The sequence below is a fragment of the Astyanax mexicanus genome, chromosome 12 (assembly GCF_023375975.1).
Source record: "Astyanax mexicanus isolate ESR-SI-001 chromosome 12, AstMex3_surface, whole genome shotgun sequence".
NCBI classification, from domain to species: Eukaryota; Metazoa; Chordata; class Actinopteri; order Characiformes; family Acestrorhamphidae; genus Astyanax; species Astyanax mexicanus.
In genome coordinates this window covers 33,573,159-33,695,054 of record NC_064419.1, presented here as the reverse complement: position 1 = coordinate 33,695,054, position 121,896 = coordinate 33,573,159, and the positions used below count along the sequence as shown (strand labels likewise).

At 37.5% G+C, this 121,896-nt stretch overlaps 6 protein-coding genes across 9 annotated transcripts; 4 read left to right on the top strand and 2 right to left on the bottom strand.

Moving 5' to 3' along the window:
* Positions 1-257: 257 nt before the first annotated feature.
* selenop (selenoprotein P) lies at positions 258-7,543 on the bottom strand. Its single transcript, XM_049485578.1, is given in 5 exon segments — positions 258-2,734; positions 2,983-3,100; positions 3,801-4,013; positions 5,441-5,663; positions 7,406-7,543. Coding segments are annotated over 4 exon segments (942 nt in total). The 5' UTR covers positions 5,644-5,663; positions 7,406-7,543; the 3' UTR covers positions 258-2,326.
* A 4,992-nt stretch (positions 7,544-12,535) lies between these two features.
* Positions 12,536-22,980, top strand: znf131 (zinc finger protein 131). 4 transcript variants are annotated; one of them, XM_022670448.2, is made up of 9 exons: positions 12,536-12,677; positions 14,543-14,687; positions 14,807-14,908; positions 17,143-17,287; positions 19,011-19,229; positions 19,700-20,181; positions 20,691-20,821; positions 21,154-21,306; positions 21,536-22,980. In XM_022670448.2, the coding sequence occupies exons 2-9, from the start codon at positions 14,561-14,563 to the stop codon at positions 21,863-21,865; spliced, it is 1,689 nt and encodes a 562-aa protein (XP_022526169.2). In that variant the 5' UTR covers positions 12,536-12,677; positions 14,543-14,560; the 3' UTR covers positions 21,866-22,980. The 4 variants fall into 4 exon arrangements, with proteins under 4 accessions (XP_022526169.2, XP_049341532.1, XP_049341533.1 ...); XM_049485575.1 differs by having other exon boundaries at positions 12,558-12,677; positions 14,546-14,687; XM_049485576.1 differs by lacking the exon at positions 12,536-12,677 and adding an exon at positions 12,770-12,870.
* Positions 22,981-24,646: 1,666 nt separating this feature from the next.
* Positions 24,647-41,557, top strand: nim1ka (NIM1 serine/threonine protein kinase a). The gene is made up of 5 exons (XM_007247162.3): positions 24,647-24,746; positions 34,376-34,882; positions 35,513-35,862; positions 37,208-37,476; positions 37,982-41,557. Exons 3-5 carry the CDS (start codon positions 35,574-35,576, stop codon positions 38,735-38,737), a joined length of 1,314 nt encoding a protein of 437 aa, XP_007247224.2. The 5' UTR covers positions 24,647-24,746; positions 34,376-34,882; positions 35,513-35,573; the 3' UTR covers positions 38,738-41,557.
* Positions 41,558-43,671: 2,114 nt separating this feature from the next.
* On the top strand, positions 43,672-51,255 carry creb3l3l (cAMP responsive element binding protein 3-like 3 like). Its single transcript, XM_022670449.2, has 10 exons — positions 43,672-43,791; positions 46,303-46,443; positions 47,005-47,341; positions 48,086-48,180; positions 48,279-48,371; positions 48,804-48,910; positions 49,583-49,651; positions 49,741-49,825; positions 49,947-50,037; positions 50,747-51,255. Exons 2-10 carry the CDS (start codon positions 46,303-46,305, stop codon positions 51,136-51,138), a joined length of 1,410 nt encoding a protein of 469 aa, XP_022526170.1. The 5' UTR covers positions 43,672-43,791; the 3' UTR covers positions 51,139-51,255.
* Positions 51,256-59,573: 8,318 nt separating this feature from the next.
* Positions 59,574-73,854, bottom strand: LOC107197220 (uncharacterized). Its single transcript, XM_049485847.1, has 2 exons — positions 73,665-73,854; positions 59,574-61,168 (listed from the first exon to the last, which is right to left on the bottom strand). The coding sequence occupies exon 2, from the start codon at positions 61,158-61,160 to the stop codon at positions 60,228-60,230; it is 933 nt and encodes a 310-aa protein (XP_049341804.1). The 5' UTR covers positions 61,161-61,168; positions 73,665-73,854; the 3' UTR covers positions 59,574-60,227.
* A 1,166-nt stretch (positions 73,855-75,020) lies between these two features.
* On the top strand, positions 75,021-77,400 carry gadd45ga (growth arrest and DNA-damage-inducible, gamma a). The gene is made up of 4 exons (XM_007247161.4): positions 75,021-75,164; positions 75,645-75,746; positions 75,862-76,072; positions 76,599-77,400. Exons 1-4 carry the CDS (start codon positions 75,118-75,120, stop codon positions 76,710-76,712), a joined length of 474 nt encoding a protein of 157 aa, XP_007247223.2. The 5' UTR covers positions 75,021-75,117; the 3' UTR covers positions 76,713-77,400.
* Positions 77,401-121,896: the final 44,496 nt, after the last annotated feature.

The following is a 121,896-nucleotide window of genomic DNA, read 5'->3' as shown; positions in this document are numbered from 1 at the left end:
TTGGTATTGTATGGATGCACAAAATATGCTTTAAAATGTGCAAAAGGCAAGTACTAATTCTTTTTCTTTTTCAGTGGCACACCTGTGTTTTCGGCTGCCAAGAACTTTACCTGAGCACACCTCCCATTCAGACCACCGTGCCCATCCCTGTGGATTTCTTTGTAAGCTTCATTGTTATTTTTAGAGTAAAATAGTGCACTTTATGTAATTTGTTAGATATGATGCCAACTTTGGTGTGAAAAAAATGACACATAAGCTTCTTTATACTAATACACTTTTATTGCAGCTTAACATGGAGAATAAATGGATTTTACACACATTTTAAACTCGCTCATCAGTCCAACAGCATGAACATGAACATTCATATATACAGTTTATCAGGTTTTCTAGCTTCAGTTAAGTTTACCAGAAAACCTTCATTAAGTATTTAAAATGTTTTAGCTCCCGCTTCTCTTTTTCTTTTCATCCCTCCGAGTTTGTGTGTGTGTGTTTGATTCCAGTGTAGAACAGTAACTGTGCCTAATGCCCGATCTGTGCCAGTGCTTAACATTATAGACATTAATAGCTGTGACCTACTGACTGCGCTGCAGTTTAAAGTGATTTTTCTAACTCTACAGAACTGCACTGAATTTACTTTCAGAGTACATCATTTAACCATGAATAAAATGTGTTACACAAACTCCGTGTTCATGCAATATATTCCGCTGATGCCTAAATAATGTGCATTTTTAATCAAGTCAATTCAGCGCAGCTCTTTGCATATGTTTGTTAGCATGCTATGCTATGCTATGCTACATTTACTAGCATATGGTGAAGAATGTTAATCTCTTTAAAGCTCATGTGTAGGTGTGTATAAAGAGAGTGCAGTGTGTTCATGGTCTTCCCTCCTCTCTTTGATTGGCTGGAAATCCAACAGGCGCCACTAGAACGTAGTTTATGCACCGGCCTTCATGAAAGCCAATCAAAGTTGACGAGGTGGAAACAACATCAACATCACTGCACTAAACACCCTCAGATTGCAGCAGGGGACCAAAACTGAGCACTGAGTTAGCACACATTTTACATTAGATAAATAGTAATCGTATCCATGTTTAACACTTAGTTTGTAATGATTTGGCATAAAGTTTGCACTGGCTAAAGATTTAGACAAACGTGCATGTCCCATTGACTGTGCATTGACCAAGTTAGCATGCATTTAAAATTAGCTAACAATTCATAATAGCATAATATGTATTTATACTTACTTTAAAGTATTAGAGTTATCAGGAATGTAGCATTATTCAGCTGTTTATAATATCAAGCATGTAACACTGACTGTGTGCTTTACAACTCAGAACAAAGTCAGTACTACATGTGTGCTAATATAAATATATCATCCAATGTTACAGTTACTAACTCAGTTTGCATTTAATATAGAATGCTTGCTATTTTTGAACTTTGATTTGTTAGCCAGTGTTAATTTGATGCTAACTCAGTTCATAGTCAATGTAAAATGCATGCTAATCGAAATCATTAGCCAATCGATAAAACTGTTAAAAAAAAGTTAACTTACTGTGCCGTCAGTGTTGAATCTATGCTCATTTGGCTTCATAGTTGATGTTAAATTCTTGCTTATTTGTAGTCACTATAAAATGCTTGTAATTTTTGACTTGTTGCCAAAAGATCAAATCATGTTAGCTTGCTGTACATTTGTAAGTGTTCATTGTGTACTCTTTTGACTCAGTAGTTTATTAAATTGTAGTCAATATAAATTGCATGATATATTCAATTGGTAGCCAATGATTAATGAATGCTAGCTTAGTCTGTACTCAATGTTTAACGTCAGCTTGTTTGACTCAAAAACAAATGTTACATGAATGCTATCTCAGTCTGTGGTCAAATTAGGGTTTTAGTGCGTCAACAAAAATATACATTTATATCATCTAATCAGTTTGTTGTTGATTATTAAGGTCCACTGCTGCAATGCACTGAGGAGGCAAATATTAACACTGCAGGCTTTACTGATGTTTTAACAGCACATGAGAAAGTGAGTAGGAGTTTAAAACAGGGAGAGTGTCCCTGTTTAAACCACCTGTCATTCTCATACGCTGGACCCTGCAGGTCAGTTTCAGGACGGCTGAGGCAGCTGTCAGTCAGCCGTCGAGGCGGAGCGTCACTGTCAGGTTTCTCTGACGTTGTTGTCACCCGCCGCAAGCCCCTGTCAGTGTCAGGAAGCCGCGAGGGGCTCCTCACAGTGTCAGAGAGCTGCCGGCTCCTCCGACTGACTGCCGATCAGCCGCCGTCAGTGTCAGCATCAGCTGGTGGTCTGGGAAAGACCCCCCTGCTGTCAGGTGTACTGGATCTTACACCTGGAGCGCTTGGCTCAGGGCTGATTCATCACCTGGGGGTTACCTGCTTCTTGAGCTACTTGACCCAGGTCTATGTGCCTCAGGCCTAACTGCCCCATGTCTGTGTGTCTGTGAACCACCTGACCCCGCTGGACCTGGCTAAACACAACCTGACCCTGGTGGCCATGCTGGTGATGTGAGCCACCTTCATGGTCGTGGTGACCTCTCTGTTGACCTCCATGGTGACCATGATGACCACTGTGGTGACCTCCATGGTGACCACCATGGTGACCCCCATGGTGACCACTGTGGTGACCTCCTCCATGGTGTCCACGTCCCACCTCCTCCTCTTCTACTACAGGCTTTTCCTCGACCGTCCCGTTGCACTCCTGGGGTTGAATGGAACTCTAAAGCAGGCAACATTAATAAAAATTCAGACTGGTTTATGCACATTTTATACTAATAAGAAAACATTGTAATGCATTTATTTATATCAATAGAAAATGCCCAAAGTTAAATGTCAAACTAAGTAACTTTTTAAGTTAATAAAGTAAATCAATGCAAACATTTACATTCTGCTCACATAATATAAGGGAAATATCTTCTATAAAACAATCTAAACAGACAACTGCAGACTAAAAGAACCACAGTTTACCTCCATAGAGCATTCCCCACAGGTTCTATCACAGTAGGTGTTTCTGATGGCCTCCTCCACATGCGGTCCACTCAGGATGGTGTAGGGAAGGGACAAGTGGTGAGTTAGTCGACCACATCTGGGAAAAATATTAATTGTAAACACATTATTATTTATAGCATAGATCTGCTGAATATGTAATACTAAAAACTGAATATTCATAGAGGACCCTGAATAATAATTGTAGATACTGTGTAATTCATAGTAAATGGTGAATAATTCATACTGGATTCTTCATATACCTATTTCATATCACATCCCTTAATTGCCCCAAAGGTATTTATTTTAGATTAAATTATTCATCATGGATAATTAATTACATTATAAAGACTGAATGTGAATACTGAATAATTAATATTGGAGTTTAAACAATTCATAGCAAATACTTAATAGTGGATACTAAATCTTTGATGCAATTTCCAAATAATTCATAGTGGATACTGAATACTTCCTTGTAAATACAGAATAATTAATATCAGATTATGATTCATTATGATAAAACATTATTATTAAAAAATTAATCAAGGATAATGAATAATTTATAGGAAGTTATTTGAAAAATTCATAGCGGATATTCAATAATTCAAAGCATTTACACAAAATAATAATTCACAGTGTTTATTAAATATTTAATTGTAAATGTAGAATAATTAATGTCAGATACATATTAGGTACATAATATATCACCAAGGACCCTTAATAATCTAAAAGATATGAAGAAGTCACAGAATACACTAAATAAATTGTGCCATACACAAATTATTCACAATTATTTATACCTGTCATAGATCTGGAAGTCATCCTTCATGACGTTGGCGATCTGCCATATGTCCTGTGCGTCAGGTTCTTGGCCGTACAGGGTGATGTTTGCTGAAAGCCTCTGTTCCAGGAGGGAATGAAGCCGCCGGGAATTTTCATCCTGGCTGTTCACCACAAGATACGTGATGTTGGCGTATCCTGCCTTCTCCAGCTTCAGGCGCAGGCTGTCCAATCTGTCCAGGGTTAAAGGGTGTGAAAAACAGTTTAGTGAAAAATAATCTGATTAACTTTTGCTGGTTGATTAAGACCTGCAGTTAGTAGCATCATGCTAATCAGAAGAGAAAAATATTTTTTTGAGTTTAATGCTTTTAATTGATTTTTCTGTCAATTATTCTTTTAAGTAAATATGTGAGATGGACACAATCAAGCTGTTTCACAATCTGATATGGTTCCAGGTGTGTGTAAAGTGTGTTCAGCAGTATGCATGTTGGAACACTTGTGGTAAAGGTCAGACGTCATTGGCAGCTTCAAAAAACTTGAAACTATCACACTTTATTTACACTCTGTTGAGCTAACTACATTTTAGCTGCAGTCTGATTGGCAATTCACATTTTAACAACGCTCTAATAGGCTAACCACACTTTAGCTACAGTCTGACTACAGTTTGACTATCCCTTTATTAATTACTATCTAACTAGCTAATTAAAATTTAGTTTCACCCTGACTGGCTATCACACTTCAGTTACACTCTGACCTCAAACTTAGCCAATTATTGTTCTTCGGTTTACTACAGGAGATACTAGGCTAATTTTGCCAGCTAACAAACACTGAACACTGGTTAGCAATCTTATCTTTGTAATAAGTAGCAGTAATGCTATAGCATCTTAATCGTCCAAAACCCTTTTTTTTTTTTTTGTAAAAAAAAATAAATGGAAATATACAGGTAAGTTTTCTTTACCTTTTTAGCAAAACACATCATTATTCTTTCCAAAATAAAAAATATCCTGATAAGTTAGTTAGGCCCTTTTTATTATTGTTGTTATCTACACTTTTATTGGCTTTTATACTTTATTTACACACTGATTGGATAGCACACATTAGCTATACTCTGATCGGCTATCAATCTTTAGTTACACTTTGATTGGCTAGTCACACTTTAGCTACACTGGGATTGGCTAGTCACTTTTTAGCTACAGTCTAATAAGCCAACCACTCAATCAATCTAACTGGCAAGCTATGTTTTATCTAGACTTTTATTTGCTAACACACTTCATTTACACACTGATTAGAAATAACACATAAGCTATACTTTGGTTGGCTATCACACTTTAGTTACACTCTAATTGGCTAGTCACTCTTTAGCTACACTTTGATAAGCTAGTCACTCGTTCAGTCTGACTGGTTAGCTACATGTTATCTACACTTTTACTGGCTAGAACACTTTATTTACACTCTGTGTAGCTATCTACATTTTTGCTGCCGTCTAATTGGCTTTCCTCACTTTAACAACAACCTAATTGGCTTCACACTTTAGCTACAGTCCAGCCAATTAAACATTAGCGACACTGCAACTGGCCATCTAAACTTTAGCTACACTCTGATTGGCTATCCCTACCTTAACTCTATGACTGGCAGGTTTGCATGGTGTATGGATACTCACTTGGCTGCCTGCACCAGACAGAATAATCAGCTGGCCTGGAGAAAGGCCACCACGGTCACTTGGCCGAGGCTGTCTTTCAGCGGCTCTACATCTCCGATCTTCCACACCGCCGGCGGTTTACAGCGAGCTCCATCACCATCACTCTCTGCGCTGCAGCCCGCGAGCACGCAGAGAGCCAGGGCCACACTGAGCCCTGCCCACATCTCTACACCCACCACAGACCCTACACACACACACACACACACACACACACACACACACACACACACACACACACACAGAGAGAGAGAGAGAGAGAGGTTGACTTCAGAGTTAGGCTTTATAGTTTAAGATAGCACATTGATTAGCTTAACTTTAAAAAAATGACCTTTGACCCTTTTTTGTAGCAAAGACAAAACTATGATACTTTTTAAAAGGAGTGGACCAATAGAAATTTTCCATTCTCCAAAACTTTAATTTAGAAAAGTTATTCCTTTTTTCTCCTGTAAAGTTATTTTTGCATGACATAATGCAACGTTAGGTTAAATTACATTTAAGACAGATATGCTTCATATAGATAAAACATTTGATAAGATAAAAACATTTAAAGTACAGTTCTTGAGTTTTGGGGATTTCTCTAGTGCACCCAGCATGTAAAAAGTATTTTAAAAGTGTATTAGGGTGCATTCTCCTTTCAGATCAGATAAATCTGGTGATTTTAGCGATAAATGTCTCACTCTTTTAGTTTTCTGTGTTTTTTTTTTTTGTTTTGGTTTACAGAGGTCTGAATAAGCAATCGAGCCAGTCTGGTATCTCCATGTTGGTATTAGCAGAGCCACAGTTTTGATGTTTTAATGGATTTGATGTTTAAATTTTACACATTTCTTTCCCTGTCTATGTCACATTTATGGTGTAGCTTGATTTCAAATGCAATTCTTAATTAAATATTTTTTTTTTTACACAGTTCATTATTTAGGTCATATATGTTTATTTATATGAATTATTTGCTTTATGTATATGAACGTTAAACAAATAGTACTTTTTATTTAAGCATAGAAATTATGATATTTAAATCTATATGGAAAGAAAACTGCTTGCAATGTGAAGAGGAATCAGTGTTTTCTGCAGAACACTGCTGCTGAGTGTTGTTTTTTTCTTTTCAGGAACAGCTTGTTCTCCTTAACCTCAACCTCAACCTCACAGTTCAGATCTTGAATTCCAAAATGCCTCTCAGCACTGTGTGCTTCAGTCTGTACTGGTTCAGTGTTTACCCTCTGATTTTAATGCTATTATTAAACAGAACACTGACACACAGTGTTCCCACCATCTCCTGTGTAATATGAGTGCCTTCAGGTTGCGTAGTAATAATAATAGTACCAAAAAAGATTTAAATTTTTTGTACATGTAGGGTGAATCATAGGTGATTGGGACATAAGGTCCATCTTCAGTAACATCTGCGGTATTACAGAAATTGATAATATTTTGATATTTCCTTTACATAATTGCAAGAAAAGACAATCCCAATCACCCTTAATTCACCATATCTGGATGTTTTTTATATGAAATAAACAAAGATAAATAACTTACAATTAACAAATTATTAATGATTATAATATTACATTTAAGAGACTTGCTTAATAATTTTAATGAACTGTGGGAAGTGTATGTTGATCTAAGATCACAAGTTGAATCACAAACAGGCAAACCCTTAGTAATGTACACTGTTTTAAAGTTTTAAACAGCAGTAAACGTTTTTAAAGCTACTGTTAACCAGTGCAGCTGTTTCAGAACTGTTCACATTCCTGTCTCTGTAAGAACTGTTGTTCCTGCTGGTTGCGTTCTTCAGCCTTATCTACACACAGCTGTCCTGAACAACACTGAACACCACCAGCCAGCTGCAGCATAGGCTTTTAATCCACAGAAATAAACACGCTAACATTTATTTACTTGTCTAACCTGCAGTCTTAACAGCGTATATGGTCTTACTTGTCCGGTCTGCTGCTCTCAGGATCCTTTAGTTTGGGTCTTCTCTTCCTCAGATGTCTCAGATACCCCCCACCCCCTCTGCTGGGGTATTTATACTGCGCCTGTTTTTCTGAACTCTGGGACAAAGTTCCCTACAGGCTCCACCCATTTTCAGCCCCAATAACTCCCCCTTTAACCCCCAGCACATAAACAACACTGGTGTGGGCAGGTCTGAGACAAGAGAGTGGGGTTAGACCAAACTGTTCCAGTCTGTTTATCTGCGTTCTGTGTTTGTGTGGTGTCTAAAAACAGTGTTCTGTTTCTCTTTCTCTCTCTCTCTTTAACCTCAATCCTTTTTAAAGAATTCTACAAATATCTATTTAAAATAGGTTTAGTTTCTTTCTGTAAAGAACTGTTAGGTATCAAAAGGTTGTTTTTGTGCATTCCTATAGTTCTATAAATCTCACTAAACAACCATAAAGAAACCCGCTTTTTCAACGTTGTTTTAAGTAAAATAAAATAACTAGACCCTAAACTAGATCCTAAATCAATAAAAAGTTGACGCAAATTGAAAAAGCAAATAAAAAAACTGTGTTTCTGCAGGCAGGCCAGTCCACAACCTGTTCCATCTTATTCCACAGATGCAGCATGTGGTTTTGCATTGTCTTGTTTAAAAAAATGCACGGATTTCCCTGTAAAAATGTCTTAAAGTAGCATATGTTGCTCTAAAATTCCACATGTACTAAAGTGGAAATCTTCTATTTTAAAAGTTTCTACACTAAGCACAAATTCAAAACTTTTGTCAATCTGGGAGCTCTGAAGGTTGGACTGGTATCTTAATCTGCAAAGGAGATCAGAGCTGTTTGGGCTAAACTGCTGATAAAGTCAGTGAAGGTCCGTGACTGGGTTGTTTTCGCTGCTCTGTGCAAAGTCAGCACTTTCCTTATTGTGCTGAAAGTCTAAGAGTTTCCTGCTGCAGCTGAAACAATAACAGCTTCAGTTCAACAGCCTCAATCATTAACACACACATCTATGCAACACATTCACAGCAAGAACATACTGTTAATAATCACTGTATAATTCTAACTGCAATAAGAAATCAGATGAATCAATAAGATTGAACTGAACTGCACTCTAAAAAAGGGTTCTTCAACATTTTCTTAATGAAAGTAACCAAGACACCCGAAAACGGTCTGGGGGAAATATTTTGTAGATGGTTCTGTGTAGCACCACAGAGGGTTCCAATGCTGATGAGATTCAAAAAATAATTTTTAGTACAATAATGATTCCTTTTAGCTCAGTATGTGTCGTTTATTTATGTATAATTTAAGTATTATGGCATAATTATGACACATTGTGTGGAATTAGAACACAGCAAATTTGCCAACTAAAACTATTGAAACCATAGAAAGTAATTTTGTAGAAACTATTTTGAAAGCAGTGCAAGCCACTCCCCAAAATATGATCTTTAAATAGCAAAATCAGCTCTATCAGGGCCTCTGAGTAGTCCAGCAGGTTGAGCGTTGCCCTTATGATCAGGTGATCGCCGGTTCAAATCCAGTTCATACAGCTAACTAGAAGCAGTTTGAAAAGTTGTGGTGGCTGACTTCACATGTATCCTGGTGTTTGGGCATCACTAGTAATAGGGGGAGTCCTAATGAGTGGGTTGGGTAATTGGCCGTGTAAATTGGGGAGAAACCGAGGGGAAAAAAAGCTCTATGTCACTAGTGTAAACATACAGACATCCCACCTCTCCTGTAGCTACGGTGATTCTCATGCATACTGATAGAGCCTCTGTGATCCTTGCAAATCATATACAGTGTCCCAGAAATCAGGATATCAGGCTTGCTCATGCACATTTTGGGACAAGCCAGAGAGAGTTTGACACAGAGAGCATCCTGATTGGTGGCACTGTAGGTGGGATTTACAATCTCTTTCATTGTGCATCAGTTTAGTACAGTTCAGGTCAGTTAAATGACACATTTGTTAATTTGTTTACAGACATTTGTTAATTTAAACAGAAAATAATCTGGTATCTACAAATGGAGAAAACTCTGGATTTGCGATTTTACACAAGATTAGAGCATTTCATTTACTGATTGATTGGAAAAAGGATATAGAAATATAACAGATTGTATATCAGACAAACCACCTTCTTTCCCTTTAAATTAACAGAATGTGTGTTCAATTTTAAAACTCACAATTTTAATGTAACACTAGCAATGGTGAATTAACACCAGCTAATTTGCTATGCCCTATCTGAACTGTATTTCAGCACAGGTTTACATTAGAGTGTGTAATTATGCCTGTGCATGCGTGTGTGTGAGCTGATAGTTGGCACTTGGTGTGTTGATCTTCATGCTTTGACTTGCCTTCACTTGTTAACCTTTGGAGCAGCTATCATGATTCTCTCTTTCGATGTTGGGTGAAAAAATGTACTTCTGCAGAAACACATGACTGAAAAGAAAATATTAAAACAATTATTTTTAACAAATCTGAACCCAATGTTTAAGATTTTTTGATTAATCCTAATTCTAACCCTAAACTAATGTAAATACTTTGGCAGCAGTTTGATTGAGTGTATGTTGTGGAATCCCTTTATGCTCAAGTTTAAGGCCTATAAAGATGAGGCTAATTACGACAATAATTGTGAGAGTGAATGTTACAAGTTAAAAGCTCACAGAGTTGCAGAAAAGAAATGAAATTACAGCACTGATCCAGTAAAAGCCTGTTCTCATCTGTATCTAATCACCACAGATGAGTTGTCTCTAACCGTCACGTCAGCTTGGCTCAAGTGATCCATTCTGACTAATATTTAACAAGCATTCTGCAAATCTTCTACTCGTTATTCAACACAGGCTACGGTCTAAAACAAGTGCAGTCATATAAGCATCTGCAATATACACAAAAAAACTTGGATATCAGTATTTATATTGATAATGAAGTGTTACCACAGGGTAAGGCTTGGGATACTCACACCTGTATAAGTTGGGAGTTGTTATCAAGAGAGTGAAGTCATTCATGAACTGGGAATAAATCATAGAAGGCAGTATTACCCACAGTGGACAGCACAGTTAGTGCTAATGATTGTGTTTAATCAGTGCAGAGTTCTTTCAGGACACATTCTTTACCCTCCCCAGGACTTGGCAAACTATGGCATGCCAGAGTATTTTAAAATGACATGTGCTACCCTGGAAGAATACAAATGTGGTCAGTTTAGGTTTGTATAGTTTGATTTAGAAAACAGCACTAATTTATGTTTTTGGAGTAAGTATGACTAATCTGCCTCTCTAAACTAGCTAATAGGTATTAGAACTGGTCTATTTTTGTATTAGCATAACTTGGACCAATTATGAATCCCTGAAAGAGTGTATAATCTCCATCTGTCTGTTTTTAATCTTACACTAACTTGGACTAACCTGAGAGACCAAAATCATGTTTATTCAACTAAGAGAAACCTTAAGTGAATTTGGTTAAAAAAAATATTTAATGATATTTAGTCTCTGTTTAATCTATCACCCTGAAAATAAACCTTTATAAATCCAGGGTCAGGATAACCTGAACTTCAGCCAAAACGCTTATATAACTCTGCAAGATTTTGACCTAGAAACATATTTATCACACTACTTTTTGTAAATATATTTTTAGATTAGAGAAGCTGTTAGAGAAGCATGAGTGACAAGATGCGCATTTCAGTCTAACTACGAAAAAACAAACAAAAAAAAAATTAAGTTTCTCTGTGGTGAAATGACTCAAGCTAAATCTCAGTAGCATGATTTTATGGGACTAGACTCACTGACCTACCAATCAGATTTGCAAGATAAATTTACATTTACATTTACGGTATTTAGCAGACGCCCTTATCCAGAGCGACTTACAACAGTGCTTCAAAGTGCTTCAAATAAATGTATATAGATAAGTAACATTAGATAAGAGATAAGGTATATGTGATGTTTCTTTTATTGATGCCCTTCACATTAAAATCATTAACATTATAAGTAGAGACACGTAAGTACAAATCAGAACTCTGCGCTGAACTAAACAGACACAGTTGAACTGAACTGAACCCATTGTTGATGACTAATCGAGAGACATAGATAATGATAAATAATGCTCTCTGGAACACTGCACACATTGCCTAGTACCCGGTTACACAATACATTCCTAGATAACCCCACACAAAATATCAAATTAATGTTTAAAATCTACATTACAGCCCTACTAAAAACATAAAAATACAAATAAACATACCTTATGCTGGTAGACTAGCTTGTTATCTAGCTATGTTTTTCCTGAAGAGCCAGCTGGTCTTAACCAGGTACTCCTGCCATGCACCATTAATAACTTCTCTGATGAGCTCAGTGATCCTTAGTAGGCCTGAGACCCACCTCAACATTGGCCAGGAAGGTTCATCTTGATTTAATTAAACCTACGTAACCTTTTGTCTACTTTCAGATTGATTGCCAAAATATGTATCCAAAGAAATGTATACTGTAGTTAATAGTTGCAGAAAGTAATTAATAAAGATTCAAATATATATACCGGACAAAAGTGCTGTATGGCCCAGAAATGCTCCTTTTTTATTTTCTCATCTTATCACTTTTTACTGCTCTACTTCACCTGTCAGAAGTGTTCTCTTCACTGCTAAAATTGATATTTAGTCCAATATTAAGCTGAGCTAAAGGCGTTGCCTTGTGGGTCAGCCAGGCCTCTTCCTGAACCATGTCCAAAGCTCAGTTTATTTACATTGCTACAGTTGTAAATTGTTAATCAATTAATTGTTTGCTAAAAATTACCCATAAATGTTTTATATATATATATATATATATATATATATATATATATTATATATATATATATATATATATATATATATATATATATATATATATATATATATATATATATATATATAATTATTATTATTATTATTATTATTATTATTATTATTATTATTATTATTGTTTTTTTTTTATAAAAAGATAAAATAATATCTGTGCTTAAATATTTTTTTCTGAAAGTAGGCTGATTAAATTACAGTAAATTAAATTATTCTTTAATTGTGGTTTTAATGTTATAATGTTATTGATAACTTGCTTGTTAGCAACACTGTAGCTAACAGTTGCCGAGCAACTGCGGACCGTCAGCCCCGCAGGCTGTCGGCGCAGGGGATTGTGGGAGCTGTAGTCCGGAGCGGCCGCCCTTTTCGGGGAGCGACGAGGCAGAGCGCGGCGAGAGTGCACCGATCAGGAGAGCAGAAAATATCTGCGCACAGGTTCAGATCCTACACCAGGTAAATACAGACCTACTACAACCCCGGCCATCGATCACCGGCCCGATTCTCATCGATTAAAGGACCGATTTGTGCGTTTAAATGCGCGATTTGATGACGTAATCGCCGTGGTCACAGCACTAATGGCGAGGGTTTCCCGGAGAGGAGTTTTATTTTGTGCTCCAGTGGGATTTAAACCGGGATTTAGGAGCCGGTACGCGGTTATAAGGCAGTAGTGGTGTAGTATATCGCTGTAGGGTGATCTCGTTCTGGTATAAAGGCTGTAATGAAGAGGTGGAGTGGAGGTTTCCTGCTGTGTGTGTTCGTGAGCTAGCTGGCTAATCTGCCCTGATTTAGATTAAAAACTAACTTTTAAACACTAAAACCAGCTCCAGTGTTCACACTCTTCTCTCTCTCTGAGGTGTTTAAATGTCCCTCCGGAGCACGGGGCAGTTTTCCAGTTTGGCTGGGGCTGTATTAACTGTATTAGTTAGCCTCTTCTTCTTGGCCATGTTTGGAATTGACCCCCCACACCACACCATCCTCTACACCAGTGTACCCCTGCATACTGAATGGGAACCGGTTACAAACAACACAGGCTTTCCCCTATTCACTATTCACACTTTTCTTTAACCCTCCACGGCATAGTGGTGCCTTCAGGCAACAAACATAATTGGTTATGACACCATGCCTCACCATACCTTATTTTTTATGTAATTATTAGTTTATTAATTTTTAGTATAACGTTACAAGTCATATCTGCTTACAATACAATTAGACGTACAAGTGGGTTACTCATAAAAATATGTATATGTGCAAGAATACCTAATGAAGTATTTGGCTGTTAATATTCTTGTTGTAAACTTACCAAAACAGTGTTTTTTTTTCTCGTGTTGCCTTTGGGCCACGTTATGAAAGTTTTTGGGTGCTTCCTTGCTATGAAACATCGTATTCAAACGTTATGCAAAAGGAGGATCTTCTAAATATCGATGTAATTGATCTGTTGGGTTGCCAAAAATTTATACAACTACCTAATTTTGTTTCAATAATTCTTGCTCACTTTCTGTAAGTCCTTTAAACTTGATTTCACTTCTCAAATACCACTGTGTTTGCCTGCTGATATGTGATTAATTTAACTTAAATTGCTGATTTGAACAACCAATGATTTATACAAAAAATTACCACTGTATATATTTATTAAATTTAAAACATTTTTGGAAATAAGTAAACAGTATTTATTTAATATGCCACTTGGGTATAATATGAGGTTGGATGTAAAAAACAAATGTAGAAGTGTACATGACAGTTAGACCTAATACTACCAATCTACTCATTTGTGTCCAATAATTTAGCCATGCCTCATTTGAAGCTAAATAATGCTGTACTGAGTTGTGGGATATTCATGCATTGAATATGGATGTGATTTTTGCCAGAGCCTCTTGACTGGTCTTCCCTTATGTGTGGTATTCCTCACTCACAAGATAAAACCTCATGTGAGTTACACAGATGTGTTTTCATGTCATTCTTAAGTAACATTTCATAATCTGTTTACATACAGCTATTCCATGAAGTTTGACAAAAAAACAGTATGTAAACATCCACCCCTTTTGCCCACAGTCAGTCAGAATTAGTATGGATGTATTTATATGTGAATTCTGAACTGATGCGTGATATAAATTAATGAATACACAGCACTGTTCCCATTTAGGTTTAAGTTAAAATACAGAAGAAATCTCAGAAAGAGCATTTGAATAGTATTGAAAGGAAACCCCTACAGATTATTATGTTCAGGCAGGTTTAGGTGCTGGTGTGTAAGTTTAAAAACATGCCTCAGTGTGTCTCTTACTTTGCCTTCTGTCCCTCTCTTTTCCTCTCTCTCTCTTTAGCAGGAAAAGGACTGAACCATGTCTGAAGTTGGTGACATTAGAGACCATGGGCACGAGTTTCCAGCCCACTATAAAGTCATGCTGGATAAGCTGAATGAGCAGAGACAGCTGGACCAGTTCACTGACATCACGCTAATCGTGGATGGTGAGCTGGATGCTCTATTGCTTCATAAACTATTTAAATCCCATCACTACACCAGTGTTGTAGTCGTTAATTATTGCTGTTGGTGTTGATCTTAAAAACCTCTGTTCTCCATCTTACAGGTCATCAGTTCAGAGCCCATAAAGCGGTGCTGGCTGCCTGTAGCCAATTTTTCCACAAATTCTTCCAGGACTTCACTCAGGAACCCCTTGTGGAGATCGAGGGTAAGTTCTAATGTTTTAATTAAATAAGATTTTTTTACATTACATTACATTACATTACATTTGGCAGACGCTTTTGTCCAAAGCGACTTACAATAGTCAAGTACAATGTAAAATAAGTTTAAAGGTAAAACATCTTTGGATAGGGATAAAAGGAGGTCAAAGGGGAATAATAGGATAGAGGAGTGAAGGAGGGGAAGAAGGAAATGAGGTTAGAAGTAGTTAGTGTGTTAGAGGTGTTAAGAGAGTAAGTGCTCTTTGAAGAGCTCTGTCTTCAGGAGTTTCTTAAAGATAGCGAGAGATTCTCCTGATCTGGTAGTGGAGGGTAGTTTGTTCCACCATTGGGGAACTCTGTATGAGAACAGGCTGGATTGCTTTGTGTGAATGTTTGGCAAAGCGAGGCGACGTTCATTGGAGGAGCGCAGCGGCCGGGAGGTAGCGTAAGCCTTCAGGAGCGAGTGCAGGTAGGAAGGAGCCTGTTCTGTCATCACCTTGTAGGCGATTGTAAGAGCTTTGAATTTGATGCGAGCATCAACTGGTAGCCAATGGAGCTCAATGAGCAGCGGGGTGACATGTGCCCGTTTTGGCTGGTTGAAGACCAGACGTGCTGCTGCGTTCTGGATCATCTGGAGTGGTTTTACTACACAGGCCGGGAGGCCAGTTAGCAGGGCATTGCAGTAGTCGAGGCGTGAGATGACGACCGCTTGCACCAGGAGTTGGGTGGCCTGTTGCGTCAAGAACGGTCTAATTTTTCGGATGTTATAGAGCGCAAAGCGGCAGGACCGAGCAACTGAGGCCACATGGTGCGTGAAGGAGAGTTGGTCATCAACCAGAACACCCAGGTTCCTAGCAACCTTTGTCGGTGAGAGATTTATTTTATCCAAACAAATTTACAGCAGTTTATTTAGTTGAATTATGGGCTCTTAGTATGTTTGCAAACTAGCTTAAATTATTATGCACTAAAAATAAAATAAATTTAGACACAAACTGTTTATGGTTACACAGAATAGTGTGTAAAGTCAAGCACAGTGTATATTTTTATCTTTTAGGGTGTGAAAACATTAGAAGGAACTGATCCTTCTGCTACAAAAAAAAACATGTCTGCAGTGTTTGTGTTAGTCTCCAAGCTAGTTTATTTTAACAGTAAATCTTGAACATTATTATATATTAGACCTGAAGAGGTGTGAGATTTTAAATAACTAGAAAAGTGGTTTCATGAAGTAAACACAAAATTACCATGCAGATAAATGGGAGGAATGAGGGAATAAAAAATTACAGACAGATGAGGAATAGAGGACTATGGATCAGTATGAATGCAAACTAGTGTTCAGTTATGTCCCTTTAGGAAGTGTGTTAACTTTTGTGGATGTCGGGTACAGAACCTATATGGTTTGGGTGTGTGTAAAAATGGGAATAAATGAGAGGAACGAGGAATAAAAAAAAAATACATAAGTGCGGGTCAAAATATATACAGCTCTTGACTCTTCACTTTCTGAATCAGTTTCTGAGATTTTGCTATTTATAGGTATATGTTTGAGTAAAATTAACATTGTGGTGTTATTCTATAAACTACAGAGAACATTTCTCCCGACTTCCAAATAAAAATATTTTCATTTAGAGCATTTATTTGCAGAAAATGAGAAACGGCTGAAATAACAAAAAAGATTCATAGCTTTCAGACCTCAAATAATGCAAAGAAAACAAGTTCATATTTATAAAGTTTTAAGAGTTCAGAAATCAATATTTGGTGAAATACCCCTGGTTTTTAATCACAGTTTTAATGCATCTTGGCATGTTCTCCTCCATGAGTCTTGCACACTGCTTTTGGATAAATTTATGCCACTCTTGGTGCAAAAATTAAATTCAGCTTGATTGGGTGGCTTGTGATCATCCATCTTCCTATTCTATTGATTATATTCCAGATGTTTTCAATTTGATAAAATCAAAGAAATTCATCATTTTTAAGTGGTCTCTTATTTTTTTCAGAGCTGTATGTACACAAATGTTAGCACTGCACTGTGTTTATCTATAAGTGATAAAGAGAGGTTGGTGTAAAAATAAATTAGGAGTGTTTTTGTTTTAATCTCTCACTGATGCTGTATTATACATTTCTCTCTTGTGTTTTATTACCTTGACCTACATTACCAACTACTGTTAAAAATTATAAACAAAAATACTTTAAAACTAAGTCTGGACGGGTTTCTCTTCATGTCTGTTTTGCCGGTGTGTTTGAGCAGGAGTGGGCAATACTGCTTTCCGCCACCTGATGGAGTTCACCTACACAGCCACGCTGGCAGTAAATGGGGAGGAGGAGGTGAACGATGTGTGGAGAGCAGCCGAGTATCTGCAGATGCAGGAGGCCATTAAAGCCTTAAATAACAGGTCAGCATTTCACTTTTGTTCATCGATTTATTCAGAGAGAGCAGTTCTGCTGTGTCACTGGAACAAAAAGGGTGGTGAAATAGATCACACATTTAAGGGTGTGTAGAGATTATTCTGAGATGATTCTGTTTTTACTCTATTACATTAATATATATATAACATAATTTATATAACTTATAATTTTTATGGTTGACGACCAGCTCTCCTTCACGCACCATGTGGCCTCAGTTGCTCGATCCTGCCGCTTTGCGCTTTATAACATCAGAAAAATTAGAGCGTTTCTGACGCAACAGGCCACCCAACTCCTGGTACAAGCAGTTGTCATCTCACGCCTTGACTACTGCAATGCCCTGCTAACTGGCCTCCCGGCCTGTGTAGTAAAACCACTCCAGATGATCCAGAATGCAGCAGCACGTCTGGTCTTCAACCAGCCAAAACGGGCACATGTCACCCCGCTGCTCATTGAGCTCTATTGGCTACCAGTTGATGGTCGCATCAAATTCAAAGCTCTTACAATCGCCTACAAGGTGATGACAGAACAGGCTCCTTCCTACCTGCACTCACTCCTAAAGGCTTACGCTACCTCCCGGCCGCTGCGCTCCTCCAATGAACGTTGCCTCGCTTTGCCAAACATTCACACAAAGCAATCCAGACTGTTCTCATACAGAGTTCCCCAATGGTGGAACAAACTACCTTCCACTACCAGATCAGGAGAATCTCTCACTATCTTTAAGAAACTCCGAAAGAGCACTTACTCTCTTAACACCTCTAACTAACTAACTATTTCTAACCTCATTTCCTTCTTCTCCTCCTTCACTCCTCAATCCTATTATTTCCATTTGACCTCCTTTAAGCCCTGTCTAAAGATGTTTTACCTTTAACTTCTATTACTTTTGTACTTCACTATTGTAAGTCGCTTTGGACAAAAGCGTCTGCCAAATGTAATGTAATGTAATGTAATATTTAATAAATTATTTTACAAGAGTTATTATAATCAGCTATAGCAGTATTCCATAATGTGTTACATATTACGCTATAGTGTGATTAATCACATTTTTATAATGGAGACTCCAGATACCACGATGCAGTGTATAATTTATTAATGAATGTAAATGATAACTGTACTTCTATAGCATATCCAGTATAATACATACATAGATTAGATTATCTGGTGCACACCCTTTATTGCCTTTACTGCCAATTAGAGTGCTGTACATTGTGAAATTGTGAAATAGTGATTTTCTGAGTTTAATATAGCATCAGGAGGTTTACAAGTAGATATTTCTGTTTTATTGATTAAAAAGTAACTTTTTACAGTGAAAGTGAATTCTAAACCGGGGTTGCCTATTTTATAAGCCTTTATATATATGTGTGTGTGTGTGTGTAATAAAACTCAGTGTTAATACGTTATTAATGCATTTTAATCTATATATTGGCACCTTTTTCTTTTTAGTGAAAACAAAGCCTCTTTCAGTGGGGATATTTTAGTTTGTTTATATAGACTAAAATATTGTACATTGAATTATATTATGTATATAGTATAGTATAATACCATATATTTATATAATTGTATTTTGTGTAGTTTAATATTTTATATAGGATATATAGTTTTATTTCTTATATTTTATATAAGATTATATATAGAATCATATTGTTTATATATTATAATATTATATGTAGAATAGTCTTGTATTTAATTGTAATTCTTTTTTGTCTGGTGTAGAATGAATGGCATCACCGTACTGGGCAGTTCTTCAGTCCTGGTCGAGCGGAGTAAACCGAAGAAAAGGAAAATTGCAGAAACGTCCAACGTCATCACAGAGACGCTTCCCTTGGCGGAGACGGAGACAGTGGAGATCGAGGTGGAGGTTGGAGATGAGGCTATTGAGGTTCAGGAGGCAGGGCTGGAGGAGGTGGTGGATGCCGGACGAGTAAATACAGAGTAAGGATGTGCAAATTTAACATTATTTACGACCATTAGTGTAATATTGACCTTCACTAAGTGAGAGTAATTAAAGCGCCCCCAGCTGTCTATAAAATCAAGCTCTAGAACTCTTAATATATAGTTTAGGGATTCAGTGACTGCAGTACTTAAATCCCAAATTTAAATGTGTCTTGGAGGACTTTTGCACAGATAACCAAAACACACATGCATTATATTAGTGTCATACAACGGTCTTAAAATTACAGAAATATTGTTTATCATAATTATTTCTGGGACAATATAAAATCCAATAAAGAATAGTTATTGTTACAGACCTATACTCATTTAGATACAGGCCCATGTAGAGGCTATTAGGTTAAATGTTACATGTATCCAGTTAGATTAGATTAGATTAGATGAGGACATCATAAATACTCATGTTAAATTCACACTATGTATTCACAATATTTTATTTGTATCTCACACAGCCCAACCGTTGAGTCCTCGGATGACTCTGCCCTGGCTCTGCTGGCAGATATTACCAGCAAGTACCAGCAGGGGGAGCAGACGGTGCACGTGGTGAAAAAGGGCGATGAGGAGACAGTGGTTCTGCAGGAAGAGGCGGTGATGGCCACCAAAACCCTGGAGGGCATGGAGGTGGTGGAGGTCCAGATCTCCCAGCTAGACAACATGTTCCGCTGTGACAAGTGTGACCGCTGCTTTAAGCTGTTCTACCACCTGAAGCAGCACATGAAGACGCACACCGCGGGCGTGGAGAAACCCTTCATCTGTAAACACTGCGGCCGGCCGTACGCTCGGGAAGGAGCACTCAAACAGCATCTGAACACCTATCACTTCGACGCTGAGGAGCAGTCCCACCGGCAGAAGAAAAAAGTGCACGTGTGTGCATACTGTAACAAACAGTTTGACCACTTCGGACACTTTAAAGAGCATTTAAGGAAACACACAGGTATGATACAAAAGTTTGCAAAAGTGTGTGTTTAAAGTATGGTCTACTGAGATAAACATGGGTATTAGTATGTGTGTGTTTTTAGTTTTAAACAGATATTATAAAGAATAAAAAGTGATCATTATAAAATTATAATCACTGTAATGCTCTATTCAGTTCAATTCAATTCAATTCATACTGATACAGGGTTGTACAGTAAAACGAAACACTATTAGGCTAGATCTCCTGTGCAGATAAAAACTGTGTTAGACAGAGTATATAGTGCACAGATGATAAGACGATAAGTACAATAATCTCAAGGGGATTACTATTATTTTCGCTTAAATCGAACATCGAAGGCTTTACAGCATTATATTTATATGTGTGTCTGTTATAATGCGGTTAAATTCCTTGGCACTATGACACCATCATTTAATTAGTATTAAGGCCCTGTTCTAAAACTAGAGTCTTTCTTCTAAACTATAAATATTGATTCTGTCCTTCCATCTGCTCTGTTTTTGTTTATGCAGGTGAAAAACCATTTGAATGTCCAGACTGTCATGAGCGCTTTGCCCGGAACAGCACACTAAAGTGCCACATGTCCGCCTGCCAGAATGGCTCAGGGGCCAAGAAAGGCAGAAAAAAGCTTTACGAGTGTCAGGTAGGGTTTGATTCTTACATGTTTTATGCATATTAGTTGAATGATAATTACATATACATACAACAGACAAAATATAGCAGTTATATATTAGTTTTAAACCCTGAATGATACTTTAAATTGAGCTTCAAATGGTCTAGCAGGCTAAGGTGCCAGCATAATGATTCAGGGATTGCTGGTTTGAATCTGAGATCACGCTGCTTCCCATCAGCAGCCGGAGTCCGAGAGAGCACAGTTGGTTTGCTTTCTCTGGATGGGTAGATGATGGTCTCGTGTCATTTTGTGTCTTTTTTTTTTAACTCCCTTTCTTCCTTCTCCTATGTGCTTTTTTTCAGGTGTGTAGTGAAGTGTTTAACAGCTGGGAGCAGTTTAAGGACCACCTAGTGATTCACACTGGTGAGAAGCCCAATCACTGCACCTTCTGTGATCAGTGGTTCATGGCTCCACGGGATCTGGGGGCTCACCTGAGGGACCACCATGGCTTCCAGGTATGGATGAGTCCAGTTATTTAAGTATTCACATAAAATTTCCCCAATGGAACACAGTGTGTGAAACTAAATATAGTGGGGAACTAAATGACTAAATTCTTGCTATTATTATAAAGAGAGAACTCTTAGTAAAAGTCCCTCCTTTATCTTTGATTTTACCCTTGTTTTGATGCTCTGTAGTAATTCTGTTGATTGCAAAATATGACCTGATTATAATTCCTGTTTTTAGGAGGAAGTGGTGATCGCTGACCCAGCCGCTGTTCTGACAGTGACCAGTATGGAGGAGAGTGAGGAGCACGTGGTGCTGCAGGGCGGGATGAGAGTGGAGCATGTGACTGTGGAGCCGGTGGACGTGGTGGCCGTGGAGGAGGCTGTGGTCGTGGAGGAACACCCTGCGCTCCAGACCTCAGTGGCAGAGGCAGAGGAGACGGTGCTGATAGAGGTGGAGGAGGATGGACTGAAGGAACAGACAGTGGAGGTTCATCTAGAGCAGGTGACGGAATTAGCGCAGCAAGAGGTCCGAACAGAAGAGGAGAAGATCCAGACGGGAGTTGTATGAGAAACACAGTGACGTTGAACTAGTGTGGAAAAGGACTGGCGGACAGATTATCCCTTATATTTATTTCTGACACAGGACGAACTGTTTTCCCTCTCTCGTCTGACTGTGATGCTGCAACATTGTTACAATGGCTACTGGTCATTTTTGTTTTTGCTTTGTTTTTCCTCCAAATAATAGCAATGACAACCATTTAGTTTACTTTTTTTTTTTTTTAAGCTTTTTTAGTCTTTCAATTCTCAGAAAGTGTAAGAGAGGACAACTGATTTCTGATCTGTTGAAATCTACAAATGGTCTGGTTTAGAGTAGCTCTTAGTAGAAAAAGGTCTTATTTTTGTAAAATGAGTTTTGTAAATATGTGCATCGATTATTTTAGTGTATGACTGTCTGTAAATGTTTAAAGAAACAGTTCTGCGAAAAATCACATTTACCAAGTTTCCCCTTACCCACAATGTAATCAATCAGCCAAGACATGTTTGGTCTCCAAATTTTACTGTTTTGATTTAACACAGGCAGGCTAATGTAGCTTATAGGGCTGTAATCGGTACGTATCTTGAAACAGGGGTTGCAATATATATTAAGATCACTTAAGCTGCCTTCAGGTGTTCATTAAGGTGGTCCAGATTTATAAATATCAGGTTCGCAATTAAAAACAGCAAAAATGCCACTAGCTCGCTGAATGCTGGGGGATTGTTTCTGTTTTATAGTATATATAGTGTCCTAAAGCCATATGCACATTAGCCTAGTAGCTCCAGTTTAGAACTATATAACTGTCAACAGATGGGTTAAGACGAAAACTTTCTATTTCTTTTTTACTGAACTGTTTCTTTAAGTTAAGATATATCTGTGGAAAAATTGAGTGTGAGTGTGTAAGTGTGAGTGTGTGTGTGTGTGAGAGTGTGTAAGAAAGAGAATGGATTGTCTTTTGCTCCAGTGCCTAATCTCCTGCAGCTGGACTTGGCCCGTCTCTCTCTGTCTCTCAGTGGACATTCAGACAGCTCAGGAACCTGAATGTCCACGTCCTCATCAATTTTTCATGGTTTCAGATTGTTATTCATTTGTACAGAGCAATAAAATGCTGAATTAAATCTTTAAGAGCATGGCATGCCCTTTATAAACAGCCTGGTGGAACTTTTTCATTTGTCTTACATTATTACATTATATATTACATTAGCAGTTGCTTTTCCACTAAATAAAGCCACCAAAATCCATCTGTATTGGTGTAAAAATAAAGTAGTTTTTGTTTCATAAACTCACTTAGACTGTGTAGTGTAGTTTAGGGAACATTATATAAGGACAATGATGAAAAATATCAATATAACCCATTTATATTTTGTGTCTGGCACATGCAAACACTGTAAAAAAAAAAAAAAAACATTTTTCAAGATTTTCTCTGAACAACCACATTAATACAAATACAGAGGAATGTACAATCTATATAGTTTTCTTTGATGTGAATGTGTTTTTTGGCATTCTCACAGTTATGCCTGATTAAGTTGAATAACAATTTAGTTTTTTTAAAGTCTTTGTTTTCTTAACACTCATAGTCTGCATCCATTGCAATAAGCATCATGTGTTTTCTTCTTTCTGTTTATTCTTGCACTTAACACAGATTGGGACCTATTGTCCATCAGAATAGACATTTATTAGCCAATCGAATAGCATCTTAGCCCTACACACTGCATTAGAAAAATCAAATCTGCACACTGAAGTAAAGCATGGTAGCGCCCTAGCTAAAAAGACGGTGTAAAGACGTTTTTCTCATCATGTTGTTTTTCCCCCCTTATGAATGATTTGTAAAATAAACGTAATATAAAAGATTAAAACAATAAAAAGAAACAATGTTAACCAAATGATTCCACTAGAATAAACATAAAATACACTGTATTTAAATTTTATTTAGTAATTATTTAATTCTTTATTTACTCAATTTTGTTTTATTTGAGTGCAAGGAAATATCTGGAAGCCCTGTTATCCTTGGAGGTCAGGGACTATATTTCTGTTTAGTCCGAAGTCTTATAAATATTATGAATAGTCAAAAGAGTTTATTTTGAAGGCAAAATACACAATTGGTATTAGGGACACATACAGCTCTAGAAAAAAAATAAGAGACCACCTAAAAATGACGAGTTTCTTTGATTTTACCAAATTTAAAAACCTCTGGAATATAATCAAGAGGAAGATGGATAATCACAAGCCTTCAAACCAAGCTGAACTGCTTGAATTTTTGCACCAGGATTGGCATAAAGTTATCCAAAAGCAGTGTGTAAGACTGGTGAAGGAGAAGATGCCAAGATGCATGAAAACTGTAATTAAAAACCAGGGTTATTCCACCAAATATTGATTTCTAAACTCTTAAAACTTTATAAATATCAACTTGTTTTCTTTGCATTATTTGAGGTCTGAAAGCTCTGATTTTTTTATTTCAGCCATTTCTCATTTTCTGTAAGAAAAAAAACCTGTAAATGACAATATTTTTTATTTGGATTTGGGAGAAATATTGTCCGTAGTTTATAGAATAAAACAACAATGTTTATTTTAATCAAACATACATCTATAAATAGCAAATTCAGAGAAACAGTTTTTTCCAGAACTGTATATTATATTATATTATATTATATTATATTATATTATATTATATTATATTATATCTTAAAAACGTCACGTTTTATGTCATTATTTATGCTATGCTCAGATGTCCCTCATTGGCGCAGGTTGAGCACAAGCCCCGCCTCTCTCGCGCTGCGATTGGCCGAAGCGCTGTCAGTCACGCCCCTCCCTGTTGTTTTGCTATTGGCTGTGGAGAGCGACGCGCACAGCGGCAGGAGACGCGACCAGAGCAGCGCGCGATGACTGAGGAATATCCAACGATCAGGGATATCAGGTAAGATCGAGTGATTGAGGGTTGATTTATTAACATTGAATGATGATCAGAACTGTGTGGTTGTGTGTGTTTGAGTATGTGTGTGTGTTTATAATAGGTTTTACTGACCTTCCCCATCCTTGTCTTTGATGCTTGAATACCCTTTCAGCATCTCCTCCGTGACTGACTATATATATATATATATATATATATATATATATATACTATATTGGTATAGTTTATAGAATTGTGTTGTGGAAAATAGTATTACCAAAAAATACCTGCTCTTGATCTGGGCACCAGGTTTGAGCACTCACAGGTGTTATTGTGTATTTGGTCTGAATGGTATGACCTGAGGCTCAAATTTGAGTCCTTATCCCTGAAAAAAACATCAAAACATCTCTTACAGTAAATTCAGGGAATTAATATTTACTATTATATATCAATATAATACTACAGCACTGTATGAATGTTTATAATGAAGTATACTATTTTATGTGGTACTATTAGAGCTGGGAGGTTAATCAGATTATTTGGTTAAACGAATACCTGTTTTAATGCAATCCCTCTATAGTGATTGGTGTAGCGCAGTGGATAACGCCACTACCTGCTAGTGATCTATCACATCATGTGGGAGGCTGGGGTTCAATTCCCTGTCTCGGTGACTATGCTGCACTACACCAATAAGAGTCCTTGGGCAAGACTCCTAATACTACATTGGTCCACCTTTGTAATAGGATTAACCTTGTCACTCTGGGTAAAAGGGTCAGCTAAATGTTGTAAATGTTAATGATTTTAAATATGTGATAATCGAGATTGTACATCTTTATGTGTAGAAGCTGCCAGAATGAATCTCAGTAAAAAACCTGTAAAGAAATCTATTACGTGGCAGTGATTTTTATATTTTACACTATTCCTTAGCTGAAATACAAGGTTATGTTTGCACCGTTTTTTTAAAATAAAAGTTATAAAAGCAATAGCTTGCAAATCACTGTAAATTGGGCTTTTTGTTTCTCAATTAAAAATGAACTTTTTAAGTACAAATTGTAAGAGAAGTAATTGTAATCAAGAATTTGAAAATTTTCTGATTTTTTTTTTTTTTTTTTTTTTACAATATCATCCAGCCATAATACTACTCATACTACTACTAATGTCAATAGTCCTGACTATTCATCCTAAAACAGTTAAAGCCCACCCATTCAGCCAACAGCAGTTTAGCTCCACCCATTCAAACCCTGTTTTCTGAATAAGATACAATAGCTATATGGCTGCCAATCAGAAGAGAGCGTATTTGTATATGAGATGTTAATGTAACTGTGGACATACCCGTTTCTCTTCAGTGGTCTGCCAAAGATTCATAGCTACTTTTGTTCAGGACCCTTTGATGACTTCTCCGTTTGTACTGTTAGTGCTGAGATTAAAGCTGCTTTGAAGGCCGGGGAATAAATTAGGCACGCACAAAGAAGTGGAAATAGCTTTTCATTGCGGGACCAGCACGGCTCTCCGCATTGACCCTGTTTCCTTAAGGGTCCACATCAGCGGGTGTCTTTGATAGAGTGAAGCTTTATTCACTGATCTGCTAATGTGGACACTTTCATGTCCAGCTCTGATATTATTGTGCTTCTAGCTGTGATGGACGTGAGTGGACGTGTGGATTGGTTAAGGTGATATCAGTAAAATGAAAAATATATATATATTTACTCTGTTCCCCTTTTACCTTAAATGAAGTCCATTAGCAAAGATGTGTTGGATGCTGGAGTTTTAAGACTAGTTTAGCATGTTAGGATCATGCTAACTTCAAGCCTAAAACATTTCCATCTCAGTGCATTAGTAAGATGTAAAAAACTACAACATAAAAAAAGAAAGCAAAACTGTTGAAAAAATAGACAAAATTCTATTTTCAGTGCTAACCCTACAATTCTAATAGAGATGACTGAACAACTTCACATGGTTTGAGGACAAAGAAAGATGCCTTTTTGTGTTGATTTTTTGCCGTTAGCACCATGCTAATTTGTAGGCTAATGGAAACTGCATGCAGCTGTTGTTTAATTAAAACAATTAGCTAACTAGCTAACTAGAGAAAATACTTACTGCAATCAAAATGATACGTATAATGTAATGTAAATTTTAATCTTTTTAGTATTTTCAGTAAAAAACTGCAAAATAAAAAACAAATAAAACAACCAATATAGACCAATAGACCAAATTCTTGTTTCAGTGATGACCCCACAAGTCTATTAGAGGTTACTGAACACCTTTACATTAAAACAATTAGTTAGCTAAATAGAGAAAATACTTACTGCAATCGAAATTATATATAGTGTAATGTAAATTAAATACAAACCTTTTTAGCATTTTTAGTAAAAAAAAACTGCAAAAAAACAAACAAACAAATAAAACAAAACAATAGACAAAAAATATTGTCAGTGCTAACTCCACAAGTCTATTAAAGATTACTAAACACCTTCACATGGTTTGAGGAGAGAGAAAGATGATTCATATAATTGTTTGTGATTTTTGCAGTTTGCACCATGCTAATTTGTAGGCTAATAGAAACTGCGTGCAGCTGTTGTTTAATTAAAACAATTAGCTAACTAGAGAAATACTTACTGCAATCAAAATTATATATATTGTGTAATGTTCAAATACAAACCTTTTTAGTATTTTTTAGTAAAAAACGGCAAAATACAAAAAAAGCAAAACTGTTGAAAAAGTTATTATTAATAGAGATTACTGAACACCTTCACATGGTTTGAGGAGAGAGAAAAATGATTTTAGATCCTTTTTGTGTGATTTTTGCAGTTAGCACCATGCTAAATTGTAGGCTAATAGAAATTGTGTACAGCTGTTGTTTAATTAAAACAATTAGTTAACTAGCTAACTAGAGAAAGTACTTACAATTAAATTCATATGAATAGTGTAATGTTAATTTAAATACAAACCTTTTTAATATTTTTTATATTTTCATTATTTATTTAAAGCCAGCATTAACTTGGTGATGCATCAGGAATCCTAGGTACTGTAGCTACGACACAACCGAGTTGCTGGCATTCCAGTTAGTTTTATTCAGATGAATTCATACTATTTCAAAACACGGAGTTAACTAGATATATTGGAGGTTACCACAATATAGCAAATTTAGCCTAATGTGTCTCTCAAAATATGTCCCAGGTTAGCATTGTTAGCAATACCAGTTTAAATGCATTATACAGAATTAGGCACACATTGATGTTAGTGTATTTTATTGTTGTAAATGTCCTATTTAGCTAATCTGGATTCTAAACTCGCGGTTGGTAAGGCTCTACCGACTTTCCGAGTAGTAAATCCCATTATTGGGATGTTCCAGTTTAAATTTCTTACTTTGGACTTGGAAATTCTGACATCTGAGTTCAAATGGAACACATAATTTTTGCAAAGTCATCAACATTACTACATTGTGATTTGTACTCCTTTGTTTTGGCCTTGGCAAAGGTTTATTCGATATCTTACACAATATCAGTCTCCAGTTCACATCTTCAGTTTCAGAAATGGGTATAATTTCACTCCCCCTGCCAAACTCTTGGTAATGTAGAAGAGCCATAATGAGGTCAAATAATTCAAAGATTTCAGCATTAATTCAATATAAATTCTACACTAACACTGAAAGAACAACCCAAAATAAATAATTTTCTGTTTAGTTTCACAAATTTAACCATTTAGTTTCCAGTAGATAAACATTAAAGTAGAATAAACATTCTTTTAACAGAGATGTGAAAACCACACAACCTTCCCTTAACACCTGGTGTGATGTCTGACTGTGTTTAGGTGAAGTGTCTGTTTATGTTTATGGTGAAGGTGTGGAGGAAATTTGCTGTTCACTTAACATCTAATCCTCCATCTCTCTCTCTCTCTTTCTCTCTCCCTCTGTCTCTCTCTTTTACACACACACAGCTCAATTAATCAGCCAGCTGCTGAACCGTGCAGTGTGTTGTGGAGAAAATAATCACACCCCACTTTTCACTTCATTAAACCTGTCTTCATGTCAGCGCTTCACCCTGACAGCCCTCAGCTATCACTGTCCTCCCAATCCACAATGCACTTACATTATATCACTATAAACACAACACACATACAGCTCTGGGGAAAATAAGAGACCATTTAAAATTTCTTTGATTTTTGAGTTTCTTTGATTTTACCAAATTAAAAAAACTCTGGAATAAAATCAGGAGGAAGATGAATGATCACAAGCCATCAAACCAAGCTGAACTGCTTGAATTTTTGCACCAGGAGTTATCCAAAAGCAGTGTGTAAGACTAGTGGAGGAAAACATGCCAAGATGCATAAAAACTGTGATTAACAACCAGGTTTATTACACCAAATATTAATTTCTGAACTATTAAAATGTCATTAAAATGATTGTGTTTTCTTAGCATTATTTGAGGTCTGAAAGCTCTGCATCTTTTTTGTTATTTTAGCCATTTCTCATTTTCTGCAAAAAACATTTCTCTCAAATTCCAAATTAAAATATTGTCATTTGGAGCATTTCCAAATGACAATATTTTAATTTGGAATTTGAGAGAAATGTTGTCAGTAGTTTATACAATAAAACAACAATGCTCATTTTACTCATAGCAAAATCAGAGAAACTGATTCAGAAACTGAAGTGGTCTCTTAATTTTTTTTCAGATCCTGTATACAGTTAATAAACACATTTATTAAAGTGTTGCATACAATATTGTAATATAGAATATTTTTCTTGTTTTAGATATTTCAATATAATTAAGAAAAAGTAATATTTTAAATATTGCTATATAATTGTATCTTTTTTCAAATTCTGGATGTTAATGTTCTTATAACTTCATCCTGATGCTACTATTATATTTATGTTATTAGAGCTTTATACTGCATAATAATGTTCCTATTATGTCATTAGAAATTCTTTGTATATTCACTATTTGCATTTGTGTTTTCAGGAGCTTTCCATTTACTTAAAAAAACGGGCAGATACAAACACACACTCTCAGACACACACAGGTGTTTGAAGCCTGATGCCTCTGAATATGCATGAGGTCCATCACTTTGATTTGTATGATTTTTTAATAAATGACATAAAAATATCAAAGGATTTTCAACGGAAATGAAGCTTCTGATCACCTGCTCACATTAGGCAGTCAGTCTGGCTGAAGCGCTGACACACACCTTTACCGAGCACGTCTTTCACTAAACACCAGTCTGCACCATTAATCACCAGTATCAAATTAGAGCAGATTGTAGCAGATTAGAGATTAGTTTATAGCAGTAATTCGTCTGATTTTGTTATAATTACATACAGAAAATGTGTCCCCAAACTCTTGACCTTGTGTTTGTGATGTTGAGACGTCATGGTGTCCCTGTGTGTGTTGTGTAACAGCTCTTACACTCTGATTGTTCCGTGCTTGCGACAAAGGAATTAGGCACTTGTGTTGATTAAGTGAATGAGGCCGGATTAGAGCCCCCCCCAGTTTGGCTAGCGGGACCAGTTTATTATTCATCAGCACAGGACTGGGTGGGATTATATTAAAGTATGTTCATTAAAGGAGCAGTTCAGTGATAAATCAAAGTGACATGATTGATCACTTGGCTGATTTAACCTGAGCCCAGATTAAATCAGCCAAGACTTGTTTATTATCTAATGTATATTTCTTAAGTTTTCAACAGGAAATGCTACTGTTGTTGACACTGAACAATTTACTCACCTCTGTAAACATGCGTCTAAATCATTTCTTTCTCAATTTGTCTCATCAAACCAGGTCCAGATTATAATGTGCGTGAACAGATGTGGTTTAGAACATTTTACACTTATTTTGCACTTTTCCTTGTCTGAAATACAAGAATGTTATATTTGCATATATTTGCAGTTTAATAAGAAAGCTGCTTGTAAGTTTAAATTAAATGTAAAGGAAACAATAGCTTGTGCATCACTTGAAATTGGGCTGTTTGTTTACAAATAAAAAAAGTTGTTTTGAAAAACTTAAAATCTATATCGTAATCAAGAATCGCTCGTATATTTAAAGAATATCAAGATCGAGAGTTTTTTTTTATCTAAATAGTGCACAGCCCTACTACACATTAATATTAATAAATATTAATATAAATGTTTTATATACGTTAGTTTTTCTACCTTTATAAATTATAAGAATAATCTTTTATATTTTCCACGTTACTTGTCTTATATGTGTTATATGTGTTGCTAATACTTCCAAAAAAACAATTAATTTAAATTAAATTAAAGTTATGCTATGATGTCCAGCTTTACTACATTGAAAAACCAGACAGTTCTGGGTAATAATCGTAATTATTAGAGTATACTGTTGTAGAAAAGAAATGAAAGATGGGTCCACACCCACCCCTCATCCGGGGTACAACTCCCCTACGTGTTCGTTTGATAGAGAGTCGCAGACAGGTGGAGTGAAGTTGAAAGCTAACCAAGTATTTATTACAAAGTACTGAATATTCAGGAGAACCCACACATGAAAGACCGTCTAACAGCCGTCCCAGTATAAGTTCTGACCCCCCTCTGATCTGACTCCATGTTTATACCCCAAATGACGTGAAACCTGCTGATGAGGCGTTGCTAAAATCATCTCATGTTAGCATGCATAATCTCACGTGTTAGTACTCAAGTTTCACAGGTCTGACCGGACCACTAGTGTTTAGCCTTGACTGTGTCCAGCCGGACAGTGTGGTATTGTTTCAAGAATTGACTGGGTCCAGTCAGACAGTGTGATATTGTTTCAGTAATTAGACAGTGCCGCCCTCCCTATGTGCGCGCGTCCTCCTCCCGCTTTGGTAGGTGAAGAACTTTGCACGCACAGAGAGAGAAAGGCCGCACTGTTCGTCCCGAAGTCTCCTTTGTATCAATTCAATTCGTACAGAGTGCACTAGCCGATGATTGATGGCCGTTAGTCAGAGACATGCAGTGAACGAAATGTTTCAAGCATGAGCTACGCAAGTCACACAATAGATTTCATATGTTATATGTTAATGTGTTAGTAACGCGTGGTTAGTCCGCCATATATTAGATCCTATGTGTTAGTAAACGCCTTATGTATCATGTGGGTTAATTTGTCATAATAAAGTCTGTGTTAGTCACATGCCTGATCAAACAATGTTTTACTATATATGTAAAGAATATATATTGTGATTATTGGTTAATCTTCTATATAAATGCGTGTAAAATACACTGTGAGTAATAAAAATGATCAGATACAATGTGAGTATTGGTTAATGCATATAAAATACAAGGTTTCACACAATGATTATGTAATTATAGATACTAAGTTAAGTAATCATAATTGAAAGATGTTTGTCAATACACCCAAGGTATAATAAACAGTTACTCTTCAATACTCAAATTAATTAATTATTTAACATTCTTAAAAAGTAGTAGCATTAGTAACCAGTATGATCCCCACGTTTTCCAGGCAGCATAGCTGTTGCACTTGCATTGTTGCATTGTTATTGCAATTTTTATTGTATGTCAGCTGTGTCTGAAATGCAAGAAATGCTAACTTATGCCATGCTGTCCACTGTCGCTTACTCAGAATGCACTGTAGTAAATTCATTAGTTTCTGAATTAGAATTGAAATTAGAAAAAGAAAATATACGTATTGACTCTGCCAAGTTATTAAAGACTGTAAAATGTGAGGGTTTAGCTGTTAGCTGTTAGCTATTAGCATTTTTTCGCTCACTAAAATAGAAGGATAGATTATTAAACTTCGATTTAAACACAGCCGGACATTTTCTAGACATATTTATACTCAAAAACTAGTTTGTTTTAGTTGTTTTTAATTAGTATATAAATAGAGTGACCCCCTTACTTTGGTTACTAATCAGTAACTTCTCCATAGAGCTAAATGTGGGAGTAACTGGACTACTTTCACTCCAGTTTGAAAGTGGAATAGCACTTCAAAGCAGAACATTATGATGATAACAAAGGAGATACAGTTTTATATTAACTGTATAAATAAGGTTTATTGTTAATGGTTAAATAATAATCTTAATAATGTAGATTTGTGGTATGATTTAAAGCAAATAAAGAATATTTGGATGTGTATTTACAGAGAGATAAGATTAGGAACAGTCCAAATTCAGTATTTGTTTGTTAGCTAGCAGTTTTAGCCTAGCATCTTCTGTTGTAAACCAAGGAAGCAAACATTGTAAAGCTACATGTCTTGGTTGATGAACTGCTTCTGGTGTCATGAACAGCATGTAAAAAAAAAACTAAAATGGTTCATTATGAATGTAAATATTGTTGTATTTAGAGCCTATAAAAGCTCTCGTGTGCCAGTTCTCCTCTCCCCTAAGACCCACAGACGACACCAGGCACATGTGGGACTCAGACCTCAGTCCCAGGCGTGGAATTCATGAAAAGAGAGCAAATGAACGTTTCACTCCAAATTAATGTGCTTGTGTTTAAAATGTACAGGAGTGAGTGTTAGGCCTCTGTCTGTATTTGATTAGTGTGTGATTTATCATGTGCTGAAGAGTTCTCTGGAGTCTGTTTGTTCTACTGCTGCTCCCAGGGGACACTGTCAGGAGCCCTGTACTTAAAAACACACACTAATGACCTGGCATAGGGCACACACACACACACACACACACAAAGGCAGTGATGACGGATCATTCAATTCTGTTGGTAAGCAGTTATGTTATTATTTCAGATGATATGGGATATCTCAGGTTATTGCAGTTAATTTGTTAGATAGTACTTACAGTATGCTGTTGCCGTGGTATCACAGGTGGTTGTTGTTCCTTACTGTACTATTTCTGTGATTAAAGCACTTTATATGGTGTACCAGGTGGTTGCTATGCAGTGGCTAGGCTGGTACTTTCCAGATATGCTATGGTGTACCCGCTGGTTAAGACAAGACAACCATAGCGACCATATATGTGGTAGGAGCACGATTGAAAATAGCCTCCATCGTTCACCCATCCGTGCAATGTACACACACATACACACCACTGAACACACACCCACACGCACTCAGTGAAACACAGTGAGACAGTGAGCACACATGCCCAGGGTGGTGGGCAGTAGGGGTGTGCTATTTCATATTGTACGCAATAATATTGCACATAAAACTTGACAAAATTAAAAAAAACTACATATCGTGATATTCATCAAAGCAGTCTTTTTTTTTTTACTATATTTACTTTTAAATAATTGTTTGCTGATATATGCATTCACTAAATATGCTGCACTTTTGGCAGTGGCAGATTTCTGAGGCACGGTATCAAACTCACAACCGTGTTATTGATGAACTGGTGCTGGAACCGCTGATCAACCACTTCTCCACAAATGTACACAATTGGTTGCTATGTTGATCCATGTGGTTTGTGTGGTGTCATTATTAATCAACTGACATGCTGGTCAAGGAGGTTGTTACTCCGTTAGTAGTTTTGTGCACTAATAATATTAGTGGTAATATTAATCATAAAGATAATCATCTTTTTTCTATTTATTTATTTATTTATTTAAATGTATGACCTGTCCTGCTTTACATCTTAGGAGCTCTGTTGCACTCACCTTCCAGGAAGAGTGAGATAAGCATGATGCCTTTTAATCTCTCTTTCTTTCTCCTTCTCTCTTTCTCTCTCTCCCACCCTCTCTCTCTCTCTCTCTCTTTCAGGATAAAAGTGGATCTGTTCGTGTTCAAGAGCCGAATGTGTAGAATTAAATCTCTGGCGCTAAAAAAAGTCCAGATTAAGGGTTAATCCACACACACACACACACACACACACACTGACTGAAGACAGAAGCAGTGCTAGAACAGATGGAGGAATGAGTGTGTGTGTGTACGGAGGGATAGTGAAGAAGTGTGAGCTTGAGGGCTGAGGAGGACACTGAAGGAGGAAGAGGAAGAGGAAGAGGAGGTGATGAAGAACTCAACCCTAACTAAACAGCAGATGCTCCGTCCTCATCCTTGCCGTGGCTCTGTGGGGTATTTTTATCACTGAGGTTGGAGAACAAAGAACAAATTAATTCGGGGGCTTTTAGTGCACCTGCCTGATCTGCACACACACACACATACACACACACACTGGGTTCTCCTCCTGCATGTCTGGGATGTTCCTGACCCTGTGCTGAAATGGTGGACGGACAGTGTGCTGCAGCTCATATGATGTCCAGCATGTAGGTGAGTCTAATCTACTATCTGATGTCCACTCTTTAACTTCCATTCTATGGAAGATCACAAACTCAAGCAGGGTAAACAGGGTAGTTTCTGTAGTTAAATCAGTTTGAGTAAAATGTGTTTTAGGCCACCTTCTTATTTTCTCAAACACTGTCTACCAATTCTCCCACCAATAAGATAATTATGTAGATTCCTCCCAAAATACTTTATCTTGTTTCTGTATGTCAGTCCTAGAATTCACTCGTATATTACTTGAATCTTCCACTTGGTGGTATAATAGAATACAGTATTGTGGCAGATCAACAGCTCACAGTGAGAACTAGCCAGACTAAAGTATAGCTTTTAAACATGGTGGAGGTAGTTACACGCACTATTACTGTAACTAAGAAGACTGTCACGCAAAAACCTTGTGTCTCCAAAATGTCAACTTTAAAGAAGAAGGAAAAAATTTACTTAAGTTCCAATGTATGTTATTATTGCACATTATTATGTGTACATAATACATAATCTGACAGCAAAAACATATTTGTACTTTATGTTCATAGAAATGAATTGTGGGAATTCGATTATTGCCTTCACTGTCTCAAACTTGTGGCCTTGAGTTCAACTTGATTTTTTTATTTGCTCCTCCAGGTAGCCTTCTAGTTCCCACTCTGCTGCCATGCCGTAAGCCCCCACGTGGCCGTTAGGCAGCATGACGGCCGTTTACCCAGCCAATGTGGGGGCCAGCGGGGGCCCAGGTGGCCCTCAGCGGAGCGGCCGCTGGACTCGGCAGGACAGCTCGGACATCTGCACAGACGACGAGGGTCCGCCGCCCCGCAGGCTAACACCCCTCGAGAAACTCAACCTGGACATGTGCCAAGATGACAAGGTGGTCCGGGAAATGGCGGTGGGGAGACGGATCGGATTCTACAAAATCCGTGGAGAGATCGGGTGCGGGAATTTCTCACACGTCAAACTGGGCATCCATGCTCTGACCAAAGGTACAAGAGTCAGCCACCACGAGTACATACCTGAAACTGTCCTTTCCAGACTCCACCCACAAATATCTTCTTCCAAAACTATTGCTTATTTCTACAAACTTCCAATCAACTTGAATAAGAGACTGTAGCTCCGCCTCAGTGTATATCACAATACCTTATTAATATTATTTATATTCACACACTGTAACTTTAACTCAGTGTCATTTATTCTTAGCAAATAAATTATACATTTAAAAAGTAATAACATATTAATCTAACTAGAGTGGCTTATAAAGAACCATTTTTAAAATCCAACTTCACCACTGCAGCAATGACCTGTTACCCTGAGGCCGAGACGGCTGTCTGACCTGGAAACTGATGGACCGATTAAAGGTGTCATATTTCTTTTAAGTCTGAAGAAATCGCAGCTGAGATCACCAAAGGTCACCCCCCCAAACACATGCACACACACACACACACACACTATGACACTCCCCTGGCTTTACCTCAGTGCAGGTTTACTGTGTCACTCTGTATTACATGTCAGTGCACGATCTGATACCCCGGCACTGTCCCACTCAGATATATGAGGGTACTGTGTTACTCTGACCATTGACTCCTCTATTAAAACAACTGACACTCAGACAACACCAGCTCAAACAAAGACCATCAGATACACAGAGCACACACTAATATACCTTCTGTTATTCTTAGAACATAGAGTGAATACTTTTTTTATCTTTCTTTTTACTGTATATTTCCGTATGAGCTCCACAGTGTTAATAAGAATGTAGAAACCAATACAGTATACATAATTAATTTCTTCATCCATCTCTCTTTATCCCTTACAGTTCAATACACTGCACCATTGACACATTAGTGTTGAATGTACAGTGGGTTTAATGGTATATGTAAATGACTGATCTGACTTTTGCTTCTAAATTCTAAATTCAATTCAAACAGAAACACTTCTTATAACTTATAATTTATGAGTTAAACTTCTATAAACTGAAAGAGTGCGACTAAACTGCTGTAGGCTGAACAGGTGGAGCTAAACTGCTGTAGTCTGTATGTATGAAACTAAACTGCTGTAAAGTGATTGGGTGGAGTTACAATGCTGTAGGTTGAATGGGTGGAGCTACACTGTGAATGTACAGCCTAAAAATGCTTTACACAGTTCCTTCATTTTCCTTCCAAAAACTTTTTTCATTTGATGTTTCTTCCCTCCAGTGCCGTGCACACACAGACATCAGGTGCTAAAGCACCACCAACTCTGCCCTTTATTAACCAAAGTGCCCTTTTAAAACTGAAAGTGCCCTCAACAACCCCAACCGTTAATTAATACCACATGTTGCTGATTCCACAGATAAGGTGGCCATCAAGATTCTGGACAAGACCAAGCTCGACCAGAAGACCCAAAAGCTGCTATCCCGGGAGATCTCCAGCATGGAGAAGCTGCACCATCCCAACATCATTCGGCTGTATGAGGTGGTGGAGACGCTGACTCGTCTGCATCTGGTAATGGAGTATGCAGGTGGAGGGGAGCTCTACACCAAAATCACCATGGAGGGGAAACTGTCTGACATTGACTGCAAGATAGTCTTCTCTCAGGTCCTCTCAGCCGTCAAGCACATGGTGAGTGAACGAATGTACATCCTAACAGGACTGCAATGCTGCATAATATTTTAATCTGAAGCATGATTTTCTGCATTGTTTCAAAAAAAGCAAGCAGAAAGCAGACAATGAGCAGACAAACAGAAGAGTAGACATTTCTGAGAGATGTAAAGTGTATATGCCCATTTACAGAAGGTGAAAAATCTATGGACTTTTTTTTCAAGTCCAGTGTTTGTTAGCAACATTTAGCGTAGCATTTCCTGTTGTAAACTAACAAAGCAAGCATCCGATACCAAATATATGCAATATATTGCTAGTAGACTAATTGTTGGATTTAGAGATCAATCATGATGGTTTAACTTTTTGCTGAACTCTTCCTTCATGGTCTGTCAAGTTATGTAGTTTGATACAGTCTAGATACTAAACAGTATATCAGAAGATTATTTTAAACTTTATAAACTGATGTAAAAAAGTATATTAAGTAAATTTAACCAATAGGTCTGGGTCCTCTTTCTTGTTCCTGCAGCACGACAATAACATAATCCATCGTGACCTGAAAGCAGAGAACGTCTTCTACACCTGCAGCACCTGTGTGAAGGTGGGCGACTTCGGGTTCAGCACGGTGAGCCGGCGAGATGAAACGCTAAACACATTCTGTGGTTCTCCACCGTACGCAGCGCCCGAACTGTTCAGGGACCAGCACTACACGGGTGTCCATGTGGACGTGTGGGCTCTGGGGGTCATGCTGTTCTTCATAGTGACAGGAACCATGCCATTCAGAGCTGAGACAGTGGCCAAGCTAAAGCGCTGCATCCTGGAGGGGGCGTATGTGTTGCCGACGTGGGTGCCTGAGCCGTGCCAAAAGCTGATCCGCGCCATCCTGCAAACGCAGCCATCGGAACGCTGCAGCGTGGAGCAGATGATGGCCTGCGAGTGGCTACAGCCAGTGGATTTCCCCAAAGCTGTGGAGCCATTCAAGCTGGACCCACTGTATTTAGCTGAGTCAGGGCTTGCTGAGCTGGAGGAGGATGAGATTGAGGTGAGGAACGCTTTAGAGACGCTCGGCATTACAGCGGAACACATACGCAACAACCAGGGCAAGGACTGCAGGAGCTCCATCACAGGGGTCTACCGCATCCTGCTGCACCGGGCGCACAAGCGGCGGGCCATGGAGAGCATGCCTGTGGTCACACATGTAGTGAATGGGACAGAAGTGAAAAAAGAAAGACTAAAAGCCTACAGAAGCCTCAGACACACGTCCAAACTCTGCATCATTCTGTGACTATGACCACAGGTGGAGTTTTGGGTTTTGGGAGTGAAATATGGCATGATGTAGCTTTTAATCCACAGTTTCATTTTTATTCCTTACAGTTAAACAGACTGCTTCTGTTACTGTGCCTTTAAAACTAAGCTCTGTTCTAATCAGCTGTCCTGTATTGTGCCTTGTTCAAAAAGCAGTCTAGGCTGAACACTCTCCTTATAACTTTAATATGAATGGGTGGGGCTAAACTGCTGTAGGCTGAATGGGTGGGGTTAAACTAGAGAACGTATAGAGAGGAGAGTTACCACTTTAGATTCTGTTCCAGATTTTTAAACACTAGAGGGCACGTTATGAAGCATTGGAGCAAATCAGTTTGATAATGATTGATGTTTACGCTGAAAATGTAAAACTTATTTCCTCAACACAGGACAACATGACACATTTCAGCACTAAAGACTCATTTTTAAAGTTTTTAAATCTATTTTTTTATTGTTAATTTTGGAAAAATAGAGACCATTTTAAGCCCCAATCATAGGGGACACTCTCACAGTCATTATGTAATATAATGGGGGGAAATATGATGTAAACACTCTCGCTATTAATCAAATCTGGTTAAACTCCTGCAGGCTGAATGGACATGGCTGGATTGCAGAAAATCTAATTATAGAATGTCAAGCTCTAACTGTGCTATAAATACAAGGAATTGTATTTTAGCATGTACAATTTTGGATAAAATATGTATTTTTAATCTGCAAAATTCATGGCTCTTCCCCATTTTTTATTTTCAAACTACACATTTAATTACACATTTGTAGACGGTCATTATATAATAATAATAATTATTATTATTATTATAAAATATAGCATATATTCCACTGACAATTTAACGACCATATGTTAAAATTTAATCTGTAATAAACCAAATACTTTCTTCTGTCAAATGAATTTGGAACAGCCATGAATTCTTACTGAAATTGCACATGCTACAAAATACTGCCTAGAAGGGAGTGTTAAGATATTTTAGTATTTATGTGTTAGAATGTGTTTTTTAAGTGCGCTTCTGAAAATCTTATTTCTGAAACTGAGAAACTGTGGATTAAAAGCTGAAGGGCTAGCCGTAGTAGCGCAATGAATGTTCCTTTTGAACACGCACAGACACTTCTACTGAGCCTGCTGGTGGAGTGCCATTTATTTAGCTTACGCACAGTAAGTTCCATATATTCTCTTGTTATGACTGATGTCAAAAATGAAGCTTATCACTGTAGTTTTTTTTTTTCACTTTCTGGTAAAACTGTTTGTTTTATCTTCTCAGGTGTTCACAGAGGTCAGTTCTCCAGTGGCTGAATTAAGGCTAACCTGCTAAAACTGCATGCTAGTCACTTCACAAAATCTAATCACTAAAGTTCACTTAAAACACTGCTTTTAAGGATAACTTAAACTGGGCAGTTATTTTGAACCAGTTATTCAGAAAATCTTGATAACTATGATGCCAAATAAAAACAGCTGTTTTGTCTGCTAGCTGAACAGAAACTAAATGAAATGGAGCACGCTAGAGTGTCTTAAAAGCAATAATATAACCCAACCAGCCTGCGTGTCTGAGAAAATAATCACGCTACACTTCATTTTCACACAATTACACCAGCAGAAATATAAAAAATGAGGTGTTTAGTTAGGTCTTTGCAGTCATGCTTTATCTGTTTTAGCATGTGCTACTCTGGATCTGGCCACTAGTGTGTGTAGTTCTTCCCCTCTGTCTGTAAGCTTTGCCTGTGGCTGAAACTCTAAAAAAAAACTCCACTATTTTCATATCAGGAAAGGAGCATATGTGAGATTGTGTTTTTAGGTTTGGTATACCTCTTCTGTTATTTGAGATATTCCACCAGTACAACTTCTTTTTTGTCCCACTGTGTGAACTGAATATCAGAAATAATGGTTTTCTTTTAAAACCCAGTATCTGCCCCTAAAGCTAACAGTGTTAAGATTCAGATATGACATTTTGTGTTTGTAACAATATTTGATTAGTATTATTGCTAGTAGATTTTATTTATTTTACATACTACATATCTGACTCATGTTTTGCCTAAAAGAAAATCACATTATAAACAAAAACTGGCATCATAAAGACCATTTCTAAAAGCATAAGCATGGCTATATAAATTGTAGTCAGTGCTTCTTATTAATGTTTAAAATCAGCATATTTTGCAGACAAAATCATGTTTACACCATTTAAGGTCACATACACCAATCACTCATGATAATAATATTGTGTTCCTTTGGTCATCAAAACAGCTTTGACCTGTCAGGATGACATCTGATTAGTATCTGGTCCCAAGACATTAGCTGCAAGGACTTTAATTCCTATAGGTGATATGTCCACCCCTTGACTGGTGGAAATAGTTAATCAATGTTCTGTACTTCACCTGGTTTTAATGTTATGGCTGATCTTTATTTATGGTTATGGTGGGAAATAAATGCACTGTACTGGTGGAATATTTCAGTGTGAAAGCAGCACAGAAGGCCTTCAGTAGATTGTGGATGCCTTTCTCTGCAGAATCACTGTTGTATGTTGGTTTGTATGTGTGTCGTCATGTTCAGTCCTAAAGATAGAGAAGCTGCTCAGCAGAAACACAATCATGTTAGAGATTAGCAGGGTCAGCAGAGATAAGACACATTTTAAAAAGTGCACTTTAGCAACACGACAATGACTTTCATTATTACAGTAGCATGTTGTTCAAATTATTTATTTATTTATTTGTTTATTTATTTATTTGTGAGGCTTGTTGATTTTTTAAATGTTTGATACATGAATGCAATAAATTCTCTGATTAGGATAATGTGTATGTGTGTGTGTTTATAACTACACCTAATATTATTAGAAAATTCTATTTAATTAAAAAAGTATTGTGACCAATTCACATGTAATGCTTTCTTTCACAAATACTTTGTTTGTGCTGCACAATGAAACGGGGCACCATCCTCTTGAAATCAGCCGGTTTCACTGAGGTTCTGGGAAGTGAATTGCCTTAGCATTTTTATCAAAAAGAACATTCTTGGTCTTGCAGATCTTAAATTCCTGATCTCAGCATTTTAAAAACTTTGGATCCTTCCACTTGTAGTTATTACTTAATTTTAGAGAAAATTGTTCTAATTTTCTCTATTCTATTTGATTCAGATGGTAGTTACTGATTCCATTTGGTGGTATGGTCAAGCCTGATGAAACCCTATCAAAAATTCATTTTATGAAACTATGTAATGGTATGAAAATATTTTTACTGTTTACTTTTACTTTAATAATGAGTATTTAAATACAAATAAAAAAATCAGTGTCAGATTGGCAAATAATATGGTTAATATTAGTGGTGTCAGGAGGGGGGAAAAGATAATAGTATAGTATAGTAAAGCCTTTTTTTTCTTTTTTATAATATCTCTTGGTAATTTTTATGTTTTTTTTAATTAGTGTAACAGACTGAAAAAGTATGTTTTTGGTAAGTAAGTAGACTGTTGAGAGTCTTGAATGTATTTTGTTCCCTCTGGTCTTTCCAAACTTTTAACCCTCTAAGGCATGAATTACATGTGTTGGAAGGAAAAAAATATTTTTGAGAACCTTGGGAGTCCCGGTGGATATAGCAAGCTTAAATGTATACTTTAGATTTAGAGTTTTGATAACAAGCCCATAATTTGAATCAGGTGTTTTTGAGCAAGGAAGCACCCAAATCATGCAGGCTAGGACGAGGTCTCCAGGACCAGAAATAAGAACCACTGCTTTATCATGATTATCATGATTAACCGGTCTAACTGCACAAGGCAACGAATAAAAAGACTGTACAACAAGAATGTAAGACAATAGTAAGAATATAAACAGCAAGACATACTTTTTTTTTTTTTTTTTTTTTTTTTACATATTTTTGCATATTTATTAATGAAACATGTATTTATATATGTATGGTACATAAGAAAGTAGGTAAATACATAAGTAAATAATGCATGTTAATGTTTTGATGTGTGTACTAAACAGAAATTAGGTAATAGAGGGTTAACATTAGTAATTTGAATTTGTATCATTTAAATATACATTTTGTGTTAAATGTTGTTCAAATCTGTCCATCTGTGCCCCTAATGTTTTTGTAAACAATAAGCCTCTCTGGTGAAAGTGATATAACTATATCCTCACCTCATCCATAACCATCTGGTCACAAGATCAAGCCAAACTCAAGCACATCAGGTCAGCGGAGAGTAAAACTGGTGTAAACCTGCCAACGCTTCAGGAGACATACACCAGCAGGGTGAGGAAATCAAATCACAACTGACCCTTCATATCCTGGACATCACCTCTTCCAGACTCTGGCAGAAGGTTTTAAAACCAGTACAACACGACACGCTAACAGCTTCTTTCCCAGAGCTGTAGCACTCCTTAACCACAGTGGACACCTCATAGAACTGGACTGACTGGATTTTACAATTTGCTCACTTGCACTTTGCTTAACATCATCTGCAACTTTCTATAAACATTATTTATATTTATATTTGGACACAATTATATTCATATGTGTACAGTATAGATTTTATTTATATTTTATCTCCTAACGCTCTTCAGTGCTCTTCATTCCTTTAGTACTTTTAACTATATTTTTTATTCTGTTTATTGTTTATAGTACCTTTTTTGTAGTGTAATATTTATTTGTCAATTGTCTCACCAGGCCAAATTCCTTGTATGTGTAACATTCTTGGTGAAATAAAGTAATTCTGATTCTGAATGTATAGCAAATATGAACATACACTTTACTGTATTGCGCTTTAATACAATACAATGATTTACATATACTAAACAAACTGCTTTAATTATCTACACAGCTGTGTCTCTGCAACTGAGAAAACCTGAGCTAGGCTAATTTGTGAGAAGACTGCATTACCCAGACTCCCTTGCGTCCGCTGATACGCCGTTACGGGATGACGCAATTTCTGCCCCGTTGGAGGGTGATTTCAGCAGGAAGACGAAAAAAAAAACAGAGAAAAACGCCCGACAGAGCTGAGATCATCTGTCAACAGAGAAACACGAGACACAGACAATAAATAAGGTAAGAGCTGCTTCAGGATTTAACCGTGATTAAAACATAATTAGGTAAGCGAACTAACGCATATTTTATATTACACGTGTTAGTTAGGTTAACTGTAATGGATGTGGGCTAAGCTGAATTGTAGGTTACATTCCTGCTTAGGTGTTCTGTTGTTTATTATTCTGTTGAGGTCGTGATAAATAATATTACAATGGTGTAAGTGATGTTATACAAGCCTGAAGACGTGAATATAGCCGAACTGTGGCTGTTTTTTTAACTAAACTAGCGTAGTTAACCTAGGTTATCTAGTTGGCTGTGTTAAGGCTACAGTGAAGGATCAGTCAGTTATCTATTATGAGCTGATGGTGATTAAGAATGTGAAATGCTGTTAATGGAGTTAATCTGAATTAAGTCATTCCAACCGAATCATAAAACAAATCTTTTTTCTGCTAATTTCCCAGCGTTTTGTTCTAATTATCCGTTCCACCTTAAACGGAGCAGCAATTACACTCTGCTGCGCTGAGGCGCTAGACTGTGTCTGCTGCACATTTTAAGGTGGAACGGACAATTAGAACAAAACGCTACACTAAAGCAGATGTGGGTTGGTTTTATTTGTCTGTGAGATGCAGACTGAGAATTAATGGTTTAATATTAATATTTGAATATTATAACAACACCATTTTAACACCATTTGTAATATATGTGTAATCTGTTAAATCGATAGCATGTGATCCGCGGGCGGAGCTGCTTGTGGAAGTTCCCGTATTGCGCAGTGTAGCTGATTTTAAACAAGGAGCTCAGTCTGAAACCACTGCATGCTCCCCATGTAGTGCGGTAAATGTGGCTTATTAAGGCCCTCAGAACGCAGAATGAGCATCCAATCTCTTTATTGATCAAATCAATGTAAAAAAAAAAAAAAAAAATATATATATATATATATATATATACAATATACAGATATAAGTGCAACCATACACATACAGCTCTGGAAAAAAAATAAGATCACTTCAGTTTCTGAATCAGTTTTGCTATTTATAGGTATATGTTTGAGTAAAACTAACATTGTTTTTTTATTCTATAAACTACATACAACATTTCACCCAAATTCTAAATAAAAATGTAATTTAGAGCATTTATTTGCAGAAAATGAGAAATGGCTGAAAAGGCTGAGAAGGGCTGTGTGTCTATGCCTTTAACCCAGATTTGTGCAATTGGGCTCTGTTTTGACTGGCTGGTTTGAAATGCACCTAGGTTTTAGACAGTATTGGCAGAAATATGCTCTAAAATATTAATAAGGTGAGCATGCATGTGGGTTAACCTACTGCACTGAGTAGTAGGGCTGTAAATTGTCAAAAACATGGTGATAAAATACAAATCACGATACAGGGTAGGACTGCACAATATATCGCTTTAACATTGATAACTGTCACATCGCAAAACAGGCGATGTTTTGTGCAATGTCAATATAAATTTTTCAAAACATTTTTGCTGCTTAACACAAATTGAATTCACACTGTCACAAGACAAAACCTGCAAGATAATTAATAATATCTACCTAATACTATTTGTTTTACTCCAACCCTTGATACACAGATTGCACTATTAATAACATGACATGCTGGATCATTGACTTCCAGTGAAATTTGCAAAAATTCCTATATTTTAATAACACAATATATATATATATATATATATATATATATATATATATATATATATATATATATATATATATATATATATATATCGCAGAACAGCAAAATATCGCAATGCAAATGCTTCCTAATATAGTGCATCCCTAATACAGGGCTTACAATGTAATATGTTGAGTGAACAATATATAACCATAACACACTACGTTGAACACTACAAACAAACAAAAAAAGAATATGTTATTCAATTTTCCATGTAAATTGGACTGGATTATGGGCCCTTTAATGCTGAACCATACTGCACTAGCTATTAAATTAAATATGGATTATGGGGAAGCTAGGTGTGCAGTTTTGCCTGTATATGAGTCACAGGGTTGTTCAGAGGAAGTCAGAAGGTCAATGTCCACTACGTCATGGAGTATCAAACATTGCTATACTAACCACAAAGTGGTGATCCGTGAACTGTTAATCTAGACTCTTAAGCAAAAACAGTTTTGTACTAACCAGTAACGATAGCAGAAACCTGTTAGCTGATTGACTTGCAGTTTGTTTGTGTTCTGTCTGGCAGATTTAAAGTTTACATGTGGTTTGAAGGCTACTTTTAGGACATGCTGGTCCTAGTTCTAGATTTCAGTCAGAAATACTGACAAAATTTTCAGTGTTTGTTAATTTCCACAACAACAGCTGATGGTGTTTTGTAGCACTGTTTATGTTTACTGATCAACATTGTCAGCGGAAAAAAAAAATTAAGGTCCGTGTAAGAAAGGGTATAGGCAGATAGGGCACCAAATCAGTTGAAATTAGGCCACTGGGACTTTCTTTGCACTCTACATTTCTGTTCTGTGTGATTTTAATCTGTTTGTTTGTGATTTGTTCTCAGATGTCTGTAAGTGACGAGCTGCCGGATATGGACAGCGCAGAGCTGATGGGACTTCTGTTCCAGGATGATGACCCAGGGCCTTCAGACCTGCTCTTCACAGATGGAAATAACTTTATTGATGACCTGCTTTCTGAGCAGGATGTAAGTATCGATTGCTTTTACAGTACAAGTTACATTCTCGCAGTTTCACTCGAGGTTTTTATTCTTCTTTTTTTTTTTTTTGAGTTTTTTTATTCTAACTTTTAGAAGTTGTTTGCAAATTTTTGGTGCAGTAGTTTCTTTAGCACTTTCCGTGCAACAGTTACAGTACCTGTAAATTTCCCATTTTGCCTCAAATTGTGCAGCAGTTACATGTGAATTTACCTTTCCATCTTAAATGGAGCTGAAATTACATGGAAATGTTCTGTTCCACATTAAAAAGTACAGCAGTAAAGATTAAATTTCCTGTTTTACATTTAAATTTGAATGTTAATTTTCACTTCAACCTTAAATTGTGCAACCTTCAGGAAGTATTTAAATTCAAGACAACAGAACATACATTTTTTCACTGTTGAAGGAGGACTGTTTTTTAAGAATAAGGAAACTGGTGTACATTAGCTACATTAACTTAAACAAGGTTGTCTGGTTGATTGACACCGTTTTTAGGGTAAGAGGATCTAAAATTATCATTCTTAAGTCTAACCGCAGCGTTCCATGTTGCAGATGCTGAGTGCGATGGACACAGAGGACTTCCTCAGCAGTCTGCTGTGTGAGGATGATGACGGTCTGGCTGCTCCATGTGTGTCTCACTCTCCACTGGGCAGCGACAGCGGGATTTCAGATGATACGACACCCCCACACTGTCCAAGCCCCCACAGTGAGACTGACACTGTCCCCAGCCCAATCTCCACTGAGCCGTCCCCACTGCCCGAGTGTGTGACAGAGAGCTTTGAGGCACAGGTGGTTCAGAATGACCACTGCTACTCACTACAACAGGATGTGTTCACCCTGCAGACTGTCCGCACCGAGAACCCCGACACTGACGTCTTCATTAATCTCGGTGAGGCCTATGAGAGCAAACTAACTAAACTAACACTAAGCTGACTAGCTAACTCTTCTGACTGAACAAGTGTAAATAGTTCATGCTTAACCTATGATATCTAAATCCTTGAATACACTACACAACTGGGTACTTACAACTTACATTTCTCAAGCTTTTGCCTTCAAAAACATTTTATAACAGTATTATATCCCACCTTTGTAGTAAAGAACCTTTAGTTGGAAAATTAACAGATCAAACAAAATCACTTGCCTAAAGCTGCAAAAAATGTCTTCTAGATTTGAGTTTTGCACATGTAACACCTATGTGGCTGTTTAAAATTAAGAGACACAAGGAATCTGTACAGTGAAAGTGAAACTAAACACCAACTTTTGATCCTTTTACACAGAATTTGCACAGGTTTGCACAGAATTAGTTTAACCTAAGGTCTTTTTTATAACTTATTTTACTGGAAAGAAAAATCTCCAGAATCTTTTCTGTTGTATAAGTTCGCAGTATTGTTAAAAAAATAACATGGCACCATAATAATGTATTAATAAACATGGCATCGACAGTAACAATTACTTTACCACACATCAAGTTAATTTAATCCCTTCTTAAGCCTGGGAAAAGCTTTTATTTTTATTTTTGTGTCATTTTGTGTAAAGAAAAATAGCAAAACCTTAGTTGCTTTAACTAACCTTTAGGCCTCTTGAGATTAGCTTTAGACTAAAAGGCTGTGCTATTTTGTTTTCTTGCTAACAGATGACATGGAAGAAAACATGGATGACAGTCTTTCAGATGAACTGCCCTGCTCACTCCTTATCGAGGATTCCACACAGAACAAACCAGATCAGCCGGTACCTTTTTTCACTTTTCCACCTTTAGCACAGTTCAGCTTTGGTTCAGCTTTGTTATAGTCTGAACTGTATGATGTAATGGCTGTTTCTTTGTTCAGTTCCAGTTTAAGGAGATTGTGTTGACGGATGAAGAGAAACGGCTTTTGGCAAAGGAGGGCGTGACCATACCCACCCATATGCCTCTTACGAAGGTAGCATATTTTACATTTCTTTGTCCTTATTTTAAAGTCACAGAAGCTCTTTTACTATGATTACTGTGAGAGCAAATCGTATGTGTCCAAAAGTAAAAAGACACCTGCTTTCCGAGCACTTTATGCTGAAATTTAGAGTGCTTATTCACATTTACCATCTGGTTATAGGGTCATGTGATCACATCTGCCTTTAGGGCATCCCATTCTATTTGTCAATGCTTTTTTACATAGATTATGAGTACCTGTGTCCAATGTCACAATGCAGCTTAATTCACTCAATAGAAGATCTGTTTTGATACTTGTGGACATTTAGGACCAGTTTCTCAGACCAGATTAAATATAAGATACATATAACAATCCAGTGTATATTACTTACTATTTCCCGCAGTGCTGGTTCTATAAGTGCTAATGTGGTGTCATGTTTGTTATCAGGCTGAGGAAAGAACTCTAAAGAGAGTGAGAAGGAAGATCCGAAACAAGCAGTCAGCTCAGGAGAGCCGCAAGAAGAAGAAAGTGTACATGGATGGCCTGGAGAACAGGTGGGGTCATCGACAAAGCAGTTAATGTTGCAGACAAAACACTATACGCAGAAAAAGCAAAGGGACAAAGGGTGTCCTGCGCCTTTTGAGTAGCCCTGTACTAATTATTAACCGTAAATGCTTTGACGTGCACTATGCAGCCCTGGCAAAACAGGCATGAAAAACATTAACCAATACTGTGTATTTCTGCGTTACCAGAGTCATATTTGTGTACCTTTCTGTAATATTACACTACTGCCTCAGTCCATGTAATTATTTAACTTTAGATGTCGTGAATGTATTACCCAACTTGTACAGAAATGTTTGTGAAAAGTGTGTTCTTTTGGGGTGGCTTAAAATGTGACTGTAGGGGGAACTTGGTATCAAGAAAGGCTAATTCTTGAAGAATGCTGATTTAAGTTCCGTAAAGCAATAGAAATTGTGTCTGAATGTACAAAAAGTATATTGATGGAATAATTTGATTTAATATATAGTATATAACCATCTTTTTTAATCTTTTGAACAACTGGAGGGAGGATTTCCCTTGCCACTGTCTCTTACTGAGGGTTCTGTTTTTGTTAGATTATTTAGATTTCTGTAAATCACTATCTAAATAACTATCTAAACTACCACTTGATTCTGAAACTTTTCTAATCTTTGATGAAAAGCGCTGATTAAAAATGTCTTTTTCAGGGTGGCGGTATGCACAGCTCATAACCAGGAGCTACAGAAGAAGGTCCAAATGCTCCAAAAACAGAACATGTAAGATGATCTTTTCCACCACTACTCATACCTGCCGTATTATTTTTTATTGATTTCAAAGCTGATCACTATCTTCTCACTGTGGACAGATCTCTAATCGAACAGCTGAAGAAGCTGCAGGCGATGGTGAAGATGTCCACCATGAAGACCACCACGACCAGCACCTGTGTGATGGTAAGTGAACAGTGGATTTGGTTTAGAAAAAAAAGCAATGGGCAGCTGTGAAAACATCTGTATGCAATTTCCTATATGGAAAAATTATGCTAACTTAATTTTGTTATGTTTTTTCCTGCAGGTATTCTTGCTGTCATTCTGTTTGATCATCTTTCCTTCCATCAATCCGTTTAGCAGCTCTGGTCAAAAGGATCTGTATGCTACTTCTACAGGTAAAAAATACCACACCACACCATATCACATACACACTCAGCACTTTTTGTGTGCAGCGCTGTGCGATTTGTTTGTCCTAACCTTTTCTTACCTTGTACTTTGCTCAAAATCACACATCTTAATCCTTTCTCACCCTCAACCTACTGATATTTTTAAATAAACTCTGTTCTGATTGATTGACCTGTATTTCACCTCATTCTAAAAGCAGTTCAGGTCAAAACACTCCTTATATCTTCAGCTTGAGTTGGCAGGCCTAAACTGTTGTGTAAATGCTTCGGTCTTTATGATGACATTACTAAAAAAAAATTAATTAAAAAAGTTTTTAGCATTTAATATTTACTATATTGACAATTTCTTTTTTAAATAAAATGGGACCTTTAACCTTCATTAAAGAATTTAGAATTAGTTATTTTCATGAAACTTGTAGTGTAATGCTCAGTGATGGGAATAACGGCGTTGGGAGTTACGGGGGCGAGTAACACAAAAGTAAAGCAATAGTTACTTTTACTGGTAACTAGTTACTTTTTATAGTGGAGTAACTCAGTTAGTAATTCAGCTACTTTTTTGGAGAAGTAACTAGTAACTATAACTGATTACTTTTTCAAAGGAATGTGCCCAACACTGATAATGCTTGTAATTTAACTTTAAATTAAACATTAAATTAAACAGAACTGAAGAGAACTGACTTTTACTTCCTGTGCATTTCAGGAAGAATGTCCCGGGCCCTCCGCTCCTACCCTCTAATGTCTTCTAATGAAGAACCTGTCAGCACCCCGAAAGAAGCAGTAGAAGAGGAGCCTCTCCTCGTAGCCACAGTGGAAAACAGCCCGATGCTGCTCACTGGTGGCCAAAACCACACTCCTGATTACCACAAGGTGGAACAGTCGGAATCTGAATCCGGTGTCAACAGCAACTCTTCCTCCGACTTTCCTGCCGCACCTCAGTCTGACCTCCAGCCAGCGGGGGCACTCTCAGAGGCACACAGGGACTCATCAGCACCGCCAGTGGTTTATGATGGGCAGAGTAAAGCGAAGGAGAACTGGATTGGACAGAAACCCACGTCTGTTATTATACAGCAGCATCGCTCTGATGAGATGTAGAAAACACACATGCCAACGTCGCCTCGCTTTGCCAAAAACTCACACAAAGCAATCCAGACTGTTCTCATACAGAGTTCCCCAATGGTGGAACAAACTACCTTCCACTACCAGATCAGGAGAATCTCTCGCTATCTTTAAGAAACTCCTGAAGACAGAGCTCTTCAAAGAGCACTTACTCTCTTAACACTTCTAACACACTAACTACTTCTAACCTCATTTCCTTCTTCCTCTCCTTCACTCCTCTATCCTATTACTCCCCTTGTCCTCCTTTTATCCCTATCCAAAGATGTTTTACCTTGAAACTTATTTTACATTGTACTTGACTATTGTAAGTCGCTTTGGACAAAAGCGTCTGCCAAATGTAATGTAATGTAATGTAATGTAAAAAAAGGGACAATAATTTTTTTTTATTTGCTGGTGAATTAAACCTTTAAATCCTGGTCTCGGGACTAAATATGAGATGCTGATGGTTGATATTTCACCATTAAACTTAAACTTATTTAGTCCAGACTTGGGCTTAATATGGTTTTATGAAACTGACTGTTGATCTACTGTAAGATAAAGGGGCTTCTTTTCTCTCTCATTTTCTCTTTCTCTCATTTTGCCCTTTCTTACACTGAACTACTGCTCTCTGAAGTCTTTAAAGCACTTTGTTTTTCGTATCCAACCTTTTAAGGACATTGAACCTCACACACACACACAGAGACTTGTTCCCAAGACTGGGTTTTCCACTGGAAGCTGGAAAGAGATTAACTGATGGCCATTTTCTGATTGCGTCCAATATTAGCATGACTCAGCGGATGTGATAATGTGTATATATGTAGTAAACTGAGCCATTGCGGGGCATTTGGCTGCATAGTAGCTTCATATTTTGCTATTTTACCCCCCCTTGTAGCAAGGGAGCTTTCTCCAGGCTGTCCGTTAGTGTGTTCTTCCATAGATACTATTGATTCATTGAACAAGCTTTTTAGATCTCTGATATGTGGCAGCAGTGAGTTATGATTGTTATTCGAGCATGAGCTGTTTCTGCATGCTGCTATGCATCAACAGCTAAGTATTAGAACAGCTGATTGGTGCATACATGGAACAAAAAGTCAAAGTGTAATGAATGAATGAATAATGTAATTTAAGAATCAGTCATTATTATGGTGATTTATCATGTGATATCATTGTGATTTATAGTGCAACATCAAATCTAATAGAGTAGATTCAGAGTAGGATGTATACTACCTCTTTGTCAAGCTTGTCCAATATAGTAAGAGTAACTATGCAGGAACACACCTGGAAGTCTGGGGAGGGAAATTGTAAATAAAGCTAACTGCTTTCTCACTGTAGGAATCAGATTTTAGAGGATCTTTCAGGATTATTGAATCCCCGGAATTTAGTGAACCAAAGGGAAGAACGAATTATCTGAGACAGGCATTCCTCTTCATTTTCACCTGGAATTTCCTCTTTAAAACTTTGCTGCTGTAAAATACGGCTTTCGACTTGCTTCGTACATTTCTAGAAGGATCCGAGCGTGCGCCTTCTTTATCACTTGGCTGTTTACCGTAAATGAATGACCTGCACTGGCAGTGAGGCGTTCTGTTATTGTAAATGTTTTATTTTAATATATTTGTTGTTTTATTATGTTTATCAGTGTTTGCTGTACTTTATATCGGATCTGTAGGACAAAAAAAATTGCACTGGTTTATCTGCAAATGTAGAATGTTGATAAATTGATCTTTATGGTTCCTGTACTGTACTTGTTACTGAATAAGATAATTAAAAATAAGATCAGTTTTCTTAATTATGAAGATTGACTGTGTGCCTGGTACTTCTGATTAGTAAGAAAAATACTTATTTTGAATTATTCTGTTATTATAAGTTTTTTTTTTTAGATTATGTTTACACTTTAAAGTTCAAGCTAAAATTGGTACTAGTCTATTTTAAATTTAGGTTAAAATGTATTTATAACTGCTGGATTTAAATACAGGAGCATGGATTAAATAGAAACATAATTTATTTTTACTAGCTAATGCTAGCTAATTTTAATGTACCAAATACATTCGCTAACTAGCAGTTATATTACTTAATACCTCCTAGAAATCTATATAAGCATTTTAAGGTTGTTTTTGTGATGCACTGATGAACTTCAGCAGCATTAGCAAAACACTAAAAAGCTAAAAGAGGTTTAACAGTATATGTACTGCAATATAAAAACAAAAGACTCAATAAAGTGGTACTTTAGGCATATGTTAGAGGCCTGGTGTGTTTTCTGCTTCAGGATTCACAGTGAGTGACATTTTTAGGTTGAAATAAGAATAATTGAAACATTGCTCACATATTTCATCATTAAACAGATTGAAGTTTCCTCGCCCAGCAGAGGGCGCCTCAACTCCTTGTCTCCTGACTTCTACTATAGTAATCATCTTGCATAAAGATATTTAAAAGGGGAAATCCATATATATATGTCATGTATATAATTCAGTGTTTGAGATGAACACAGCCAGAGAAAAGTACTGACTCTTTACAGATTTTGGTACAGTGGCGATGAGTAACGTCTGATCCTCCACAACATCTTACAGAAAGCTACTAAAGCAAATGTTTATGGAATCACTGCCTGAAGCCTGAGACACTGTTTTACCATCATTAACATGGTATTAAAATGATGGAGAGATCACATGCAGGGTGTTAAGCAGCAAAAAATTGTTCCCAATTTCCCAGAGAAGGCCAATGTGGTTCCGATTTGACACAGATTTGGTACTTTAAATAAGATTTGACTTATTGGCTTATCGTAAACATTTGGATATGACCTCAATCGTTTTTACTCACCTCAATTTTGGGATTACATTAACAAGCTGGTATCATGGCTGTGTGAAAACAGTGGACTACTTTTTTACGCTTTATTTATCTGTACATATAGTTAAAAGTCAATGGCCTTAACAATTATGTAATAACTTTGTTTTTTTATTATATTTCCGTGGTTCTAGGTGCATAAAATTAAATTTAAGTATATAATAAGGGGCGGTGTATCATGCACACAAAAATAGTTTTGTGTGCAGTCTAACTATATTTGTGCTTTATTTGTTGTAACACCTGGATCCATTAATCAGCACTGTATTTAGTTGGTACCCTGATAGCAAAGAACATTAAATAAACGTTATATATATTTTTAGTGCATTGCTCTTTTTTAATGTTGATGATGGACAAACGATATTTAAAAAATCTTTATTTATTTATTTAACACTGCCCAATTTGCATTGGTTAGTGCTGAAAGTCTGACAGCGCTGTCTACTCAGCAATGCTACATCAGCAAAAGTTCAAAAAGATGTGGCTGACCACATGTGTTGGAGGAGCAATGTACAAGTCTTCACCCTCCTGGTGTTGTGGCATCACTTCGAGCTCGTTACGGTACGGGATATCGAGCTGAATAGCAACTGAATGAGTGGGAAAAATTACAAAAAAAAAAAAATATATATATATATAAAAAAAGAAAAAAAAACATATTAAGTAAATGTCTCTTTTTACAGTACAAGAACACAGTACAGGCTTTAAAAATAACATACAAACAATGTGTGCATATTTAAACCCTTAACAGGCAGATATTTTAGTCAAATTTTGGCCTGCTAATTGTAAGTTTAACAGAAAATATTTTACAAATATAAAGTAAATATGAAAACTGTTAAAATATAATGAATACAAGGCCTGTTAAGGCAAACAACACATATAAACCATAAGGTTAAATCAGTGTTGATCAATGATCAGTTCTGATGTTGGAGATGGAAAATTAACACGTGAATATGATTCAAAATACTTTTGTTATCTGGGTAAACTTCTGCACAATTAACCAGAATTTCTCCCAAAACTCCACTCAGAATGTGTGCATCTCGCAGATGGGAGTTTTACTTACACAAAAGGGTTCTGAGGGCAGAAAGAAAACTGATTGGTTCAGAGAAACAACCAATCAATTTAAAGAAGAGGCGGGGGAAAAGGCAGGATCTGCTAAATGAAAAAAAAAGACCGGGCAGTTGGATCCAGCCATCTTTGAGGAGTGAAAAATCACAGTTTTTGAAGGTAAGATGCTTTTATTTTTATTAAAATAATATTAATGTACTGAATAAGAGCTTTTTAAGTTAACTTGAAACAGTAGTGTGAATTTTCAGGCTAATTGGCTAGCAAGATTAGCACAGTATTTTCGATAGTCAGCTAGCCAAAAAATAGCAAAAGTAATTAAGTATTTTTTTTTATTATTATTTTAAAGAGTTTATTTTGGGAACAGATATGCCTTATTAAATGAACTTAAAATAATAGTGTGCATTATTAGGCTACTGAGCCAGCTAACCTTGCTAGCTAGCAAGTTCAGATACTTAGGTTAGCTAATTAGCTCCATAGTTTAAAGTAGTTTTGATAAGGTCAGCTAGACATTTGTCAGCTATTAAACAATATTCAGTCTGATATAATCTACAATTATATGAAATGAGGGATAAAAATTGCATAGGGGTTGTTAATGTTAGTCAGATAATAGCAGTGTTCAACAGGCTTTAGCTAGCATGCTTGGTATATTTACTCTTGCTTACTTGGATGTGTAGTAGTGTATTAAGTCATACAAACACAACTTGAGAATGGAAAAGTTTTATACTGCTTTACAGGAATTGTAGAAATGTGTCTCGTGCTGTGTTATAAGCCACTGTAACGTTAATATATAGTTTTTTGCTGCTCTGGGGGCAGACGAATTGATCTATTGACATAAAAGACTCTATAACAGTGTTTTTTAACCTGTGGGCCGCACCCCCCAAGTGGGCTGCAGAGGTATTGCAAGCGGGCCATAGGGCAAAATTCTTTTTTTTTTGTTGTTTGTTTGTTCCTATTTTGCAAAGTAAATATGATTTTCAAATATATAAATAGTTTAGCAAATGTAATTTATAATGTGATGTCAATTAGTACTGATGCACACATTGAATTGTTAAATATAACATAGGTGTACTATAACGCTGCTCTTAGGGCAGCAGAACTTGGTTTTGTTTTAAATTATGAGTTACACAACTGCTTCCAATGTACTGTAAGTTTCGCCTTTATCATCCTGATTATCATCATGATTAATGTTGCATTTTGGGTTAGGAGGATTAAATCATATATTCACATAGGTTTGTTTAATTGAAGAATATCTGACTACATACAGCGTATTGCTGCTCTTGGAGCAGCAGAATTGAACCATTGGCATAATGACTGTTTCGGATGAGCATTTGAAATTCAGACACAGCATAATGCTGCTCTTGGGGCAGGAAAACTGAAACATGTACAAGATTAGTCTGTAGGGTTAGCATTACCACTTTATATAGAGGCTAACGCTGCTCTTGGGGCAGCAAAGCACTGGTTTAAAAATCAGAAGTAATTAACTATATGTTTGGGCTTTTTTATACTGATTAATTTTAATGCAGATTTTGGGTCTGTAAAATTGAGCAACACCAATATTAAATCCTGAAATTTAGCATGTTTATATTATATAAAGAATACTGCTACTCTTGGGTACAGGGTTATGTTCTGGGGGCAGCAGAACAGTAGTTGTAAAGGCGGCGGCAATGTACTATAAATTTGAACTGCATCTTACTGATTCATATTATTGTTCATTTTGGGTCAGTATAATTGATTCCTAGCCATATTTAGCAATAATATATTTTATACCAACTAGTGCTGCTCTTGGGGCAGCAGAACTGTTGTTTATTTGTGCAAATCATGTTAGATTAAAATGTTTTTAAGGCTGTAGGGTTGGCTTTTATCATGCTGATCATATTCACATAGAATCCTTTAATTGAGCAATACTCTACTATATACAGGGTATTGTATTGTACTGTAAAATTGAGCAATACCCATATTGAATCCTGAAGTTTAGCATTAGTGTATTATATACCGAGAACTGTAATACATATTAGTGTAGTTTAGTTTTTGGACATTATATACATGATATAAGCTGTTAGAATATTCAAAAAATGGTGGTTTGATATGCTGTATTTTCTTTAGACACTGAAACTATGATTAAAATTATGTTTTACCAATTCTAATCTTGCCTCATTGTGTTTTAGGGAATTATTGAGAAAATGAATGGTAAGTATGAAACATTTCATTATCACACCTACACTATTAATTATAAGTTAATTTAAGGTAAACAATGTTAAGACCGTTGGTATCCTTATCAAAATACTGTATACAAGAGCTGCTGTACATAGCAATACATATGCCTGTAGGCTATGTTTTAATCTAGAAAAAATATAATTTGTTAAAAAAAAATAGAATGTTAGGCTAGTATTTTAATAATCAAACTAAAATATTATAAATATTACAACTTTTTTCTTTTGCAGTGTTACAAGATTTGAGGTCAGGAGGACTTTATATACAGGATGCAAGACTTGGAAGTGTTGGGCCTTATCCACTTTACATGGAAAGTTTTGAAACCCTTGTGGAGTGCAACAAAGTATCTGACGAGGTATTTGTTCCTCATTTCTATATTCTGTTCATTATTCCATATGCGCTTGTAAACAGTTAACTGTGGCACAATCCCAAAATCAGAAACATTTATGCACATGGTATCGGATGTTGGTTTAGGAGCCTTGTTGGCGATAGACAAAAGACTATCCAGATTTTCAGCAAAAGGTTTAGAAGGTTTGCAGAAAGTATGGGACAAAATGACACCTAAAACACTTCATCGTTTGGTACCCTTGGGGCCATATCGTAGCAGGGCACGTGGCGTGGCAAGTTACCATCGTATACCCAGTCAACAGTCTATTTTTACGCCTTGCACACACGTCCTTAAAATAGCGTTGGACTTTTGGAATATATTATCGCTAATGGGCATGGTGGTCTGGAAATGATGTGTGTTCAGGTAAATTTCTGGCGTGTTTCTATTTTGGCTGCGGAAAAAAGCATTGCGCGTCTAATCCGGTGAAACCCGACTAAAATCAACAGTCAGTCGCGCGCACGCAGAGCTGGATCACGATCACCACGAGCACTGCGCTCCCCATTCACTATACCACACACCATCACTTCTTTACCACAGAAAAATAAACCTCACCCAGAGCCTTAATTAAGAGAATTAAAACATGCCATTAGAGCTGCGCAAGGCGTAATTTTTGCGCCCTCACGACACAGGACATGCCCCTAAATCCAGCTGCACAAAGTGCAATTAACTAGTGCGCTATAGATCACTATAGGGCCCTTGGTGTCAAATGTCTTGGTGTCAAAAGTGTTGTAAGAAGGAATGGCAATGTTACAAAGTGTGATGCAATGTGTTGCAGGCCTAAAGTGCAGGAGTGGACGTATATATACAAATGACAAATGTGATGAGATAAAACATGAAATATCTTGGGTTCATACTGTCTGCATTGATAGTTTAACATTCTTCAAACATCACTGTTTCTTGAAATACCGGCCTGGGCTCCAAAAATATTTGTCAACACAAAACTACATGCATCTCTCACTTTTAGAAGTTTTTTCCTGATTGTTTTTTTAACTATCTTTCTTTGTTCTTTTTCCTCAGATCATGGATGCCTTGTTCCATCTGTTCAGCATGGTAATATATTGTTAAATCCTATGAATGACAATATATGACAATACTTAATCATTATTTTCTGGGTATTAAGATAGCATGAGTGGAGAGCACTTGTCAAATGTGCGTTTCTTTACAAAGAAGTGTAATTAGCCCGGTTTTAATGAAACTGGTTCATGCGAAATCATCAAACCAAAAGTTATTTAATATTACAAATCTGTGAGTGGCAAAAGTATGTAAAGCTTTGTTTTCAGTATCTGGTGTTGCCCCTTGTGCAACAATAACTCCAAATAAAAGTTTACGATAACTGCAGATTAGTCCTGCATATCGGCTTGGAGGAATTTTAGCCTGGTCCTCCATACTAAACATATTTGGCTGTGTTATGTTGGTGTGTTTCTTTTTCTATAAACTGCTGCTTTAGCTCTGCTTACAACATTTCTACTGTATTAAGATCAGCACCACTGTCAATATCAATATTAAATTATTTTTAATAATAGATAGAGTTTTGGTAAGTTTCTATAAATCAAAAATCCCAGCAGTGCCACAAACAGTGAGTGATGAGTTTACATAAACTAAACTACATTTGACCTGGCAACTCACGGTCTTGGGCCTGCAGTTATAAAAGGCACTTTTGAATTAATTGATGCATGTCTTAAAGAGAAAATGAAAGCATTACAATCATGAATTAGAACCAATTTCAACTGTTTTGTCTGCTTACATTATGTTCATAGTTATATACACTAGCTTCATGCTTGAAACCTTGTTATATGCCTACTAACTACAATATGTGTTGGTTACTTTGTTGCTAAAAATACATTTGGGATTGTTTTTTTTACTTTGTTATGTACGTATTTTAGTTTTTGAATATTGTTTTTGTGTGTACAATGTAATTGTAAATAAAGATTTACAATCCTTTTTATTATTTGTTTATTTTATTTTTCCACCATATTGGAGAATCCCAGTGTGAAGCAGTTGGTAAATCAAATAAACAAATCAAATACATTTGAAAGAGCTTCTCAGTAAATCCAAACATGACACAATTGTGGTACTCCACACAGTAGGAATTATGAAAACTCATCTAAATCAAGGTATTTCCAAAACAAGTACATTGTACAATTCTATGCAATTACAAAGTTGACTACTTGGGGGTTTTGCAGATGTTTTTAAAAGAGAATCTCAACTCAACTATAAATTAGCAGCTCATAGTTAACTTACAGGAATTTCATTATCATTTGTTGAAAACATCTTATGATTCTAACACGTTTGCCTCTTTTTCTTTTCAAATACTGCAATAGAAAGAGGGCTTCTTATATTTCTGACAGTGGTAGTTATTAACTTAAAACAATTACAATTGACAGATAATGCATTCTATACATCTCATTAAAGTGTCTCAAGAACTTGACATCAACATTCATTGTAAACCACTTGCATATTATTACAATGTTAAAACCTTGTATCTCCTAAAGAGCAGCTTGAAGATGGAGAAAACTCTTTTTACATTTAGCTCAATTTTACTAATTTTTTTAATAACAATACATATCTCTGGTCAATAAACTGAAAAATCTGATCAAAAGCAATAGGATACTAACCTGGGATAAAAACCAGGGTTAGAGCTAGAAAGCTTTTCTAGACAGAGAGAGAGTGTGGCTGCTGATTCCTCACTGACTATGAAGTATGCAAATGGAACTCCTCTACCAATGCTGTTGCTCAGAAGAAGTGCATAGAATGCATAGCCATACGAAGTTATGCTTTTGTAGGTGGCGTCCATGAACATCATGGGATGTGGATGTAATTTCAGGAGTTCTTTTTGCCAGGGAGTCTGCACTACAATTATCAATGGATTTTCTTCACTTAAAGGCTGATAAAAAGAAATGTTTTCTTTCAGCTCTGATGTGGCTAGAATATCCACACTGACACTATCATTCACGTCAGGAAAAAATAGTGCATTTATGCTCTTTTTGATTGTTCTTATGTCTTCTGGTGTAACATAATAACGACGATTGTGTTTGTCTACATGTCCATGACGTTCTGCCCAATCAACACTCTTTAAAAGTGTTTCAGAAACTGACAGTCCCTGCTCAAGCCACATTTCAATGAAACCTAGTAGCTCTGGGTCAACAGGGTTTTTTACACCCTCTTCTTGAATGTCAACATCATGTCCATGGTGTTTTAACATTTTGTTCACAACAGCACCTGTAAATGCAGCATCTCTTATTATTCTAAAAGACACATAGGCCCCACAAGAGTTGGCCCTGGTTTGTGTTGGTTTTCCTTTGCTCTTTCCAGTTGGTTTGCTGGACCGCTCACATGCGTAGTAATAGTAGTTCTTGTGAGTACATACAGGAGATTTAAAGTAGCTCTGCGTTTCATCTTCCAATTTCTTGATATAAGATTTCATGAAGTCCCATTGCTCGTCAAAAACAACTACTTCTTGTATGACATCAGGATCTGTAACCTTCTTCAGCTTTCGTCTAACACCTTTAATCCAGATATTCTCCATTTTCTTTCCTAAACAAAAAACAAAACAAAACATGTGAAGAGTAACTGTTTATTTTACCTTAAGTGTATTGACAAATATCTTTCAATTATGATTACTTATCTTAGTATCTGTATTTACATAATCATTGTGTGAAACCTTGTATTTTATAGGCATTAACCAATACTCACATTATATTTGATCATTTTTACTCACAGTGTATTTTACACGCATTTATATAAAAGATTAACCAATAATCACAATATATCCTTTACACATATAGTAAAACATTGTTTGATATGGCATGTGACTAACACAGACTTTATTATATGGCAGATTAACCCACATTAACATATAACATATGAGATGTAGCTCAGGCTTGAAGTATTTTGTTTTACTGCATGACCCTAACTAACGGTCATCAATTCGACTGGTACGGGGCTAATTTGCTACAAAAAGGCTATTAGATCAAAGCAGCCTTTTGGTCAGTGAGTGCCTCCCTAAAAAACCTCTGCTTCAAAGCGGGGGGTGACGCACACACACAGATAGTGCCAGGATGGAAGAACACAGTCAAGGCCAAACATTAGTGGTCCGGTCAGACACGTGAAACTTGAGTACTAACACGTGAAATTATGCATATTAACATGAGATGATTTTAGCAACGCCTCATCAACAGGCTTACGTCATTTTGGGTATAAAACATGGAGTCAGATCAGAGGGGGTCAGAACTCTTACTGAGACGGCTGTAACACTGTCTAATATGTATTGGTTCTCCTGAATATTCAGTACTTTGTAATAAATACTTGGTTTGCTTTCAGCTTCACTCCACCTGTCTGACTCTCTCTATCAAACGAACACGCAGGGGAAGTTGTACCCCGGACGAGAGGTGGGAGTAGCCCACCTCCCATTTTCTTTTCTACAACAATTTGGTGACCCGACGACGAGTCTGACGAAGGACAGCATCCGGCACTGATCCACTCACGGCCGAACTTAACAAACCAGGTAAGCAGAGCCTGTTTAATCAAATTCTGCATATTGGTTATTTCTAAATTTGAGTGGATCGGCGGCCTGGCTGCTGTCCGGAGGGAAGCAGACAGCATAACAAGCTATTTAAATGAGAATAGAAGTTGTGCCTATTCCAGGGTATTAAAGAGTAGAGGCTGTTCCTACTCAAAGGTTTATAAAAAGATTAGATGTTGTTCCTAATCAAGGGTTAAGGATTGGATGCTGGCGTCTCCCCCCGGCTTCTGACGAGAAGTTCGGATAACGGCCAGGTGTAAGGCTCACCTCGATATTGATCCGCTCGCAAAAAGCCAGAGTAGACGCTGTTCCTACTCACCTCTATTTTAATTCGGTTAAAAAGAGCAGATGCTGTCCCTGCTCGGGTAGACGAAGTACACTACTTCTCTATTTTAATTCGGTTAAAAAGAGCAGATGCTGTCCCTGCTCGGGTAGACACTGTACACTACTTCTCTATTTTAATTCGGTTGAAAAGAGCAGATGCTGTGCCTGTTCGGGTAGACGCTGTACCTACTTCTCTATTTTAATTCGATTAAAAAGAGCAGATGCTGTCCCTGCTCGGGTAGACGCTGTACACTACTTCTCTATTTTAATTTGGTTAAAAAGAACAGATGTTGTCCCTGTTCGGGTAGACGTGTACCTACTTCTCTATTTTTATTCGGCTGGAAGAAATAACAAAAACAAATAAAAAACAAAATCATAAAAAGTAAATAAATGAATAAATAAAATATATAATACTAATAATAATAATATAAGCAGATGTTGTTCCTGCTCAAGACATTTCGTAAATAATTAGTAGACGCTGTGCCTACTACGAACTTTTACAAGTTATTAAATTAATAGTTATTGCATGATACTGTGGAGGTGCACCTGTGAGCGTGAAAGTGTGCGTGTCCAGTTTTCCGGAGAGAAACACAGCCTTGTGTGGCGGAGAGATAAAATGTGTGTGCGGCAGCGAATCAAAGAGTGTGTGCGAGAGAGTGAGCGCTGCTGAAATGTGTGTGCGTATGTGTTAGACTTGTGTGTGGAACTGTGAGACTGAAAAAAGTGTGTGCGTATGCGTTACAGTGTGTGCGAGACAGACTGAATGCAACATAAGTGTGTGCGTATGTGTTGGAGTGTGTGGGTGCTCATGTGTGATTGGTTGAGTGTACGAACTCTTGTGTGTAAACGAAATAGGAATGGATGAGTCCCACTGCAGGGGAGGAGTCCAAGGTGAAGTAGGTGGAGTTGGTTAAGCCTATTGGTTTTCGACTGTGAAGTTGGTTATTTGTGAATTAACACTTGTGAGATATCATAGAAAATAGAACATCAGTTCAGTAGGGAAATAGAGTAATACATTGTGAGATGGGGGACAGAGGTGAACAGGGGGAAAAGGTTTTTGTATGGATAGAAATAGATATATATATATAAGAAAATATAAGGATATACAAAACCTAACTATACAAGGTAAAGATCTATCTGTACACGGAGCAGTGCAGTAGATATTACTAATGGTCATAAATAATTAAATAATTAACAGAGTAAAGTGCAATGACATCTATTATGACAGTGACTAATGTGAAATAGAAATATAATATAATATACATATGCATACGTTATAAGACAGTTCCGAAAATAAATGTGAAAATGTGAATACCCAATCATGAGTAAAGTATACTTTAATGTAAGCAAGGTTGGGGAAGTGTTAATATAAATAATTAAGTTGTTGAATGATGTCAGAGAGGTGTGTGACTGGATAAATAATTAGAGAATTTAGAGAGTTTAATACAGGGATTATGGAGACAGAATTGAGGAAAATAATTAGCTTAATTTTGGGTATTGGACTATATCTTGGGGGCGCTAACCCAACAGGGACATATGTCTAACTCTATATTCTATTAGCAAAGCTAATAATGAAAAAATGACTGTGTGTGGCTGTTTCGGAATCGTCTCCTATTGCAGAAATACTAAGCAATTTGGATTGGCCATTTTTACAATGCTTTGTCGAAACTCAGCAGTATATTTTTCCCCATATAGTTCACTATTAATTACATTATATTATAATAATATTGTACAGAAGATGTATGCTAGAAATTCCAAAATATACTATGCCATGCAGTACTGCTGTGTAAGATGTCCTCAGAGCAGGACCAATAAATATGGTTTCTTGTTTGATTCTTAAATAACCAGTTCAATGAATAGAAAATGCTACATAGTTAATAGTGAATGAATTAATGAGCGAGCCATTCCAAACACAGCTTTTTCTATCAGGTGATTTAGTTAATTATCTTAATATTCGTTTCTTATTCAGACTGATCTCAGTTCAGTCCTAGCATCACCTATCAGACAGATGTAATATCTAATTTCTCTATGATCTCATGTATATCCGTCTATGCTAATATTTTGATTATCTTAAGAGCGATAGTAGATTTCAGAAACCAGTGAGGAAAGACCTTATTTTTATTATTATTATTATTATTTTTTAAGGAAACGCAGTGTTGCATCTATTTCAAGCTACAGGGAATTTGGTATTTTTCTGATAAGGAGACATAATCACATGTATTGAAAAAATGAGCTTTCTATTTTGCGTTCAATATGCTTTACTTTCTTTCTGTATAGTATTAAATTAGACTAAAACGAGATCTGGAAAACAGCATAAATTTAGTTTTCATGCTTATACAATGCCACCTATAAAACAAATGCATAATTTTCTGGCTGTAGCATGAACAATATCGGCTAAGCACTATAAAATTGTTTCATCTGCATAATGGTAAAGTTTGCAATCTGAGAAGCAGAGCCAGCACTATAATTTATGTATATATATATTAAATAAACCTGGACCAAAATTTAACCTTGTGGTACACCTTTAAGGTACAGATGCCAAATCTAAATAATTATTCATTGACATGCACTCTTTTGGGTCTATTTCAGAGCAGTGGCATAAAAGCGAATAATTTAAGCTAAATTAAGTGGGAGAGAAAAGGTGATAATGATGGTAATAAATAAAATATGTATACAATAATAACAAATGATAAACCATGGGTACTTGGGGCCTTGCACAGGCTTTTACGGTCGACATCAGAGTGTGAGTTTCTGACAATATGACATACCTGGGTTTGTGTTCCCTAGCTGTGCCCTGCAGGAACACTACGGCACTGAATGTTGATAAAACTGTGCTGCTACGCTGTGTGTGGTTCAGTGGGCTAGGCTGGTTAGCCAAAGACGGGTAAGATCCCAACGTAATACAACGGGACAACCTAAGGCAGGCACAGTCTCGATCTGACCACCACATGCATTTTAACAGAAAACGGAGACAACATCGTGGCAGGGAAGCGCAGCCCAGGGGGAGAGTGAGTGGATGAATGGAGTGATGGGGTGTGTGTCAGTGGAGGCTTGTGCAGGGTAGACCAGCCCAGTGGACAGGGGAAAGACAACAGAGGGTGGAGCAATTTTGTGTTAAGTTTTCTGAAACAGAAATTCTGTTTCAGAAAAAGGGGGAGATGTAAATAGATCACCATTATTACCACCATTATTCGCCCAGCCATTATTTTTTACCTTTTTTCTTGACTTTTTAAACCTATTACCTTTTTCATCCCTCACCACTATTACTAAAAATTTTTGACCAATCATTATTTTATAGACGTAGAGCATTTTTTTAAACTTTTAGCTTGTTTATCTTTTTAAAGTTTGGTTTTAAAACAACCACTATGCAGATGAGCGATTACTTTCAGCAATATTGTAAAAGTTTTAGCTTTTAAGACAAACTCAATCCTAACTTTAAAATATGAAATGTAGACACAAAATTAAACTTTCACTATTCAACATGTAAGCCATTTTTTGAACAAAAAAAAACAATGTGTGAGGCTTGATAAATTGTTTAAGGAAATAGATGTATTGTTGATAATTGTGAAAAGCAATCTGCTTGGCATTGTATATGCATAAATACATATTTAACATATTGAAAAGTAAATGTAAAGCATTGTTCGGATTTATTTGCTAAAATAACGTGGACAAAGCAAAGCATAACATCTGTGTTTATTAATATTGATAATATTATTGTTTGTAATGGAACGATTGATACAGAGAAAAATAATCACGTTCCACTTCTCCCAATTCTTAAAGCACTAAATAAAATCAACTAAATATAGAAATCAAGTCTTTATAAAATCTTGGGAATTGAAAAAGTCAGAAACATAATTTCTTAGTAAAATAACACACTGCAGAAAATTAAAGTGGCAGGTAAAATAATATAGCCACAAGCGGTGATTCTAAAGTCCAAGCAAAAGTAACCCAAGAAAGCCCAGTACATCAATATGGAACCATTCCTGAGACAGAAGCCACATTATGTGTAGTTTGTGCTGAGTTTAAAACTTTGGGCCCTGAAATTCTATTATTAAAGTGGAGATGAAGGGGAGAATAGAGCAGCTGATCATTACGATCTATGTAAAAAACATGATTTAGATGTATTTCCAGGTGTTTGTTTCTTATCTATTATCTATATAGTATTACCAATACAATATGAGAAGATCTACAGGAAGCTTTCAGTGGGAGGTTTAACAGCAGGTGCATTTAAAGCAACAGCTTTGGGCTGTGAAGGAGTAAAATATGGTCTGTACAATGATACTGCAGAGTTGAGGTGTGTTTTGGTAGTGTTTGTGAGAGTGGAAGTGTTTGAGTTTGTGAGTGTGTGCATGCACGAGAAATAGTGTGTGTCTAGCGGTAAACTGGGTGGTGAACATTAGTAGTGTTTGTAAGAGCTAATTTGGATATAACAGAGCCACAGGGAAGCAGTTACACTAAAAGGGAAAGGGATGTGAACAAAAGGAAGGTAAAAGCAAGTAATTAATGGTGATGATAATTAAATGTTACAATTTAAAATAGAAAATGACTAAATGTTAGGGATTTAAAGCACTTTTGACAGTAAAGATCATGATTGAGTATAACTGAAAATCAGGACAACTGAAGAAGGTAAGAAAACAAAAATTGGGCTGAAATCTGTGCACAGACAAAATTTTAATATGAAATAATTAACTTCCAAGGGGAAATTAGAGCTCAAGTTAAGTGTGATAAATGTATTTTAACCATGTATTTTAACTTGCAGGAAGGAGACACGGAGGACCCCTTAAAAGACTTCCAAAATGAATAGTGAACCTTAAACGTGATTATAACGAATACAAAAGTTTCGTTTCAGATCTGTTTACACAGGGGGAGAAGGAGAACGTGGTGCAAAGGTGGACCAGTCCGGACACAGAGTGAGGGTTCCTCCGCCATTGCGCACGAAAGGGGAACGGGTCTGGCTGGATTGAGCCTTTCCAGGTGACTGAGAGAATACGCAGATCAACTGATAGGCGAGGGTTCTACAGCTGTGCAACAACAGAGATCGCTCACAGAGCCAGAAGGAGAGGTGAAAACAACAGCTGAATCGTCTGACTCAGATGGAGGCCCGCAGCAGGAAGGAGGGGTAGCACACTCACCCCGCAGCAGCAGCAGCAGGAAGGAGGGGCAGCAGAGCCCCCGCAGCACGGGCCTGGCCTGGCCACAGCAGAGAAAAGATTTCTCAGAGCACAGCAGCAGACAGCACACAGCCTGGCTGTGACCAAGTAGAGGAATTGAGGGAGTGACTCATTCAACAACGTTTCGATTGCGTCAAAGTACACTACATACAGAAACTCTTAAACACATCTCATTAAAAAACACACATAGTCTTATCACACACCAACTCATACTTTTCATTCACTGATATTGCAGACATCAAGGTAGTATACCTTCAGAACCCTGAAACAAGAAGAAAGAAGAAACGAACAACACGAATTGCAACTTTAACATTTACACATATAGGGTTATAAACTGTGATTTGCTAAAGTAGGGGGGGAACACATTATTTTTTCTTTACAGGTTGTACTGAACATTGCTTTCCTTTACAGGTGGCCGAAAGACTCTTGAAAAAACGAAATTGTAAAAAAAATATATATACACTCTGTAACCTTAACACTTACACATATAGAGCTATAGATAATAAGTTTACTAAATACTGGGAAACTTAGAGGGAAAACACATTTATGGTTTAATAATGGCTTGGTACAGAAAAAGGGGGTGGGACAGGTCAAAGTACGGACACTATAACGAACCAGCATTTCCTCTGGTTATTCCAATATGGCTCCAGATAATAATAACAGTTGCCCTCATGGGTATAATGATAATAACACTGACCATTGTCTCAAAACAAGAACAACTAACAACGGTAGAGGGAACAATTGTAAACACATCAGCAACCGTACACCCGACAAACGCAACAGCTAAAGACCAGCCCACACAGCTTAATAGAACCAAACGATCAACCATCAATCAGCCTAACTCAAAATGCATCAGGCGCTGGGGAGGTATAGAATTAGACTAATATTGGGGTGAGATGACAATATGGACAGTGAACTTATGCGACGTGGTTACTTGTGGTAAGCCGGGGTCCAAGGGGGAAGCGGTGTACTTGTGTTGGTCCCGTGATGATAATCTTAAGTGTAACCATAAGGGGGATTCTGACGAAGACCTTCACATTAACATAAAAAGGTTTTTCACCTCATTGCAGCATTTTTCTCAAGTTGAGAAGCTAAAATAGAATGTGTATTTTACTATATTGTTTATTTTTTCATATATTTTTTAAAATAGAATTTTATTATCATTTGAATCTTATATGATCCAGAATAATTCTCGTTACCGTTACAGTAAATGACGAAGCTAGATCAACCGGTTCAAAACATTTTTTGATGATTAATTTTTGATTAATAGTTCCACAACAAAATCCCATCAACTTAACAGCACAGTCATTGACACTTACTTTGATCTTTTATTTATTTATTTATAGTTAAGCAACTCTCATTACCGATACAACATTTGTAAAATATCTTTTAATTTTTTAATTAATGAAAATTATTTTAGAATATGTTTGATCAAAAACTCATGGGGACAACAGGTGAGGGGTATACTATAGTAAACATTTAAAAAATTAACATTTTAGATCCATAACGGTAATGAGAACACAATTAAATGGTAATGAGATGCTCTTAGCTAATTTCACACATAACTTAAAATGCTAATATGCTAACAACCTATAACTTTGCCAGCTGTCAAAGCCTTATATTGTGATGATATTCATGAAATAATTTATTTTTAAAAGTAATGAGTATTAAACCATAACGGTAATGATAATACACAGTGTAATTGAGGACAGTTTTAGTAATATTAACACAGATTTCTCAAAGGGAGAGAATAGTGACCAACTGATCTTATCTCCATTTTGAAGCTTGTCTCTGACGTGATGCATCATGGGATAGCTGATCAATTTCAAGGCACAGTGTAATTTTTTTTTTTTTTTTTAAGGGGGTAAAATCATGAAACGGTAATGAGAAAAATTGTTCGGACACAGTTATTTTGTTTAAAATCAAGTACATTTTTTGTTCAAACACCAAAAATATTTATATTATGTATAAATGTTGATACTTTAAATGACTTTCATCTATTTTATTGATTCGATATGCTTAGTACTTTTACTATGGTTTAACTTAAAATTAGAAAGAAGGGGTACGGACACATAACGGTAATGTGAATTTCCATATATTTTTTATTTAATTTATATAAAAATGATTTTCTATGATAATGAAAACAATTGATCCATACAGTACTACCTATTTGCTTTACACACAATATCAGAGTTTTTGTGAATTAAGTACTGATTTTAAAAATTGTCATGGACATGTTGCATGCAGCTTCATGAGAATCATCCATAACACCGATTAAGCAGCTTATAAAGCCAGACCTTGTCACAAGTGGGAACACGTAATTAGGTCGACACATGTCAATTGGGATACAAGCGAAAGCTGGGCGACTCGTGAGCGGGAGAAATGAAATAAGCTTAACATACAAAGGGATAATGGTGCGATAAATAATCTAATAACCATTGCATTAGAGTGGCAATCCGATCCTAATGGGGAAAAATCTTCGGCATTTTTCATAGGGGTCGGGGTGGATGTAAATGGTAACGACCCTGTCGGATGGATCAAAGTTAGAGTTACAGATACACCGACCATCGACACCGACGAGGCCACAAACAAACACAATTGACAATAATGGGGGGGATCGGCCTATACTGGAGTGTGAGGAAGAGCAAGGGGAAATGCTGGAAACCAACCAGTCTTGGGGATGACTTTATTGCAATGATGTCACTTCCTCCTTTGATAGAGTTCGAATTTTTGGTCGCCTGGTGGCAGAGGGACCGTGGGAGAATTTTTCCTGTCATAAATTGGTTGGAAGGCTGCCGGAACAGGTTTTCGCTCCCACCATTAGCTAACTGTTCACACATGTGTTGATCAAGTGTTGAACATATGTAAATATACATATTTGGAGGAATTATGATGTGTTGACGTATCTGGTTGATACGTCAAAAGGGAGAATTGAAGAGTAACTGTTTATTTTACCTTAAGTGTATTGACAAATATCTTTCAATTATGATTACTTATCTTAGTATCTGTATTTACATAATCATTGTGTGAAACCTTGTATTTTATAGGCATTAACCAATACTCACATTATATTTGATCATTTTTACTCACAGTGTATTTTACACGCATTTATATAAAAGATTAACCAATAATCACAATATATCCTTTACACATATAGTAAAACATTGTTTGATATGGCATGTGACTAACACAGACTTTATTATATGGCAGATTAACCCACATTAACATATAACATATGAGATGTAGCTCAGGCTTGAAGTATTTTGTTTTACTGCATGACCCTAACTAACGGTCATCAATTCGACTGGTACGGGGCTAATTTGCTACAAAAAGGCTATTAGATCAAAGCAGCCTTTTGGTCAGTGAGTGCCTCCCTAAAAAACCTCTGCTTCAAAGCGGGGGGTGACGCACACACACAGATAGTGCCAGGATGGAAGAACACAGTCAAGGCCAAACATTAGTGGTCCGGTCAGACACGTGAAACTTGAGTACTAACACGTGAAATTATGCATATTAACATGAGATGATTTTAGCAACGCCTCATCAACAGGCTTACGTCATTTTGGGTATAAAACATGGAGTCAGATCAGAGGGGGTCAGAACTCTTACTGAGACGGCTGTAACACTGTCTAATATGTATTGGTTCTCCTGAATATTCAGTACTTTGTAATAAATACTTGGTTTGCTTTCAGCTTCACTCCACCTGTCTGACTCTCTCTATCAAACGAACACGCAGGGGAAGTTGTACCCCGGACGAGAGGTGGGAGTAGCCCACCTCCCATTTTCTTTTCTACAACACATGAAAACAAAAAAATAGTACCATTACTTCTATACAGGAGTTACAGTGCCCATTTCATTTTTTTTCTTACAAAAGGTTGGCCATTATGCCAGTAGCAAAGCACATGATTTAAAGCCAAACACACTATTGATAGATATTACCATGGTTCAGTTATGACCCAATGAATATGAATCAATAAGATGTAGTTCAAACATATAGTTAATTACTTCTGATTTTTAAACCAGTGCTTTGCTGCCCCAAGAGCAGCGTTAGCCTCTATATAAAGTGGTAATGCTAACCCTACAGACTAATCTTGTACATGTTTCAGTTTTCCTGCCCCAAGAGCAGCATTATGCTGTGTCTGAATTTCAAATGCTCATCTGAAACAGTCATTATGCCAATGGTTCAATTCTGCTGCTCCAAGAGCAGCAATACGCTGTATGTAGTCAGATATTCTTCAATTAAACAAACCTATGTGAATATATGATTTAATCCTCCTAACCCAAAATGCAGCAATAATCTAAATCAACACGTTTAAAGCCAACCCTACAGCCTTAAAAACATTTTAATCTAACATGATTTGCACAAATAAACAACAGTTCTGCTGCCCCAAGAGCAGCACTAGTTGGTATAAAATATATTATTGCTAAATATGGCTAGGAATCAATTATACTGACCCAAAATGAACAATAATATAAATCAGTAAGATGCAGTTCAAATTTATAGTACATTGCCGCCGCCTTTACAACTACTGTTCTGCTGCCCCCAGAACATAACCCTGTACCCAAGAGTAGCAGTATTCTTTATATAATATAAACATGCTAAATTTCAGGATTTAATATTGGTGTTGCTCAATTTTACAGACCCAAAATCTGCATTAAAATTAATCAGTATAAAAAAGCCCAAACATATAGTTAATTACTTCTGATTTTTAAACCAGTGCTTTGCTGCCCCAAGAGCAGCGTTAGCCTCTATATAAAGTGGTAATGCTAACCCTACAGACTAATCTTGTACATGTTTCAGTTTTCCTGCCCCAAGAGCAGCATTATGCTGTGTCTGAATTTCAAATGCTCATCTGAAACAGTCATCATGCCAATGGTTCAATTCTGCTGCTCCAAGAGCAGCAATACGCTGTATGTAGTCAGATATTCTTCAATTAAACAAACCTATGTGAATATATGATTTAATCCTCCTAACCCAAAATGCAACATTAATCATGATGATAATCAGGATGATAAAGGCGAAACTTACAGTACATTGGAAGCAGTTGTGTAACTCATAATTTAAAACAAAACCAAGTTCTGCTGCCCTAAGAGCAGCGTTATAGTACACCTATGTTATATTTAACAATTCAATGTGTGCATCAGTACTAATTGACATCACATTATAAATTACATTTGCTAAACTATTTATATATTTGAAAATCATATTTACTTTGCAAAATAGGAACAAACAAACAAAAAAAAAAAAGAATTTTGCCCTATGGCCCGCTTGCAATACCTCTGCAGCCCACTTGGGGGGTGCGGCCCACAGGTTAAAAAACACTGTTATAGAGTCTTTTATGTCAATAGATCAATTCGTCTGCCCCCAGAGCAGCAAAAAACTATATATTAACGTTACAGTGGCTTATAACACAGCACGAGACACATTTCTACAATTCCTGTAAAGCAGTATAAAACTTTTCCATTCTCAAGTTGTGTTTGTATGACTTAATACACTACTACACATCCAAGTAAGCAAGAGTAAATATACCAAGCATGCTAGCTAAAGCCTGTTGAACACTGCTATTATCTGACTAACATTAACAACCCCTATGCAATTTTTATCCCTCATTTCATATAATTGTAGATTATATCAGACTGAATATTGTTTAATAGCTGACAAATGTCTAGCTGACCTTATCAAAACTACTTTAAACTATGGAGCTAATTAGCTAACCTAAGTATCTGAACTTGCTAGCTAGCAAGGTTAGCTGGCTCAGTAGCCTAATAATGCACACTATTATTTTAAGTTCATTTAATAAGGCATATCTGTTCCCAAAATAAACTCTTTAAAATAATAATAAAAAAAAATACTTAATTACTTTTGCTATTTTTTGGCTAGCTGACTATCGAAAATACTGTGCTAATCTTGCTAGCCAATTAGCCTGAAAATTCACACTACTGTTTCAAGTTAACTTAAAAAGCTCTTATTCAGTACATTAATATTATTTTAATAAAAATAAAAGCATCTTACCTTCAAAAACTGTGATTTTTCACTCCTCAAAGATGGCTGGATCCAACTGCCCGGTCTTTTTTTTCATTTAGCAGATCCTGCCTTTTCCCCCGCCTCTTCTTTAAATTGATTGGTTGTTTCTCTGAACCAATCAGTTTTCTTTCTGCCCTCAGAACCCTTTTGTGTAAGTAAAACTCCCATCTGCGTTTAGCTCACACACTGAATCATAGAGAGAATTTAGGAAATTCCGTGGAAATCCCTTTAAATTCTGCTCTATTTAAAATGCGTGTCTCAGAATTGGCCGCCAGATGTCGCCACTGCTTCACTCTCAGCTCTACCGGCGGCTGCAGTGTTATTCACACTTACTGTAAACTGAAGTGATTTACAGCAGCTGCTGCAGCTACAGCGGAGCTTCTGCCTCTATTACTGTCCACATGCATTCCTAATCTACTGCTGCTGCTTTTGTTCCCGTGATTAAAGTCAAATCATAATCGTGCGATTAAACCAGATTAATACATATATATGTGACGGGCAGGACAGTGACAATGCAGCGCGGTCTGTTCGACTGCTTCCAGGAATCCTGAAGCAAAACAAGGGATCACAGGAGGATGACACGCGCGCAGTCAGCTGCGAGCAGGTGCAGCGCGTGCCCATTATTCCCCGAGACACAAAACAAAGAAAGGGGAAGCGACGCGTGGCGCTCGGAGAGATCTGAAGAAATATGAGAATAGTGACACAAAGCTTAACTCAATGCATATACTTTACTGAACAAAGGAAATTTAAAGCCTCTTTTAGATTAAATAATATGAAATATATTTTATAAATATATATTGTTTTAAATATTAAAGATTAATTAGGAAAGATATGTTAGTAATATTAGAAAATATAAATAAATATAAATATTTAAAAGTATAGTATTGGGTAGCTAACTAACTAACATTTTAACTTTTTTTAATATTAAAATAATTAAAACAAAACATTTCTCCATTCTCTATTTTCAAATCTACTAATGTATTAATCATCATACTGCAGCTACACAAATCCACGAAAAATTAACTCTTGATTTATTTCACGCGTTTTTAACACACAAATATATAAATAAATAATTACCTACCTCAGTTTGTAAAAGCCCACGTGGGCTGTTTACGGGAATCACTCATTTGCATACGCCTCAGGCGACCTCCAATCAAAGCGCCCGGTCCCGCCCTCCAGTAATACCGGCCTGCAGTTTGAGCACATGGACAGTTTTAGACGGTGCAGGTTGCTGGCCAATCAGAGCGCGTATACAGGACTTGGGCCAATCAGAGCGCGGTGTTGCGTTGTTGGGGGGCGGGCAGGAGAGAGCGCTGTGAGGCGAGGAGCTATAAAACCCAGCTAACAATAGCAGATCTCACCCTGAGCTCTGAGACACACAGAGGAGAATATCTACTCATTTACTCCCTGAAAAGCGGATTATTGTTCGGATTTTTCAGTCATGACATTTGAAGAAGTTTGTGGACAAGAGAACGATACCAGCGACAGGTGAGTTTTTAAAGGCGTTTTTTGGTATTTTAGTCATTTAACTTTAGTTAACCAGCAATCTAAATTTAGCTGCACTTTGCTCAAGTTAGATTAACTTGCATCAAACAGCTTGTTAAATACTAGCCAGCTAGTTGGAATAATAGTAGTTTTAGTACTGCATATGCATTTAAAAACGTCCTTACGTCTATAGAGTGCACATTTTTGCATTTTCCACATTTTGAGTTATCTATTTGAAATGTGACTTGCCAGAACTCTTTTAAACATTTTAAAGGCTAACAGCACCCTCTGGCTTTTACATTTGATTTTTTTAAAACTAAAGTACTGTAAAGTAGGGTTTCAAAAGAAATTGAACAAACTAGTTTCCCAGCAGTTCATACCACCATCCATCCAGTTTTAAATGGCTTGAAATGCACGCTCACGTGTTTCCCATGCGCGCTCACTCATGTCTAATGCACGCTCCCGTGTCTCCTTGTTGTGTAGGATGCGCAGTGCAGGTTCAGCACTGGAGGAGCTGCTGCTCTCTGCCAAGAAGAACGACTGCCTCACTGTGGGAGTCTACGAGTCTGCCAAAGTCATGAATGTGTAAGTGATTATTCTATTCTATTCTATTCTGATTTTATTCAGTTGAAATGGAGTGAAGACAGCAGCACTGTAAACATACAGCTTGACTAATGGTGCTTATTCTTTCTGTTTACAGTGACCCAGACAGCGTGGCATTCTGCGTGCTGGCCACAGATGAGGAGTATGAGTGTGACATGGCCCTCCAGATCCACTTCACCCTCATCCAAGCGTTCTGCTTCGACAACGACATCAACATTGTCCGGGTCAGCGACATCGAGCGGCTCGCTGACATTGTTGGCAGTGATGAAACGGGTGAACCCAAGGACGCTCACTGCATTCTCGTTACGGTACGTTTACTGCACTACAGAGTGTCCTGTTCAGGGCTGGGCTGGGGAGCTGCTGTCCTGATGTGACATGACACAATGGATTTGCTTTCACTATTTTAGTGTTGGCTGAGGGTTAATCTGGGTCAGCCATAGGGGTTTGTGGGTTCCTCACTTATAACCACATAACCTTACAATACTTTAGCTATACACTAGCATGTTATTGATTAATATTATTGTTATTTTTTAATATGAAAAGCTAAGTACTGACCCTTTTGATCATGTGGTTAAGTGAGGTCAACAACAATGCAACAATGTCACTACAGGCTTTGCTATTAATACTGAACATTGACTAAAAATATATAGCCCTATAATTCCTGGAGTTCCAACAACACTTTCAATTGCATGTTTATTGCTAAGAGTTAAAATTGCAAATCATAATTTAATATTTTAGCAAAGGTAGTTATGTCTTAATAGCATTAGTTTTCTTTGCATAATACTCTAGGTAATCATAGTACCAGAGATCTAAATATTTCTCTTTACCCAACAGAACCCCAATTTGGAGTCCTGGAAAGACCCCTCTCTGGAGAAACTGAGCGTGTTCTGTGAGGAGAGGCGCAGCGTGTACGAATGGGTTCCTGCCATCACCCTTCCAGAACGCTGAGAACCGCAGTCTCTTACAAAACAGGAACATACCTATGTGAAACTTCTGGACGTGGAATCGTCCTACCTGAAGTTGTCTGGATTATCCTGGATTATCTGGGCAGAGAGGCGGACCAAAGCAGCATGTGGGCGTCGGTCTGCGCTAAGGGAAGCACATGGTCTATGGACTAGAGTGACCTGAGCTGTGCACCCAGCATCACTCAGTGGAGATGATGCAAAGGCAGGTAGAAGGGAGTGGACTTGCAGCATCTGCAGCTGAAAGGAGGAAGTTCTGGGACTGTGGAGAAGTTACAGAAAGTGTTTCCTCTGGAGAAACGTGAGGAAGTTGGAGAAGCAGAAGAAGCGAAGCTGAAGTGAATTATTGAAGGACTTTTGTTTTCTTTTTATTGCATAAAGTTTGGAGAAGTTGTTTGATAAAGTGCAGAATGAACTGGGAAGTTTTATGAATGATTAGCCCTGACTGGGACCTTGTTTGATGAACTGCAAAGCAACATGTTCATGAGTTGGTTGTGAAAAGGCTTAATCTGATTGGTCACTTTGTTTGGGTGATGTTACACTCTTGTAATTTCTTTATTTTTCTTTATTTTGTGAGCAATGCTCACAGTTTATTGTAAACAGACAGTGGAGCTGCGAAAGCATCTCAGTTTTTTGGAAACTTTGAATATGAATAAATGTGTTAAAATTCACAATTGTGGTTGTATGTGTCGAACAAGTATTTACCCACACTTTTACACTAATGGCAATAACTGTTCACAATGAGGGTTCAGTATATGCATGTATATTGCATTTTTGTGCATTAAGATAACATTGCATAAGTATTGATATATTTTAATAATAAGACTTGCTACTACTGCAATATGTTTCAAACTGACATAAAATAACATGGCAATAGTATTCGTTTCATGGAAACAAAGGTCCACACTGACCTGCAGGATATGCATGTCGAGTCTTCTACTTTGAATGTGGATGCGGTTCCTGCCAGAGTCACTTTTCTGTTCATATGAACAATTCTATCCAGATTTTGCTGGTCACCATCATTTCCACCTACTGCGCTGTCAACTGTGGGTGGTAATGCCTCTTGTGAGAATCCTTGTCTCATCAATCTGGCACCCACTATCAGGCCTTGCTTAAGCTCCTTTCATTCACATTGCCTTGCCATGAGCACACTGGCCTGTGCCTAACCTCAATCACAATATAACACCTCACAACTTATGCGGGTGCTGGCATTTCCAGGCCGTCCACTGAGGAAACACTTTACGATCAGTTTATATACTGCTATCCCAAGACTTCTGAAATGTCTGTGTACTACTTAGTATAACTACTGCTGCAATATATTGCAAATTGTAATATACATAACATTTAAAATGCTATGATGAATAATCTAGCAGTACATATTGCAATATATATGTGTATATATATATATATGTGTATATATATATATATATATATATATATATATATATATATATATATATATATAAAAACGATTTAACAGTTGTGTTTAATAAAACAAACATGGACATTTACACTTTAATATAAAAATTTATATTATTATAATATAAAAATCTTTTTGGAAAATGAAAACTTCCTGTGAGGTAAAAAAAAACACCCTATATTTATTACTACTTAAAATGCCTAAAATTAAAATCAGGTGCACCACATTAGCTGCAGGTGATTAGACCATCGTTAGAGAGGATTTTGGAGGAGCCTGTCTTATTTAACCCTCAGGCATTAGTTTGGTTTTAAGTAAGTGGCCAGATCCAAAGAGAAAGAAGGGGTGTAGATGTATACCAGTCTGGCAATGGGTTCATATCATAACGTTCTTTGAATATTAAGAAATTAATTTCCTGTCCACAAAAACATTTACAAGTGACAGCTGCCAACATAGCCATATCATGCCGTCCTAGTACATTCCACTCAAAGAACAGACTGCATGATGCTTAAAGAATTCTCCAACAATCCTGAAATATCATCACGCTCTCCGCACAGTTGATATCAAAGTACAGCATCTGCCACCAGAAAGAGACAGAACAAGTTTCAGTTTGATGGGGGTGTGCAAGGAAACCCTTGCTGTCAAAGAACACAAGGACAAAGACCAGGAGTTCTGGGACAGTATGCCTAGAACAGATTCCACATACTGATCCATTTTACTATGTGGGTGTGCTGCTCACTCTGACTCTGGGTTAAAGGGAAAGCTCTGCATGATTCACCCCCCAACAGGATCAGGTTAACAAACGGTGAGTTGTGAAACTGTAGTAAATCTGGATATGGAGACAATAAACATCACAGGGAGACAGACAGAGCGGTTACAACACAAAAGCTGCAGCCATGTCGCGCAAAACTACACAAACGCTCGCCCTTTCACCACCATCCACCCGCCAGCTGCTCTACTGTAACAGCTGCCTAACTGAGGGGGCCCCACATAACCCTCTACATACTTACAGCTGTGTGTGTGTGTGTGTGTGTGTGTGTGTGTGTGTGTGTGTGTGTGTGTGTGTGTGTGTGTTTTGCATAAGAGACTTTAACCACTGACTCTAAAAACTACTAAATGTACAGTAAGGCTCTCATTGAGAAGGAAACACTTTTATAAGTATTATAAATACTAATCCAACAGATAATAAACTGTATTAACTGCCAATTTTTATTAGCCTCAATGATAATGCGCATCAGCAGATATTTGCATTTAATATTTTAAATTAAGTATTAAATTAAGTGTTGATATTTAAAACTGGTCAGTCATAAAAGGAGTAAATACAGATAACAGCAGCTAAATGACTTTTGTCATTTCCACACAAATTTTCAAAGTTGGAATAAAAACTTGTGAACTTTACTTCAGTTGCATCATGCTCCCATCATCTCGATCCTAAGGTATAAGGAGGTCAGGATGCAAATTGTGAAGTGAACATTGTAAACAGCAATAGGTGAGATTTCTTCAACACCAGACAGGAAGCAGCTGGGTTCATTTATTTAACCACATTTTTTCTGAAGGCCAGCAATAGCTAAATGCTGCATCTAAATGTTGCTTCTGTTTGTGCTCCAATGTTTAACAATTTATCATAAAGGTTCACCAGGAGCATGATGGGTAATTATGTCAAGAAACTGATTTTTTGTTAAGAGTATAAAGACTGAAACAACCAACTTTTATTAGTCTGCTAAAGAGTACACTAGAAGTGTAAGACTGCAATTGAATTCTCTTTAAGAATAAAAAATGCTTAAAATAGCCTAATTTATCTATTGGATTAAAGGTAAAATTAAGACGTATAGCATTGTAGTGTCAGCAGGGGTAGAGTAATGAGGCCAAACCATAGTCCTGTTTAGTAACCTTATTCAGAGACAGAAATAACCGCAACAAGCATGGGTTCTGTTTAACAATGGTGGCAAACTGAAAAAGACCCTTATTCACCCTCCATACAAACACCCAGAGGGCAAATTATTATTCTTTACAACTATATAAAATAAATATAAATTAACCAAAAAATTGTTTTTCCTTATGAGTAATTAGCACAAGTTTGATTAAGATATAGAATTCACTAGAAATTAATAAGAAATGTAGCCCTATTTGCAGTAGTATCTGTTAATAGCTACAAGCTGTAATGCTAATTACAAGTAATATAAAATGCATTATCATTTGTTGTATTCCTTGATATGTACTAGGGGCTTTATGTCCCTTTAGCCAATACCTGGCATTATGCTTACAGGAGAAACCAACAGATTCATGTTTACAGGTTGTCAGGCTATACAATCAGACGTTTATACGACACTAGAAAGTACTGCTTACACAAGCTAATGTCACATTAGCACAAACTTGTAATAAAAAGCAGTAGCCCACAACAAATATTTGCTATTTTAATTGCTCATGCATTCTATATGATCTGTAATTATAATTAGCTTTATTCTACCTATTCTATATTGCTAATGCAAATGACCTCTGCATGTTTTAGCAGTATTTTTAGGGTTGTTTGTTCTCATGTGGGTGTAAAAACAGGAATGCTGAAGGTAGGAGTGAAAGTGTGACTCAGCTGAAGACCTGAAGTCCTGCTCTGCTTTTAGTCCATAAAGAAAGACTTTGAAGTGCCGGCACAGAAACGAGTGACCCGACCGGCGGCTCAGGTGTACTACTGACGAAAGCCTTAAGCAAAGTGTCCCAAACATGAAAGAGAACCTGAGGAGCAGATGAAAAGAGTGTGTAAAGAAAACTTAAAACACCATATAGCTACTCAAACACACACACACACACACACACACACACACACACACACACACACACACACACACACACACACACACACACACACACACACACACAGGTGCTCATGAACACAAAAGCTAATGCAGGCTGCAGAAATCTCCCAGAAAAGACGAGCTTTTGACAGTAAGAGAGCGCTTTTTTCCTTTCATGGCGTCTTTTCATGTGTTTTACAAAGGAAATTACAGACTGAAGCGACTCGCTGGAGTTTCCCCGTCAGCACCTTCTAGTAAAACACCCCCACCCAACCTGCCTGACGGCTGCTTCTAAGAAAAACCCGGCAGGAATAACCAGCATAGGGCAATTACTTTCACAATGATGAGCTAATACTGTATCTTGATGACGCTGCACAGCGATATCAAAACTAGTTAGCTAGCAGTGCTAACGCTGACTAACAGCCACACTGCTGTCCGGTGACCTCATAATTCTGAACTGGTAGATTTAGAATTTCCTTAAAATTGACTCAGTTTCCCTTCTTTTATCAAACATGTAGTCCTCATGTACTTCAAAGGTGGTCTGAAGTTTGATTCTTTAGGTACAGGGATTAAGACAAGTAATACATATACTATTTGATCCACTTAACAAATATTTATACAACATAAGTATGCAAATGATAGTTTAACCTAATGCTAGACTAAACCAGTTTTGCTGGTATTTGGATTTAATTGTTCTAAGCTGGTCTTTTTTTGATGGTCAATGTGGTTGAATAGCTGGCCATACAGATCAAAAGAGACCCTGGTTATCTGCAAGGGACTTCAGAAATAAAAATGTTTTTCTTTTGCATGCCTCTAGTGTCTCCTTACCTTGGTTGACCAGAGTGGTGTTGGTGTTCATGCTGGTCAACGTTCACTTTACTATTATTAATCACCATTAGCATTGTTAGATAAATAACAAGCTAAAGGTCAACCAGCATGACCACCAACACCACTTTGGTCAACCAGCAATACCAGTATCACCAGAAGTTTTCGGAGGCAAGCTTACAAAACTTTTAACTTTAAACAATATCAAAGAAAGACCAGTTTTTGGTTTAAAGTAATAGTAATTATTAGTTTTTGGTGTAGGCGATGTTGTTGGCCAAGATCTTGTAGGTTCTGGACACTCTCAGATCCACCCGTACGTGGATTGAGCGGCAGATCCAAAGACTCAGACCACCAGACGGGACTGGTATAAGACATGGTGGTGGTTAGGAGGATAAATAAAAAGTACAATGGCAGCATCTGAAAGCAGTAAAGGTGGCATGTAAGTAGAGGTCTTATCAAAACATCTGAAAACGGCTAATTGTTCAATTTAAAGATTACGTAGTGTTAGAATCTACTGGTAGAACTTTGCTGGAGCTGTGCACATGGGCAAATAGCAGCTCATGCTGACATCAGACATGATCACACCAACATTTCAGAGTTGTTCTGCATTCTCGTGCGGATTACGTGAACACTGCAAAAAAACAGAATTTTGCTAGATTTTTTTTTTTAACCCTAAAAATTACATTGGAGATGCCAGAGCCACAGTATATATTATCTAGAGTGCTATACAGTTGTGTTTTTGATTTGAAACTCAGTAGACAGTTTCATATTTCATTTAGTAATAAATGTCACAGACTGAAACTGGCTTGCTGAAAGGACGGCACGCGCTGGGCCTTCACATGTACGAGAAAGTGAGAGACATTTCTCGTCTTGCTTCCGCCGGATCGTGGTTTTTCTCAGACACACCGAGCAGCTCTCATGAGCAGAAACCGCATGAACCCACCATTCTAAGGAAGCATCAGTAATGAGGTCAGACACGAGATCAAACCTGACCAGATCAGTGTTACTATCATCATTTTTCGCCATTCAGACTCATGCAGTGAAATCAGAAACAAGCCAAAGAAGATCTGCAGTGATCACACGATTTGAAGCAGCTGAAGCAGCAAGTTTGCTTCTGCATTAATAAAAAGCTTCAGTTAATGTAAAAAAAAAACTTTCTTAAATTAAACAAAAATAATGTATTGAAAATATGCTGTGTTCTATTTGCCTATATATACAGCCAAAATACAGTATAAAGTGCACTGTCTATATAATTATATTCATTTTACAGTATACAGTAGGATTTTATAGGTGTTGCATACAAGTTTACAAAGACATGCTTCATGTCTTCACTTACATTGCAAAAAAGTTACAGTAATTTCTTAAGCCCTATCTGGACAGGATTAGTTTCTCAGGGGGTCCTGGGGTACTTTTCTCTTTTAGGGGGGTCCTCTGTGATTTTATTTCCGTCTGGAACAACCATGTCCTCTCAGAAAATTATAGGCTGAACCTACTGTTTTTTGCTGAATTCCATGGTCCTCTGATAATTTTACTCCCGTCTGAACTCCTCCGGACATTTCTGAGTTTCGTAAATTAAAATTTAATATAACAGCTATTTGTCCACTGCCATGCACCGTAATTACACTTTGGGCCCACGTTTCCATGCAGATCTGCATAAACACAGCGAGTGGAAATGGAGGAGCTACTGAACATGGTATCATGTGATTAAGAAAGCCAAAAAACTCACTGGTCCTCCTATTTTTTAATTGCTTTTATGACTGAGTAGAAGCATAAAATATTTTTTCACACATGTCCCCTGGAGAAACTAATCCCGTCCGGATAGGGCTTTAAACAACATTATTTTGTCTCTTACAGTTAATCACTGTGTAACTTAGAGACTAATATATGTAAACGAGCTCTATTCCGATTGGTTGTCATGTTTTGTATGCCATTCTAAACTACTGTAGGCTAAATGGGTGGAGCTATGTTGTTCCAGCCTGTTTAAGTAGGGCTAAACTGCTATAGGCTCAATGGATGGGGCTAAACTTTAACGCTAATGTCAAATGAGAACCTTTGTTAGCATTGTTATGTTTTGTTTGCAGGTGCACTCAGCTTCAAAACACTGAAAAAAAAGAGCGCACCCTGCAGCTGGCAGCCTCGGAGTGTGAGTGTGTGTGTGAGTGTGTGTGTGTGTGTGGGTTGCTCATGTCAGCGCTCTTTAGTGGGTGACTAACCCCAGACCAAGGTGTTAGCATCTGTTTCCCACTGTTTAAACACACACGTACATACACTCTGATCTTTACTGAGTGTCTACCCATTTACCTGTCTATGTGAGTCAGTGTGTCTGATCTCAGGTCAGTCTTTTGATCTGACTTTAGCAACATTAGCAGCTGGCTTACATGCATGATCTCATGTCTCATGTCTCAGATTGTTAAGTGTATTTATTATCAGTATACAGACAACTAGGGGTGTGTCATCGTATCGTAAGTGATAATCTAGTTATAATTTTTGTGATTGTAAAAAAAATGCATCTTGTGATAACAAGAGCATTATTTCTTGAAAGCAGTCAGATTTGTGTTTGTTTTATTATTTACTGTGATAATCTGACTAAATATTCTGCCCTTAGTGTTGTGGTAGATATGTATTTTTCAGGGTGTTGTCATATTGCCAAGAATATTGTTATCAGATAAAGCCTGAAAAATTGTGATATTATATTAGGTCCAAATTGCTACAGCAAACAGTACATATCAGTGTGAATAATAAACCATTCTGTTACTGTTTATTCACTCAAAATTCCAATGATCGCAATCAATCACAGAATCAACATTACAGGATAAGTCACTAAAAAAATCCAACTGTCATGATTAATCACTGACCCAGGATTCAATCAGTAAAGACATGTTTAATATCTGTTGTGAGCTTTTTATGTTTTGAACCAGAAATGTTAGATACCAGGCTTATATGTGTGTAAACACATCCACATAACTCTTTGTCTCCTAATATTCTCCTAATATTCAATATAAAGCCAACAAGCCATAAAAGTCTTTATTACTTTTGTCTATAAACATGAACATAAACCTCCTCACAGAGCTGAGCAGTAACCTGCAGCTAAACGGTGGGCTGTAGTAGTGGAGTGTTTTTAAGAGTGTGTGTCCAGTGCTCAGCAGGAATATGTGTGTGAAGGTTTTTGGGTCATGTGGTTCAGCATTCCTCACAGTGAGACCCTATCAGACAGCTGACACGCACAGATCAGCGTTCCTGCCATTGCTAGACTATAATACACTGCATTTTAGGCGTGGTGCCAGTAACAGAGCTGACCAATCAGAGACCCTGAATATTACACTACTAGAAGCTGAATTCAGAACAGCATTTCTGAGAAAAAAAAATACATTCTTCTTCTTCTTAAGATAAACACTAAGTAGGTAATGGTATGCTCCTAAACGCTATTTCAAATTAAAGCGGTACACCGTATTATATTGTTTCTAAACTGAAATCAGAAGTATTTCTGAGTGAAGAAGGGATAACATATTGTGTTTAATGGTCTAAGCCTAATATATTCATTCTAAAAACGGGGGTCTCAGGTCGCTTTTTGCTCGAGTTCTTCTGGCCACGTCACGTGCCTTTACATACTTACGTCACACGTTTTTCTACAAACATCATTTCACATTTATAATGCTCCTCGTGTTTCTTTGCCAGTCTGGCTGCACAAGCATTTAAGTAATGTCACTATGTCTGCATGGTGGCACAGTGCAGGATGAAACATTCTGGTGAAAGGGACCATCCAAATATTCTTTCACCACAAAAACGCCAATCGTTTATGCATTAAGTCTTCGACCAATGTGTTGCAATACAATACACCATAGGTCGGCAATAGGCGGCCCGCTCTGGCCCGTGAGGTTATTTGAACTATAATGAACGATAATGAAAAAATATATATAATAAAATGCTTCTCTGGCGAACTTTACTTTACATAACTTCCCTGTCTCTCTGTCGCGCTCGGCGTGACTTTAGTTTCTGCCTGTTCTCGTTGTTTCTGCCCGTTCTCGGGCTCACTTTTTCTCATTATAATGCCTTTTTTTTAAACTCAGCTCACTAGCCGGGCCAGCGGACGTATATTCGACCCTGATCCTGACGACTTGGGTTCGAACCCTGCGTGAGGAGCGGTGTGTTTATTTATTTTATTTTTTTTTTCTTTCCTCCTGGGTTTACCTGCTTAATTTTTCAAAAACAGATTTTTTTGTGGCCCGCCGTGTAATGGCTTAGAAACTAATTACCGACCCCTGCAATACGCCATTAGACAGTTTGGAGGCATACACTGCAGTGTGCCTCGGCAGGGTTGCGGTTGGTTGGCTGCAATGCTAAAAGTCAGCCTCAGCAGGATTGGGGTTGCAATGCTAACACTCACATCAGCCAGGCTCGGCAAGGTTGGAGTGCTTTAATTGCAATTCTAACAATTAGCCTCAGCTAACAAATACAGAATTTGGGATCAGAAGGTTTGGAGACGTGATGCTTACAGGCAAAGCAGACAGACTCGGAAATGTTTATGCTGTTGAACAGGAGGAGGAAGTCACGGCTGAATGCAAAGCGTTTGTTTTGGTCGAGATGCTGGTGCTGGAGTGCAAAATCTAGGGGCAGAAATCACACAGTTCATCTATAACTTACACTGTTTACACTGATGAATTGCAACTTACAAGCTGAATAGTCACTAATTGGCTCAAAACTATCCTGCAAGGTTCTCATGAAACTTCACCTACACACCCTTGTCATCGACCGACTAATGCGTATTTTTAGATGAGCTGAAACCCAATGATATTGAGAATGGGTCATTTTTATAAAGTATAAATAACCATGGCTGTCAAGAGAAGTAATGCTCTCTGGATAGATGCAAAGCTTGGAATACACCTATATATCTCAGGCGTATATGTAAATGATTACAGATGCAATCTAATCAGATGCTGGGACTACAAAAAGGAATAAAAGTACTTTCTCCACTGCTCTATAAAAGTCTCTCAGAGGCTACTGTTGAGTAGTGTTCCTCCTGGTGAGAGATCTCTGAGTGCTTAATTTGATTCTATGATGAAGTCTTGCATAGTTGATAGGCGCATCATTAAATGGAGAGAAGCACATTGGTTGTTTTGCAGACTTCGCCCATCAGCCACCCTATGTTTGCTGTTGTCTCATGAACACTTATGCTTCTAAGACTAAGGCTGCTAAATCTGTTGTGAATATTGATTAATAAATATTCATTTTAATAACATACCTGCAGTTTAAGAGTTTAAACTGAAACAAAGCTAAAACGGTGCAGCCATGTTTACAGAAATCCTTAAATCCATCCTAATATGTTTGGAAAATCTGCTAAAACCTCATGAATCATCCCCATCTGCACCCAAATCAGAGGTCAGCCCAGTGTGTATTAATAAGGCCATGAAAGTAGCAGGACTAAATGTGTCTGATCCCAGAGTGTGCCTCCACATGCCACGGATGCTTGACAGTGTGTGCCGACCACCCCCTCGCACTCCAGCGGCTGAACGCTAAGTGCTGGATGCTTGCGGAGTTCACCCAGAATTCCTCTCACATAGCTGCCATTCAGCAATACCAGCCAGCAGATAAACCCCCAGCATCAGCACACGGGCATGAGGAGAATCTCGCTGTCCTCAGTGGCCATGTAGAGGAGATTCCACTCTGCTGAAACATCCACTTACTGGCCACTTTACAAGAAACACCCACCTTCTGCTGGAAATTTCACTTACTGGCCACTTTATTAGAAACACCTCCCTTCTACTGGAACTTTTACTTACTGGCCACTATACTAAAGACACTTACCTTCTGCTTCCACTCTATGGCCACTTTATTAGAAACACCAACCTTATGCTTCAGTATTTGTCACTTTATGAGAAACACCAACCTTCTGCATCCACTCACTGGCCACTTTATTAGAAACACCTACCATCCACACTATGACCCCTTTTTTAGAAATATCAACCTTATTTTTCAGTATTTGCCACTTTATTAGAAACACCAACCTTATGCTTCAGTATTTGTCCCTTTATGAGAAACACCTACCTTCTGCATCCACTCACTGGCCACGTTTTAGAAACACCTAATTTCTACAGGACCTTTTACTTACTGGCCACTATATTAAAGACACTTACCTTCTGCTTCCACTCTTTGGCCACTTTATTAGAAACACCTACCTTCTGCATCCACTCACTGGCCACGTTTTAGAAACACCTAATTTCTACAGGACCTTTTACTTACTGGCCACTATATTAAAGACACTTACCTTCTGCTTCCACTCTTTGGCCACTTTATTAGAAACACCTACCTTCTGCATCCACTCACTGGCCACTTTATTAGAAACACCTACCTTCTTCTGGAAATTTTGCTTGCTGGCCACTTTATTAAAGACACTCACCTTCTGCATCCACTCACTGGCCACTTTATTAGAAACACCTACCTTCTTCTGGAAATTTTGCTTGCTGGCCACTTTATTAAAGACACTCACCTTCTGCATCCACACTATGACCCCTTTTTTTAGAAACACCAACCTTATGCTTTTGTATTTGCCACTTTGTTAGAAACACCTACTTTCTACATCCACTCTCTGGCCACTTTATTATAAACACCTACCTTATGCTTCATTATTTGCCACTTTATGAGAAACACCTACCTTCTGCATCCACTCACTGGCCACTTTATTAGAAACAACTTACTTGTTTTTGAGACCCCTACTTTTTGTGTTTGAACTTTGGCCACTTTAATTGAAACATCTACTTTCTGCTTCCATTTCCTGGCCTTTGTTATCAAAACATGTCATTTCTGTGTCACTTTTTTGGTAACACTTTCATTGTGCCTCACTTGTTGGCCACTTTCTTTTTTAAGAAACATCTACCTTTTATATCATTCTGTAGTGAGGTTAGTAACAAAATATACAAACACACTCAGATAACCCAGTGTTCTGAGTCTGAGAATGATCTGATATCGAAGCAGTGCTGCAGTGAGAATCAGACAGAAGGGTTTTGTATCTAATCCAGAGAGAGGACTCTTAATGAGAGTGGTTGTGGAGTTTAACAGGATTAGAGACTCACGCTGCTCTCTGTGTGAGGAGCTCAGCCACACTGTCTCCGTAACACACCTGCAGCCGCAGCACTGGCCTCGCACTGATTTCACAGTATACTTATATAAACAATTATATAAACATTTCTAGAATTCTGCTATAGTTTACAAGTGTCAAAAAGGCTGTGTTTCCACAATCCAGGATTTTTGTCATATTTCTGCCTCACATTACACCCCTAAATCTTAAGGATTTCTATTCTAAGCATTGCATAAAAAGGTTTCATGTTTGATTAGGAACATTACTGAAAATCATAATTGTAATAAAAAAGTATAGAAAAATAGTCAAGTAAATGTGCGGCTGTCAAAATATAATGAATAAAATCAAGTGTCTCTTTCCTGAACTTTATTTAAAAATCAATACAAATCTGGAATATAAATCAACCAGTTTATGGCCTCCAAACCTTTCAATTCATTATGTTTGTCTAGTTTTACGTCTATTTTTAAATATGCAGAATTGCAGTTGATTCCTGTTACTGATCTGAAATTATGAAGTGAAGTAGCGAGAAAAAACAGGCAGCTTCTCCAAGTGTCCTGTAGGGGATTTAAAAGCCCTCAAATAAGTTTTTTTACTGCAGAGAATAAGGGTTTTGTATCACCTACACCTGTAGCCCATATATGGATCAAGGTAATTATTAGGTTAATTGGTTAACACCAAGACATTAGCAGCAGATCCTTTAGCTTTTTTAAACTGTGAGGTGGGACCTCAGTGTATTGCATCAATGAGCTTTAGGTGCTCCTTGACCCTAGTTGGTGGTCCTTGGTGCACATGTTGTCCTTTCTTGAACCACTTAAGATAGTAGTGGAGTGTAGACTTTCAATCATGGATGGGTCTGGGTATGAAGCTCTTTAAATGGCAGCAGAATGTGAATGAGCATTGTCCTGTTGGAATAGAGCAGTGTGTGTGGAGTGTGCATTGAGAAAAGATACCGGTTGCAAAACTTAATTAACATAATACTGGCTTGTCAGTAAATAAAAAAAATAGAGACCAAAGGTGATGCATGACAACAATCTTCTCATCTAAGTGTCGACAAAAAGGAACGATATCGTTGACTCACTGTTCATATCGGTTCTACCCTAACACACACAGACACACACACTCACTAATCCAAATAAAAAACACTGCTGTGACCTCCTGAGCTGACCTCTGCCAATCAAAAACCAGCGGTGAAGCTCAGATGTTCTTGCAAAAACACTACGACTGTTTGTAGAACACACACCAGGTAGCGTTTCAGCAACCTGTTTCACAGTAAACACTGCTGAGAAGTGGAATAGTTTTAAGAAAGATGTCCTTTCCCACAGTAACACAGTCTGAGCAGCGATATCTGAGAGAAATTACATCCAGACAAATGTTCCTTCTGACGCAAAAACAACACGAGTAAATAAACTCTTGATACAGTAAAACATTCCGAATCTCAGGAGCTTCAGTTTGGTTCTTCAGACGACATGGTGGGAGTGTTACTGATGAGCAAACTGATGGACAAAGCTCTTTGAAATCGCATTTAAAGCAAAAGGTTAACGTCAGTAGCTGGTTTATTATTAGTTATTTTTTCTGCCCAGGAGCTGCTAAACATGTTAATGATTGTTATATACATATGAATAAATAATAAAATCATAAAAAATGTCTTAAAGGCTCAAAGTTTTTATCTAAAATATTGTTGTTTAAGCGTCTAATGTTGATTAGCTACAACAACACTGTCCAGATCAGTATGACACATTTTAGTCTTAATGATGTGCAATAAAGTGCATACAAAAAAATAGCAGTAAAGACCACTCTTTATGGGTAGTGTCGGGCAAATGGTCTGGAGCAGCAGATAAAAACAGTAGAAAGTTTCAGCAGGGGTCAGGAAAGCTGGTCAGAGTTGATGGGAAGATGGATGGAGCCAAATACAGGGCAGAAGAAAAACTTGGAAGCAAAACTGTTGGAAACTCTAAGACTTTAGACTGGTGCGGAGGTTCACCTTCCAGCAGGACAACGACCCAAAACATAAAGCCAGGGCTGCAATGGAATGGTTTAAAACAAAACATATTCATGTGTGAAAATGGCCTGGTCAAAGTCCAGACCTAAACTCAATCGAGAACTTGTTTGGCAAGATCTAAAAACTGCTGTTCACAAAGGCTCCCCATCCAACCTCACTGAGCTCGAGCTGTTTTGCAAAGATGAATAGGCAAGAATTTCAGTCACTAGATGTGCAAAGCTGGTAAAGAAATAGCCTGAAAAACTTGCAGCTGTAATTGTAGGAAAAGGTGGTTCCACAAAGTGTTGACTCAGGGGGGCTGAATACTTTGGCACACCACACTTTTTTTAGTTGTTTATTTGTAAAAAATGTTTAAATCATGCGTAATTTTCTTTTCACGTCCCAATTATATACCACATTGTGTTGGTCTTTTACATTAAATTTCAATGAAATATATTTATGTTTGTGGTTGTAATGTGACAAAATATAGAAAAGTTCAAGGGGTATGAATACTTTTGCAAGCCACTTTAGCTAAGCATAAACTACCTCCAGAAAAGAAAAACCCTGTACCTCCATTTAAGAATTACTGAAAACAGTATGGCAAATAACGAGATATGAAACATACTCAAAGTACATATAATTGCCAACACTCATTATTATGCAAAGAGTGCACACATTAATAACGTATTCTCTTTTCAGGTTCTTTCGCTCTCCTCCCTTTCTACAGAGGATGGACTCACCCAGGTAAGCATAGTTCAGGAGTTAGGCCACTGGTACTCTTCTAAGACCCTACAGGTAAGTATGAGCAGTGCAAGGTAGAAACAAGTAGATATAAATATGATTCTCTGTTTGGTAATGTGTAAGGGGTACCTTACATCATTACATGGGGATTTTATGAATCTGTAACCAAGTAATCAAAGCAACAATTGTAGCAAAATTGTAGAGAAAAATCCAGATTGAGTCAGTTTTGTATGTGTGGTGTGTTTTTTAAATCCAAAATAGGAGATTGAAAGCTAGCGTTGCTAATAAACACTGATTAAGACGGTTAAAAATGTCATCTCTTATCTCTTAATCTTGCGTACATTATTACAATATGGAAGCGAGGCTAGAAAAGCTAAAAGTTAATGCTAGTCCTACCAGGTGAAGCACCACTTGGAGAAGTGCTGACTGGAGCAAGTGCTGCAATGCATGCCTCTCTCTTCTTGGCTCTTGACTTGTGGGGGAATTCAAGCTGAAATGTCATATTTGTGTGAATGTTCTTGTGTCTGTTTTCACGCCTTCATGTATTTTTTCTGTCCATAAAATTGTACTCTGTGAGGATAAGGTTTTAATCACTAAAAAATGTATAATATTATTATTGTACACAAAAAAAAACGTAAAAACAAAATCAACTGTTATTGGAAGTAAAGTTATTTTGAATATTCCCTAATAGGTGAGCACAAATTTAGCGTAATAATTCAAACACTCAGTGTACAGTACCGGTCAAATTGTGGAGGCCAAACCCTTTTTTTGTTTACTATGTAATTCCATATGTGTTCCTTGATTGTTTACATGTCTTATTATTAAATTACAATGTAAAGAATAAATGAAATAAAGAAAAACATTGAATGAGAAGGTGTGTCCAACCTTTCAGTAGTACTGTAAATAACGCCCATCAATTTAAATTTATTATTAAAGCTAATAAAATATTTGATTAATTTTGGTAATTATTGTTTAAATATGACACACTCAAGAACCTACAGTTTTTTTCAAGATTCTGTTTTTGTTCCAGTAACTCCAGCAACTCTTGCATGTCCTGAAGTTAGGAGCTGTTTGTTACTGGGAGTTGAACAGGGGTCATGGCCTGCTCTGGTGTTTTGATCACATCTGCAGCTGATGCAACCCCCGTATTTCACCACATCTCATCATTTTACTCCAGTAACCGTAGCAACAGTGCATCCCTGTATCACTATGGAGACTACGCTCTCTTCTTCCTGCCTGTGAGAACCCCCTCCCTATCGCACCCCACCCTAACACACACACACACACACACACACACACACACGCACACACTCTAGCAGTGAAAACAAGCCTAAGCTCCTTTCTTCTTCTGGGCCACGCGTGGACTCGGCCAATCGGGGAGCGGGATGAATCTCCATGGTGCATCTGGGGTTGTTGCCGGTGGTAACAGGGCTGTGATTGGTTGCTGGGAGGTGATAACTGGGCTGTGTTTGGTGTTGGAGTGCTGGAGTTTATTATTGTTTTGAGATGCTGCTGATTGAGCTTGTTTTTCTCTCCTTCACACACTTTTAGGCCTTAAAATTGACAACAAAAACAACAACAACAACAACTGCTGCTTTGATGTGACACCAATATATCAGTCATTAACTCTTAATAGCTATAGTTACAGCTGGCATTAGCAGCGTAGCATATGAATCACTTCAGTGACTGTAAACAGGAAAGAGGAAATTTATTATGATGTGAAGTTGATGGGATGTTAAGGGAGGTGTTGTTCTGAAGAACTGTCTTTATATTATTTGTCTTATATATATATATATATATATATATATATATATATATATATATATATATATATAACATTTAAATATCTTCATACCAAAACATCCAAAAAAGTTGAACTTATGCAGTAAATAAATTATGCATTTTTAATATAGATACAGTATAATGATATAAATACAGTATGTGGCTTTCTTCAATATGTTCACATACTGTTGGTTGTCTTTGTGTTTACTGTGCATATAAAAATATCACTGTAATACACAGTATGCAAAGACACATAATGTACAGGCACATAATGTACATAATGTACTATATTAATTACTTCAGGTAAAAACACAACTGTTCCAGCAAAGTAGCGGCTACTATCCTTAACAACTGACCTGGTGTGGTAATATGTCATTGTATTTTAATCTGAATGTGTAATACAGTTTTAGATTTCACTTTTAAATCCTTGTGTATGGTTCTATACTATTTATCAGTTTTTACATTGTTTACCCAACATTGCTATACACGGAAAGTACGATATTTTTGGATGGAAAACATGGATGCAAATCCAACATTTTTAGTTTTGGTGTTCTGCTCCGAATAGAACTAGCTTCACATTAAATGTTTCAGGTTGGAAAGTGGTGGCTGACTTCACATGTGTTGGAGGAAGCATGTGCTGGGGCATCACTAGTGATAGGGGAAGTCATATTAAGTGGGTTGTGTAAATTAGCTGTGTAAATTGGCTGTGTAAATTGGGGAGAAAATGGGAAAAAAAAATATTTAAAAAAGGAGCATATTTTCTTTGATGTCACCTTTGCCCACTCTTGGCATTATTTTCTCAGTCTGCAACATGCGGTAGAACCTAGAATGGTTCTCCAAATGTTTTAAAGGAGTTCTTGAGGTACTGAGCGCTCACTGGGGGTTCTGTATTCTGTATTCTGTATTTTGTATGTTTAATATTTTGCCTGATTCTTTGTCCTGTAATCATGTTTCTGTAAAGCTGCTTTGTTCCAACACCAGTTGTAAAAAGCGCTATACAAATAAATTTGATTTGATTTGATTTGTTACTGCTTTTTTCTCACTTTGCACCTGGGTTGGGTTTTTAGATCAGTTATTTGCGAAGGCCAAACTACCTAACTGCATATGTGTTCCATGATAGTGTTTAAGTCTTTAATATTAATTTAGAGTGTAGTAAATAATACAAATAAATAACCAATAGTAATTAGAATGTGTCCAAACAAACTATAACTATATAAAAGCTATAATTACAAAACACTAATTTGTCTTACATTATTTTGTAGTAAAAAAACAGTATGTTTATCTGGCTGTCATTAACGCTGATATATGTTAATTAGCACTATTCTGATTCGTCTAATTCAGAACTAATTAAAAAAGGTGAAACACTTTTTCTTATAACTGCAGATATAAGCTAAACTGCTGTAGGCTGAATGGGTGGATCCTTTATTGCTGACTGAAATATTTCGAAGCTGTTTGGGAGACACTCCAACCTATTTTTCTAAAAAATAATGATCTGATCCTCCACAAAATGTCTTATATTTTCTCACTGTCCATTCCTCAACACAACGACTATAAAAACTGACTTTTTGGCTACAGTCTAACGTAGAACACAGACCTGCACATGCAGCCATATTACCTCATAATAAACACTGTTACTTTCATCTCATCTGCTTTCAAAGTACAGGAGTGAAAACAGAGATTTGATGACATACAGAGTGACATCAGAGATCTAGAGTGCTTTTGTTTTGTGTTGTTTTCTGTCTCCCACACTCCACTGATGACTGTCACACCCCCACCCCCCACACGCACTCACACACACAAACACACACACACACACACTCACTCACTATGTAAACATGCTTATACACCAGGTAAACATCACCTTATTGATCAGAGCTCTGACCCCTGTCAGTCACATGACCTTCAAACAGCGGCACATTCAAAACACTGACTTTCATCTGAATGCACACATCACACACAAACATCACTGAGACAGACCTGTCTCTCCCTCTCACTTTCACGCTATCTCTACCTCTCACTTTCTCTCTCTCTCTCTCTCTCTCTCTCTGTCGTTGGGCGAGACTGTACAGTAGTGCTGTACAGCAGGTTGGAGTTTCACTGTTGCTTTGGAGACAGGGTGAAGCTGTAGCCAATCAGCAGCCAGAATGCACTACAAGTTAGAATTCTGCACAGGAATGCTGCAACACCTCACTGAACCCAACGCTGTGGGAGATACAAAGAGTGAAGGATGAGGAATAAATAATGAAGAGTGCGGACTGGAGAGTAAAAATAGAACAATGAAGAGAGGATGGAGAGCAGCGAGTGTAGAATGAAGGGTGAAGGGCAACGAGAGGAGAGTGAGTCGAGCATGAACATATAGAGTCAAACGTGAAAAATGTAAAGGAAAGAGTGTATAGTGAAGAATGAGGACTAAAGAGTAAAGAGTCAAAAGTAAAGAGTGAGAAGTGATGAGTAATAAATAAGAATTGAAGACTGATGAGTAAAATGTGAAGAGTGGAGAGCCAAGAATAAGGAGGGAGAATTCAAAAGTGAAGAGTCATACATTAATAGTGTGGAAAGTGGAGGGTCAAAAAAGGAGAGTGAGCCAAGAGTGAAGAGTGGACAGTGAGAAATCAGTAATCAGTTAATAGTAAAGAGTGAAGAGTAAGGAGTAAAGAGTGAAATGTGAAGAGTGGAGAGTGAAAATTCAAAAGTAAAGAGTGACAAGTGAATGGGTAAAGAGGGGAGAGTGAAGAGCGGTGAGTAAACTGTGAAGAGTGAAGAATGAGAAAAAGTAAAAAATGAGGATTCAAATGTGAAGAGTGAGAAGTTAAGAGTGGGGAGTAAACAGTGAATAGTAAGGAATGAAGAACGGAAGGAAAGTGAAATATAAAAAGTGGAGGGAGTGAAAAATTATTGGTGAGAAACAGGGGTTACAATTTAATATTCAAAATATAGCACTAAATAGTGCTTATTTAAATCAAATTGTAACTGTCACAGAATAAAATAACATACTCTTATATTTATAAACTCTGTAAAGTTCACTATTAAGCCAATCAGAACAGTTGGATCTGAGGACAGAGTATAACACTGCTATCTACTGGGCAAGGTTTAAACACAACACAAAACAATCACTGTCTTCAGAAAAAGAATTGAAAAATAATAATTAAAAATTGCTTTTGAAAATCAATACAGTATAGCCAAAAAAAGCATCACAATACAATATATATTTACACAACATTCTGTCTTCAAACTTACTCATAAACATAAATATGTTTAAGGTGGTAAAAAAAAGAACTACTGTAGTGAAATAATTTTTTTTGCATTGATTTTCATTGAACGTTAAGATGTTTTTTATCTTTCTTCTGTAAAGTTGCTGTTTTTAATTGGACAGAGATGATATGCATGTGTTATAACCTCTACGTAAAATACTGTCGAACAAAGACAGCCAGCACTGTATACGAAGCTGAACTGAGACAAAGAGATGCAAGGAAGCAGAGGAAAGGCCAGTGTGTGTGAGTGTGTGTATGGGGGTTACACAAGTGCCTGGCAGGACGCTGGACAGACTGGGGTTTTTTGGGTGGGGGTGCTGAGGGGTCATGTTTCTGGGGCAAACTGTACTGTATATGTGTGTGTGTTTGTGTGTGTGCTATAAGGATAATGTAGCAATTAAATAATGGACACTCATATCACACCAATTAGCACTGGAGCTCTGAGGCTAATGTAGTTAACTTGTAATGGAAGCTTATAACCCACCAATTAGAACAGCAGCAAAGAGGTTAATACAAGTAATGAGAGTTTATATCCACCAAATAGCATTGGTGCTACAAGCCTATTACCATTATATATCATTATAAGTTTAATATAACTAACAGCTGGTGGGATATTACTTCACCAATTGGCACTTCTACCCTGACAATTAGCTCTGAACATTGCTAACTAGTACTGAAAGCTTTTGCCCCACATATTAGCACAGGAGCTACAAGGCTAAAATCACTGAATAGTAACTAAAGCTTTTACACCATCAATTAGCACAGTAGCTGAAAGGCTAACATAGCTACAAGTAATAAGAGTTCATTTATACCCCCACCAATTAGCAGAGGAGTAATAAGGCTAGTGTAGCTAACACATAATTGATTCATTGGCCTATACCCTACCAATTAGCACTAAAGCTATGAAGCTAACAAGGCTAACTACTGCTAGAAGGTTTTACCCCACCAATCAGCACAGGCACTTCAAGGCTAATATGACTAACTAGTAATGAAAGATTATACACCACCATTTAGCACAGGAGCGAGAGGCCAGCATAGCTACAATTAATAAGAGTTAGCACTGGAGCTATGAAACTAACACGGCCAACTACTGCTGGAAGCTTTTACACACCTATTAGCACAGACACTGCAGTGCTAATATCACTCACTAGAAATAAAAAAAATTACACCACCAATTAGCACAGAAGCTAATAGGCTAACATCGCTACAATTAATAAGAGTTAGCACTGGAGCTATGAAACTAACATGGTCAACTACTGCTGGAAGCTTTTACACCACCAATTAGCACAGACACTACAGTGCTAATATCTCTAACTAGAAATACAAGATTTTACACCAGCAATAAGCACAGGAGCTAAGAGGCTAACAAAGCTACAATTAATAAGAGTTAGCACTGGAGCTATGAAACTAACACGGCCAACTACTGCTGGAAGCTTTTACACCCCAATTAACATAAACACTACAGCGCTAATATCGCTAACTAGAAATAAAAGATTTTACACCACCATTTAGCACAGAAGCTAATAGGCTAACATAGCTACAATTAATAAGAGTTAGCACTGGAGCTATGAAGCTAACATGGCCAACTACTGCTAGAAGGAAGCTTTTAACCCACCAGTTAGCACAGAAGCTAAGATTCTACTGTAGCTAACAAGTTGGCTAATGGATGCTTTTACCCAACCACTTAGTAAGTGAGCTACAAATATAATTCATATTGCAAAGGTAACATAACTATTCTGTTGCCAGTGTGTATCCGTGGAGACAGCACTGTGCTTAATTTTATACACCTGTTAAAAGTAAGTATAGCTTAATCACTTGCAATTAGGAGGGACATCTGCATACTTTTTGCCAAACATTGTACTTGAAGTAACTTAATTAATAAGGGAATTATGAAACTGCTGTTAAATGTATGTGGTGTATAGATACACACACAAAGAGCCCTGTCTGCTGACTGCACTTTACTTACACATCTGTAAGAATGAATGAACACACACCTGCGTTCATTACCTGAACAAGTGTACCTGCATGTTTAGAGAAATTTAGCTCCACCCATTCAGCCTACAGCAGTTTAATCCCACCCATCAATTAAACGGTGGTTTAGCCCCACCCATCAATTATACAGTAGCTGAATCCCACCCATCAATCATACAGTAGTTTAGCCCCACCCATCAATCATACAGTAGTTTAGTCCCACCCACTCATTCTACATCAATTAAACGTCACCCTTCCATGCTACATCAGTTTAGATCCACCTATTCACACTGAAATAATGTAGTGTTTAGAGTGGGTTCTAAACAGGACACAGTACAGGACAGCCAATCAGATCAGAGCTCATTATCATATATCAGGGTGTTGATGTTAAATTATGAACTAATATAAGTTCATTTTTATTTATAAACTTCACATAACTGTAAGTGGATCTCAGAGGGGAATAGAATCACAGTGTTGGTGATTATGTCTAGGTAGAGCAGACTGATGGATGAGGTTGGAGTGTGTGTGTGTGTGTGTGTGTGTGTCACTGCTGCCAACTGTTGCTGAAACAGTAGAAATCAGAGTGAAACGTGCCCCCTTGACCCACTGGCCCCCCATTATACACTCTGAATACATACTAACAGCTGCTCTCTCTCTTTCTCTCTCTCTCTCTATTTCTCTCTCTCTCTCTCTCTCTTTCTTTTTCTCTCTCCCTTGCCCCAAGGGGGTTCAGCTAAAAGATTAGAGTGATGTTGGCACGTGTGCTGAGGCTTCAGCGTGTGGACAAAAGACTGAATGCAAGACACACACACATACACACACACACAGCCCTGTGGCAATGGCAGGGAGTTAGAGTGAGGAGACAAAAGAAAAGACGCTGCAGCCCGACGGGCGAGAGACAGTCAGACAGTCTGGAAGTGTGTTTGTGTGTGTGTGTGTGTGTGTGTGTGTGTGTGTGTTGAAAGCACTGGCGTGTGCCGCCGCAGCAGCTGCTGATCCACCACACACAAAAAAAATGATTCTGGCTCCATTCACACAATGAATATGTGTGTTTGGGGGGGCCACAGAGAAGAAAAGACACACTTTGCCCTAAATGTCTGCTTTACAAATTTACAAAAAAAGAGAGAAAAAGAGAATAAGAGAGAAACTGGGAAGATAGAGACAGAGAAAGGAAATAAAACGAGGAAAGGAAGACAGACAGTGAGAAAGACAAAAGAAAGAGAAAAACAATAAAGTAAAATAGTAGGGGAGAGAAAATGAAGAGTGGTAACTTTAAAAGAGAATCAAACGGAGGAAATGAACAAAGAAAATAGAAAGAATATGACAGACAAAGAGCAAGAAAAAGAGAAAGGGAGAGAATGAGAAAGATGGAGGGAGAAAAATATAGAAAGACAGGGAAAATAGATAAAAAGGAATTCACAAAAAATTCTCCATCCTTAATAATTCAATATGGTTGTCAGTTTTCCGGGTTGATCAGTTTTTAAACTCCCAGTTTAGCCATTTCCAGTTCCCTGACTATCGTGAACCCACAAATGACATGATGCTATTACCAATGTGGAAATTCGGTTATATTTGTCTTCTCTGAGACACGTGAAGCTACACTACATTGTCAAGCTGCTCCTAACACATTGCTAACACCACTGGAGCTCAACACAATTGTAGGAGAATGCTTGCTAGCCTAATTATGTAATGTTGATTATTATACCACAGTTAGTTCCGACCCTGCAATGGGATTGGCTGAGAGGCATTCTATGAGTGCCGTTATCAGCTGGTAATGCACTGTAACCGGCGCTCTCCATGTGTTACTCCGCCACTTACAGGTAACCTAGCAAGAATGCAGCACTTACAAACCAAACAGCACAGCTCCAAGCGAAGCAGCAATGTAACTATTTTAACTTGTGGAGTGTTTATAACCAAACAGATTGTATTTTTTCGTCCTCTTTAACTCAAAATCTTTTAATAAACAGGGATAATGGAACTGTGGTATAATCGCAATAATACACTTGAGGTTCGTGCTATAAAGTGTAATATTGGCACTGCTTTGCTGCAGTCGTAGGCACGAGGCCATTATTTACGAGGCTTAATTATAGTTCCATGATTTTAAACCTTCTTTTTTCCTATGATTAGTTCTCACACCAGTGAAGCCATTTTAGCAGTTTTAGCTGTTTTAGCAGTTTTAGCTGTTTTAATCCACTGCTTTTAGAATAGCTAGTTTAAATACGGGCTGACCTGCTGCACAAGCAGCTAGCCAGTGCTGACACCACCTGACCTTTCACCTCTGATTGCTATCAAGGCTTAGCTTAGAAAAGTGTTTGCTTCCACAGCGCAGCAGCAGCAGTCGTTGTTTCTGGCTAGTTCCTACAGAGGAAGCTGAAGAGCCGTTTCCTTCCTGCAGGTTTACTGAAAGTGTGTTTACTCTTCTGGCCCAGTGCAGGGCACCTGTGCCATCGTGAGTGCAGCCGTGACGTTTGTGGTCACACACACACACATACACACACACTCACATCGAGAGGGACTCTTCTGTGGGCTTTCAGCAGAAAAATGCTGCAGGTGAGAAAACACCTCAGACATGTGTGTTTATATACCGTGGTAAATGTGTATGTGTGTGGATTTATGGGGAAATTACTGAGTCCACTTTTCATCACTCTTTTCAAATGTCAGGTTAGAGTTCCCCTGCAGAAGTGAGACATTTCCTTTCACTGTTTCACAGTTTTTCCTGACAATAACACTCAATATCAGCACTAATATTCTCAGAACTAGGTTGTGCTTTGTTTATTTACATTTATACATTTGTGTTCATGTGTTTTTAGTCAGTAATCTGTGGTGGGATACAGTTTGACCCTTAGATACTTGAAGTTAGTTCTTAAATATATGTGTTGAAAATTGTAAAAATCCACTCACATAATGTTGGACTTTGGAACACCATATCAACCACCTAGCAACAAACTAGCAACCACCTAGCAACAGCAAACCAATTGCCTAGCACTCCCATAGCAGCATTACTACAACCACCTGGAAATTGATTAAGCTGTGCAATCAATCAGAATGTTCTTTAGGAAATACACTTTTCAAGCCAAATTAATTTTGTTGTATTGCATTCAAATCTATTACATTTGTTCACATTTTAAAAAGTCTAATCAGTTGTGAGGTTTTTATGGATTACAAATGTGTTTTGTGGGCTGTAAAATTTGGAAACCCCAAGAAGATAATCATAAACTTGAATATGTTTTATATTTTAGATTATTCAAAGTAAGCATCTTTTGCTAAGATCACAGCTTTGTAGTAATTTAATTTACTTTCTTAATAGTTACATGATACATTGTACTTTAAGTTATAGTCAACAGTACATTTGGAAATTTATATTTTAGAAGTATATTGAAGTACATTAAACTAAAAGTCTACTTTATAGTAGTATATTTTTTCAAATACACTATATTGTACTTTTTAAAAAGTATGATCAAAGTTTACTTTCACACAGTAGATGAAAGCATAATATTAAGGTACTTTTAATATATTTTAAGTAAGTACATACATGTTAGTATATTTACAGCTTACTTAGACATTTCTCAATCTGTTTTAAGTACAATTAAGTATATATATATATATATATATATATATATATATATATATATATATATATATATATATATATATATATACATATATATATATATATATATATATATATATGTATATATATATATATATATATATATATATATATATATATATATATATATATATATATATATATATATATACAGTCATATGAAAAAGTTTGGGCACCCATATTAATCTTAATCACTTTAGTTGTAAATATTTGGGTGTTTGCAACAGCCATTTCAGTTTGATATATCTAATAACTGATGGACACAGTAATATTTCAGGATTGAAATGAGGTTTATTTATTATTTATTAACAGAAAATTTGCAATATGCATTAAACCAAAACTTGACCGGTGCAAAAGTATGGGCACCCTTATCATTTTATTGATTTGAATACTCCTAACTACTTTTTACTGACTTACTGAAGCACAAAATTCGTTTGGTAACCTCATTGAGCTTTGAACTTCATAGCCAGGTGTATCCAATCATGAGAAAAGGTATTTAAGGTGGCCAATTGCAAGTTGTTCTCCTATTTGAATCTCCTCTGAAGAGTGGGATCATGGGCTCATCAAAACAACTCTCAAATGATCTAAAAACAAAGATTGTTCAACATAGTTGTTCAGGGGAAGGATACAAAAAGTTGTCTCAGAGAAACTGAAATGACTGTTGCAAACACCCAAATATTTAGAACTAAAAATTATTAAGATTAATAGGGGCGCCCAAACCTTTTCATATGACTGTATATATATATATATATATATATATATATATATATATATATATATATATATATATATATATATATATATATATTTCACCAGGGCGGGGGTAATGGAGAAATATTTTACATTAAAGAAGAAATTCTATTTTGTGTAAGTGTGTAGCATTTAAGTGTGTGTTTATGAAGTCCGCTGTGTATATGTGGTCAGCTGGGAGCAGTTGGGAGCAGTTGATATGAATATGTTATGAAACCTCTATGTAGGCACCCTTCAAATAAAAGTGTTACCAGTTACCAGAATCAGCAGTAACCTTGTACCTTAAACAATACTTAGAAAATCCAACAGCACAGGGCCTAACTACTGCTTTTGACCTGGCTATGTGTTTACTAACGCATCCTGTGTGACTCCAGGTATCAGGCCGATCTAGATAAGCACGTTCCCTTTCGCTTCCCCTGCTGGAGTAGAACCGAGATCCTTACCTGGAAAACTGTCTGATTCTTATCAGTGCTGTGTGTCAGATGCATTAACAGAGAAACAAAAGACACACTTCTGCTGAGTTACACACTGCCTGCCTGTTCTCCTGCTGTTTACAGTCATAACAGCACCCTGCACTCCGGCACCGATATCAATCTGGACACGCACTGACCTGCCTGCAGCACACACTCAGTGCACACACAGACGCCGTGCACAGACCCGAAACTACAATGGGGTTCACTGTGTGAGGTACAATCACTTCACTGACCTACGTTTCCCCTGTGATTACCATTACTAATGCTTTGTTCAGTCAGAGCTGCGCTTCCACAATAAACACTGAGGGATGTTAAGATATCAGCCTACTGCAGGGTGCAGCTTTTTAACTTTTGAGCTTTTACTCCAGCACTGGACTGATGCAGTAAGACGATATTGAGAGATACGATAAAGCTGACTACAGATTTAATCAGTACTGTATGTGACATGTGCTTCTTTCGGTAACAGTGGGAGATTCCACCCAGCAATATCCTAGAAACTTGGCTTAGCAACATCACAGCAACTGCTTGGAACACCATAAAAACCAAATGCCTGGATGCCGTAACAATTGCTAAGCACCATCATAGCAACTCACTTTAAAAAGTGATGTAGTGTTTTAGTCTTTGAGTGAACTTACCGGCCAGTAAGAGTTCAGAGAACTTCAACCTGAAAACTTAAAAATGCTTATTGAGCCAATGAAAAAATTTGATTTTAACCAAATTTTATTATACTACATGTGTCAATTCTCTTTCTACAGTGTTGGTTCATACAGCTTTACCATAAGGCTCCTGAACCCATATATTTGTATATTAGGTGTGGCCTCTCCCTAACTTACCATCTTTGTGTTGTCTGTTGCCCAATGCTACCTTATCCTAGGCATGCATTAGTGTTATATACGTGTTGACTGCCAGGCCACATTGTTGTAGGCTGTAAGAGCAAGATACCATTATCCTGTGTTCCTGGTTGTCACAGTATGTTGACTTGGAGCTAATGCGATCAGTCTCTACAGAGTTCACTCTTGTGCTGCTCAGTATCCACTCAGTATTATGCTGTCAGTATTGGAAGCTCTTTAGAAATATATATTTGTATATAAATTCCTTAAGCCCACAATAGTTGAGTATATCAGTTGAGTTAATTAAACTATTGTTCTCTGAACAAAACTCAGTTAAGTTGAATAAACTTAACTGATTCAAGTTATCATCTAGCTTTGACTCAGTTAAGTTGAATAAACGTAAAATTGTATATATTTGCAACTTAACTGAGTTGAAAAAAAATATATATTTTTTCAGTCTTGGAACACCAGTGCAGCCACCTAAGATGTCAAAGCAACTGCTAGCAACAACATAGCAACCACCTACAATGCCATACCACATAATGCAACAGCTTAGGAACCATTTGAAAATGCAGAGCCACCAACTTGGATTCCATATCTACAGCTTAGCCACAGCATAGCAACCACTTTGGAACACCATAGCAACAAGCACCTGAAACGTAACAGCAACTGCTTGCAACAACACAACAACCTATCTAAAATGTCAACGCAACCGCTTGGCCAAAACACAACCACTATTTGGCACTACAGCAACTACAAAGCAACAACATAGCAACTACTTGGAGCCCATTATGGAAACCACCTGGAAGCACTTAGCAACACTGTAACAACCACTTGAAACAAAATACAGTAGTAACCACTGAGAATGCCATTGCAACTGCTTAGCATATCAACCACTTTGAATGCCACAACAATTGGCTTTGCAACAACATATTTATTACTTACTTAATTATGCCATAGCAACTGCTTAGCAACAGCATAACTATTACATTAAATAAAATAGCAACTGCTTGAAAACACCATAGCAACAACATAAATCAGCATAGCAACCACCTATGATACCTTTTCTACCACTTATAAACAACATAACAACTACTTACAACAATATAGCATCCACTTGCAAGACTATACTGGCTGCTTAGCAACCACACTTCATCCACAATCCAGCAACAGCGTAACAGCAACTCTCTGGAAAGCCATAGAAACTACTTTAATGCAAAAAAGCAACCACCTAAAATTCCTTAACAACTGCTTAGCAACAACATCGCTACTGCTTGAAACAGGGAAGCAACCACCTGGGATACCATACCTGCCACTTAGAAAGTAACTGAATACTGTTATACTTAATAATAAGGATAGTATTTTAATACTGCCTTATAAGGCCTTCTTTAAATATCTAATAGTATTAAAAAGACTGAAAAATATAACTAAATAATGGTAATAATTTAATGGTTTTAATCTTCTCGTTTACTGCTGTTTTGCAATGACCTGCTATGATTCATCTTTCAGTCAACACACACTTTCACACATACTTACTACTGCTCACACACAGGTATTACTCCAGCTACTGCACACACATACACACATACACAGGCCACAGGTAGTGAAGCCTTATTGAGACATACTCTCTCACTTAGTTGCTAACACACACACACACACACACACACACACAGACACACACACATCTCTCAGCCTACTGTTAGGAGTCCTCGGCAGGTACAGGCTGAATTCAGCACAGGTATGAGTGTGTGTGTCATAGAGAGAGAGAGAAAGGCAGATAGACAAACATAGAGATGGAAAGAAAAGGTAAAGAGATATAGAGGGAGTGTGAGTGTACTCAATGACTCTCTCTCTCAGATTGCAGGTATAACGCTCATCCGCCTTTGAAGTGTCGGTAAAAGAAAGGAAAAGAGATGTTAAAGGACAGCGGCTTTGTCTTTGATCAAGTGTGTGAAGGTCAGCCATGTGTGTGTATGAGTGTGTGTGTGTGTGTGTGTCTATGAGGATGAGTAACACTGATCTGATCTCACTGTCAGCAGAGGGGCAGCGAAAGCAAGCAGCAGATCATATATCAGTGACTGACAGAGAGATAAACACACACACACACATATCTAGGGTTCCGATATCATGACATAATATTCCTATAAAAACACATTACTGTATATCTCCATTTTTATGACTTTTAGTTTACTAAACAATTTAAGGACAAAATATGTGCTTTTTTCATGAAAGCACCAATAGAAATTCAAAATTACCTAAAATAAACTTATACACTGACTTCCACTGGTTCGTACGGGTGCTTGAAATCTTGAAAATGCTTGAATTTTAAGGTTCTGTTTTCTAGGCCTGGAAAGTGCTGGAGTTTTTGAGAAAGTGCTTGAAAATGCTTGAAGTTCTAACTACATTTACTTTACAATTAATAACTATCTGACTAAAAATATTGCTTAAAGAAAAAAAATTCAGAGCGTAAAATAAAAAAGGCTTTAATTTCTTCTCCTTCTGCTGTTACCAACACAATTCTGGTTGTGTTTACGTAAACATAATACCATCTCAAATTCGACATACTACATTAACTGCTCAATCCAATGAATAGGGTAAACATGCGGTGAATAACATTAGTATTTAAACTGTGTGAAACTGACACCAATAAATCCATAATTCCTGCTATTTACTTACTTACAAGCATTTTTTTTCTCAGTAGCATAGTCGCTGTGAAGTGTGGAGAATAGTTTTTTAATATATTGATTATCGCTGAATGGCAGTTTTGAGATATCACCATTATCATTAATTTACCACAGCTGAAAGGTGCTGGAAAAACTTGAAAATGGGCCTTGAAAGTGCTTGAAAAGCGCTTAAATTTTACCTTGTAGAAATATTTATGAACCCTGCTTCCATTGAAAGCTGCTCCTGAAAAATTGCTGTTTTTCATATTCATGTTTTTACACCGTACAATTACATTAAAACACAATTACAATTACATTTAAATCACAGAAATGGTTCCCCCAGTTTAGTCATCTCCAGTCCCACCACTGGGCAGGTGAATGCTAGCTCAACTTGTGTAAGTGAAGCATGGCTGTGGAAGTCCATCCATCCATATATCATCTACCACTTATCCAAGGTCAGGTCACGGGGGTAGTAGTTCTAGCAGGGAGCCCCTAACTTCCCTGTCCCTAGGCTACATCGTCCAACTCTGATCTCTAGGCGTTCCAATGCCAAAGTGAAGATATAATCTCTACACCTAGTCCTAGGTCTGCCCCGTGGTCTTCTCCCAGCTGGACGTGCCAGGAACACCTCCTAAGGGAGGCGCCCTGGTGGCATCCTCATCAGGTGCCAGAACCACCTCAACTGGCTCCTTTCAACGCAAAGAAGCAGCGGTTCTACTTCGAGTCCCTCTTGGATGACTCGATAGGAGATTCCAGCCATCCTTCTGAGGAAACCTATTTTGGCAGCTTGTATTCACGACCTCAATCTTTCAGTCATGAACCATCATGACCATAGGTGAGAGTAGAAACAACGATTGACCAGTAGATCGAGAGCTTTGCTCTGGCTGTGGAAGTATCACATTGTAAAGATGCAGTTCCTCAGCATGTGCTTGTCTGAGGGAAGTATGGTGGTGATAGTCTTGTATTGTGGATGTGCTTAGGTAAGGGCTAAGTGAACCATCATCTCGTGAAGATGCTGTTTCTCAGAAGGGAATGAGTACAGTAAGGTGCGTCAGCACTGTGTTGAAAAGATGCTGTTCCTCATTGAGAACAACAGGCCAGTTTATACTTTTGCAGCCTATATGCAGATCCTTAACGCACCCTATGTGTAACCGTGTTTTCTAAGTCGTAGCCTGAAGCGCACCTCTCCAGAAATGTAACTATGCGTATCCATGATTGGTCTGCCCAACATCATATTCTCACCCACACATTCCCACCTTTGTGGTTTTACCTGCATGGTCATGCAAACACACGAACACACAATTATAAATGCACACAGTGGCATAGAGCACTCGCACAGGCTATGCTGTAGACAAAGAACTGACTCAATGCATAAGTATAAACAAGCCATGAGTAAAGCATGGTGATGGTAGCATCAACTTGTGGAGATGCTGTTCCTCAGCAGAGCCTGAATTATGTATGGTGGCAGCATCATCTTGTGGATTTGCACATCTGACACTTTTTGTTTCTTTTTATGTCAAAAAAACTCTAAAGCCATATACAGATCTGGAAAAAAAAAAATTTCTTTGATTTTACCAAACTGAAAACCTCTGGAATATAATCAAGAGGAAGATGAATGATCATAAGCCATCAAACCAAGCCGAACTGCTTGAATTTTTGCACCAGGAGTGGCATAAAGTTATCCAAAAGCAGTGTGTAAGACTGGTGGAGCAGAACATGCCAGGATGCATAAAAACTGTGATTAAAAAACAGGGTTATTCCACCAAATATTGATTTCTGAACTGTTAAAAGCTTGTGAATTTAAACTTTTTTTCTTTGTTTTGTTTGAGTTCTGAACACTCTGCATCTTTTTTGTCATTTCAGCCATTTCTCATTTTCTGCAAATAAATGCTCTAACTCAGAATATTTTTATTTGTCATTTGGGAGAAATGTTGTCCATAGTGTATACTAAATATAGCAACAATGTTCATTTTACTCAAACATATACCTATAAATTGCAAAATTAGAGAAACTGATTCAAAAACTGAAGTGGTCTCTTATTTTTTTCCAGAGCTGTGTCAGATAAATACAGGTGAGACACGGTATCTTTTACTTTTAGTGTTCTTCAGTGGAATTGTAGATTCAACAGGCTATAAGCGCAGCAAGAAAACATGTGATTCCATGTGAGCAGTAAAGTGTAACAACAGCACAATACGTGTGTGATAGACCAGCACACACAAAGTAGTATAATGATAATAATAATAATGAGAGTAAAGTTGTATGAGTATAATAAACAGTACCTGAGTGCTCAGTGTGGACAGAGAGCTGTTTATTTACTGTGTCTGAGCTTTTACAGTGGTTAATTCCCGACACTTGGGCTCACAGTATTGTCCCTTTCCGCTCTGGACCGGGCCGGGACTGCGCCACAACACTGCACAGAGGAAATTGAAGTGGCTGAGGTTTACACACTCACACTTAAAGTCAACAACATCAAAATGCTGTACCATCTGTTCAGCCGGTGCCTAAAACACACACCTGCATTATAAACAATAGAACAATCAGCAGCACAGCTCCAGCTGTGAGTTAGAGTCAACACTCTTACAGCCACCAGTCGGATGTTACGACCACCTGACTCAGGTGTCAGGTGAATGTGTTTATTATAATGATAAATATTAATACTGTCCTGATAAAATCTTGTATATCTATTTTTTATTCATTTTTGGCATGGTATGATGTTAACCTGGCAATTAAATAGGCCAATAGAAATGCTCCAATATTACTTATGCTGATATTTTTTCATTACTTTTCTAGTGTTTGTGCTAAAATGCTGGAAATAAGTTTCATACACATATAATTGTGTATACACTCTAAAAAAAACAGAGGTACGATATGAGTACTTTTTCGTACTCAAAGGTACATTCTTTATAATTGTACCCTCAATGGTACAATATTGGTTTAACAGGGTCAGATGTGATCCCTCTTCCTAACAGCAATAAGTACTGATTTGTACCATTTAACCAGCCAAAAGGTACATTCAGTATTCTGTATCACTCTACTAATAAACAATATATATTGTTTTTAAAATAAGTACTAAATTCATAGTAGGTATTGAATAATTCATGTTAGATACTGAATAGTTCATATTTGGATGTTGAGTATACCATACTAGGAATAAAATGAATTTTTACACTGACTTTCACTAAAAGGTAAGTAAATCTAGTATTTAAGTTTATATTTTGCATGTCAAAGGCAATATGTGGCTGTGAGTGTATAAGTTCATTAAATGCTTGAAATTATTTTCAACTTATTTAAAAGTTCTCAAATTGGTCTTAAAGGCTTTTGGCTTGGTGGAGAAACCACAAAGAGGACAACAATCACTCTTAAGGAGCTGCAGAGTTCAATCTAACTTTAAAAATGGAGTGAAGTTGCTGCAGTCAACCATATCAAGAGCTGTGTCAGCACATAGTAGAAAGCAGTGGTTGAAGAAAAATGTATTAATGCAGATGTGGATTTTTTCAATGTGGGTTAATATTTGTGTTCACATGGTCCAAACAAAATTCTGTCCATTTCTCAATAAACACCATCCCAAAGTGAAACATGGTGGTAGCAGCATCATGTTGTGAAGATGCTATTTCTTAGCAAACCCATTCTTTTATATGACTTGTATGAGAGTTTAATGCACTGCACATATATATATATATATATATATATATATATATATATATATATATATATATATATGTGTGTGTGTGTGTGTGTGTGTGTGTGTGTGTGTGTGTGTCATATGTCAGGCTCTTATTAAACACACCCTGTGCCACATGTTCTCCTCTGGCCAGCGGCACGCGACAGCTGCTGCAACAGCGCTCAGGTTTCACGCCTGATTTGCTAGGCGTGTGGAGTGTGCAGTACTCGACCTTTGACCCCAAACCTGCCTCATGTCACTCCATAAAAAGGGCCTTTTACTCTGTATGTGTCTGTATGTGAGCCCAATCTTCAGTATCCTAATAATTTGGAAAATGTTTTAAAAATCATAGTCGATACTGAATAATAGATGCAGAATATTTCCCAGTGGATGCTTAAAAAGTTAAAGAGGATACTGAATAATTAGATACTGGCTAGTTCATAGTACCTTTTGAATGATTCATAGAGGATACTAAATAACTCATAGGGTAGCGGATACTGAATAATTCACAATGAATACTAAATAGTTCATAATTGGTACTCTGAATAATTCGTATTAGAAAGTAAATAATTCAAACAGGCTACTATATTATTTATACTACTCTTTGAATAATTCATAGTGGATACTAAGTAACTTATAGGATATCAGATATTGAATAATTTAGAGTATATTATAAATCATTAATAGTAGGATAGCAGATATTGAATAATTTAGAGTATATTATAAATCATTCATAGTAGATACTGACTAGTTCATAGTGTCTTTTGAATAATTCATAGTGAATACTGAACAATTCATAGGGTAGCGGATACTGAAGAGTTGATAACTAGTACTAAATAATTCAACATATAAAATAAATAATTAACAGTGTATTATGAGAAATTATCATAGTACATATTGAATATTTCATAGTGAATACAAAAGAGTTTATAATATATCTTATATAGTTCATAACAGATAGTGAATAATTCATAGCAGATACTGAATAATTCATAGTAGATGTTCAACACATCATAGTGGTAACCTAAAAAAAAACATTGGGGAAAACAAAAAATCCATAGTTGATACTAAAAAATGCATAGTGGCTGCTTAGTGTATTTCATTTATGTTGATGTTCTAGATAACAATGAGTCATGCAGTGTCAGAAACGGCATAAACAAGTATATGAGAGATTACTGAACTTTCGCTTTAAGGGGGGATGCCCAGCAGTAAGAGCCTGAAAGACTGATGAGCTCACTTCCTGTGAGAAGGAGACAGTTTATCTTTGTCTAAGCTTAGACTATAGCAGGTTTCTTCCAGTGATGACTGCAGTTCTAAATGATGCATTTCCAAACACGTTCCTGATCCTGCAGTGTGTGATCCGAGAGGAATCAGATAAGCTGATGCTGTTACTCTCAGCACAACAGCGGAGTCTTTAGTATCTCTCTGACTGATACGAGCTGAACATATATCAGATCCCTGTTTAACCCTCCTGTCTGTATGCAGCCTGTGTGTCCCAGAGAGGCTATTCAGAACACAGAGGCCCGGTCTGTGTGGATCTGATGATCAGGCTACCGATATTCTTCTGGTAGAGATGGAAAACTCTGATTAAGTTAGTTTATGTGAGCGTACGTGAAGAACATACCTCAGACCTGTCTCTAAACACGTCCACCTGTGCTCTGGTGCTGCGTTTAAAGCACATCCTCACCCAACTTACAACGACATCATCAAAACATGCTTTATGATATCACTGCTGTGCAGTGTAAACCATGTATCTACATATTTATCCATTTTTATCTCTCTATTTTTCAACCGTACAGCCGCTTTCTATGTTGTGTAAATAATTCTGTGTGAATAGACCAACTGAAATGCTCAACAATTGTTTACATTTAATTTACTTAAACTTCCATTCTACTTCCATTCCATTCTAGTCTTAGTTATGTGTTGTTATATAAGTGTAAGTTTATAAGTAGTCTGATCTCTTATGATTACTCCAATTTTACTCAAAAAGAAATCGCTGTTATACACTAGAGATCCACTGTATTCGCTCGATATTGAATAGGGTAACTAGCAAAGGCTATTTGGCTAGAAGTTTGACTATTTAATGCTGATTGGCTGGCTTTCTGGCTACTGAGTGCTGATTGGGTGGTGTTCTGAATACTGAGTGCTAGCTTACTAGCATTCTGGCTACTGAGTGCTGATTGGGTGGTGTTCTGAATACTGAGTGCTAGCTGACTAGCATTCTGGCTACTGAGTGCTAGCTGATTAGCATTCTGGCTACTGAGTGCTGACTGGGTGGTGTTCTGGATAGTGAGTGCTAGCAGACTAACATTCTGGCTACTGAGTGCTTATTGGGTGGTGTTCTGAATATTAAATGCTAGCTGACTAGCATTCTGGCTACTGAGTGCTTATTGAGTGGTGTTCTGGATACTGAGTGCTAGCTGACTAACATTCTGGCTACTGAGTGCTAGCTGACTAGCATTTTGGCTACTGAGTGCTGATTGGCTGGTGCTTTGAATACTGAGTGATAGCTGACTAGCATTTTGGCTACTGTGTGCTGATTGGCTGGTATTCTGGCTACTGAGTGCTGATTGTGTGATGTTCTGGATAGTGAGTGCTAGCAGACTAACATTCTGGCTACTGAGTGCTGATTGGGTGGTGTTCTGAATATTAAATGCTAGCTGACTAGCATTCTGGCTACTGAGTGCTGATTGGCTGGTGCTTTGAATACTGAGTGATAGCTGACTAGCATTTTGGCTACTGTGTGCTGATTGGCTGGTATTCTGGCTACTGAGTGCTGATTGTGTGATGTTCTGGATAGTGAGTGCTAGCAGACTAACATTCTGGCTACTGAGTGCTGATTGGGTGGTGTTCTGAATATTAAATGCTAGCTGACTAGCATTCTGGCTACTGAGTGCTTATTGAGTGGTGTTCTGGATACTGAGTGCTAGCTGACTAACATTCTGGCTACTGAGTGCTAGCTGACTAGCATTTTGGCTACTGAGTGCTGATTGGGTGGTGTTCTGAATATTAAATGCTAGCTGACTAGCATTCTGGCTACTGAGTGCTGATTGGCTGGTGCTTTGAATACTGAGTGATAGCTGACTAGCATTTTGGCTACTGTGTGCTGATTGGCTGGTATTCTGGCTACTGAGTGCTGATTGTGTGATGTTCTGGCTACTGAGTGCTGATTGGCTGCCGTTTTGGCTACTGAGTGCTGACTGGCTGCCGTTTTGGCTGCTGATTGGCCCGCATTCTCAGTACTGAGGGCTGTTTGGCTCGCATTCTGACAACTGGGTGCTGTCTGTCTATCATTGTGGCTACTGAGTGCTGATTCGGTGGTGTTTTGACTACTTAGTGCTAGCTGTCTAGCATTCTGATTACTGACTGCTGACGGTCTAACATTCTGGCTACTGTGGATAATTGAGTCAGTAAATTTCTCTTCAATATAAAGCCCAATTTTACACCAAACCTCATTCTGAGTATATTTATTACAAACACTTGTTTTGAGGTTTGGTGTCCATTAATCATATTGGTGTGTTCAACATCATGTTAATATTAGCTAATTAGCAATTATATTAATGCTGTTTGTTGTAGGCTGATGCCATTGCTGGTTAAGAGTGTTCTGCACATCACACACCACACATTCTACATCATGGCCTCCACCTGACTGCCAGCCTGCAGCTGGGCTGTGTGAGTAGACAGGAAGTGGCTGAGAGAGCGGCAAACAGGAAATCAGAACAGTCATATGTTGGTCTTGTTGACTTTGGAGGATTTCACACATACACACACACTTAGTACACATGGAGGAGAGTTAATTAGGACTAACCCAGTATGTCCATATACTTGTAATGTAATCAGTGTAATCACATTTATCTGTGTGTGGATTCAGATTGGAAACATAAGTCAGTGTGAAATAAAACATGACATTTATGTTTAACAGCCTTAAAAAAAAATGTATTTCTTTCTATGTTTTGTGAACCTCCAGGTTATCACTATATATATGTATTTACTGGTACACATATCACAAATCCGCTGCTCTAGGGGCAGAGATTGGTCTGCTTGGGCTAAATGTAGTGGGGGGTCTTTGCTGGGAATTGACAGAGAAGCCTTTAAACTCTACACTGTAACAAATTAATGTAATTATACAGGTAATTCTAAATGGAAATTACTGTTTCAATCAAAAACAGAACATTGCTGTTAATATAGCTAATACCAAAGTAAACAAAACTCTGATTCTTTAAAAAACTGAAAATTGTTTATTTGGGTGAGTAAAGTGCTTCCTTTTATTTTGCAGTGAACTTAGAATATCAGTTTTTTTCCTAGGGTGAGCGCTAGCCGCGGTTAGCAAGTGCATAGCCAGTCCCGGTTAGCAGCTCTAGCCAGTCCCGGTTAGCGCTATTTAATGCCGCCTGATATCGGTAGACTGAGGAACCCGGAGTGTTTCGGTAAGTCAGGGCGCTGTCAGCTTACACACAGCTTGTTTTAACACAGTAAACACGCAGACTACAGTCCCATATACTCACCTCTGAATGCTGAAAGAGCTAGAGCTGCGGTTAGCAGCTAATGCTAATGCCGCTGCACTCAGCCTTGGTGCTGGAGAAACGTCAGTGAAACTCCTGTATAACGCTGTACCTCAGCAGAGTGGCTTTACTGCTCCTTACAACCTGACTGGTAGAATTCATACATAAGGTGATCAATTTTTGGGAAAATTAAAGGATTCTAATTGTGCCTTATAGTCCAAAAAATACATACAAAGTACATACTCTTCTGATCCAGCATTCATTTGTATTCATAAGCATGTGAGCGCTGCAAGTACATTTAGTGAGGCCATGAGATACAGATCAGCTGAATCAAAAAAGGACAGAAATGCTCAGTAAAACTTGGCCACTATTGTCAAGATATTTTGGCAGTGTGTCCGTTAAGTCCACAGCAGTGACATGATTGGTGGTAGTGCTGATAATTGAACAAGTGTAACACTCAGGCACAGTGTTGTCACTACTAGTCTGTGAATGGACCCACCATCCAGAAATATTCAGACAAGGGCAACTCTGTGGTTAGCAGTCAACCTGACTGACCACTGATGAAGGTCTAGAGGAGACTAACAGCCAGATAATGACAGTTTCTAATTGAACACCAGCAATTTGGTGCCACTAGAGAGCAAGAGAGGGGCTTCTGATAAAGTGGCCAGTGTTCCTCCAGTTCTCCATGGGTATTGTGAATTGAGGACAATGCTTTACACATGCAGCCCCTCAGATTTATGATATAGTGTCAGCTTCTACATATGAGTCACTCTCCTGTGAAGGTTTTGGTTAAACCGCAGGCTTGTGGTCCAAATATGGTATAGAAACCTGTGGTTGTCATTTTCTGACTCATAAGCTAAACACTGTGGGCCGTTGTGAAGAGCTCGCTGCATAATACTGATACTACAGGAGCTCAGAGCAGCGCAACAGCCAGAATAATAACATGACTTCACAACATTAGGCTTATAATTATAATAACACACATACTGTAATGTCTCAGACACTCAGCATTGCAAAACAGTAGTGAACCTTCTTAAAGGGGAACTGTACCCTGTGTAATTTGCAGCATAAAATAAACAGTTAAGAGAAACACAGAGACGTTTACATTGGGTTTTGGTGTGAAGCACAATCAACATTCCACACAAGAAGCTTTAGATTTTTTTTTTCAATGCTGCAGGTTTTGCTGTGTGTGTAGTCTGGTGTTTCGCTGCTGTCAGCTTGCTGAGCAAGGTTCCGGGGGATTTCCACCCAAACCTGGAGATAAAGTCATGGTGATGAACCCCAGCCAGCTCCTGTCAGTGCTGACCTAGATGTGTTTATCTCCCATCAACAGAGAGAGAAAGAGAGAGAGAGAATCAGCAAAAACAATGTGGGAGAAAAATCACCAGTAATCACTCTGAGTAGAGGAGTTCATGTAAAGGACAGTGCAGAGATGGCCTAAAGACCTACAAAACCTTCAGATTGACAGTACCTGTACTAAACTTCTGTAGGATATACGAAAGGAACTAAACTGGTTAAAGCTGAATTGAAAGTGCTAAACTACTGTAGATTGAATGGGCGGGCGGAGCTGCTGTATTCTCAACAGATGGAGCTCAAATTAATGACTGTAGGCTAAAGGGGAGGAGCTAAACTGCTAAAGGCTGAATGGGTGGAGCAAAACTGCTGTAGGCTGAAGAGAAGGAGCAAAACTGCTGTAGACTGAAGGGAAAGAGCAAAATTGCTGTAGGCTGAAGAGGAGGAGCAAAATTGCTGTAGGCTAGATGGGAGGAGCGAAACTCCTAAAGTCTGAATGGGAGAAGGTAAAGTGCAGTAGATTGAATGGGCGGAGCTAAACTTCAGTACTATAGGCTACATGGGAGGAGCTAAACTGCTGTAGGCACAAAAGGAGGAGCAAAACAGCTGTAGGGTGAATAGGAAGAGCTAAACTCTACTACTGTATGCTGAAGGGGAGGAGCTAAACTCGACTACTGTAGGCTGAATGGGAGGACCTAAACTTGACTACTGAAGGCTGAATGGGAGGACCTAAACTTGACTACTGAAGGCTGAATGGGAGGAGCCAGACTTGACTACTGTAAGCTGAATGGGAGGAGCAAAACTGCTGTAGGCTAAATGGGAGGAGCTAAACTGCTAAAGGCTGAATGGGTGGAGCAAAACAGCTGCAGGCTGAATGAAAGGAGCTAAACTTGGCTGCTGTAGGCTGCATGGGAAGACCTAAACTGCTAAATGCTGAATAGGAGGAGCTAAACCACTATATGCTCAATTTATGGAGTTAAATTTTCTACTGAAGGCTGAATTTGAGGCGCTAAAATGCTGTTGGTTTAATAGGAGGAGCTAAACTGCTGTAGGCTGAAGAGGAGGAGCTAAACTGTTATATGCTTAACTGATGAAGCAAAACATTTCTACTGTAGGCTGAAAGGGAGGAGCTAAACTGCTGTAGGCTGAAGGGGAGGAGCTAAACTGTTATAGGCTGAATAGGAGGAGCTAAACGTGACTACTGTAGACTGAAGAAGAGGACTGCTGTAGGAGTAAGGGGAGGAATGAAACTGCTGTAGGAGGAACGGGAGGAATGAAACTGCTGTAGGCTGAAAGGAAGGAGTAAAACTGCTGTAGGCTGTTTGAGAGGAGCTAAACTGCTAAAAACTAAATAAGAGGAGGTAAACTGCTAAAGGCTGTTAAAGAGGAGCTAAACTGCTAAAAACTTAATTAGAGGAGGTAAACTGCTAAAGGAGCTAAATTGCTATATGCTCAATTGATGGAGCCAAACTTTGCTACTATATGCTGAATAAGAGAAGATAAACTACTGTGCAATTGTTTGGATTCAGATCTTTAGAAAGCAAACCAATGGGAGGGCCTCTGTCTGGTGGTAATTTTAGGGAAAACACTGAAGGGGAGGGGCTGAATCTGATCAAGGGAAAACTTTTAGAGGGTCTGTATTTCCCTGTATTTCTTGTGGCTGGTGGTTGCAGAGGTTCAGAAGGTAGCTTTTCTGTGGAAACTCCACAGCTGATGTGCTCAGTATGCTGAGAAGAGAAAAACGACATGACTAGCTTCTTTCTACAGAGGCCCACAGAAAGCAGAACAGTTCAGGTGCCTAGAAAGGTCTTTTGAGGTCGGTGGGGTTCCCCTGCTCTCCCTGCACCTGAGAAGAAGAGCATGACGAAAGGTAAAGAACGTGCAACAGCACCACAGCAGCTCCAGAGCATTTTAATCAGCCCCACTGTTTAATACTGTTTTACATCACTGTGCCGTAATGTAAGCTGCTGTTGTTGTTTTCTTTCCTTAATGTTCCTAAATGTTCTGATCCTTTAGCCTGGGGTCGGAACGGAGGAAAAGGAACAAAATACAAAATACACTTCAGAGCAAATCAACTTAACTGAACATGAAGAGCTGCTTTGATTGCAGAACAAACCACATGATGTACTCTGGCGAGGGTGGGCAGTACATTTTCAGAAAGACGTTTCCCTCAGGGAAACACAAATGCATTTGTCAGCTGTGTGGTCAAAAACATCTGCTGGGTTTAAGTGAGGGGGTTTTGCTGGGGATTAGTTGACTGCTGCTTTAACAAATACCCCACAAATTACACAACATTAACGTATCATTGGTGATCCATCTAAAGTCTAATTAATACACTTTTAATCTGGATATCTCCTTTAATAGCTTAACATAAGTCCATACTTCACTGACCCTTAGTAGTGTCTACAGTATCCACTGCCCTGACAGCAGCTTTAATACATTGTGCCCAGCATGAAAGCATGGCTATTCCTGTAGTATATCTCCTGTTCCACACTAATAACCACTCAATAAGTAATAAACACTTTATATACATATACAAATGGAAAGGGCTAACTTGCTAAAGGCTGAGTGGGTGGGGATAAACTACTGAAGGCTAAATGCATGGGCTACAAACTGCTGATCCTGCAGGCTCAACGTTGGAAACTTAACTAAGACAATAACTGATATTATTGCACTGAGGAGAGTTCTCCGCGGGTAAATTAAAGAGTTTAGTTAAAAAGTCTGTAGTGTGGAACTGTTTTATAATAAAACATGTAAAATAAAACAAAGATCATATCAGATCAGTACCGTTGTTGTGCCCAATTTAGCACCCCCGGCAGGAAAAGCACCCCCTTTTGGAGGGGGGGGGCATACGTACATCTTCTTGGCTTTGGAAAATGAAAATACCCAAGATGCTGTTCTAAGCTAGGCTGACTCCTCAGAAATAATGAAAAATAGTCATGTCACCTTCAGCCTGTCCCGTGAGGGAGTTCTTTTCCTGGCAGTGGTGCTGAATTTGGCAACATAGTAGTGCCAAAATCTGCACCCCCGCCATTAAAAGCACCATCTCTCAGTATGTCTTCTATGCAGCGTTTCCAGAAACTATTCCCAGCCTGCATCATTCTCAAAAGGTAACAGAACAGCATTCATTTTGGAATATTGCACAAATTTGCCAAATTGCAGACCCAGAAAAAATGGCTGAATTATACATAGACCTACTTTGTGCAATTCTTATCTGCAGTGTGTTAAAAGTGGGTGATGATCCTTGTGTCAGTATGTGCACGTGGCTGTATAAAAGTGTATGTGAGAGCATGTGGTCAGCCATAGTTTCGCTCTATCTCAGGCCTCTGTACTGTAACATACTGCTGGTTCTGTGGCGGTTCAGGCTTGTGTTCTGCTGCTGTTTAATGCTGGATTTACTGCTGAGTTGCTGCTTCAGTTTTTGCAGAGCTGCTTCCTGCATTGCCGCTGGATCTGGCTAATGTAGGTGTCGTGGGTTGCTGTGGTGATACGCCTCTGAAAATAGTCCAGATGCTGCACGTGCGCTTTGCTTGTCGGTCAGGAGAGGATATCAAAAAACTGCATCCAAATAAATGATGATCAGTGAAAAGAGGCTGCTGTGTCAAACACTGCATATGGATACTCTACTACAAAACAGGGTAGCAATAATCAGACCCACTGCACTCATCTATATTTTGTCATGTAATTTTTTTTATAATTTGCAGTGCATTTCTAATCAACCTCCACCTGTGTGGTACCAGACAAATCTGCTAATTGGTGTAATAATGCTGCAGTAACGATACTGGATCTTGGTCATTAGTAACGTAGGACGAGGGCCATAGCTGACATGAAAACACAGTTCTCCAGTTTACATTTAGTTACTATGCTCTTTTCGAAAGTTAACATGCAGGAAATGATGAGTTCTTTAATTTTTACGAAATTAAAAACCTCTGGAATATAATCAAGAGGAACATGAATGACCAAACTGTACTGCTTGGATTTTTGCAACAAGAGTGGCATAAAGGTATCCAAAAGCAGTGTGTAAGACTGGTGGAGAAGAGCATTTCAAGATGCATGAAAATTGTGATTAAAAACCAGGGTTATTCCACCAAATATTGATTTCTGAATTTTATAATTATGAACTTGATTCTTTCTAAGGTTATTGTCATATGTTATCTGTAGCTTATAGAATAAAACAACAACGTTCATTTTACTCAAACTTTAGAAACTGAAGTGGTCTCTTTTTTTTCCGAAGCTGTATATGGATCAGAGTTAGTAACAGTTTAGCCCTGCTGTGGAAAGGCACCTTTTAAAGATTACTTTGAGGGATTTAAGTAACAGTAACAGTGTGCAAAACTACCTCCACCATGTTTGGAAGATGAACTTTAGCCTGACTGGCTCTCACAGTGAGTTAAAATTGAACTGTTTTAAATTGTTTCTCTATTATTCCACCAAGAGTAGTTTAAAATAATATAAAAGTGTAAATTCTGAATTGTCTTCGCACAGCTCAGTCACCAAACACACTTAAACACACTTAAAATTGGTAGATAACTTTGCAATGTTATTTTAAATTATTTTTGTATTTATACAGTAAAACAAGTCACACAGTGTTCTGAAGCTCAGTTCACCTTTAAACAATTGAATGAATGCATTTTCAGAGGCAGGTTGAAAGGCAAACCTTTTTTGGAAGGGGTTCTTAGAAACATTAATATCTAATCTCCTACTGTAAATAAAAGAAGCACACACCAGATACCAAACATGTCTTGGTTGATCGACTGAATCTGGGTCAGAGATCAATTCAATTTCTGACGCTGTGTTCTGCTCTGCTTCCTTTTGTAACCTCTTTTTTAAGGTTACCTGGAACCAACACAACACTGAGAGCACAATGAACTCTGTTCCAGCTGGAAATAAAACACACTGCATTATCCAAGGAACATGGACTGGGGTTGTGCTATTTAAAACCACGAAGGCTTCTGAATTTAGAAGCCTGAGGCCGAGCACACGCAAAACCCATGCCCACGAGAGCTAAAAATATGTATAATCCCTCCTTTAAAAAGACTAAACGACTGAAAATAGCTTTCATCTAATTACAGTAAACCTGCTTCCAGACACATTGACACACTGCAGAGAACTCCACTAATCCAATTCCACACATTCCAGCCTGCTGACGGTCAAGTACCAGCTAAAACAACAGCTTATTCAACAAGAGTGTGTGCACATTTACATAATAAACAGCTTGTAATACAGCACATATCAACCCCATTAATCTTTACTAGATTTTATATACAATGCATTTACAATATGTTTCTGCTCCGTCTGATCATTCAAAAAATAGATACACACAAAATGAAGATTCAGATTGATGTGGGCAATATTTATTAAGCTACAGTTGTGGTCAAAAGTTTACATACATTGTAAAAAAACATAATGTTATGGCTGTCTTGAGTTTTCAATAAGTTCTACAACTCTTATTTTTCTGTGATAGAGTGATCGGAACACATACATGTTTGTCACAAAAAACAGTCATAAAATTTGGTTCTTTCATAAATTTATTATGGGTCTGCTGAAAATGTCACCAAATCT

Excerpts from the sequence above, each read along its gene's own strand:
- znf131 (XM_022670448.2), top strand. The coding sequence starts at position 14,561 with ATGTCTGAAGTTGGTGACATTAGAGACCATGGGCACGAGTTTCCAGCC. Across the intron at positions 17,288-19,010 it reads ATTAAAGCCTTAAATAACAG|AATGAATGGCATCACCGTAC; the intron begins GTCAGCATTTCA and ends TGTCTGGTGTAG. Across the intron at positions 20,182-20,690 it reads GCATTTAAGGAAACACACAG|GTGAAAAACCATTTGAATGT; the intron begins GTATGATACAAA and ends TTGTTTATGCAG.
- nim1ka (XM_007247162.3), top strand. The coding sequence starts at position 35,574 with ATGACGGCCGTTTACCCAGCCAATGTGGGGGCCAGCGGGGGCCCAGGT. Across the intron at positions 35,863-37,207 it reads CATCCATGCTCTGACCAAAG|ATAAGGTGGCCATCAAGATT; the intron begins GTACAAGAGTCA and ends CTGATTCCACAG. Across the intron at positions 37,477-37,981 it reads TCTCAGCCGTCAAGCACATG|CACGACAATAACATAATCCA; the intron begins GTGAGTGAACGA and ends TTGTTCCTGCAG.
- creb3l3l (XM_022670449.2), top strand. The coding sequence starts at position 46,303 with ATGTCTGTAAGTGACGAGCTGCCGGATATGGACAGCGCAGAGCTGATG. Across the intron at positions 46,444-47,004 it reads ACCTGCTTTCTGAGCAGGAT|ATGCTGAGTGCGATGGACAC; the intron begins GTAAGTATCGAT and ends TCCATGTTGCAG. Across the intron at positions 47,342-48,085 it reads TGACGTCTTCATTAATCTCG|ATGACATGGAAGAAAACATG; the intron begins GTGAGGCCTATG and ends TCTTGCTAACAG.
- LOC107197220 (XM_049485847.1), bottom strand. The coding sequence starts at position 61,160 with ATGGAGAATATCTGGATTAAAGGTGTTAGACGAAAGCTGAAGAAGGTT.
- gadd45ga (XM_007247161.4), top strand. The coding sequence starts at position 75,118 with ATGACATTTGAAGAAGTTTGTGGACAAGAGAACGATACCAGCGACAG. Across the intron at positions 75,165-75,644 it reads GAGAACGATACCAGCGACAG|GATGCGCAGTGCAGGTTCAG; the intron begins GTGAGTTTTTAA and ends CTTGTTGTGTAG. Across the intron at positions 76,073-76,598 it reads CTCACTGCATTCTCGTTACG|AACCCCAATTTGGAGTCCTG; the intron begins GTACGTTTACTG and ends TTTACCCAACAG.